Source organism: Semicossyphus pulcher, unplaced genomic scaffold, assembly GCF_022749685.1.
Source record: "Semicossyphus pulcher isolate SPU_LCO1_2020_fin unplaced genomic scaffold, fSemPul1.0.p SCAF_18, whole genome shotgun sequence".
NCBI lineage: Eukaryota > Metazoa > Chordata > Actinopteri > Labriformes > Labridae > Semicossyphus > Semicossyphus pulcher.
This window is the reverse complement of record NW_027211691.1, coordinates 24,319,398-24,458,749: the sequence shown is the minus strand read 5'-3', so window position 1 is coordinate 24,458,749 and position 139,352 is coordinate 24,319,398. Positions and strand designations below refer to the sequence as shown.

General features: G+C 44.7%; 4 protein-coding genes across 4 annotated transcripts in view; 3 read left to right on the top strand and 1 right to left on the bottom strand.

Moving 5' to 3' along the window:
- Nucleotides 1–2,105: 2,105 nt before the first annotated feature.
- On the bottom strand, nucleotides 2,106–12,551 carry hhla2b.1 (HERV-H LTR-associating 2b, tandem duplicate 1). Its single transcript, XM_069667778.1, has 7 exons — nucleotides 12,482–12,551; nucleotides 6,118–6,465; nucleotides 5,552–5,836; nucleotides 5,056–5,382; nucleotides 4,530–4,637; nucleotides 2,738–2,797; nucleotides 2,106–2,402 (listed from the first exon to the last, which is right to left on the bottom strand). The coding sequence occupies exons 1-7, from the start codon at nucleotides 12,549–12,551 to the stop codon at nucleotides 2,296–2,298; spliced, it is 1,305 nt and encodes a 434-aa protein (XP_069523879.1). The 3' UTR covers nucleotides 2,106–2,295.
- Nucleotides 12,552–18,895: 6,344 nt separating this feature from the next.
- Nucleotides 18,896–46,454, top strand: LOC138595856 (gamma-aminobutyric acid receptor subunit rho-3). The gene is made up of 10 exons (XM_069667335.1): nucleotides 18,896–19,032; nucleotides 27,525–27,637; nucleotides 40,367–40,434; nucleotides 42,142–42,365; nucleotides 42,454–42,536; nucleotides 43,173–43,310; nucleotides 44,912–45,064; nucleotides 45,432–45,493; nucleotides 45,681–45,812; nucleotides 46,152–46,454. Exons 1-10 carry the CDS (start codon nucleotides 18,896–18,898, stop codon nucleotides 46,452–46,454), a joined length of 1,413 nt encoding a protein of 470 aa, XP_069523436.1.
- A 15,831-nt stretch (nucleotides 46,455–62,285) lies between these two features.
- LOC138595643 (disco-interacting protein 2 homolog C-like) lies at nucleotides 62,286–124,962 on the top strand. Its single transcript, XM_069666978.1, has 38 exons — nucleotides 62,286–62,659; nucleotides 78,050–78,121; nucleotides 78,678–78,782; nucleotides 80,520–80,645; nucleotides 83,781–84,077; nucleotides 84,376–84,498; nucleotides 84,869–85,015; nucleotides 87,249–87,368; nucleotides 89,497–89,694; nucleotides 91,759–91,850; nucleotides 92,698–92,808; nucleotides 94,578–94,701; nucleotides 94,944–95,053; nucleotides 95,612–95,714; nucleotides 95,799–95,863; nucleotides 97,237–97,330; nucleotides 97,434–97,553; nucleotides 98,706–98,820; nucleotides 99,274–99,413; nucleotides 101,198–101,334; nucleotides 102,430–102,638; nucleotides 105,562–105,676; nucleotides 106,214–106,415; nucleotides 106,555–106,655; nucleotides 107,337–107,417; nucleotides 108,055–108,178; nucleotides 108,297–108,418; nucleotides 108,834–108,945; nucleotides 110,490–110,599; nucleotides 110,983–111,113; nucleotides 111,660–111,828; nucleotides 113,999–114,169; nucleotides 114,353–114,414; nucleotides 114,497–114,554; nucleotides 119,036–119,110; nucleotides 120,472–120,646; nucleotides 120,736–120,859; nucleotides 121,163–124,962. The coding sequence occupies exons 1-38, from the start codon at nucleotides 62,581–62,583 to the stop codon at nucleotides 121,413–121,415; spliced, it is 4,872 nt and encodes a 1,623-aa protein (XP_069523079.1). The 5' UTR covers nucleotides 62,286–62,580; the 3' UTR covers nucleotides 121,416–124,962.
- Nucleotides 124,963–126,919: 1,957 nt separating this feature from the next.
- Nucleotides 126,920–139,352, top strand: part of LOC138595948 (vasoactive intestinal polypeptide receptor 2-like) — a 24,234-nt gene continuing 11,801 nt past the window's right edge. The window contains exons 1-4 of the mRNA XM_069667484.1: nucleotides 126,920–126,987; nucleotides 134,366–134,465; nucleotides 135,483–135,590; nucleotides 138,370–138,467. Coding sequence (XP_069523585.1) covers nucleotides 126,928–126,987; nucleotides 134,366–134,465; nucleotides 135,483–135,590; nucleotides 138,370–138,467 — 366 coding nt within the window. The 5' untranslated portion in view covers nucleotides 126,920–126,927. The remainder of the gene's footprint in view (nucleotides 126,988–134,365; nucleotides 134,466–135,482; nucleotides 135,591–138,369; nucleotides 138,468–139,352) is intronic.

The following is a 139,352-nucleotide window of genomic DNA, read 5'->3' as shown; positions in this document are numbered from 1 at the left end:
CATTAATGAAATCCCTAGCTTTCATTCAGTTAAACACTATCAGACTGTTTAGTCAGCTAGGAAGTGATTCAATGCTACCATTAGACAACAACTGCTGTAGCTTACAATTAGCATTCAACCCATTCCTAGCTTACTTTACTGTTAGCTAGGGAATTGTATTGTGTTTTGCTATCAAACAGTAGCTAAGAATTTGTTGAATGCTTACATTAGCTGTTGTCTAACAGTAGCTAATGGGTTAACACTACTTAATACTGCTTAATAAACTTTACTAAAGGACGGTAGTTGATTGATTTAGTAGTTACATCCCACCACTGGGAAATATTTTCATGGGATATGTTGAAAAGAGAAAATTATGATTAATACCAAACATTAAATATTTTGCAGAAAACATCTGCATTCCTGACATTAACAGTTCATATTTGATTAGGAAACTTAAAGTTGATTTAAAAGCTTTCATGTGAGCATTCAGCTTCTTTCATTTGTCTCACATCTGTTGCCGGTGTGTGTGTGAAAATTTCAGCAAAATCTCAGCAACCTTCATCTGCTGATAAAAGTCTGTGAGATTGTCAAAATGTCCAAAAAAGCTAGTAAGTGGAGGACCTTGAGCCAAGACTGTGCGGAAGATCAAAAGCAGACACACACTTTCAGTGATTAGTCTTTTTAATAACATTATATTATTTATGACACATTTGTGACAGAGAAACAGAAACTGTTTTAATCTGTTGTTGATAATACATTAACAAGAGTCTTTGTTCTTTTATGACAGCAAGTTAAATGTTAATCTCGCCACATAAAAAAGAGTTGGATTCACAGTCTCACTCCGTCTTTGTATTGCCGGCTGGAGCTTGACCTCTTGTCGTGTCCTTCAAGTACAGTGAAGCACGACTATGTAGGTAGAACAGGAAGTCAGTGTTTGATTTGCCGACAAATGTCCAAGAGCAGACTCTGACTGACGAAGGTCCTCACTAGTCCCAGGAAATATTGACTCGTACCACAGTAAAAAAAGACAAAATCTTTAAAACATCAAAAAATTCACACGTCTCAGTCTCCTTAACTTTGCAAATGATCCCTGGAGTCCACACAAAACTTAAAGCAAGAAACTTCCTCCCTTTGTCCCAGTGGCACCCGGTGCTTGCTTACTGTGTCGATAAAGGCCTGTCACACCAATATTTAAACCATGATTAGCAGTAGAATCACAAGAGGGAAGTCAATTTACATTTTACTTTGCGTAAAAGTTTGTCTTTCAGATGCTGTTTACATGTTTTGGATCATGGCAAACCATCTTGACAGTATGGACCTTTATAGCGACTGAGAGAGTCCAAAGTGAAAGAAGCTAGCATAGCCTATAATCTGTGTTGTATCATTCACACTTATTTAGCCCTCTGTTGGAATATAAACTGTTTATCAACATAGCAATAGTTTAGAAACACTTGTGAGACAGGAGCAAAAAAAAAAAAAAGATTTGACTGAACTGTGTGAACTTACTGTATCTTTTGCGAGAGAGCCAAGCTAACAAGGTAATGACTCGTCAAAATTACTGTTAGCTAGCCGTGTTGTTCGGCTAGCTGTCCTTTTCCTTTCTAGTAACTGTTTATTAAATGAAAAAGTGTAAAATAGCAAACAGAATGTAAACAAAACGGTAATGAGAAAATAGAGGAGGAATTGTTATGACTGAATAACGCTGGTTTAGCTAGCTAGCATGATAGCGTTAGCTCAGCAGCTACAGCGATTCACCCTGTGTCTACTAATACTGTAGCTACTACATAATTAAAGTCGGACCATATTTCACAAATGGAGCAGTATAATGACTGCTTTCTGGTGAGACTGGGCCGTGCACAGTTTACTTCCACAAGGTTTGTTTTTGATCTTTAAGCGAATCACTTGGACCACTGCAAACTCAGCCCCAATAATTCCTGGGCCAGCCACAGTTTCGGACCAGGAACAACACAAAGGACATGTTCACGGCTGACATGGTTCCTTGGTCCCTCCAGAGGTGGAAACAGGCTTGTAGATTCAGCAGGAGGATTCATTAGGGTTCCTTAACATGTCCCTAAAAGAGCTCCTTAAATGACAGCAGATTCTTGGCTGCACTCTCAGCGCTGACTTAATGAAGACACTTGAAGCGTGTAGTTTTTAGAGTGCATATTCCTAGGCAAAAGTAGTCATTTTAAAGTGTACCCTATAATAAATTAAAAGAAAAATGCTCTTCAAGAAACGTCCTGATGCTAAGAAGCTGTTAGTTCCTTTTCATTGTGTAGCCGTGTGCGTGTTTGTTTTATAAGTATTTTATTAGTTTTAGGTGTTTGCAGGATGTTTGTTCTCAGCGCCGGTCTGTGTTCCCGTTTGTCCGTTGGTGCCGCCGGCAGTGAAAGGGCTGCTCTCGTTCGGGTCTCCTGTCGGGTCTGTATGAATGAGAAGAAACGATTCTGGGTAAGAAGATGAAGGAAATAATTAATAAAATAAATAATTTTCTAGACGTGTTTTAAATAATAATTTAATAAAAGCTTTTTGGAGGCTGCAGTTTGTTTTTTAATGCATTCAAATAAAATATGTGTCTATTATATCTGTGTACTTTATAACATCAGTAAACTAAATATTATTTATGAGTGGTGAAGATGAGCAGTTAAATTAAGAGTAGAGGAAACTTCTCAAGGACACAGCAAAGACTTAATCTGTAGCTCCATCTAGTGTTTAATTTAGGTAGCGCGGGTGATATATTTTATGTTGTCATATTGACCTTTAACTGAATGCAGCTCTGTCACCTCCTCAGGGTCGTTTCTGGCGTTCGTGTTGTTTCCTGTGAACAGAGGAGAGAAAAAATAAAGTGTGTGAGAACAGCAGGAGCCATAAATCACTATTAAAGCACCTGTATGAACTGAACCTGATCCAAAGAAAACTCTTTCACACTCAGGTGTTCAGTTACCTTCTTGATTTGTCTTAACATTGTTCATCTGACCTCGCCAAAGTTGTCGCGCCTACATTTCCAACAATGCATCTGGCATAACCCGGATCCAATTTTTTGTAACTGGTGTGACGGGTGTGGGTGTGTTTTGAAAGGTGTCATTAATTAGCCTGGATCATTTGTGTGTATAATATATTTAATTTCTTTTCCACTATTATGAATACTTGTTTTAAAAGCACAGTGAAGGGTGTGTTATAAAGCCTGCTGATGCATTATTCTCACATGGACACGTAATGAATGATATTTGTTTTATTCTCAATAAATCATCTTCTGTAAACAGAACAGATCACTCCTAGTTCATCCAGAAACACACATTTGACGCTTTACTCACACCTTTCTTAGGATCCTGGATTTGATATCAGAAGATATTAGATACCGTTAAACATCTAATTTAAGTTTTGATCCACATAAAACAAACACTTCACACTTCCTGTTTATATTATTTATTATTGTTTATTTTTATTTGTAACTTTTAAGTTTCAGTTTATTTCTTTAGTATAAATATGCAGTTATAGAGAGTTATAATGTAATTAAATAGTCTTCAGTTTTGCAGTATTCATACTACACTTGATCTTTACATGTGCGTGCTACTTGTTGTGCTATATTTAAATGCAGCTTGTGAACATCTATAGATCAATAATGTAATTTATATTCTTTTGCTGCACAAACCAGCATTTTTACTTTTGATACCTAAAGTACATTTTGCTCATAATATCTGTGTAATTATGTTGAATGTACGGTCTTTATCTTTTTTATCTCTTTATCTGTGTATATATCTGTATGTTTCCTTTTTCTTTAGTGGAGGAAAAACTGCGTCATGGCCGGCAGGAGAGGACAAATCCATCAAAAATGCAGATGAACTCCTGGACGCTGTCTAACTCGCAGAAAATACTTTTGATACTTTGGCCACCTGGACGTAAATCAGCATGATAAGAACTAACTATAATGACAGAAACCATGTTTGAGAAAAATGTATTTGATTTTATAGTTTGACTCATGTCCCATCTGCTAACATGGAGGAGGTGGGCTTTATGAGCTATACTGCAGCCAGCCAGCAGGGGGCGACAGAGAGGGTTTAGCTTCTCTTTGAGGGAGCTGTCATCTTTTTATACAGTCTGTGGTCAGGAGGATGATGTTGGGTATTTTTTAAATTTGAGTATTAGTTTAGTTGTTGAGATTCGACATGTTGATTGGCTGCAAACGTGCAGTTTGCCTGATGAAGGTCGAACACCGAAACATTGAAAGTTAGACAGTGTGCAGGAGTTTGTTTCGTCCTCTTTTCTTGAATTAAATGTTGTTTTAAGGGTGATTACATTTCTGCTCTAATGTTATGTAATTTACAGAATCTGTTAAAATGTGCCATCAAATGTTCTGTCGACTGCACAGCAGCCTATCACAGTGATGTTTGATCCATAAATGATAAAGGCAAACAATTTAAGACCAAACCAGAGAATTCTGACTAAGTGGTCTACAGCCCTCTCGTATGACGTGTATATGTTGTTTCAGTCCAGTCAAGTTGTCTTCTTTTCATCACTGAGTGTCCACATCTCCTTGAATCCATCTTTACCTTTCAGCTTCATGTAGGCCAGCATGCCCGCCAGACCGAGGACCAGCAGTGCGATGACCAGACCGACAATCCACCAATGAGAAGCCTTGTCTGCACTTCTTCCATCGACTGCACACAGGTAACAAAAAGATACGAAAAGAAAGTTAACCGATGCACAATTTAAGTTGTTTAAGTTCAGCGTGAAAACATTAATATTCTCTGTTGTAAGTGCTGATTAAAGAATAGAATCCACCAAGTATGAAGATGACTGGATGAACAGTTCTTGAGATATGTGAAGGACAGCCTGACCAGGATCTCTTACTGTGCAAAGTTAAATTACTAAGCCCCACCTTTAACTGAACCATATATCTGTGGAACCAGTGGGTTGGGAACAAGACAGTCAGGGTCGGGAAGTCAGGCAAACACGTTGTTGGTTTGGAGCTTTTCATGGAATGTGTTTACAATAAGAAAACAATAGACGACTAAAGCTGCTTTAATATCTCATGAAACCATCACAGGCCTTATAAGTGTGTGTTTGTGACCTCACCGTCAAGAGCTTCGATAGTGACATCCGTGCGTTCCGTGTGAGTGCTGTGCGGCACGGAGAACACACAAGTGTAGCTGCCCGTGTGCTCCGAGTGCTTGGGGTCCATCAGCCGAAGAGAGCCGTCTCCAAACGGGACCATGAAGCCGTCCAGCTGCACGTGGTCGTCCCAGGGCGGCGAGGAGACGCTGTCCCCTGAGTGGCTGTCGTAGGTGAGGATGTGGGAGGGGTCCTCGCCGTTGGAGAAGCTCCAGTGGAGAAAGGGGTTGTTCAGGTAAGGAGGGGCAAAGCAGGGGATGGTCAGGTCTCTGCCTTGACTTCCTCTTATTTCTAGCAGAGAGAAAAGAAGTCACTAAATTGTTTGCTGTTTAAATTGCTGTTTGATTCATAAACAAACCTTCGTTAAAATAATGATACAGTTGTTTGAAAAGGACTTCATCATTTATAGAGAGAAACTGAATGTGTAAGAACACTCAAAAGAGCACGGAGTCCTCCATACCTCGTTCTCTAAGCGAGGCTGTCCAGGTCGGACCACTGTAAGAAGTCGTGACTCTACAGATGTAAATGAGGTCAGGTTGTCCCTCCAACCTCCTGAGGCGGCTGTCCACCATGTACAGCCCCTCTTTGTCAGACTGAATGCGTGTCACCGGTCGGAGGTCCTCGAAAGTGGGCGGCTCAGTCGCCCAGGTTACTCGAGGAGCTGGGAAGACATTACGGGCCGTGCACTTCATCTCCTCGTAGCCACTCAGCCTCGTCAGCTCCAGAGACAGAGCTCGGATGGGCGCTACACACACACACACACACACACACACACACAGACAAAGACACTCAGCATGCTGAAATGTTTCCCAGCAGCCCCTTGTGATAGACTCTAAATGCCAGCGCCTGATATAGTCCAGCACTGAGTCATGTCATTCTCATATAGATAAGGTAAGAGGCCTGTTAACACAGCGGTATGTGAGCACAAACATTCTTGAAATAGTTAAAATGATGTAAACGTTAAAGGTCTCATTATGCATCCCAAAAACAGCTCATTCTGCTCTTTAGATTATTTCTTAAACTCACCTTCCACCTTCACAATGACCTTTGCCTTGTGTTCGCCCGTCGAGGTGTGCACGTGACACCTGTAAGTTCCCCTGTCCTTGGGGTTACTCCTCGTGAGTATGAGCGTTGCGTTCCCGTCGGATATCAGGTGTGGGAAAATGAAGGCGCGGCCTGCGAGCTGCTCGTTCTGAAAGTGTTCTTTGCTGCCATCCTCGTCGTCGTCGTCGTCGTCGTCGTCGTCCGCATTGTCCCGCTCGAACTTGTACACCACCACGTTCTGTCTGAACCACTCGATGGTCTCCCCGGTCGACGGCTGGAAGCTGCAGGGGAGCAAGCACTCCTCCGAGATGACGCACGTCACAGTGACGTCTGAAACATGACATGGAGAGATGAGGTTAGATCACACTGAGAGTTTCTCTGGATGGCCTGGCCCTGTTTACATTCATGGTAGGGCTGCGCTTTTCACACAGGGCTCTAAGTGTCCCCCTGTTTACCTCCACAACCAACACCAGCTGTTGGTGCAGCATGCATTAACACTTACGTACAGTGCACATGACAGACTTCATACTGTATGGCAGCGTTTTGCAGGACCAACCTCCTGTTCTGGACTAAAAACCACCTGCTCAATTCTTCTGTGCAAAACAAATGCTGCTTATCAGATATCTACATCCCTCTGCTGATACCTGCAAACCTTTGTGTAGTCGGGTATTTCCTTTACCTTCAGATATTAACGAACAACTCAAGGAAGAAAGTCCTGTTATTAAAGTTTTACTTCTCTCAGCTGGTAACACAAAACGATCTAAAGGAGGACAAAGAGACGGTAAAAACTCAGGACGAAGTACTAGTTAGCTCGAGATTTACTCATCTAAGTCAAAGTTAGATGACGGAGTTATACATTTGTTCGCTTATACATCATTAGGTGTATTGCAACATTTGGCTGCTTGACATGAAGGAGAAGGAGCCGGTGTGTTAGAGCCAAATTAGGGGTTCTTGTGCGATAACATGAGTGTAATTTATTGCATTTACAGAGGGTGTCGCTGTGACGCTACACTTCAGGTATAAGAGACAGGAAAATCATTGTCTAGGTCAGGTGTGTGATCCCGGAGGGGCAAAAGGTTTTTGATTCCAGAAGGACAAAAGGTTTCCCGCCACTAAAGTTGGAAGTTTTTGTTTGTTTTTCACGGTTATGGACTTTATCTACATTTTGCACTGAGGAGTTAATAATCGAACTGTTGTAACTGTCTGGCTGCTGATCATCTTCAATGTCGACTGCGTCAGCTGAGTCGCTCCGGGGTTAGACGCGTCAGTCGTGCAGTAGTAGACTGTAGACTTCTTGAGTTGAACTGTTCATCATCGTGCTTTTATCGTCGACATCTGAAACTTTAAGGACCCCCTCCAGTGGAAATCAACCTTGTAAACATCTCCATGTGGTGTTCTTCATGTGCTACAAGACATATCAGGGACAACATCAGCATCATCTCCATGTCTGGGCCTGTCTGCTTTTAAAGTCGAGGTGAAAGGAAAAAGTCATTTTAATCCTTTTAGCTCACATCCCCGGTAATATTGTGCATCTATTTCACAATATAGGCCAAAAAAATACAGAAAAATCTCTTTCTTCTTATTCTTATATCAAAATCGATCATTTTTTCTTCCAGTAAAACTAAATTTCACGCGTGCTTACGTAAGTCAGCACCAAACAATTTCAACCAATCAATCTGCAACATTTAGCCGCAGAGCACCAAGAACGCTCGGTCAGTTAGCTAGCTACTGCGCTGTGGAGAACGTCTGTCTACGCCCACTTCTCAACGATCAAATCAAACCCCTCCAATGATATGTCCCGCCTGCACGTCCTGTTTCACTCGGAAATACGTCACAATACGGAAGCTAGATACTCTCGAAATGCCGTTTCAGCTCGACTTTAAACTGCAGTGTACCAAGGACAGGCTGACCAACACGTTTTCAGATTGGCAGGTTTGTGACGTCACAAACCTAAGGAGCCAATCCCGCTAATGGACGGGCTGACGCTATGCGTATCATCATGTGTAACCTACGGCAACCACTTCGGCAATGCACGAGCAAGCTGTAACCGTCATTGTAAGCTTTGCAAACTCACTACTGACTACCAACGTTAACGTTACGACTACTAATTGCCACTAAACGATGGCAGAGACGTGTTTTGTTTTCGCGACGGAGGGGGCGGTTGTAAATGTGCATAGTGGGTGGGGCCTATGCAGATGGAGGAGATGTCTTGGGAGAATTTTTACAAGGTAATTAAACGTTTTTTGCATAAAAAACACATCAAAAATGTATTATTTCAAGCAGAGCATTGTATACGTCTTAAAACACGACTGCAGCTGCTCTTTAATTTAAATAATGATGTCGGAAAGGGAAAGTTTGTGGCTTTAACTTTTAATAATATTTGTTGTTGGAGAAACTAATAACAGCTCAGCCTAGAAAAGACAATAACCTGAAAAGAAATATTTAAAAATGGACTTAATTAAGTTGAACATTTTGTGGATTATAATCTTTCATTTTGTGACCAACCCTAATATATAAACAGCTCCATAAGAACTCATAGGACGGATCATTTGGCAGAAGTGCTTCAGATATTCAAACTCAGACCTACAACGTGGATTCATCTTGTGTTGAGTGTTTGTGTTTGCAGTGGTAGCCAAAACATAAAACCATATGACCTCTTCATCATCTGGATATTGAGGATATTGTGTAAAGAAAAACATCAGTGATACAGAATGGGGAGCTGTCTGTTTTCCTGACCTCACTCTTTGTCCCAATTGTGTCCGTGATACCCTCCTTCGGCTGGCTTCTGACCACAGGTAAGGGTTGGAACAGAGAATATAGGTGCTGTGCAGGGTCAGCTTCCTCTTCACCACGACCTGATCCATTCTCCACCCATTTCAGAACAACCAGAGACGCAACAACTCCTTCGCTTGAGGCAGTAACTCTCTCCCCAGTCAGAGAAGCATTGCATCACACTTGGAGGTGCTTAAGGTCTCTCTTCAATGCTCAGTAATTCCATCAGCCGGTCACTGTTGTTTTTATTGATGTCACTCATTAATTGGGGACAATTGTTACTCCACTATCTCGTTTCTGATCTGAGACATGTTTAAAACTTTAGCTAATGGTCTTTTGTTGGAGGAGCTTGTAAAGGGATTTCATCAGGGCCAGTATGGACAGGAGGAAAACCTGTTTCATCTGGGAACCGAGCAGATTTCAGAACATTGTGAGCTTATCTTTCAAGCATGTATAAGCACCTTTGACCGCACCTCAACAGAGTGCAGCTGTCAGTGCACAAGGTAGGGACGGATCCTGCAGACAGAAAGGTTCAGAACCAACGTTTTAACGATTTCTTGTTGAACCTTCACCAAATATAAAAGTTTGGAGATTTTGGTAGGATTACCCTCTGTCCGCATGTGGCCATTCCTGACATCCTCAATGCTTTCATACAAGCGCTCAAAGGCAGACCCTAAGGATGACATCAGAGGAAATGGCCGCCATACGGAGATGAGCCTTCGAAGGAGGCGGTCTACCAATGCACCGCCATTCGTAGCCTCTGTGGACCGTCTGGTCTGGTTTGTGTCACCATCTGTCCCCGCCCTTACCCTTTGCGTCATCAAACGCTGCTTCTGTCGCCTAGCAACAGGTAGCTTGCGGGCTAAGTAGCTAGCATAACCAACTTTATTTTAAAGATAATTTTTTTCAAGGGCCCTGAAACCAAAAAGGTTTACAGTGTATTCCTCGGCCACGTAAGAGTCCGCCATCTTGTTTGAATTGGCGCGCAGTGCATCTTGGGATACGTTGGGCCGCAGGGGATGCACCCGACGGATCCTTCGTGGCCCGGGAAAAGGAGGAAACATTTGTCTAAAGGAGCCTTCGAACTGGGACAGCCTTCGACGCGCCGCTGTGACGCAATCAGCCTTCAAATACGTCCTTCAAAGGCTGCAGCCCCGGGATTGGGACACAGCGGCTGGCCTGTGGGCAACATGTCTTTTGATCCCATAGAGGCAGCTGTACACACTCTGATTCCTTGAAATGTTTGAATGGCTTCTGATGTTTATCTTCACACTTGGACAACCTCTCCTGAAAAGTCACTTCCTAACTCGCTCAATTCAGCCTCCGTTCCTCCTCTCTCTCCAAACGGTTCTCTCAGGACGACCGTTGGAAACAGCTGGATTCAAAACTAGTATTACATCATTGGTCTGCTGCCAAAATGTGTCGGATTGTCGTTGAGAGTTTGCCGCATATTCACATCGACGTGTTTGCAAGACTGTGCCGGTTACTGGGCCTCGCAGCACATGAATGACTGGAGGAATTAATCGTTGCTTTATCACCTGCGTGCTTCTTTCAGCACCTTCCCCCGCCTCTGGCCGTGTTGTGACTGACACTGCCTGCTCATGCTCACAGCTGCTCCTCTCTTCTCTTGTAAATCAAAGCCTGGCAGAATCTGAGGAGTGACTCAGACCTGTGACTCACACCTGGGCGATGTAGCAAAGCAGCCGACCGGTTTCCCAGCCAGGTGATGTGGCCTGTGGTGCCCTTGCAGAAAGTCTTGCGGTGAAGCGTTTGTGCTCGACTTCACACACGTAGTTATGTGATCAAATAAACACTTAATACAATCCACTTAAGTACTTTTAACTGATAAACAAACAAAGTTCATACTTTTAGTGAAAGCTTGACAACTTTACAGCCTGAATTATATCCAGCAACAAAAACTGTCAACACTTTCTTTAGCGCTTAGAGCTAACAAACGTCTTCAACAGACAAACCTGATAAGCATCATTCCCCACAGTGGTTTTAATGTGTATTTACTTATAGTGACTAAGAATGTGTAAGCAGAACTTCCTCTTCTGCCTATGTGGCAATGAAAAGTGTATTTAGCTCTGGTAACGGGCAGCCCTTCCTTCTGTTTGTCAGTCACACTCACACACTCTCCTGTCAGTCTCTCGAAGCGGTCGCTTTGAGGACTATGGTGCGATATTCTCTGTTAGCATCTGTTAGCTAAAACTGTTAGCATTTTTAATAAGGTCTTTCTGGGCTCGCTGTCTTCGGACATTACCCTCTGTGACACCGCGTTTCCTGTCTGCTTGACAGTTGTTTAATGATGTCATAACTCCGCCTCAGTTGTTGGTTAACTCGGCCGACTTTTGAGCCTCTTTGTTTCGGACGATCACCGTGTCTCTCCGTCTTTCATCCCCCTGGCTCTGTAGCTGTGAGTGACGGCTGGCTTCAGTCATGAGGGGGTCACTCGCTTCACAGATAAGAGGCGCCGTCTACTGTTAAAGTCTAGACCCCGAATATAAGATGATCCCACTTTTTGTCTTGTCTTATATTCGGTCCAATACAAAGTATATTTTCTCTTTAAACTCAAACTGCATCTTTTTCAGATTTCTGTCCAAACTCAATTTAAATGGATAACGGTCCTGATGAAGACCTAAGCTGGTCGCCTCTTCTGGCTCTTCTTCTTCAGTCTGCATTGGATTGTTTTTTGAATGACAATTGAATTTTACATTTTTGTTACAGTTCATTTTGTTATTTTCGCATCGAAAGGAGACAGCTGAGGTGGTTCAGGCAACTGCTTAGGAGGATGCCTGCTGGACGCCTCCCTTTGCATCTTACAAGGAGGAGACCCCAGAGTGGACCCAGAGCTCACGGGAGGGATAATATATCCCACCTGGCCCGGGAACGCCTCGGGATGGATGGATTAATTTCCTTAGCGATCCAAAAACCCCCACACAGCAAGACCAGGCAGCTCTTCCACTCCTTTGTCGTCTAAATTTAATTTAATTTTATAATGAAAAGAAGTGAAACATGTGGTTACTGAGGGACATTATCAAAGGCCAACTCAATGTGAAGAGCTGAAACACTGCGCGTGTCTCAGGCGTTAACCTCACCTGAAGTTCTGCCGCCTCCACCAAACCCAGTGTGAGTCGCAGTTTGTTTCTGTTAAGGACCAAATGGACTTTGTTCGGCTCGGGAAAAAGGAATGTGGTGTTTTCTTCTTCTTCTTCAGCTGTTAGCAATCACGTGTGTGAGTGAAATGTTACCTTCACCCTCAGACATCATTAAAAACAGACCAGACACACTCGTCCTTAGAGTCCAGCTGCTTCTCCTCTTTCTCACTTTCTGTGGTCGGAGAATATTTCCACCCAGACGTCAGCACTCGGAGGGAAACGTGTGGAAAAGCCACATGACTAATACAGGACATTTCTCTGTTGCAGGAAGAGAAAAATCCCAGAGTCTTGTAACTGTTGGATGAACAGATAATCAGGTACTGTAAGGAAACCCTCCGGGCTTTTCTTCCCTGTGAATGTTTCCCTGCTCAGGGATCGGTTGAGGCTGCTGGACAAAGAGGCGTTTGTGTCCTTACCTGGGGTTTTGTCCTGCGTGGCAAAGCCGATCCAGAGGAGGAAACAGGCCCAGGTGTGTATCGCTGACATGACTTCCTTTCAGTTAAACGAGTCAGGCGGACAAGCAGACACGTCTTCAGTCCATGCTTCTTCCACTGTGGGTTCTTTTTCTTCAGCACTTTCTCTTGGATCTCTGTGGGTGGCTTTCATCAGACACACACAAATACAGGGAAAAGGAAGAGAACAAGTATAATTAAAGACACATTTCTGATGTTTTTGACACAGGAAGGTATACAGTGTGAAACGTGACAGGACACGTGCAGCTACGCGAGGAGAATCCACGTTTGATCCTGTGATGAGTGGGGAGATTTGGCCCCGTCTCCCCTCAAACCTCCTTCAAGAGGAGAAATAAAAGTGAGATTTGCAGCTGAAGCCCTGCGGCCTTTCATCCTCCTCAGACACCTTTTCCTTTTCTGCAGCGTCATTCCTCACTGTCATTTCCTCGGCTTATCCTCCACGTCGAGCCCTCTCTTTTTATCTCTCAAGTGGTTTGATAAGCTCAAGGAAAGAGGATACGTCTTTTCACGCACAATAAAACTCGGTCATGTTATCTCGACACTATCGCAACTCAAAACAAACACAGGTGAGCTAAGAACAGAACAGCAAACAGCGCGAGGAAAGAAGAGGTGAGGAAGTCTGCTGGAGCTCATTTCAAACTTTAAAGAAAGTCAGTCGAGGAATGAAGAGCAGGCGCGCAGCAGGAGTCGTTCTCAGACTCTCCTTCCTAAAGCTGAAGACATTTCTCTCTTTCAGCGCTCGACTGCAAACGGAGCACATTATCTTTTATTTACACCTGATGCCTCTCTGCTGGCTGCAGAACAAAAGCAGCACCTGGATGTTTTCCAGATATCTCCTCTTGGTAACAAAGCAAAAGTGGAGCGACGGTTGAGCGAGCGTTCAGACTTTTGTCTTTGCTTGTGTCCTGCAATAAAACTAGTTTGTCTATTTTTCTCAAAGAGGTGCGGATGACTTTTGTGTCTCTGTCAGAGGTTGTTGTGATCAAATAAAACACAAGATTGTCGTCCAAAAACTTCCAGCAGGCGAGATTCTGCACAAAACCAGATCAATATATTTGAATGATTCCAAGCGAGCAATCTTTAAACAGAGAACATTTCTAACTGCTGCAAAACAGGTGAAATCCCCTCAGAAAGGTCAAGTAAGGTCAGACAGGACAGTTTAACTAAACTCTGTGTTAGACACCAAAAACCTACAGGAGCAAAAATATAACAAAAGACTGCAACAAGAAGTGAACAAACGTTTGTGCAGGTGCACGATGCGCCTGCAGTGCTGCCTCGGAAAGTTAAATAAAAGCTTTTCAAAGCTTTAATCTGTAGTGATAACCCTTGAACATTATTGTCCACTAGTTATTAAGTTACTAACAACCAGTCTTTGACCTCATTAGTCATAGATGATCTTTAACTCAGCGGGCTTTACAGGAAAATACAATGCAAGAATATGCAGCAACTAAACGGCACACTGCGGACTCTGAAACATCCACCAACACGGCATTATATTCTGTTTCAGTATTAATGACACTTTATCACAGTAGTAAACACACTGCTGGTAACTAATTCAACTCTGCACTCAGTTCTTATCTTAGAGTCAGTGCATCATAAAGTCTTTACAGCCGCAGCTCACACGGACACAAGAGTTTTAATCATTATAATATGAGAGAAAAGCAACAATTAGTCAGATTTGTGCAGAGGCACACGACCTTAATTAAGTGTTAATAACCCTTAATTAAGATGATAAAGACACTCCCAGGGACTCAGTGATCTGCAGGTCTTCTTTACATCAGAATGAATCAAATGAATGCAACGTGCACGGACGACTATATGAAAGAACATGCGGCAAAAAGTCGTGCAGGGAGCCGTTAGACTGACTCTGCTGCAACTTAAATACTATCATGGTGTTATTCTGCTTTTGTTTAGTTCCCCGTTATGTCAAACATTTCACCCACATCACAAGAGAGACGACAGCCTGAATGAATAAGCAGCACTTAGAGCCAAACTCAGCCAGCAGATCCCCTCACTGAAAGGGGTCCAGCACTCAGGCTTTCTCTGAACTCTTTAACAGGACACTCTTTAAAAACGAAGAATCAACAGGTCGTCGATTTTTACAGATATAACAAAGCAAGATTGGATGTTGGTCGCTTAATTGACTCATACAGGGCTCCCCCGTGAAAGCATCTGTGTTTGTTAAACTTACTGACTGAAAGTTTATCCTGATGAAAGTCCTTTTTCGTCACCTTAAATGTTTTCTTTGCAGCCTGTTGTTCAAGCGTTAACTAAATCATGAGAAGAGTTTTACAGTTCTACTTCAGAGCTCATTGAAACCTCTTGTAAAGTTTACACTGAGCTTGTTTTGGCTGCTAACCCTGGGAAAACAATCAGTTTGGATTAGACCTTAAACTGCTGGAAGAGCCATAAATGTTTGCAACAAGAGACAGAAAAAGCAAAAACAAAGTACTCACAGGAGCTCCGGCAATCAGGAGTAAAACCTCTCGTGATGTAACTTCATTAGGAACACTTTTATAGTCCCGTGATCTCACACGGAGCTGCTAGTGAGCTGAAACGAGCTCCATCTGTCAGTGACATGCCGGGAAACGTGTGTGAAAGCTGAGAAAACACTCACAGTGACTCAGCCGGAGCTCCAGCTCGGATGAAAACCCGGAGAAAGAGGAAGAAGGGGAGAGCGCGAGCCGGCTGAGGCTGAGTGTTAGCTTGACTGGATCAACAGGTTATTTAGAGAATAGGCAGCGCACACACACACACCTCACCACACACATTGCAGGGAGGGTAAGGTTGCTCCCCAAACACACACACACACCCCTCTGAATGGGTGGAGTTTGGTTGTGATTGGCAAAGTCACAGAACACACACACGCGACCCTCCATAGGAGTCAGTGTTTCCTCTGCTCCATCAAATGTCAGCGGGGTTTGCTTTCAAATAGCAGAGCTGTTTTAGTGCCTGCTGTGTCCCGTGAGCAATGTGTTGTATGTCAGCCAACAGAAAGGCTGTCACACACCTGCTCACACCCCACACACACACAAAGGACACAAAGGACACACGTGTCACATGCAGGATAAACATCAAATAAGGCTGGACATCAAAAGTTAAAGTTCTGTCAGAGACTGATTTCCTCTGTGTTGCTGTTAATCGTCTTTAAATCATCGTTTATTTCAGAGGTGTCGGAGGAATTTTACGTCAACAACTTTGGCTTTTCCTTGAAGTGACATGCACACATCCTGAACTCTTCGTTACAGCCCCTTTCACACATGCACCGCACACTGTCCAGGTGTTCTGCACATTTTTCACCCCCACTTTCTGCAGACCTTTTCCCGCCAAAATGTTTGCAAGACATCGAGTCAAACGAGAGCGAGTGGGCAGATGAGGACGTTTATATCGTGTGACCGGTGTGCAACCAGAAGAGCGACACACAACAGGGTGATTAGAAACATCTGAGGTTGAAGGAGAAGGATCGCTTGCAAGACGACAGAGCTCTGGAGAATTTCAGGGGAAGACTGTCGTGAAATTCTCTGGAAGTTATCAGGAGTGTATGTGTGGAAAGTTCTTATGAAAGCTGATGGAAACACTCCAACCTGCCAGGAGACGCAGCACGTTGCAGGAAGGAAGCATTGGCTCTTCTGCTGCCATAAACACCAGACACTCAGGCAGAGAAAACCTTATTTTAACCAATGAGTTACTTATATTTTTGTTTTTCTGACATGAAAACTGACATTTTCACAACAAATTGCACAATCAGTGTTTGACAGTGAACATGTCCTCAGGGTGGACGCCTTACTTTCCGCGCCCCTTTGTTAAAATGACTCATCATTGCTGCTTGTTGCCTTATGATAATTAAGACCTCCTCTCTCCGTCCATGTTAAAATATTCCCCAAAAGTCTCACAGCATAGTTGGTCTTTCACAAGATGTAACATGACTGTAAATCGACCATTACAGAAAAAACGCCCATTGTTTGCTCATATTTCTGTCGGTGACCTTTATGTGACCTGGGAACTTTAGTATGTCGTTCTCTTTTTCAGGAAAGCCCCGCCACAGTTACTCACTTTCATACCTGGAGGTTGGAAACGAGTTTAACCAGGCTGATCCACTGCCAGCTCGGGGTCAAAGGTCAGAGAGGAGGTGATGAGGGGGGGACAGTGCTGCTCTTTAACCTGAAATAGTTAATGAAGTAATCAATCAAATGAACAAACATCAGGATTGTTTCCGCTGCTGTCCTTGCTGTTTTAAAACCGATGAATCCTCCAGGCAGCAACTTACAGATAATTTATCTTACATAGACATCTTACATGCAGGGGGCGCTAGAGAGGGTTTGGCTTCACTTTTAGGGAGCTGTCATGTCGGCCATCTTTTTATCAAGTCTCTGGCTGCTGCCTGCTGACTGTGGCTGCTTCTTGTCAGTACCTGATCCGTCCCGGCTGCCCGATCTGTTCTGCGCATGCGCATACTTATTCCTGCCCGATTTGTACCAGACGCGAACATTTGACGGAAGAAGTCTTTTTTTTAATAAGTTTATTAACAACACAATATTAGACAAATACACTACACTGCAATACAAGTAACAGTACGTGGCCGTTATTAGCCAACATAAAAGCACAGAAAGGTTGCATAACTGCTTGTTTTATTAACATTTATTGTGATAAGTTGTTTTACTAAAATCATGTGGTGATCAATACAGACACGCATGGGTGGAACAAATCGGGCAGTGTCGTAAAACAGGTTCAATTCTGCGCATGCGCTGACTTTTGACTCTCAGGTCTCTTATTTGATAGCTCCTCGCTCCTCGCTCCTCGCTCCTCGCTCGAACCGGAAGTAGTTCCAGAGCCGCCATATTGAGGACCGTCTCAAAGCTCTGCTCAGAGGAGAGAGGATCGAGGAGAGAGGAGGGAATTCAGAGGAGCGATAAGCGAGGTTGCACAAGAGCATCTTTTACTGGCCGACACGCCCCCTTTTTAGATATCAGTTAATGATTGGACGCTGCAGCAGATCGGACTGATGTGAACTTCACAACATCAGGGGTACACGGGTAATCAATCCTACAAGGCAAGTGTCCAAATCGTGAGGCGAGAGGCTTACGTGAATCAGAATGCTGGAACGTTTCGACAAGGTTCAGCGAACTGGCGACGAGACATGAGGTTTAAATACAAGAGGTAACGAGGAGTGATGAGACACAGCTGGGGAAGAGACCATCAGGAGCAGGTGAGCACACGACGGGGGAAGGGACAGGGCACAGACCTGAGACAGAGGCCAGGGTGAGTGACCTTCAAAATAAAACAGGAAACACGAGACATGATACACGAGTTAACAAACAATGTAACTAAGGTGCAGACAGGACACTTCATCTGTTGTGTTTCAGTTAACCTCAACAAGTCAACAAGTGAAGCTGAACAGGTGAGTCTGCCACCACAGCGAGCATGACTCGCAGCTTACATTGTACACTTTGTGGGGTTTGCAGCTGCATGTATTTGACTTGCACATGCATAGAATTGATGATATTGTTGTGTGTGTGTGTGTGTGTGTGTGTGTGTGTGTGTGTGATTGTCAGACAGATAATACGGCCCATAGGTGTAAACTGAGGAAGCTTTAGGTGGAGCTGGATTAACCGCAGCTCGCTCCGCTCAGTCCCAGATTAAACGTCGCCCGATCTTGACGACCTTTTGTTGTCTGAGCGCCTCTCAAACCCGCGATTCATTTTCTTGTACAAAAACCTCCCTGTACACACAAGCACACACACTCTCACACACACAGTGGAGGTGTGCGCTCACCTCATATAATCACACCAGGTGCCTGTTTTGTCATTGTCCCGCTGAGAAAATCCTGATTACTGATGGGTTTGTGTGTGTGTGACTGTTTGTAGGTTAGTGAAAGATTGCTGCGGCTACAGATAAGAGGATTAGGGTGGAATTAGTGTCATTCCTCTATCGCCACAAAGAATAGATTCATATCGATTTTAATCAGGGAGAGAAAGACGCACAAAACTGCAGCTGGAGCGCACAGGAACAGACTGTGACAGGTGGAGCGAATGAAGCTGCAGAAGATTCCTGGAGATCACCGCAGACGGGATGTTCAGCTGGACACTGAGGAGCTGCACATCTGCTGCAGACATATTTGCATGTAGAAACACACACGCATGCATTTAAGGGAGAACGTGAAGAGATCACTCATGCATTTAGCTTGGCTGGAGGTCTTTCCGCTTCTCTCTGGTTGAGGAAACTTCCAGCCGCTGTGGGATGTTTGACCAAAACCACCAGAGCTAGTCTGCAGAGACGTGGAGCTGGAGCCGTGGCTGGTGGGTCGCTGTGGCCGGGATGCTGCCGTCGTGTCTGTGGTGGCAGGGAAACCTGTGAGCCATGAGGGTGGACGTGCTGACTTGCATGGCTCTGGCTGCAGTCAGCCTCGTGGCCATGGTGACAGGCGGTCGCAGCTCCGGACGCAGGAAGAACAAGGAGGTGTTCCTCGGGGAGAACAGCAAGTTCAAGTTTGGAGGGTGAGACACACGGATGCACACTCACACACCTTTTTACAGCTTAGTGTGGCTGAATGAAACACTCAACATGCTCATGAAACTTGTCTGTCTCTTTCTCTACGATGTGGCGCCGCAAAAATCAGGTCATTTCCTGAGTTTGAGAATTTTATGTTCTCAGCAGCACCAAGAGGACATTTCAACAACGAGAAATGTGGAAAATTTAGTAAGAAAAATTGTTTTTTCCTATCTGTCTCTTGATGTGTTCTCAGTCCATGCAGGTGTTGCTTGCACAGGGCTGAACCAGCGTGTTAGAAGGCGGGAGGTTGTTTTGTTGGAGGAAAATAGCCTTAAAATATGTAAGAATAACACACCGCATGTATCTTGGTGAAATTTCCTGTATTTTTGCATGTCAGAATATATCCCAGGATATATATATCTAGTCTTTGTTTTATATCAAAGGCAGTATGCACAAAAACTAAAGCCAAAGGCTGCTGATTCTGAGACCAAGTGTGCAAACAAACATTTAACAGACATGAACAGCTCGTACGCTGCAGGTCTCTCAGTCCACTTATCTAACATTGCAACAAAGTGATGTTTCACACAATGACAGTATATTAGAATGGACAGCGCGTCTCCACCTCTTCTCCACCTCGGTGTCCTTGGCGTGTTGGAGCCCTCAGGTGTCCTTGGCGTGTTGGAGCCCTCAGGTGTCCTTGGCGTGTTGGAGCCCTCAGGTGTCCTTGGCGTGTTGGAGCCCTCAGGTGTCCTTGGCGTGTCGGAGCCCTCAGGTGTCCTTGGCGTGTTGGAGCCCTCAGGTGGGCTCAGTCTGCAGCAGAACAGCTTCTTGTGTCGGTCTGAAGCAGATATTCACGCTGATGGAAAGTTCAGTGACTGTAGTGTTAGTGTTAGTTACGTCTCCTCTCGCCGTTCCTCCTCTACTCTGCTACTCGGGAACAGAACGCTGCAGGAGCCCCATTTGTCAACAGAGCTGTCAATCATGAGGCCACACCCCCTTTTTACAGCATCAAATAACTAATTAAAAGTAAACTTGTGAGAAATAAATAAATCAGCATGATAAAAACTAACCATAAAAATGTATTTGAGGTGTATTTTGATTTTATAGTTTGACCATCTGTTAACATGGAGGAGGCGGGGCTTATGACCTATACTGCAGCCAGCCAGCAGGGGGCGATAGAGAGGGTTTGGCGTCACTTCAGGGGAGCTGTGGATTAACAAATTATAATGTTTCATTTTGGCGCTGAATTAAAACAAGTCTGTAAAACTAGGACAAACTGGGGCATACATTACCCACAATGCAATTGGAACATGCTGCCTTCATCTGGAACTCATCAGCTGTTGGTCGCTGCATGGAAAGTCGTTTTCTTGATATGCTTGGCATTCACATTGCGCAATGGACGACAAAAGACGACGTGAGCGGGTAACAGAAGAAGAAGAGGCTGCTGGGAATATCAATATTTTCCTCAAACATATAAAATGACACATTTAAATTACTCTCTTAGATTAAAGTTATAATATATTTACTTACAATCCATTTAAAACTAAACTTCCACGTCTGAACATGTCAGTAAACACGCCACAACCCGAGAACTACAGATAATTGTGCTCCTGTTGTTGTGTGACCAGAAGAGAGGGCCGTTCCCGTGGACTCCTCTCACGTAAAGGGTTAATACGGCCCCATTCGCAGGCACCATCAGGTCAGAGATCCGGTCGGCTAATGGAGCCGTTAGCATGCAGCAGAGATGAGCTTCCTCTGACCCAGTGTTCGCTGACTCAAGTGACATCACTTTATCAGCTGTCACACAGCTCCTGTCTGCAGTTTATAGAAGCATATATACGGTGTTCAGTCAGTCGTTCCCATGCTCTAATGATTTTCACTTCCTTATTTCAGAGAAGCCTCTCGGAGCAGGATTTCCCCTCTTTAATTCCCTTTTTCATTTTCTTCTAAATTAAACATTAACTGTTGAAAGGTGACGTGAGGCCGCTCTGGCAGCTCCGCATGAAAGACCCTGAACACTTCTCGTTGGGTTATTTGATCTGAAGACGTGACCTCAAAGCGCCGTGTTTACCCAAATGTGGCTTTAAGTGGGAAAAACGCTTCTTTTCACTGACTGTGCTGCTGTTAGTGCTCACAGCAGACGGCCGAGCGCTGCATGTCTCCAGCTGCTGGCAGAGAGCGCTCCTCAAACAGTTTTTACTTGTCTAATAGAGGAAAGCCACATGGAGCTTACAGACGCTTCAGCTGGGAGGATGATTAAATGAATGAGTGCAGTGTCAGTCCCGTGCATTTCTAACTAGATGTGTAAAATGACTGAGTAGGTTTCTATTAAAACATTTAAACCATCTAAACCAGGTCCATCTCTTATATAAACATCAGTGATACATTACATTTTGACCTTTATTAGTCAGGCTGTTAGAATCAGAAGTAAAGGTCATTTTAAAGCAACTTTAAGGGTCTTTACTGTGACAATATCTATTTACAGATTCTTCATACATATAATCAGTAGGCGCTGGTTCAGACTTTAGTACACTCTGAGCAGTATTCACCAATCATGTATCAGCAGGATGCAGCGTGTGCACGGAAAACAGTGTGGAGAGCCAGAGAGGCGGATTTAGCTTCTTATTAATCTCTATAAAGAGACGTCTGCGTGCTAACAGCTAACAATCTGCTCCAGATCAAACATTTCAACTTTTCAACGACGCTGTGTCACGAAAGTTGTTAAGCCGTAAGATTTCCCGGCTTCCCTGAATGCATCATAAACGATGGCTTTGGTTAAAGTAGTTTTCTTCTCTTCTTGAGGTTTCTGTTTGGGCTTCATGCCGCTGCAGTAAGCCAGAGTGCAGCCTCTGTGTAACTTACTGTTTACAGTGAGACTGAGACTCAGCACAGACAGATGAACGGGCGCTCCTCCGGGGGATGGGACGAACCGAGAGATGACAGCGTTTATTTAGCAGACACATCTGGAGGGAGAATTTACCTTTGATCTGAACACACGGTCGCTTCTCAAGCTGCTGACTGGACTGTAAACAATGCAGCGCACGGAGAAGGAGGTCAGGGCCGGAAGTCGCTAAACGCTGGCTACACCAGACACGCCCGAAAGGTTGGCCGTTAGACGAAAGTTACACATTTGATTTGAAGGTTGAATAATGTAGCACAGATTTGTAAAAACAAATCGTAGGTACAAAAATCCAAACAAATCTAAGATATAAAATATTGCTGCAGCTAACACAAAGGAATAAAAGATGAGATGTATCACACAAACTGTGGAAGGCTGGAGCACAGTTATAGAAGGTTTACAAAGTAATTTAAACTGGTGTCACAGTAAGGTAGTAAACATGCGCATAATGAGAACACGTGTGCATCTTCACAGAGATATACTGATGGATAATCGCCGCAGTCACAGGTACCTAAACAGGTAACATTCAGTACATGAGGTTTCTGAAACGTCTCTCCTTTATGTACAAATGTTCTGAGGACTTGAGAGCGATCGTGTTTCTCACATGGTTTGATAAACGGGAACAGCCATGCTGCTGGTTATTGCCAACGTGCCGCTGATTTGCCTCCATCTGGAGAGCATGCCAACCTTTGACGTCAGAAGCATGAAGCAAGGTATTAACCGGCGGGGAGGGGACAAGATGCCGGGGAATATGTGCAGGAGGGCCAGAAAGTTCAGTATGAATATGAATATTATGAAAGATATTTGTACTTCGCTGAGGATGGATTTGGATGGGAGATACGGATTTAAAAAAGAGATCAGTTAAGAGATTAAAATTGGACACACGTCTGCAGAGAAAGCTCCAAACAAAGACGCACTGGACGTATGCATAAGATGTTAACAATAATAATATCAGCCCTGTATTTATTACATATTGCACAAAGCACACTCGTTAAGCCTCTGCAATAAAAGCCTGATTAGGATCTGAACGCTGGCTTTGTTCAAGAGAAACGGTTTGTGAAAGCAACGTTTGGCCTTTTGTCCGTCGCCACAGCAGACGTGAGTGAAGCAACAGTGAGAGAAGAAAACGACGTTGAGCTATTGGTTAATACAGAAGCCTCATTGTTCAAGTGACAGGTGATCTGTGGGAAATGAAGTGCAGAAACAACATATGAGTCAGTGGTGGGATGTAACAACATGTTTACTGAAGTATTATAGGTACTTGGAGTTTACTTGATTCTTTTCTTTTCCTGCCACTTCCTACTTCTTCTTCTCCACCACATTTATCTGACAGCCTGAGTTCATTTAAAGATTAAAAACGTGGAGGCGACTTTTTTCTACCTAAAGTACATTTTACTGAAAATAACCTCAAGTAACTTTATCACAGGATTTTTACTCACCGCATTGGTCCGATTATAAGACGACCCTGATTATAAGACTACTCCTCTTTTTAAGACGAATGTTTAAAAGAAAAATACTTTTCTTACCTTTTAATATCTTTTACATGTTTTGTTCTCTTGGGCGCCCCCTAATGGTGATACACAGTAATTACCAGAGGACTCTTTCCAATTTAACCAGACGTCCACGGTCGGCTCCGGTTGTAACTCTTGATTTTCCTGGCTGACGGTCGCTTTCCTTTCCAGACTGTTTGCTTCATCTGAGCGTCGAGTTTGTTTCTTCTTCTTTGGATTTTCACTTCTTGTTGAAGTTGTATCTGTAGTCATCCATCTTTTCTTTGTTTGTTCAGCCATAGTAGATTACTGTTTACTCGCAACACTTGCAGAGAGCGGCAAAGCAGCCGCTTAGCTCCGCCTACCCTCTCTGGCAGACCAACCACTGCTGGCTGATGGAGAACGCGTCACTAACTGGGCGCCGCCACAGACACCCAGTCTGTAATAATACTATATACTGCAAATGCAAAGTGGGCCATAGACTCAGTCACCATTGTGTTACCTCATTCAGAGATAGAAAGAGACTAACAGACATTTATTTACATGAAAATCTTTGAGATTATCACTTTAAATTAAAATAAATGCCTTTAATGTTAATAAATCATTAGCAGCCGAGTTGAGGTCTATTTATAGAGCAGTCCTGAAACAGCTGGATGTCAGCTCTGGTAACAGGCAGACCTTCGTTCTGTTGCTCAGTAACACACTTACACTCACACTCTCCTGTCGCTTTGAGGACCACGGTACGACTTCCTCTGTTAGCATCTGCTAGCTAAGACTGTTAGCATTTTTTTTGGGCTCGCCGTCTTTTGGACTCTGTGACATTGTATTTCTTGGCTGCTTGACAGTTGACTCTGCTGCACTGATAACCGTTATCTTAAAATCAGCATCGTAACTCCGCCTCGATTTTTGAGCCGTTTGTTCCGGACGATCACCGTGTCTCTCCGTCTTTCATCCCCCTGACTCTGTAGCCGTGAGTGACGGCTGGCCTCAGTCATGAGGGGGTCACTCGCTTCACAGATAAGAGGCGCCGTCTACTGTTGTGAACAGCTGATTCTCATGAAGACAAGCATGTTTCCCAGCTGTGTGTGTGTGTGTTCAGTATAGTGCTCAGTCGTCATGGTTGACGGTTGCCCTCGTCTTTCATGCTTGACCTGAGGTTGTTGTGTTTGTTCGTACGTGTGCGCGCTCGGCCTTCTGTCTTTGTGTGGAACGAATGTCTCCAGAGCATTATGAGGTATTGGTTGAGGGTGTTTTTTAATTTGTCCTGTCTTTCAGTCTGCAGGTGAGGCTGAGAGTTTAATGTGTGGATACGTTCAGGGCCGTTGAGGTCAGTTAAAGCAGCTGTGAGGAACTTTAACTTACAGTCTAAACAACTCGCTGTGAATCTCTGCAGAGGAAAATCTTTCTGAGTGTGAACAGACCTGGTGACAGACGTTGACAACAACTACGTATAAAGAGTCGATCTTGTAGGTGAAAGTCTGCTTTGCAGGTGAATCGAGACCTTTTCATAAAATCCTCTCAGTGTTTTTACCCGAGTCGGCGTCAGGCTCGAGGTTTTCCCTACATTTTGTTTGTTTCAGGGATTGTAATGTTTGTTTCAAGGTTAATTTAAGGGATTATGGAGATAGGATTTGGCTCGAGTACGTCGTCCGACCTCACAATGATCGGAACCAAATGTGTCTGTGTGCGAGTGTGTGTGTGTGTGTGTGTGCGTGTGTGTGTCCTGGTTTGTTTGTGTCAAGGTGTGTGACTTTCAAAGAGGCTTTTCATCAGCCAGCAGAGAAAATCTCCGACAGCTTTGATCTCTTTTCCAATTGTGTGCTCACCTGTGTGCTGCACGTGTGTGTGTGTTTACCCCTACCACACACACATACACACACACACACTCATGCAGAGCAGCATGTATTGCTGCTGAGAGGAAGCGGTGCTCAGGCTGTAATTACACCTTCTACATCCTGACCCTCATCTCGTTGGGGTTTCCCTGGTTGAATGTCAGACATACATAGTAGTTTAAGGTTTATTTAACTACACATTGTGTTTACTTTATGTCGCAGCATCGCTTGAAAAAACACCCAAACTGTGTTAAAAGGTAGAAAAAACTTTGCATTCCTGTAATGTCAAATTTAAACGCTTCTCGGACGTCACAGGGTCGAGTTTGACGTCCAGTGCTTATCAGAAGGTCCACGTCAGGACAGTTTGAACATCATGGAAGTGTGCAAACTACACCACGGCTATTTGGGGAGCTAACAGCTACAATTCCAGACATCACAGTGTGATACAATAATATGTACAGGCCTATCAATGCCCTATAATCAAAAGGTTATCTGCACATATAAGATGCAGATTCTACAGCCTGCGGGCCTTTTTCACAGAAGACTGTTCAGCATATCGCAGGAGGAGAAGGTGTTTACAGAAGCAGTAATGATGGCTGTATTCAATTTCATGCTCCTTATTGTGCGCATGCTGACTGCCTGTCATGGCGTTCTCAGACACCTGAACACAACAGAACCATTGTTAGTTATTATTAACACCTGTGCTCTTCCTCCTCTCAGGGCCTGATGTGTTTTGGCAGCTGGGGGCTTTTTACGCGTCGCGTCTTTGAGGAAACGCTCTGAGCGCCTCGCGCTGAAAGAACTTCAGCTTCAAAGCAGAAAAGCGCCCGACGACGAGGCCGTTTTTTCTCTTTGTCCAATCAGATGAAAGGAGAGGGTGGGCCTTCTGTCAGTTTACAAAATAACAGTTAGGTTAATGACAGCTAATGATTCGGTGGTTGCCTTAGCAACACAAAACAAAGGCGCAGTGAGCTGCTCTTTTTTTAAACGTAGGCTTCAGCAGAAAAGGCTGAGCGGTGCGCCTCGCGTTTCACAGCCTGCAGCACGCTCTCTGTCTGATCGGGGCCTTAGAAGTCAAAATGAAATAAGCCCATAAAACCACCTTTGGCTGCTTCACTACAAGCTTTTAAAAAGGCATTCTGGGAAATGTAGTGACTTATATACCAGGGGTTGAGCTTCCACTGAGGTCATGGCCTTTGAAATTGTTCTAGAAATGTTTCGGTTTTGGAACCCGGGGGGAGTTTCATATGTTTGGTGGCACAGTGGTTTAGTGCTGTGGCCTTCAGAGCGAGAAGATTCCTGGTTCGAATCCCGGTTCAGGCGTAGTGGGCCTTTCTGTGTGGCGTTTGCATGTTCTCCCCGTGCATGCGTGGGTTCCCTCCGGGTACTCCAGCTTCCTCCCACAGTCCGAAGACAAATCTAAGTTGCCCGTAGGTGTGAATGTGATGGTTTGATATTCATCCAGTGCTTTTTAAAGATAACATCAAATATGTTTGATTTGACTGCTTTTTGGCCAACCAGTATGAATACCTGGCAGCGTGTAGAAGGGTTTGAAAGTAAATCTGAATGTTTCAAATATTTTATGGACAATATTTAGTTTAATTAATTAAATATAATTAATTCAAATGACTTCAAAACATTTACAGACCTCAGAATTTCCAATGTACTGCCACTAACTGTGGGTCCGCCGGGTTTTAGTTTCACTCACTGGGTCAAAACAAACCTGTGGAAAAGGAAAGACGTGTTGTTGGAGGGATAAACTGATATTCAGACTGTCATCTGTAATCAAACTTCAGTGTGTTGTGTTATATTATAGAGAATTAGTTGACATGTTTCTTTTCTGACTCTGTTTTACAGTTGAGGAAGAAAGGACTGATGGGAAATGTAGTGTAGAATGATCTGACACTATGATGTGTCCCCAGAAGCTGGTGTTATCAGTTCCACAGAAGCTCTAAATGTTTTTTGGGACATAATAAAAAGCTTTGTGCGTGAGATGGAGCGTGTGCACATGTGTGTACGCGTACACGTGTGTTTGTTTGTTCGTGGAGCCGTGCCACGCCTTTGATTAAGGTTATGGTTTTGGCAGGATGAGAGCGAGTGGCAGGGAGGGAGGGGGAGGACAGAGAGGGAGAGGAAACTACAAACTGTGTTTTCTCTAATCAAAACATGCAATTACATCCATTATAAATCAACTAATCACTCAACCGGCTGTCTGCCTGTCGTGTGCGTGCGTGCATGTGTGTGTGTGTGTGTGTGTGTGTGTGTTGTTTCTGCAGACGCATTGACTACAAACTGAAGAGGCAGGACAGCACCAAAACGCTGCTGATAAAAAGTGAACAGCTGCTGAGGATCGAGGAGCACGACTTCGCTATGAGACCCGGCTTTGGAGGTCAGAGACACACACACACACACACACACACACACGTTTGTTTTTCTATACTGGTGAGGACCCTCATTGCACAATGCATTTCATCGCTCCTAACCATACGAATGCCCACCCCACCTCTAATCTCAAACAAATTCGACTTACGTCTGAGAGTTCATACAACACAAGCAACGATCGAGACGGGAGGGGGCGGAGTCAGGAAGAGCCAACAAACAGCTGCGATCGGACGCAGGGGCCGCGAGGTAGTGCACAGGGCAGCAAGGTCAATATAGTCATCATCATGAATATCCTAATCAACATCCTCGATGTCATCATCATCAATAGCTTCATATCATTAAGGTCAGAGGTCATAAAGAGCTGGGTCTTTAGCTTCTTCTTAAAGGTGTAAGGGACTCTGCGGACCGAGTGGAGTTTGGTAGCTCGTTCCACCACCGGAGGACGACTGAGGAGAAGAGTCAAGTTAGAGACTGAGGGCCCTGTTGTGATGGGAGCACCAGGCGCCTTTCATTGGCAGAGTGCAGCGGGTGGGACGGAGTGTAGACCTGGATGAGGGCATTCAGGTAGGCAGGAGACGTTTTTGTTGCTGTTTTGTAAGCGAGCGACAGGGTTTGAATTTGATGTGAGGGGCGACTGGGAGCCAGCGGAGGGATGTGCTCCGTTTAGGGTTGATGAAGGACCAGTCATGCCAAAATGTCCTCACAATGCACAATGTCCTTACAATGTAGTGATTTCCAGGGATATGCTTACATACAAAAATGACCTTACTGTGCAGAAATGTCCTTTCAGTGCCACAGTTTCCAAACATTTCCTCGTAGTACAAATTGTCCTCTTAATTCCGGAGCGTCCTCACAGTGTAAACTGAAATTGGCCCTCACAAAGATAGCAACACAAGCCCACAAACACCTAAAGACACACCTGATGTCATCACACATGCCCTGATGATTTAATTCTCCGCCTCACACCTCATCCATCAGAGAAAATCACTCCTCGTCCCACAGCGATGATGCGTACGCGCTTGTTAGATGATGTGATGATCGCCACTGGGTCACCCAGACAACGGATCTGTCAATCCCAAATCACCAACTCTGACCCAGATTACACCGCTGTGTGTCAGAGCGAGCGTGTGTGTGTGTGTGTGTGTGTGAGCATACATTAGGACTCTGTGTGCTCGCTCGAAGGTGATTGTACGTCCTTGTGTGTGTTTTGGCAATATAATGAGTGCCTGTGTGTGTGTGTCTTTGTGTGTGTGTATTGTGTGAGTTGGGGGTTCGTGTGCATTAATCTGGATTATATTCCAGGTCTGGAGCAGATGGAGGGGTGGGAAATACACTGACGTCTGCAATGAAGATCATCAGTATCACACAATGATAGATGCATGCAGACACTTATTATATGCAAACACATGATGCAAAACGTCGACTGATTTCCTGTTTGAGGATTAAAATCGTACCTGTGTGTGAAGATAAATATGAAGCTTTAAGTACGTCTGAATTCACATGAAAAGGTGTGACGTGATAACGTTTATTTATATTTCACATTTTAAAAAGATTTTTATTATTATTAATTTATTTGAGCGCAATGAGAATACTCTACAAAGCAGTGGAAATATGCAGATACACACAGACTGCATTACATAAAGACAAAAAGACAACTCTGATGTCACAGAAGATTAAAAACTGACAGCAATCAACAAATCCAGAGTTCACAGAGATCAGAAAGTAAAAGTGTTTTTGGTATCTTTTATCGAACGTTCTCTTTTCTGTTGTCTCACAGGGACCTCTTGTTAAGCTACGGTTAATTAAATAAGTGCTGTCCGTGTCAATTTGAACACTATACAGGTTGATAACCAGAGATGTGGACTTGAGACTTGATGACTCGGATGACTTGCGTGTGTTCATAAGTTTGAATGTTAGCTGTTAAATATAAAATGATCAAATTCAATGTCGTCAAGTTTCTGTCTAACTATCGAGTATGTACGCAGCGCAGACTGGGAATCATGATTGGACGACTCAAAAAGCTCCCCGGTATGTGATTGTCATGATTGGATGACTGGCTGTCAGTCAAACTCCTCGCTATGGCAACACGCAACATCAAAGCCCCCAAAGAGAATTCTCATCAGTCGTACTTGTTACTCCTCAACACGGTCTCAGAGCAGACCATCATCATGGCTGCGTCTGTGCCAAGATAACACAGATACAATTCACTGTCATACTTTTTGAACAGGTTATATAAACTGGCCGATAATATTATTATTAGACGGGCTGCTAACACCTTGTGTTTTCTCTTTATAAAGACGGGATACTACAGGTAAGAGGGCTGGATGTTGGGTGGAAAAAAAGTGACTTGACTTGGGACTTGACTTGACTTTACCTTCCCAAGAAAAAATGACTCGAGACTTGCTTGAGATTTGAGCAAAGATGACTTGGTCACAACACTGCTGATTACTATAACATATTCAATATGCTTTTTTGGGTGACCGCTGGGGTCGGCCCTACACATGGGTCTGTATGTGACCGACTGACTGAGTGAGTGACGGTACTTTCAGAGCCCTATAGAGAGAGAGTTGCGACATCACAATGGTGGATCATGGAGCATATTGGACCTCCACTGATGCGACTCTCTGTCTGTACGGCTCTGTATACTTTGTTCGGGGAGTAGACAGGGCTGCTTGTCCGCTGCTCGTCCGCTGTCCTCACCTACATCGCAGTGCGCACCTGCTTTCAAACACGTTGTCATCGGCCTCATAAGGACAGTCCTTGTGACACATTGCCCACAAAAGTGCACATTGACCTGCTGACAGTCAGTCACATGCTAGGTTTTGACCTCGTCTTGTGGGTTTTTTTCACACAGATTACCATCAAATTGACATTTGTATATAGTCCATGATTGTAAAGGAACAGCTTTTCAAATAAGTCCACAATTTAAATTACTGTACTGTTGTTCATTGTTGGCAGTTCATCATAAACTGGGGAGCAGGGCTGACCGATTATGACCAAGATGATAATCACGATTATGTCGATCAGTATTGAGATCAGCATTGTTCAGAGCTTTCAGTTCCGTTTTGTGCTACATTTCTGCTCATGTACAAATCAAACTAAGACTTAAGGTTCTTTACCTGAATGTGGTGCATCATGGGTAATGTCAGTGTCTTTGGGAGTTAGGTGGACAGGGTGTCCTTCATACACTCATCATGCTGCACTTTGTGCTGTTTTTTCAGCTGCTTCAACAAGTTAGTCGTGTTGCTTTGTGGCGCAGGCGCAGGTTTCATGACCTCTCTGCTGATTATTGTTTCTTCTTAACATCACTTAAACCTGAAACACCTCCTGACAAGCGCTGACGAGCCGTTTCTAAGGACCGGTGTTTCAGTTTAACAAGTGACTCGCTCTCTTCCTGTTTTACAACAAGCAGCATTCAAAGTGTGACTGAGCGTAAGCAGCCTTCATGACACACAAACACTTCAAAGACGTAACCGATGAGCGTATTTTAAGGCTCGTAATATAAAACCAAAAAGAGACATTCACGAGGACAGATGCATTTTCTTCCTGTTTTGAACAGCTGCTGTAACCACGACAACCACAGACGCATCAGCTGAAAGTCACCAGTTAACACGGTCACTCGTTGAACCGAAACACCGTCTCTGTTGTTCACTCTTCACTCTAAACTGTCGCTGTGAGGTCGGCGCTCATCACATGACACGCCAGCTCCCCCAAAAGTGAAGCCCAAACCTCTCCATCGCCCCCTGGGGGAGCGGCTGTTAGTTTGGGGAGCGCTTGATTTAATATGCAGCAGAGGAGCATTTTAAACGTCAATCATGTTTGTTTAATCGTGGGAAGAGAAAATCATGATCAGGATTGATAATCGATGGATTTTGCAGCTCTACTGGGGAGACATTATTGATTGAGACAGGGATGCACTTCTGGGGAAATGTTTTGTTCGCTGGTATGATGGTGAAATGCAGTTTGAACAACACATTCACATTAAAAATAATACTTGGTTCATGTTACTAATCAGTGGATGAGTGCTGCTTCCCGTGTTCCTGCTGCACTTTGTTGCAACAAAAGTTATTTGGTCCTGGTCTCAAATTTGTCAGAGTCTGTTGTTTTATTTTGCCCGGCCCCCTGTGCTGCACCCCCACTGTCGTCCTATTTGTGCCCCTCTGACAACGCGGCTTACTCAGCTGAAGGAATCTGTTCAAGAAACCGACACTGACCGTCCGTATAAACAGGGTTCAAGGTGTGGTTTGGTGTTTGTGCTCCAAATCACTGATCCTAACTTGAGAGGTTTTTGCCGTCATTATTGGCACGACCACAAAGAGGATGTATGTCCAACATTTGTAAACATGGTGCTTCTAAGTTTTGGTCATTCTTCTGGTGATGACAGTTTCTCTCTTTTATTCTTTCATTGATCTCGAAACATTAAAAAACAAACAAAACTGGAACTTTTAAGTGTTTAAACATTAGGCCACGTCTACACTTACATGAAAGATGAGTTTTTGCCTCCTTCGTTTCCAAAAAACCCCCCCCCCGCACAAGCACGGTTATAAAAAATCCCCGTCCCAACGAAAACACGAAAACACAACAGAAACGCTGTCATGAGAACGCCACACCAACAGGCGGCGATATAACCGGGTCATGCAAAGACGAAGAAGAATCGCGTCCAGTCAAATGACACTTGACGCCTCTGTTCCTCAATACAGTGGACGAGTAACTGTTCATATATGTGTAAACGTGTAAAAAGTCCCGTTAAGCATCACTGTTTACGTCTCGTCCGTCGCCTCATTAGTGACGCCTCACAAAGGGGATAACGGCGCGTCACGAGCCAAAAACAAAGTTTACCCCGTCTCCACGGAAACGGAGTTTCTAAAAGTCTTCACCCTGGCCGGAGTTTTACAAAAGATCCGTTTTCAGTGACCTAACACGGCGTTTGTTTCGACAAAAGGCCGAAACGCAGAGGAAAAGCTAAAAGTACCCGTGTACGTGTGGACACGGCCGTGGTCCTGATGACATCTTTGGTAATCCTGGAAGTACCTGATTACTTTGGTCCCTTTTGTTTGATTTAATAACTGTACCAACAGTCCAAACCACTAAGTTATTACTGATGCATTAAACGTCTTTAAATTATTCCAAAAAAGCAGCAAATCCTCACGTCAGACCTGAAATGATGCTTCAGTGCAGTTCCTAAGTCAGTGACACACAGTCACGCTCAGCCTCCTTGTTGCCTTCGTATCTGTCTCCGTCTCCTCCGTCTATATGGCTGGTTGGCATCCTGAGTGTCTATGTGGTCCTGCCTGTCATCCAGGGTGGGGACGACAAAAGCACCACTGTCTGCCCCACGGCCCTGCGGCATTTCTACGGGCTATAATTTTACACAGAGGGAAATCTCAGCTTTTTCCTCAGATAAGCCTATAGCTGCTGTGTGTCTGTGCGTGAGAGGAAGGGACCGTCGCAGGTCAGTCCAGGGACCGGACTCTACACTTTTTCTGGGTTCTTCTCACTTGTAATGTTTCTACATCGAGCTCAACCTTTAACGGATGTGTATAAACTTAAATTCATCCCCATAAACTTCACATCAGACCACCTCCGTCCTCCTGAGATACAGCTACACGTCTTGATGCCAAATGCTTGTAATTGATTTACCAGCTGTGTCTGCCGCGCTGGCGGCCTTCCAGATGTCAGTGTGCGGCAGCTTTCGCTGTGTGACCAGGTAACAAACGTTCTGATTTTCTGCCAGAAAAAAAACAGGTTGAAAAGTTGTCTGAGTGGAGAGTTTGTTTACTACTGTGGTTTGACGGGAAGCAAATGTGCTGCTCAGACAAATTAAAACAGGCAGCCCGTCATTAAATCCATTAAAACGATCCTCGGGACTATTTTCAGAAATCGTTCCTCCTCCTACTTGAAAGAATGTCTCCGTAAGTGTGGACTCGGTGTAAGCGCGTCGTTTGTTCCCTGCTTTTTGGGTTTAAATCTCGCGGCTTGCATAAATATAATTCAGACGACATGGCTGGCTTTGAAAGAAAGGAAGTTAAAATGGGACCAAACCGTAGCAGCAGAGGATGAAGTGTGCTGACTTTTGTGCTGCGACCACGTTGAAGTTGTTAAACTGACTAACTACGTCCCGTCGCTGCAGGTGTAAGAAGCCGAACAGAAGCTGATGACTTTTGGACATTTGTGTTCCCATCCAGCGACATTACCAGGTACAGCTGAAGGTTTTACTGTCTGATAGTTCCTTTATTTTAATTTAATCTCGCCTGTTAAAGGGCCAGTTTTTCCGGTGATTTCCAACCTCAGTCCTGTCATGCTATCATGGCGAGCTAACGCCTAATGGTAGAAAAAAATGCAGTTTGGCTCTGTGCCTTTGGAGGGCGCTATCCGCTTCTCCAATGGGCCCTGGAAAACCTCCGCCAGATGATGCGTTTTACGTAGTCAGGGAGCTCGCTAAACTACACTTCCTCAATCTAGGACGCCGCCTCCGATGTCACGTCTCGTTCAGAATCGTCAGGTTTGAAATGTAGACTGCAGACCTGAAGGTTTTTTAGACGATCCCCCGGTATATTCTCGTTGTGTTTCGGATTCTGTCCCGCTCTGAGCCGTTGCCTGCAGAGAAACGGTAGCATTTCACTCCAGCGTCTCTCGCTGGGCCGTTCCTTTCAGAGGGAGGGGCGCAATGCATGCTGGGAGTTGTAGGAATGTAGAATGGGCGAAACCACGAGCTGTTTGTACAACTTTCTCCACAGCTATGGCGCCAATGTCAAATATTATTGCTTCTATCGATTACAGAGAACACCAGCTGTGACTGACAGCAGCTTTTTCCAGGGGCGGATTACTCCTTTAACAATGTGTGCTTCCACAGACGCTTTCACGACAGTTGACCCAAAATGAATTTAATGAAATGACTTGAGTAAATGTTCTTTATTATTTTCAACCTCTGAAGGAATGTCATTTGTCCATGTAGCGGCGTTCCGTCCATATTTCAGGAAAAGGCCTCTGAGGAGCCGTTGGCACAGTAAGTCCAGACCGACGCGAATGACCGGACATGTAATTCGGTTTTAAAGGTTTACTTCACAAAAATGGTCAAATTACACGACTCACACGGTAGAAAACGTTGTGCTCCCGTGCCGACGCAGCTCTCATAACAACATGACATCACTCGCTTTGCTTAAAGGAGCATTAATCAACTCTGAATATCAAATTAAACATGCATGTCTTTTCTCACGGATGATGGTACAACATGAGTAACTATGAACAGTTTGTGGCTCTTACGTCCATGTGACACAAAACTTCATCCTAAAGTCTAAAAACAGCAAAGCATACGTTTCAGTCATCGTGCTTTAACAATGAAAACCACCAGCGTGGTTCTTTTAAGGTTCAGCGAATAAAGGCTGCTGGAGTGTGTGTGTGTGTGTGTGTGTGTGTGTGTAGCAGAGCTTTCATTACATTACACTGTTTCAGGCCGAGCTGCCGCTGTTCTGCATGGCTGGGCTGAGTCACTATGGATTGTGTAGGAGTCTGACGTTTCTCCAAAAGCTGCAGAATCACCTCTTAATCCCTCTGCTCCTCCTTTGACGGGGAGTCAAATCAAAACACGGGAACTATCCGGTGACCTTTAAGCTGCATTATGCTGCTTATGACTGCATGAATTGATCCATCTGCTGCGCCGCAGTAACGGATTAAACAACTCACATTTGGGTCAAAAAAATGACCTTAAAGCTGCACCGGGTAAGATCTGATGTGTTATTAAATCTGCTGCAGCCTGCTAACGGAGATGTTGAAGGGTTGCCCAAACAAGCCGGAGCTGGATGACGTGAAGAGCAGGAAAATCTGTGCAGCACACAGGAATTCAAAGATGATCATTTTGGGGCGTTTGCACAAAAAGATCCTGTTTCTTATCGGCAGGTTGTCCGGTGCGCTGTCGTTGAGTTTTATTTTCAGCACCTGCACAGATAGAAAAGATGGTGGCATTGTTACACTTGTTTGCTTTGCGAACACTAATTAAGGCTGTCAATCACATCGTACCCTCACTAACGAGATTACCTGATACAACATGTGACCACCTGAGGTTGTTTGCTGATTTCCTCTGATAGTGAAGCAGGCTGAGCAGGAACCACAGCGACCAGCTTTTCCTCCGTTTCTTCTTTTTTGTGCTTCAGATGAGATTTTTTTTTGTATTTCTTAATTGATGACAGAGATAAACATTCGTCTCGACTTTTCCAGCGTGCATTTCCAGGAAATCTGACTGTGCAGAAAAATCCAAGGCTTCACAACAACCTACCAATCAACTTGTTTACATCGGTTGATTGGAAAAAGATGCATAATGTCAAGGGGTCAACCCCCCTGCTCGCTCCACTGAAGTGTTCACATTCAGTTGTGTTTACCACCAAAGCATTTAATCAGGATGTTTCCCATAGAGCCAAGTTACATTGAGCCAAATACATCTGTGTGTCCCTGAAATCGGTGCTGCCGGATGCTGTTACTGTGTTGGATCTGCTGAGGTGCTCACACTTTACTTTCTAACTACGTTCCCTTTAAGAATTCAAACAGATAAACTGCCGTCACGTTGGTACCAGGAGTGGATGAGATGGACAGACCTGTTCAGGTTGTTTGTGGGCAGCCGCGACTGTAGCTGAGGATGTAGCCACTGTAACGTCACCCACTGGTTTGTGGACAGTTTTGTCGCCGTGGACCAGGAAGTGACCATATGGGCCAGAGGGTGGATTGGGATACTTCTTAGTTTATCAGGTAACGCTAGTGCTAGTTTGGTTAGCAAGGTTTATTCGTAATTGACATTAATTCTGATATTAACTTGGATGCTAATTTGGCAACCGAAATAAAAGATGCTTTAAACAAAATGTAACCAAAAGCAAAAGATAACCTTTCCCCAGGTTGTCTTTGGCTTTTTTAGGCCCCTGTGGTAGCGCCTTAAACATGACCTGCTTCATCGTCTGTTTTACTGTAATTGTGACCATAATTACTAAATGAACATCACGCTGTATGGCAGAAGACTTGAAGCAAACGACTGAGTCCATAAAACACTGAGATAATAATTTTTAAGTGGGGTGGTTTTCACAAAAGCTGCGTCTCAATTCTGGGGCTGCGTCCTTCGAAGGACCAGTGTGGACCGCTAAGTTTCCTCTGTGTGCGTCACCGTCTGTTCCCACCCTTACCCTTGCGTCACAAAGCGCTGCTCCTGTTGGCCTAGCAACAGTTAGTTAGCTGGCTAAGTAGCTATCATAACTAACCTAAAGATAATTTGTTTTAAGGCCCCTTTCTTGTGTTAACATTTGTATCTCTAGTTATTTGATCGATTCGAAACCGCCAAGAGTCCGCCACCTCGTTTGAGTTGGCTCTCAAAGAATCTCAGGATATGCTGAGCCATGAAGGATGCACCCGATAGATCCTATAGCCCGGGGAAAGGAGGACGCATCTGTCGGCTGCATCTGAAGGAGTCTTCGAACTGGGACAGCCTTCTACGCGCTGCTGTGACACAATCAGACTTCATATACGTCCTTCGAAGGATGCAGCCCCTGAATTGGGACACAGTTGAAGACTTCTATACAATCAGATGTCTTTTTGAAACCGGTTGAGGCGCCCCCTGCTGGCCATTAGAAAGAATGCCGGTTTAAGGTACTTCTGCGTGGAGGTTTTCAGGTTAACTGAAAATGCCTGACCTGAACGATGCTCACCGCTACCTTCTAAGTTTTGTCAAATCAGGAGTTAAAGCAGTTAAAATACCCAAACTTTGCGTTGATGCTGAATTTGTGCATCACATGAACCTACGGGGTTGAGCCTGACCCACTTTGTGCATGTGTCTGTCTATAAAATGCCTTAAACGTCCTCTTACTGGGTGTGACATTGGAAAAAGGGAAGCTGTAATGAGAGGGAGAGCGACTGACCTTCTGATTCAGGTTTTTTCCCACCGACAGCCGTCGTTGTCGGGGCTACACTGAATGTTGAGTCTGCACTGCTGGCGGTTTTCATGAGTCATGCGGAGACAAAAGCCGGGCTGCAGCAGGAGCTTTATGGTCCTGGCTGTCAGATAAACTTCATTAAATAAAGTGTTTGTTGAGCTTCCAGCCTGCTAACGGAACATTCAGGAATTAACACACTTTACATCCACGTTCACACCAAAACACTCTTCGAAGTTAGATTTCTCTTTGTTGACGCTTTGAGCGAGAAGAGGAATGTGACCTGGTAAACCACGTCCAGACGGAGGTCAAACCCAAACCAGAGTGTGTGAAACTGTGTGTGTTCAGCACGCTGAACATGCAGACATGCTTTTGGTGATGTGCAGATCAAAAGGCGTTTTCAGTGTCTGTGTGATAATCACCCAAAGCCTGAACCATCGAAACCAGTGACCTCTGAGAACAAGACTACAATCCTTTCAGGGCATGTTGGTTAAAACCAATGACTTTATATAAAGATGGACGCCGCCTCTCCTTCTCTACTCGAAAACACACCTTTACCTTGTGTCCTTGCCGTGTTGGAGCCCTCAGGTGTCCTTGCCGTGTTGGAGCCCTCAGGTGTCCTTGGCGTGTTGGAGCCCTCAGGTGTCCTTGGCGTGTTGGAGCCCTCAGGTGGGCTCAGTCTGCAGCAGAACAGCTTCTTGTGTCGGTCTGAAGCTGTCTGATATTCACGATGATGGAAAGTTCAATGACTGTAGTGTTAGTGTTAGTTACGTCTCCTCTCGCCGTTCCTCCTCTACTCTGCTACTCGGGAACAGAACGCTGCAGGAGCCCCATTTGTGGACAGAGCTGTCAATTACAGCATCAAATAACGAATTAAAAGTAAACTTGTCAATAAATTGAACGCTTGGACATAAATCAGCATGATAAGAACTAACTATAATGTTTGAGAAAAATGTATTTGACATGTATTTAGATTTTATAGTTCGACTCATGTCCCATCTGTTGACATGGAGGAGGCGGGGCTTATGAGCTATACTGCAGCCAGGCAGCATAGAGTGTTGTAAAATACATTTGTACCCATCGGTCTGTATATAGTTGTTTTACATTGTTTTACAGGGTCTGTGTTGCCTTGTTTAGTACGTGAGTCTGAACTTTGAGAGCAAAGAAAACCTGGAGTCAGATTCCTTGTTTGTGGCCGTGAAAGCTGGTTCTGATTCTGAGCAGCTTTCTTCATCTCCAGCGTCAGGTTCTCCTAATACATCCATCGGACAGAACAAGGTCACGCTGCAGCCGAACTTCACACAGTCGCCTCTCGTGTACTCACAAATCTCTTCTTCACCTGCCTCGGCAAGTTTTCTTCATCTCAACGCCTTCACCTCCAAAATCAAATGTGAATCAAACAACTCTTCAGTTTCCGCTTCTCTCTGTCGGCTCCGTCACGTTAAGGATCGATTTTGCGGCTGCTCAGACGTCATTCGATTGAGAGGAATTGTTGAGCTCTGACCTTTGAGAGGGGCCTCAGGTCTTCTGGCTGCTCAAAGGTGAAGCCTGAAGACTAAAGGTGAACATGCTGTTGTTGTCGCAGCGTCAAATCAGTTCCTCGCTCAGCTTTCTTTTGCTTTTTCCTTTTTTATATGATGTTTATAGTTTGTACTCTTAATTCTGTCTGTTCTGTCAACTTGTCCCTCGTTCCCCGCAGCTTTAAGGATTTCAAAAAGTGAAAGTTTGCTTGCTTTCTTTGTTAAAAAACGATAAAAAGATAACTTATATATATATTCAAATGTTAGTCAGAAAATAGTCATTTAAATACAGTTGAAACAACTATTCTAAAGTCTTTAAGAAATCCCATTAAACCAAATTTAGATCATTTTAAATTTAGACACGTATTTGCTGCAAATCACCCAAACAAACGGAGCCAGTGAGGTCAAAGTTGACGGTTGTCAGAAGTGATTTAGTGCCTCTGTATGTTGACAGTCATGGTGGCTCCTTCGAGCCGTGCATTCCCCTCGTTGTTGAACTTTTAACATTGACTCTAAACAACGTGCTTTAAATGTTACCCATGTTTATGAGTTTAAGACAACAGTCGAGTCTTTGCTAATGCTCGTGGTCGAATCAGGAAAGAGCTCCTTCGCCTGCCGGCCGCAGCTGTGGATGAACCCTGAAATTAGCTGAGTAGATCGACCACCAAACATCATCACCGCTGGCTTCAGGGCGGACAAACCTCCCGGCGTTCTCCTTCATGAACTTTGTCAGGTCATGATGTCGAGGCGAGCAGCAAACAGAGTGATTAGCTGTGATTTTAAGCTTTTTTTTTAGGGGGGGATTTGTGCTTTTTAGCTATTTGTGCTCTGTTTGTGTGCACGAATCAGGCTGTTAAGGTTTAGCGGTTAAACAAGCTTAATCTGCTAATGAGGCAGATGGAGCGGGGGAGTGCGGGGGACAGATGTTGACGGCTGTGGTGCGCTGGCGGTGAGGAGAGCGGATGTTGTTACCACTGCTCGACCAGAATGAGGTTTGATGATGTAACTGAAGATTCAGATCTGATTAAAGTCGATGAAGCCTTTGAAGCAACATCACAGGACGTCAGAGCCGCGTTAGACGAGCAAAATCACATCATTCAGTTATCTGCTTTCGTTTGTGGTTAAGAGAAAGAAAGATCAGTGTGAGTTTCCGCAGGTGACAGATTTGTGGAAAACGCCTTCAGGTGGAACGACGATCCTTTCACCTTCCTGAAGGCGCCTCATATGTACACATCGCACCTCGAGCACCTGCCTCTCCCTGATTTATGAGGTGGAGTCAAACTAATGAAGCTGTTTAACCTCTTGTTTCAGGTTCAGCCATCCCTGTGGGCATCGATGTGCAGGTGGAGAGCATCGACAGCATCTCAGAGGTCAACATGGTGAGTCTACCTGTCGTGTTCGGCCCGCCTGTCAAACCTTTAATGATTGATAAACAAACCTGATTGGAGACATTTTCAGTCCTCTGGTGAACCGGACAGAAAAACTTGTCTGCACTCATTAAAACATTCCTCGCTGTGCAGCATCTAAAAGGCAGAAAATTCAACAGACAAACCTGTTTAAAGTAGAGTTTTTGTGTGTCCCATCCCGTTTTCTCAGTGGGTTTATTGTTGGCTCTGCTTCTGCAAAGAGAACTGGATCTCTTTCTGTTTTCTTGAATACACCACATCAGCCGTAGAGATCTCAGAGCTGTGATAAAGCCCGAGTAACACAGCTAGTTAGTGATAAATACGCAGGTTACGTTACAAACTGATCTAGTAGGAAGAAGGCCCTCTCAGGTCCCTCTCTCTCTCCTTTATTGGACAGGAGAGCCGAGGAGTGACAGCATACTCCAACATACTTTCACCTACAGATCTGAAACTTCACCCACGTTTAGTCTGAACATCAACATTGTAACATTATATATATGTGTGAAAATGTGACACAGCAGAACACCCCCTCTTTAAGAAGTGGAGGTAGCCATGGTGAAGTCACCCACTAGTTTGTGGCACTTCAGTTGTGCCATCTTCTTTGGCGCCAGAGGGTGGAGCATGAGACGAGTGAGCTGTTAGCAAACACTGTCATTAGCGCTACATTGGTTAGCAATGTTCATCCATAATACAAAGTAACTGATAGAATTCATAGGCTGATTGTAGCTGTTGCTGACCATCAGAATGTCTTTTAGTGCAGTGGTTCCCAAACTGTTTCCTTGGAGCCCCGCCCCCCTGCTTGAAAGAAAAGGCGGAGCCCCCCCGCCCACACAAACGCACACCAGAACGTACAAACGTACAAATTGAACGTCATGCTGTGTTGAAGAAGACTTGAAACTAGAAGTTGAGACCATAAACTCGTTAGATAAATGTTACTGAGGGATCGAATCAAGAGAGAAGCAGTCGCCCCCTGCTGGACATTAGAAAGGATGCAGGTTAAAAGCACAGGTTTCCTCATTTCCACATGCTTTCAAGGAGTTCATGAAATCTAGAAGATGCTGTTACAAAAAAAGTGTGAACTAAAGTCTGCTCTGACATCACTTCCTGTCTGTTCTCTCCGTCTGGTCTGTGAGTCCTCCATGGCTCTGCTTTCGACTTAAGCACCCACTTACTTTCAAGTGTTTTATCGAGTTCCTGCAGCCAAGAGAGACAAACGGTGTTGTCACGGCAGCTTTAAGTGGAGCTCTGAAAATCTGCATGCAGTCTGCTCTCCACCTCAGGCCTCCGGCTGCAGCAGAGGGATGTCTGCTTCATCTCTGACACGGATTGTTTGAGCCTTTTCAGCTCCAATACGTCCAAAAGAAAAGCCCCACAATCTCACAGACGATGATTTTTCTTCCCCTTTAGTTCTACCTTGCTCACAAATTTTAATAATTTTACTAGGATGGTGTGCTTTCAAACTTCTTTACTGCTGTTTTTACTCATTTTTTATCCTTATTGAATACAAATCAACACTGTAAACAATGAAAGTAAAATGTACGACCAGAAAGAAAAGAGACGTTAAGGAAAGAAGAGCAGAAAGACAAAGAATGATTAAGATACATTTGTGGGTTATACTCTTTATAATAAAAGTTATCAAACATAAAAGTCTACAAATCATTCTGTCTTTGCACCCTGCAGGACTTCACCATGACTCTGTACCTGCGTCACTACTGGAAAGACGAGCGGCTGTCGTTTCCGTCCCGAAACAATCAGAGCCGGACGTTCGACTCGAGGCTGGTGAAGAAGATTTGGGTCCCCGACGTCTTCTTCGTCCACTCCAAGCGCTCGTTCATCCACGACACCACCATGGAGAACATCATGCTGCGGGTTTACCCCGACGGAAACATCCTCTACAGCGTCAGGTGTGGGACAGCGACGGGTGGAGACGGAAGAAGGACACAGGTTCTTCTCTGAGACTGGCTTTGCTTGACGTCTGATGTTGTGTTTCAGGGTCACGGTGACGGCTCTCTGCTCGATGGACTTCAGCAGCTTCCCTTTGGACACGCAGAACTGCTCGCTGGAGCTGGAGAGCTGTGAGACACACAAACACACAATATGTTTATACCGCACTTACTTTAGTCTTACATCGTGCAAGCAAGGTGCTTTTACCCCTTTACTTTATCACACGATATTTATTGCTGCTCCTAACCCCCCCCCTCTCTCTTCTGTATACCATCAGCTGTCTCTGTCCATTAAAGACTAAAACGCCGGAAAAAAAGAGGCTAAAATGTCAAAATTTTACTTCTTTTCTCTTCAATAATTCATCTCACGACCCCTCTGATTTATCTATGCGCCCTTTAGAGAGGCACGACCCCCTGTGTTGGAAACTACAGCGCTAAACTTCACAAGCTAACTGTATAAAGTAGATCAAAGTAGCTCCCTCTGCAGCGACTACAGCAGTAAAACGCTGCTCTAACATTCGTGCATCAGTTGGAGGCGGCTGTAGTTTTACTTTGATCCTTTAAGGACATTTCGCTGATGATGCATTCACACTTTACTTATCGATGATTATTAATAGGGGCTTCTTTCATCGCAGGATTAACTGCCAGCACATGCAACATCTCTCTTTCTTCAGATCTCATCTTTCCTATGATTTTCATGACACTGAACACCTCCTTCCTCTCTCTCTCTCTCTCTCTCTCTCTCTCTCTCTCTCTCTCTCCACACAGATGCGTATAATGAGAACGACCTGATGCTGTACTGGAAGAATGGGAACGACTCTCTGAGGACGGACGAGATCGTCTTGTCTCAGTTCTTCATCGAACATTTTCACGCCTCCAGTGGCCTGGCCTTCTACAGCAGCACCGGTCCGTCTGTGTGTGTGTGTGTGTGTGTGTGTGTGTGTGTGTGTGTGTGTGTCTGTGTGTGTGTGTCTGTGTGTGTGTGTGTGTGTGTGTCTGTGTGTGTGTGTTTATGATATATTAACCTGAATTCACACTGGGATGGCTTTGGTTCCTGTTTTCTTAAAGGATGCACAAAGTGATCCACTATTTATGAATCTATAGCTGCTTTCCCACTGGTTAAAAGACCCGCTAACACCCGGCTGTTTTGCTTAGTGTGAAAGGTCACAATCAGCATTCAGACCCGGGTCACATGACTCTGCAGTAGACCCGGGTAATTATCGACTGGGCTCCGATTGATGGGAACACAAAACGTAAAGCCATTATAGTACCATGTAACGTAAACGACCTAAGTATGTGGACACTGCGGTCTACAACCCTTTGTGTACGTTGTGTTCAGGTGCTCCATTTTAATGTCCGTTTTTTACGCCACATTGTGCAACTTTACCTTCAAATAACAACTTTAAAGTCTGAAGTCGTGTTTGAAGGGATAGTTTCTATAGTTGCAGGTAAACAGTAGCCCTTTTTGCTTTGAGGTTCCACCACAGCGCCATTTTACATCGGACCAAGCAACGCGGTGTAAAGCAAAACGTGTGTGAGGTGTGAACAAACAAATACGCACACAGCGCTGTTTACACAGACGCTGTTTCTGTTACTACCTCTGATGGCGACTCAGAGCAGAACGACTTCGCCCCACCATCCCGCCTCCGTGCGTTTAACATAGAAGACGAGACATAACAGAGGCGTAATAATCCCGCCTTGAACTGGCGGTGTAAAAGGGGCTAGTGACCCCTCACCATGTTGACCTCTGAGATGCTGTCGATGCTCTCCACCTGCTGAACCTGAAACAAGAGGTTAAACAACTTCATCAGTTTGACTCATAAATCAAGACGAAGCATCATTTTGATAACACACTGACTCGGAGAATACTGTGTGCCTTAAACGCCTCCTCTTGAACTTTTTAAAGCAGGTTAAGCATGTATGATCTCCCGTCAGGAGTGAGTCGTGACATATGGCAAAGCTTTCAAGCTGAAAGCCCTGAAGGCAGAACCTCCCGTCACCTGCGTCAGATCCACATTCTCAGCACAAAGACAGTTTAACAGATATAAAGGATGTGGATGAAGGAAGAGAAAAAAAAGAGACATGAGGAGAGACGAGGCATTCAACAAAAGGAGACATCTGCGTCTCCTGCTGTCTGTGCTACACGTGTTTGCACACGTGTTCTCGACTTTGTGAAGATATTTGCTCCATTTGCACATTTTTCTAAGATGCAGTGCGTGCAGCTCAAAGGGCCACCGTACTTCAGGCCTCTTCACTCATCACCTGATCAAATTCAGACACAGGTCTGACCTTTGACACGCGGCTGCAAGTGCATACAAGTGTTTTCTCAGGTGTTGTTCTGCCAATAAGGTCGCTAACAGACATTACAAACCATAAAAACATTCCAGCTCTGATTGAACAATTTCACTTTCACCCAACAGGTTAAACATGTTGTGGAAAGAGAGCAGCCTGTTCTAGCAGCAAACATCACTGAACAGTTAATCATTTCCTCCGTCTGTTTTTTCCAGGTTGGTACAATCGTCTGTTCATCAACTTCATCCTGCGGAGGCACATCTTCTTCTTCATGCTGCAGACGTACTTCCCCACCATGCTGATGGTGGTTCTGTCCTGGGTCTCTTTCTGGATCGACAGGAGGGCTGTGCCCGCTCGCGTGTCTCTGGGTAACTCTTACATATAATAACATGAGACTAAACCCACGTCTGAACCCTAAAACGGCCTGGCTTAGTTTGCGGGAAGCTGCTGTCTGGCCCTAAATAGACGATGAGAGCAGACTGCGACAGCGTCCAGTTACACACTGAATATCTTCATCATTCATCATATCTTTGCATCACTACGAAGGGCTTTTGTCTTTTCAGCACAAAAGTTGCATAAAAGGTGTTAAAGCCTGACTGCACATTTATTTGTCTTCAGAAAACTTTTTGTATAATTTGAAGGTTTTCTCTCAAACTGAACCAAAGCCAGAGGTGATGTAATCTCTGACATCTGTCCTGCTGTCATGTAAAACACCTGTTCTTTCTCCTCCTGCAGGTATAACCACAGTGCTCACAATGTCCACCATCATCACCGGCGTGTCCTCCTCCATGCCTCAGGTATCAGCTGTGTTTGTTTGGGTTTGTGAGGCCTTCAGGGACAGTGGGTCTTCATGCTTACCTCGGCTCTTTGGAGTCAGTCCAAACCCCTAAAATCCTGCACACATGTTTCTTTTTCATTTCTATTAAATCATTAGTTATATTTATTTAGTGTTCATGTGTGAATGTGTGTGTGCTTGTCGCTCAGGTGTCGTATGTGAAAGCGGTGGACATCTACCTGTGGACCAGCTTCCTGTTCGTCTTCCTGTCTGTGATCGAGTACGCGGCTGTGAACTACTGCACCACTCTGGAGGAGATGAGGAAGATGAAGAGGGGGAAGGTCTGCACAGGCGACACACAGAGTTTATACAACACAGGGAGGGAACCATGGGAATCATACATATATTTACTTAACGTCTCCCTCTAGTGGCCACACAGGGACATTACACCAGATCAGACACAAAGGGCCTCCTGTCAGTCTCTGCAGGGACTTTAAACTCTTATTTTATTTTGTGGAGTTTTTACACAGAATGGTTTTAATAATAATAATAATTCTTTATTAATAGAGCATCATTTTTAATACTTTAATAAATATTAAAAGACATTTATACAAACACACTGACGGGAAAAAGCAGCAGGGGTCGACAGATGTACAATAAGAATTTTTCTATCATTTCAGATCCCGTCCACCTTCAACGCCAGCCAGGCGATGGCCTTCGACGGCTGCTTTCATGACAATGATATTGAACTGACTCCTTTCCCCCGCATGGCGAACACCCTGACCTCTGACCCCCTCACCAGCCCAGCACAAAGCCCCGACATCCGGCCCATGGAGGGGACTCGCCTCCGCCGGCAGCGGTCCGTGCGGGAGAACGTGGACCTGCTGGTCAGCAACAGCTACATGATCGACTCGTACTCCCGCCTCGCCTTCCCGCTGTCCTACCTGCTCTTTAACGTCATCTACTGGAGTCTGTACTCCTGATGCAGAACGGAAGAACCAGCTCAGCAGAGAGCGTGCTGAAGGGTTCATCCTCTCCACTGACTCTTCTCTGAATCAAGACTTGGTCACAGGAGCCCCTTCAGCTCCATCACTAATCTTCTTCTCTACAGGAGAGATAAAAGCACTCCAGTTCCTCAGAGAAGGATCTCTTAGCTGTGCACAACATCAACCAGACATTTTTCTCATTTGCTGGATTGAATCAGAGACAGTACTTGTTATCTTTACTTGTTTTTCTTTTAATAATCTGTACATTAACTCTTCTTTTTTTGCACCATAATAATCTTTTCCCCAAGCTCCAGGGAGAGACTAAAATAGATTATTTTATGAAACACGCTTTTCCCCTTTTGATGAAGGACGTGAGTGGAGCAAACGACTGAACTTGTACTTTTATTTATTTTCTCATTACATTTTATTTTGTTTAAAAGGATGTAAGAGTGAACTCATCAGCCTGCAGTGATGATACGATTAAATAAACAAATGATCTCTTTTCAAAGGTTTTTAAAATATTTTTTTGACTTATTTGTATTTTAAAAAATTGTTGGTGAAAAAAAGAAGAAAAAAAAAGGTTTAGATTTATTGATTTATTTAGATTTACAGAAACTGAACATTTGATTGCATTAATAAAAGGTGAAAAAAAACAGGTAGTTTGTAAGTTTCTTTTCAAATATATTTAAGGCACTTATGTGGGATGCGTTTAAGGACCTCGGTATTTCTAACAATCCGGGTGCACTTTATTTAAATGCTTAAATTTGTATATTTTATATATCTATTTAATTAAGAACACTTTTCTTACAGTTAGAGGGTATTTAACAAGCTGATTTATTTTATTTTTGGTCTCATGACTTTGAAATAACATAAATTTATAGGCAGTGAAGAAGATAAAATCAGAAATACTTCATTTATCCCTGGGGGGACATTCGGCGTTACAGTTGCTCTGATACAAGTAGTAAGAAGTAAGAAAAATTTCAAATATGTGCATTATATATACAATAAAATAAGATAAGATAAGATAAGATAAAGATCAAATGCTGAGAAGGTGATCTATGGTGATTTAAACATGAGTGTCAGAACTACATATAATTGCCAGAATTAAGTTAAATACAAAATAAGAGTTACGATGCAAAAGAGTTCTATATACAAATAAGAGTTATTTACAAATTAACAGTATAAGGCAGTATTTAATGTCAACGTATTGCAGAGTTGAATTATTGTACAATTATCCAGCTTATTTAATAGATTAAATATGAAATCCTAAAAATATATCTATTTTTAAAATTAGCTTTTTTCCCCCTTTCATGTGCGCAGTGGGAGATGTGGTTGTGGGCTGCTGTTTTACTGTTAAAAAAAACAATTAAATATATTTAACTGAAACCTACAGTTTCCTTAGCAACTGCAGTTTTTCATTTGACCTGCAAAATTAACGTTTACGGGCAGTTTTACGGAAGCAAGCGGAGGACTACACACCGCAAACACACCGCAAGAAAAACACAGAAATTAAACCTGACTTGAACGCAGCAGGAGGAGGACAGGTGACAGGTAGGTTACTGGAATCTTAATCTATTAAAACAACTCTGACAGAGCCGATTTAAACAACACAAAGTCAAGATTTATTAGCATTTTATTAACTTTAGCTAGCAGTAACCGTTAGCCTCTCTCAACGTTGGTGTTATGGTTCGATTCATGGACGTTAACCAACTGTTGGCTAACGGTCGGAGGCTAATTAAAGGGTCGGTTGTGTTAGCTGCTGCTCTTCGCCTGTAGTAACGTTTACCTCCCGGAAGATAAGCAGTGAACAGCGCAGTTAACTTGATTAACATTTGCAGAGGTCTGTTTTTAAGCTTTTTCATACCAACTAACGCTGACAAAAAAAGGATAATTTAGGCTGTTAGCCGAGAAGACTGCATTCAAAACCGAATTAAAACTCTGGGCTCCTGGTAGGTAAGTTAGCTTAAAACAAGCCAGACCTAACGTCAGCTTAATTTTAGCTAGACCAAGTTTTACTGCTAACTGTTTACAAAAAAGGATTTAAGTTAAATGTTTGCTAGGAAGTTAACCTCAATAAGTATTTAGCTAATTTATAGATCGCAAAGATTGATTCGTTAATCAGAAAATGTCGCCGTTAACGTTCATGTCAGTTTGTGTCAGTTGACAGACAAAGATTGATTCGTTAATCAGAAAATGTTGCCGTTAACGTTCATGTCAGTTTGTGTCAGTTGACAGACAAAGATTGATTCGTTAATCAGAAAATGTCGCCGTTAACGTTCATGTCAGTTTGTGTCATTTGACAGACCAAATACAGAACAATTCAAAAGTTCGTCTGATTTTGGGATGTCCCCCCCCTTTGGATAATAACTTTTTTAAAACATAAAAAAAACATAATTATTCAGACACCCAGTGTATGATTGATATTTAAAACATTTTCGGCCTAAGTTAAGATTATTAAAATCCTTTATCAATTGTTGTTTTATGACAGGTGAGTGTACTTTTGTAGGTTTACAATCTTCGCAAAACTATCCTTAAATTTTGAGGAAGCTAACTGACCATTTGTTGTAGCACTATAAGCTTCCAATTTATTTTACCAACGGCTGGTGATTTCATATAATGTTATTTACCGGAGTCTCATGCAGTAGTCAGTGCAGTTGTACCTCTTGACAGTGTTTTGTTCTCCATACATTTTTATATATATATATATATATATATATATATATATATATATTTTTTTTTTACAAACTCTTTATAGAAAATAACATCTGTTTGGTTATTTACAATGTTCGTGCAGCTTCTGATTAAGTATTCAAAAACACACAATTCACTTGTATTACAATAACAGTTGGTGTCAGTTATGATGGGACCGAGTTGAAATGAGTGAGAAACACACATTTCCATTTGATGCTCCTCAGCTAACTAGAGGTGGGCATCGAGAACCGGTTCTAAAATAAAACTGGTTCCAAAATTCAGATTCTGAAGGAATCGTTAAGAAATTTGTATTTCCATTCTGCTTATCAATTCCTGAACACATTTCTAGGACCTGGCTATGTGTCTACTCGGCTGCACCTAGTTGGACGATGCAGCTGCACAAAGCGATTGTGCCATCATGAAGTGCTCAAAAATGACGGGTTGGCACCGTGCGACACCTGTGCCAAACTTATTTCGTGTTATTTTTCTGTTAAATAAGCATGTGACCTTTTTGACCCTGCCCTTCAAAGAATTGTTATCGTTAAAAATCCAAACGGTACCCAACAGCTAAGTGAACCTTCATCAGTCTGGTGGTTAAACGTAATGTGATTTAATGAACAGCTTCTCATAAAGGTTAAAGTCAGCCTTTGAAAGATAGCTAAATGAAACCAATACTCCAACAATACTCTAATTTCATCAGATTTCATCTTTGTCTATCAGCTGTCGTCCATAGTGAGTAATCTTGTTGTTGCAGTGTTTCCTTCATGCCAGCTGCTGTTGTGACTCACTTCCTTCTCCTCTCCGCTCCCCCTGTCAGTCTCCGAGGTGACCATCGACAGCAGCAGCACTCGTCCCGTTGAGTTACCCATCAGCCCTAGTCACATGACGTCACACCAGAATCAACTGTGTCCAGCTGATCTACAGGTGCAGTTAACGCTCGGAGCGTTGGGTCCTGGATACTACTACTACTACTACCAGGTAATTTAAACCCTCGCTACACAGACACTGCTACAGCATTTATATATCTAAAGTAACATAACTACTCTGCAATCTGGTCTTTTTACTGAACAATCATTCTTTGGAATCAGCTTCACTGTCAGATGTCAGGAGAGCCTCGACTCAGAAGGACAAGCTAACCTTATAAAAGATGTTTACAGTAAAGAGAAGTAACAATAGTAAAAAGTAATGAATTAATCTTTGTTTAAATCGCAGTATTCTATAGGCAGCACTTAGCTTGTTCAAAACTAAAGAGTAATCTGATTGATGGTTCCATAGTGCACACCCACTCGGGCGTGCCTGGGGGAGGTTTGGGAGGGGGCAGCTAAAGCAGTGAGGGTAACACTGATGTAAGTCAAAGGGAGAGGTATCAGTGGGAGGGAGAGACGAGTGAATGGAGGGATGGGAGGAAGGAAGGAGGGGGAGTTTGAGGAAGGGAGGAGGAGGAGTCGACATAGCTGCATTACTGCTCTGTGATTGGTGGCCGCTGGGCCATGTGCTGACCCCTCTCAAACTGTAGCCTAACTAGGGCTCCCGCATACATTCATATACATACATACACACATACACACATACACACACACACACACACACACACACACACACACACACACACATAAAGTGGTGTGCAGCCCTCTGTTGAGTGGCAGGGACATGTGAGCTCCTTCACATTTGCTATTCTGGGCAGGGGAGGGAAAAAGGGGAGTGAAGGGGAGGGGGTGAAGCAGGGGGGAGCAGAGGGTCTTTTCTCTTTCTGCATGTGGCTGAGCCATCGTGAGGAGCTGCTCATGATTTTTGTCTCGTGTTGTGTGGACTCACAGTGTGTTTGGCCATAGCAGTCTTGTGTTTTATTCCCACTCTAGGCCGGAGAAGATGGGGTGCTGCTTTAGTAAGGAGCTCAACCCCGGCCTGCAGAACGAGAGGAGCGGTCTGTTACAGCCCCCGATCCACGACGGGCTGAATGAGGTGACAGAGCAGGTCAGGCAACACGCTGCCGCTGTGGCTCAGCAAGTGTGCTTAGACGAAGAGGAGACAAGTGTGATGGACGGAGCGACGGATGAGGAAGGACCTCCAGAACCAGACAACAAACTTTGTACAGAGACAGCGGCGGTCAGCAGGGACAGCAGCACGCGGAGCGAGAGGGCTCCTAAAGCAGCGAGCACTCACGAGGAGAGGGCGGCTATTATTATCACAAGCAGCACAAACACACATACAAACACGGAGGCAGAGACAGGCGGGACACACTCCGCCAGGCCCAGCTGTGGACCGGCTCCGTATATGGAGATGCCCACTCAGAGTCCAGTCAAACAGAAGATTCTGGAAAACGCCACACTCAGAGCTTTGTGGTTCAATCAGCTCCCAGACGAGCAGAAGAAGAAGAAACCAGCAAGCTATTGGTCCGCTCCCGCAAGGTTACCTGACTGCCAGGGCGATGTAGCAGAAAAGCAGGTGTCACAGGTGTCAAGTGATTATCCGCCTCCGCCGCTGGTCAGCCAGTGTCAGGCGACACAGCAGGATTCCCATAAAGCTGAGGAGGAGGAACACGAGGAAGTGTGTGTCGTTGCAACAACCCTGGGTCAAGGTTTCGAAACAAGGACCCGCAGCTTCTACAGCATTTGTTCTATCGACACTGATGACCTTGACCATGAGCACGTCCACATCCAAACCCAAACAGCTGGAGCAACACGCTCACCACACACAGCTGAAGTAGAAACAGCTGCTCTGCCCTGCATAGCAGAGTCTCCGCTCTGCAGCCAATCACACACCGAGGAAACCCGCCAGTCACATGATGAGGAAGCAACTACAGCAAATTCATGTTCTGCAGAACAATCATCCACCGCCCTGCCACAGACACACTCAGAGAGTTCACTCCCAGCAGAGCCGACGGCCTCACCTCATCCTGTTGCCTCTCCACAGCTGGTAGACCCTCTGTGTGACCCGCTGCCCCCCTCCACCAATCAAATACACAGCGAGGAGCCTCAGGAGTCCACAGCACACGGCCCCCAGCACGAAGGCTCGACCTGCCAGACAGCTGCTGAAGACACACAGGATTACATGTTGATGACATCACACACAGATGAAAGTGTGTGTGTGGAGGGATCGCAGGAGAAAGTAGTTACAGAAGAGAGTGTGTGTGTGGTGGACCACAGAGCAGCAGAGGGAGTCTTCAGGGCCACAGTGGATGAGTTGGAGGACAGTGTGGATTCTGGTTCCAGTCCTCTGCAGGAGTCTCAGCTGTCAACAGAGCAGCACATCCAAAGTTCACAATTAGCAACTGAAACTCCCGAGCCGGATCCTTGCAGTCAGAGCTCCAGTCCTTCACAGCTTGACCTCACGCCGCTGCACAAAGAGGAGGATGCTTTACCTCCGTCTGGAGGGCAGATTGAGGGGGATAAATCCTCCCTGCAGAGCGAGGCCATCCCTGTCAGCATCTGCCACACTGAGGAGAGTGATGTCGGTCACAGCTGCACAACAGATACGACTCTTACAGAGGTGTCCTCACTTTCCACCATCTCTGCTGTGTCATCACTGCCCATTGAGCTGACTGCCTTCTCCTGCCACACAAATGTGACGCCTCTCTCAGATGTGAAAGCCACATGTCATCCCTGTCACTCCCTCACGTCCGACAAGTTAGATGTTAATTCAAACGATCCCTCATTTGAACTGAGTGTTACGCCTCCTAGTCAAGATGATGAACCTGTGTTCACTGAATCTGTCAGGTTTGATGACTGTGACAAACATCATATGAAAGCAGAAGATTCTGTGCCGCCACTGAAGCACGGCTCAGATGATCCATTTCAGGGCGTCCTCACGAGCGGAGATGACAGACAGACGGTCGAAGAACCAAAGCCGGAGATCTGTCAGGACAGCAGGCATGTTGGGACAGGTGATGTCATAGTTGTTTCACCTGAAACGGCTGAAAACAGCTCTCACCTCGAGACAACTGATGAAAAATGCGGCCTGCTGTCAGAGCTCTGTGACGACTGCACTCTTGTAAATACAAACATCCCTCTTCTGGACCCCGAGAGCCCCGAGAGCAGAATTGACGATTCAAGTCTCACGCAGCCTCCTCCTGCTGAAAGTAAACTTCCTGTTACTACTTCCTCCACCCCACCTCCCTCTTCCTCATCTCAGAGCACATCCTCTGAGGAAGGTGAGCAAAGTGTTTGTCCAGAGACTGAAGCTAATGACCCTGAGATTGAAGAGATTGAATGCACTCAAGTCCAACTGCAGGTTAATCCACCAGAGGAAGAGTTTATGCATGTGAGTGATGATGAAGACACACCAGCTGCACAGGGGACTGACATTGACCCGTCCCCCTCTATACCAGGGAAGCATGACTCTGCAGAAACAGTAGAACAGCAGCGCCACACTCCTCAGACTGCCGCTGAACACCCAGTAATATTAGCACCCAGTGTTTCCTCTCAGTTTACGGACCCTGAAGTAGATATCAGCCCACAGCATGACACTGCTGACTGTTTACCTCAACCTGGAGATTCATCAGATAGAATTCACTCAGAGGAGATTAATGAGGCGAAGGTGACAGAGGAGGAGCATCCTGCACCTGACAGTGATGCTCCTCCTTACATTTCATCCACTGAGACGTCACCTCAAAGCGCCCAGGACCAGTCAGAGACCAACTTCTGTGACGCAAACATGATTCCCAATGACTGTGTGTACGACAAAGGCGTAGTTCTGTGCTGCCAGGAGGACCACACCATGATAAATGTTGACCCAGGTCAGATTGATGCCTACGCCTCAACTCCATCATACGAGATCCACTTCATGCATCAGGATCACCCGACAACCGCTGAGGAGGGCGAGAGAGAAGGAGGGATGAGGGAGATGGTGTCCGAGCTGCTTGGAGAGGAAGCGGACGCCTCCATCTGCCGCCTCTACCCTCACCCCTGGATCAAGCTGGGTCTGGAGGAGAGCTGCGGGGGCTGGGCTCAAGGCGCGTCTCAAGGCGAACACGGCCAGTGTGAGAGCAAGACGGTCACAGAGTCGGAGCAGATCCCGGCCTCGGTGTCAGAGCTCCAGCCCTCTATGGCCCTGCTGGGAGCGTACCCCTACAGCACCGTGATGCCTCAGGGACCCTGTGTGTGGGACTGGCACACAGACTGCACTCAGTCTGTAAGTGTTCATTCGGCACGGGAGACAGTTTGGTTCAATGTCTCAGTCCTCAGTATGAAAGATGTATGTGTGATTCAGGAACAGACACAAGTTGGTCGAGGTTTGTTTTCTGTTGATGCATTCACACACAGACGAGGCACAGCGAGCAGGTCAGCATGAAGAGTCCACCTATGCAGTAGAAGCAGAGCTCTTTTCACAGAGATGTTACATAACAAGTGTTTTTCACTCAGACATCCTTGATACAGTCACAGTTTAATATGAACACAAGAAGAAATGAAAGAACTGTAAGAACCTGATGTAACACATGCAGGTTTACTGAGACTCAGAGGGTCTTTAAAGTAAAGGAGTGTCTCTCTCTTTTTGACTTCCAACACAAGTTGTGGTCTGCTATCAGATCTTTGATGTTGATGTCAAAATAAAAATTCTTACAGATACATCCAATTTATCTTTTTGGTTGTGTTTTCATATTTCAGGCACCTGTTGCGGCCCCCAGCCTTAACCCCAACGCTGAGGTATGGACCAATCCCAACTTTAACCTGGACCTCTCTGGCCCCGCCTACCTGCAGGCCGAGCAGCCATGGCTGCAACTCCCCAACGATCTGACCAATCAGGAAGGTGGGCTGTAGTTACCATCGAACTGCACACAGAGCAGAAATGAACATACTGGGTTCAATGTTAGTCATTTATTCTTTGACAAAGCAGCTTTAATAACTGAATGATTTATTGTTCCTCTGCGGTGTGTGGCTCGATGATGTGGGGGCTGTTTTCAGGATACATGCCAGAGTTCCAGCTGGAGAGCGTGGGCCTGGCTGAGGCTGCGGCTGAGGCAGATCCCAGCACACTGCAGTACCAGACGCTGACTGCAGAAGCTCCTCCAGTTAATGGAGAGCTCAGTGGACCACCTGTCACAGGTATCGGCCCAGTCCAGTCCAGTCTTGTTTTTCTGCAAAATGTCGTCTGATGTGGAAATGACCTTCTTTTCATTTCAGATGAAGTCAGACAAGAGCTGAGGACAGTCCTGGAGTCCTGCCTGACCAGGTAACAGCTCACCACACACCTTTACAAACTCTGCTCATTGAATACTGATTGCCTGAGGTGATTGTTCTGCTCCTCTGTCCTCCACAGGGAACACCTCGGCAACGACCTGTACCTCAATTCTCAGATGGACAGCGACCAGTATGTTTCCATAGCAACTCTGGCCAGCCTGGACAAGATCAAGACTCTCAGCACGGACCTGGACCTCATCTCCGACATTTTGAAAAGTCAGTGTTCATGTCTGCTCCCGATTGTCTCACTGACATTATTTCTATTCAGGGTGAAAATGTGTGGACCTCTGATCTGTTGTTGTCCTGAGTCATTCTCCTCTCTCATTGGCCGACAGCGCTGCCGCTGGTCCAGGTGGCTCCGTGTGGACAGAAGGTCCGGCCCAGTCAGAGTCGGTGTGTCGTCATCCTGCGAGAGATCCCCAAAAGCACACCTCAAGAGGCAAGAACAGTCGACTACACAGACACAAGGCTCGAGTCCTCGTAATCTTTATTCTGTTTGACAAATCAATACAGATTCAGTTTCTTTACGTCATGCAGAAACCTTTGTTCGCTGTACTGGATAAGCATCAGAGTGTCACTGCGTCATTGCGTTTCAGGGTTCTTTAATACAAAGTGTATTTGATGATTCAAGTGTTCTTTAATGTAACTGTTGTTGTGCAGGAGGTGGAGGCTCTCTTTGACGGGGGGAACCTGCCCAAGTTCCTGAGCTGTGAGTTTGTGAGCAACGATAACTGGTTCATCACTTTCACATCGGAGTCTGATGCACAAGAGGTAAAATACAGACAAACACGTTGTCTCCTTTTGTTTCTAATCCCTGAAAAAGGCTTTTTACATTTTCACCAGAATAGACGACATTGTAAACAAGTGGCAAAGTGTTCACGTCACTGCCTCTCTACTCGTCTTCAGGCCTACAAGTACCTCAGAGAGGAGGTTCGAGTGTTCAAAGGAAAGCCCATCATGGCGAGGATCAAAGCCAAAACGATGGCCGTCACTTCATACGCTCCAAAAAACGGCTTCAGGCCCCCTCAGCTGGACCAGAGCGGCAACCAATACAGCTCCTACTTCCCTCCCAGCAGCTTCCAGCAGCCCTGCCCCGCCCACCTGCAAGGACAACCGCTGTATGACTTCACCAATGAGGTGTGGGCTTCAGCTGCAACAGGTTACCCGGACTGTGGTGAGGTGAGCCTTTTATGTTGAAATTCTACGACAGGAAGTTCTGCCAGGATGATAATAATGACAGGAACATGATTTATTTATCTGACAAAATCAGCCAATCCCTCTTTTTGTAAGATGACATGTTACTGTTGCTGGTTTTGTTTCACCGGATGTGTGGACAGAATCTCTGTGGACCCTCCTCGCCCTGTTCTGGCTAATCGGTCATGAGCGTTGTGATTTAGCTGTTGTTGTTTTTGTCAGCAGCCTGCAGCTTTGATTAATGACTTCATGAATGGAGTACCAGCAGCTTCCATCTTTAAACCGCACAACCCGCACAGGCAGAGGTAAACGTGTCTTTATTCTGTGTTGTAATAACAATAATCAATAATTATTATAAGAAAGAAAGAAAGTTTTTAAACACTTGGGCTGCTCCCAAAAATCAGATGACATGAGTAAGTTGAATCTCTGCATGTTTTTTAAGCTCCTAGTCGGGAAACGCCACTGATTCCACTTTTAGTATTTTTATCATCACGCTGGTTTTCACTATTGCGGTCATTTTCTTTAGGAGAGGCTCAAGGTGGTCAAACTCTGGAGAGCGTTGGCAGGCGTCCAATCAGAATGGTTCCTCCCAAGCGTCGGAACAAGCACCAATGGAGCGCTCCTTCTCTCCAACGAAGCGGAGTCGAGGGCGGTCGCGGGGCAACGTGCGCCATCAGAACAGAGGTGGAAGGACGGAGCCCAACAAGCAAGTCGCCTCACCCGCTTCTGATCAGGGCAGGTAAGGAGACAAGCTTTCACACTGACCCATGCGTACCAAACCAAACAGGGACATGCACCAGAGTATGTTACAACCAGACAGCCAGGTTAGGAGTGGGAGCACCTACAGATCTGAGTCCATGTGTCTCCTGCCAAATGTGGAATTAACCGTATCTGCGTGCATGGAGATGTAAGCACACAAATAGAAAGTGAGCGACAGAAGAGTCCAGCCAACACGTAGAACTGCAAGGCAATAAAACGATCAAGACAATAAAAGGAGCAGCTGGTGGATTTGGGAGTTTATGCTTGAATTACACTTAATCTCCATGACGTTGCCGTAGTTACAGCCGTGGGTTCTTTAGTGGAGTCTGTGTGCTGTTAAGCTCAAGAGGAGCAGCACCCATACACTGTCTAAAAGGTGTACACACAGCCCTGTGTAACTACACAGTGAAACACAGCAGGCTGAGTGAGACTTTACAGCAGCATTATGAAGCATCTCTGCTCTGCTGTGTGTGCTCTGAAGGAGAGGAAACTTCAGCCAGAGGAGGAGAGAGAGCGCCAGGCCATGGGACAAGTCTGCAGGAAACGGCCGCGTAAGAAGCCTGCCAGTATTATCAGTGTTTGTAAGGTTCACTTTGTGCAGACTGTGCATTGACTGTGTGTGTTTGTGTGGAACGCATCAAATCAGTCTCCTCCTCGTCAACCGTCTCCTCCTCTTGAGCTCGGGCTGACCAGCTTCCCTCCTCTTCCTCCGGCAAACACTTCCCCTGCAGCTAACGACAGCGTCAAGGTAACCAAGCCCCTCTCTGTCTGTCTGACACACGCACACACGCACACACACACACTGTTTATCTCAGTATGATGCTCAACAAGATAGCATAGTCCCTTCTCATACATGAAGCCCAGACTGTAAAGCCTGAACAACACACGTGCACCTTTTGTTCATCAGAGTCCGGCCAAAAGCAGCAGCCCGTGTGCCTCAGTGCCTGCAGAGTCACCAGAGCCTCAGACCGTCTCACAGCAGTGAGTATCCCTCAGACAGCAGCTGGAGGATGATTTACCTTCGTGTTAGACTCTGCATTAGCTGCTCTGCTCACTCTGTGCTGTTAAACACAACATTATAGGAGAAGCTGGTGCTCCGGCTGCATATCTAGTTATTTTATTTATTATTCTGCTGCTTGCCTCGCTCTGGGGATGCTTCAAACGTGGACTTTGATCTGTTTGCCAGTTGTCATGGTGCCAGCTGTGCTCAGAGCTGTGTGTGGTGAGATTGTTCTGCTGCTCTCTGTAGGAACGTGAAGGAGCGTGCAGAGACGAGCAGCGAGGCCAAACCAGCCCGGCTCACACAGGAAGCAGTCACAGTAAGACTCGATCCGTTGTGGTGTTCAATTGTTTCTTCTGTTTTATATGAGAACTATTTCATTTGAAGAGGAATACTTTGGTTCAGTAATATGGCCTGTATTTAAATTTAATTTAAACTGAACTGAGGGACAGAGTTTGGGCTCTCTATTAGAGCTTTCTGTTTTATGTCCATCTCTGCCCTCGGCTCTCAGTTCCTCCAAAACATGCAGGTCGCTGATGGGATTTATAAACTTTACTATGATTAGCAATGCCTCTGAAAATGATCCTGAGTTTCATTATGAGGAATGGCATCAATCAGCATAATGATGATGACACTTCTCGATGTACTAACAGACGCTTCAAAGCCTGACAATGTAAGGACAAGTTAATCTCAGACCAGCTTGACGAGTGCTCTGTAACGCCGAATCTACACAGGCAACGTGTGTGAAGCGTATTTTTGACACGCGTGTGCCGGGACAGAACCGCTCCAATGTTACTCAATGCTGCAACCTCCAGCAGCGGTGTATGGTGCGCGGGAGGCGGGCATAATACACGAGTAGTTTTCTGCTGCTCGTTCGTTTTACACGTCAGGTCTATTTTCCCTGCTGCCGCGCGTCAGTGAAGCAGAAAGCTGCTGACTAGTATGTAAACACATGCTCACAACCAAGGAACCCATGTTAAACGATGTGATGTCTTCATTTTGGCCAACTTCGATTTCAGTTTCCTTTTGAAGCGATTGATCGGCTCGATGAGCAGGCAAGATTAATTTGAAAGAGCAGTGAATATGAACATGTCCTCAACATCTGGGTAAACCAGTCCTATTCATTCATTCTCATTTCACTTCTACATCCTACAGAAATACAGAATTTATGCACATTAAGAATTAAGTTTACAAGTCGGTAGCAAAGTTGTCTTCTTCTACTGTTTCCGGCAGACTGCACACTTTTTGGCGTCACTGCCCCCCCCTATTTATGGCCAGGAATGGCAGCTACCATTGGCTAACTTTGAGACTCGTCTTTGCTGAAGGCGCAGCCGGTGCAAATTGCAAAATAGATGCTGCCGTGACGCTTACGTGTCGCGCACGTTCATTTGACACTGCAGTGTCGGTGTAGATTCCCAGTGAGAGTCATTAACCTGCAGGAGAGGAACGGTGTGAGAGACTCTGACCCCACCCTCTGCTCTGATTGGACAGGACTCCAAGAAGCCGAGCTACGCAGAGATCTGCCAGAGAGCTTCAACCAATGAGCCGGCACCGCCCGCTGATCTCGCCTCCACAGAGGCGGAGCAGATCCTGACCTACCCGGGCCAAGAGCCCGTTCCAGCTCCGTGTCCTCTGTGATTGGACTGGTTGGAGCAAGACACTGTTTTTGTCCAACGGGCGTCAAATAAGCTGACAATGTATTATTGTACTGTCCTAATCACACAAAGCAGCTGCCTTTTAGTATAAGAAATGATCAGAGACGTGATATAACACAGTGTAGGAAGAGTGTTATGGGTTATTACACTAAGCACCAAACATACCCTTTAAATCAACTACATTTAGTTTAACCCTTCATGAGCACTGCTGGCATTAACTGGCTCAGGGCAGGACGGGCTGGTGAGGGTCTGGGCTCTCGAACCACTCTTTTCAGTACTTATAAAGGCAGCTGTAAAGAAACTGTAAATGTTGATCTGCTACTTTATTTCAGCTTTATTTCTTGGTTTGTAGTTCAGGTCAGTTTATTTAGAGCCAGGTTCCGTTTAGATGTAGTCTTGTTTTGCACTGGCGCTTCTTCTCTGCTGTTTGTGTGTGTTTGATGTTCCTTCCCTTCACAGGATGTTCAGCCATGATTTTCCCGTACACCTGTGTTATTCTTTAGTCTACAGGGCGGCTGTGGGCACACCTGATGCTTCAGTACAAATATCAGTGCTCCTCACCCCGTCTGTTTCCATTTCAGGAGCTGGTTGGTAACGGTGATTACTTCCACTTGAAAAGAGTATTAATACTTTATCTTTGCATGATTTTTTTATTTCATTTTAGAATTTAATTTATGTCATATTTTTATTTATGCTATCCAGGAGTGCTTCTGTGTGTTAGAGGTTTAGTTTCATCTGTGTAGAGAGAGAGGTCCCATAAAGGAAAATGTGATTTGGCCAGTTGTAGCAGGTTCATAATTGTCAGACACACTGTTTCAGCACAAAGAACTTGAACTGTATTTCAGAACTTGAATTAGATTGTATTTACTCCAATGCTCTTTTGTTTAAAACATAAAATTGTAAATGTTAAGGAGAAAGAGCTGGTATGGTTGTGGCACATGTTACTTTGTCTGTACAGATGTACATAATATTGAACAAATATTAAAGAAGTGCCTTTGAAGTTTAAGTTACTTGTCTGTCATGTGTTCTTATATGTTCAGGCAGAGCTAATCAAAGCTTTTCTCCACTGCATCTATATTCTGTCTGACACTCTGCTTTGAATTTCCGCTGCACCATCGTACAGTACAACAGCACTGAACTCCCTCAGCTGTAGTTCTTTCTTGTAACCAGCAGGTGGCAGAAGAGTCCCATCATAACAGCCATTACTCCATTATGCGGCCCCAGCACTTGTTTACAATGAGGATGATTTGATTCCTGGAAGGCTATAGGCCTAATGAATGTGATGAATAATACTAATTAAATACACTGTATTGGGAGCACAAATTGATGCTCACTTATGTGTCACTGCCACATTAGGCTTGTTCAATCATACTGGACTTAATTAAAGGCTGCTTGACCTTTAATATTAATCACATTAATCTGTTGAGGTTTGGTTTCCGCATGCAGATGATGAATAAAGAATGACCACATTAAAAGGCAATGGCTAGAGCCATGGAGAAGACGGGCACATGTTGCTTAATTAAATACAACTGCAGACAGCATTTGGCTTTAGAAATCAAGATAAATCCAATGTTTTTAAAATATATAAAAGCTTATAGTGTTGTCAGAAAAGTTAACCAGTTCTGCAAAGGCAGGTTATGATTTCTATCTGGTTTAACTGTTTAACTGTGGGGAAAATAAAGATGGTAAACCAGGCTGGAAACAAGATTTGTGACACTTGTTATTAGTAGACCATATCAGATTCCTAATGCAGGTCTGTATGGTCATTCTATTCAGATATGAAAAAGATTGTGCTCTGAGAAAATAAGTAATGAATAAAAAAAGGCTGATGAAAGCCACAAGTTGCCTGAAAGCATCAGAAAATGTCCAGGGAGCGTGACCTTTTGGCAAGATTTCAAACAACCAAACTATCCTTAACACCAGATCTTCTTATGTTAAACACCCAATCCAAACTTTGCTACCCAACAGATAGAAACTAAATGTTTCTATGTGTAACAAAGTGAATAAAAAGATCCACTAGATGAAAGCAAAAGTGATATTGAACCCTCAGCTTCCACTTTTACTTTTGTTATTTTTGTCACAGAAAAAGGTTTGGGGGAAAAATAAAATACGAAAATAACATTTTTAATAAAAGAAATCATAACTTGTAGTTTAATAAATAAAGAATGTATGTAAACTATACTGTCACTCTGTCCTGTAGGTGTGGTTGCTCGCTGCGCCCCCTGCCGGTGATGGCAGGCATCGCCTTCTTCCCCTCCTCCCCCCTCCTTCCTCCGTATAGTCACGTGACACCAGCGGCAAGAAGCTGCAAACGGCGCTGACTCTGGGGCTGCGCGAGCCTCATCATCATCACCACTACCACCGCTACAACTACCGCAACGGCAGCGGAGAGAGCCGACCGAGCAACCGGGGTCTTTACCGATTCGAGGAACCTGGCGCCATGGCGGGCCTCCGTTAAAACGAGACCGAGATTTATCCTCTTTGTTCTCCCTCGACGCCTCGCAGTCTTTCCGCGCCTCCACCGAGGAGGGGCCGCCGAGGAGCAGCTCTCCCTTTCCAAGCGAAGGAGGAGGCAGGAGTAGAAACAGCAGCGGCGGAGGAGGCGGCAGCGGTTTAACCGGGGAGGTGTTTTCTACGGCACGAGACGAATGGCGGACCGTGAGGCGTCGCCGATACCGCTGGAGATCCGAGCCCGGCTGGCGGAGCTGGAGCTGGAGCTGTCAGAGGGTAAGTAATTATTAAAATTAAGGCGAAAAAAGCGCAAGCCTCTTTCCCCCTCCTCCTCCTCCTCCTGTTTTCCCTCGTTATCCCGTTATCTCATCACCACCATCATTATCATCACCATCCACACCGGGAGCCTTCCTACTAACGGAATCTAACCGTTCATTCCTGCGGCCCCCTCCTCATCCTCCTCCTCCTCCCCTCGTCCCCTCCCGCTCCTCCCATCCAGATGTTTGTCAGCCAGGGACCGGCCTGGCCAGCTCTCTGTAGCCGGGAGAGGATGAGGGCAGAGCGGGAACACACTGCGGGATTCGGCCGCTGCTCTTTGTCTCCGCGGAGGTGCAGCTTGTAGAAAAACACAAACACCCGACCGGGCCTGTTCGCCCGATTTGGGTCTGAAATCCAACCCGTTGTTTGACCTTGAGATGTTGACACAATCAGCCGAGCCTACCTGTGTGTGTGTGTGATGTGTTTGTGTGTATGTGTGTGTGTGCGTCTGTATGTGTGTGAGTGTGTGTGGTGGGGGTTTAATAATAGCATTGCAATGCAACGCTGCGTGACAGAGTAACACATTGGGGCAGTTTGGCGTTTGATGCCCGTGATCTCGCCTCCTGCTTCTGTGTTTTTGGGGCCTGCAGAGCAGCTGAAGATGAGGAGGATGCTCGGGAATATTTTTCACCTCCCCTTTTCCTCTTCCTCTCTTGTCTTTCCATGGACAGATACACTAACTCTCCTTCTATGGGCCATTGAATCTCAATCACAGCAATCCACCCTGCTGTTATTTCAGCATCTCAGAGAGGAAGAGGGCATTTCTGCCTTATATAATGGGGATGGCATATTTTATTCATACAGGCTCGGGAAGGCCTACATTGTGAGGGAGGAAGCCTAGATACATGCTGGATGTGAGCCACCCTGTTGCCTGAAATGTTCATTTATTCTGGATAAATTTCCTGTAGTGCTACAGATGTGTTAAATTGTGATTCATCACAGCAGACTCGGGTTCATTGTGTTGCTTTGCTTTGCAGAAAAAGAGAAAAAGAGATGATGCTGTTTTTTCTTGTCTGTCACTTTTATCAGGTCTGCAGTGAAACCTGCCTCACCTGCGGTGATGTGCAGCTGTAGATACAGGCTCACTGTGATGAAGAGTAACGCTCTTTTCAGGGGTGTAAATTCTGGGGCAAATTCTGAATAAATTAGGGTGACATTTAAACGCACAGACAATCAGGAATCTGCAGCTTTAATCCCCCCAAAAAATCAGCACGAGCCTTTGAAGCAGTCAAACCTCGACACATCAAACTGTCCCCTCTCCTTCTGATCAGCCTCATCATTCATAAAAGCCTTTATTTTTGTCCCACTGCAGTGACACACACACACACACACACACACACACACACACACACTGAGGTAAAAGCGAGGCAGCTGCAGGCCGATTGGAGCTCCTAATCCAGCCGAGAGTGTTTATCAGAGCAGAACCTGCTGCTGGCAGATGTTATTAATGATGGAGACGGCGGGAGGAAGTGGAAACGTCACGCCCAAACGTCAGACAACATGAAGCGCTCCTAACACTCAGGTGTATGGAGTGTGTGTGTGTGTGTTAGGTGGATCACAGCAGCCTGACAGGCCTCCTGACAGGGTGATGGACGTGTCAGTGTGTGCGTCAGTCACTGGTGCTCGTCCAAAACAGAGGGCGAGAGTGTGGCAGCTACTGGTGTGTGTGCTGTTCACTTGGGGAGAGTGCGTGGCTGTGCGTGGTCATTTCAAAATAAGAGCGTGGTGTGCGGTGAAAGTTGAAGGTATCTTTTTAAACAGGCTGGAAATTTGCTGATTGTTTGCTTGTTTTTATTGGTATCGATCTTTTCTAGTTAATTGATCATTTAGTGTCACAAAATATTCTCCCAGTAGGGCTGTATGAAAATCTTGATACACTTGAGTATTGCAGTATGATTTTTAGATAACTATCAAACCCAACTGTTATTACATTTTTACGTATTTTTAACCGATGCAGGCAAGTGTTTATTCCTTCGCTCAGATTGCACATAAGGTGGTGTATATTGGATTATAACCTCTGTATCGTGATACACAGCGTATTGCCGGATCGTTGCAAGTACGCAACTCTAGTTCCCAAAAATCAGGTTGATGTGGTCAGATTGTTTCTTAGCTGATGAAGGTCTGAAGCTGTAACAGCTGATTCATTGATTAGTTGATCGGCAGAAAGCGATGTTTGTACTTCATGATTTGTAGATCAAACTAATTCTGATTTAAGCTCAAATATAATCGGCAGATTAAACTAGAATGAAAATAATTGTTAGTTACATCCCGATGTTTTCAGTTTTACCTTTTTAGGGTTTTTTCACATTAGGTACGATTGCTTCGTACTGTACCTGAGAACAGCTGCCCCCCCTCCTCTCCCCCGCTGGTCAGCTTTCACATGAATAATTTCGTACCCGAGTAAACTTGCGGTAGGACTCCGAAGCAGAAGGTGGCGGTAATCTACCTCTAAAACATGCAGAAGAAGAAGAGTATCATCAACTACGCAACATGTATGTTGTTGTTCCCGTGTAGAAAAGCGTGTGAATCACATGATCCCGTACGATGGAGACGACCTTTGCTCTATGCCGACTATTATTCATATTTTGGAGAAGATCTCCGGAGCGACCCTCTCACCTACATTCCTACGGTATCAGCCGTGGCCGTGCAGTTCAGAGGATGAGATCAGCGGTGCTGCGCGCATACACATATAAAGCCGTCCGCTTCTGTGGTTTGGAACGGTTAGCTCACACCTGATGCGTGGCGTACCGGAGTACACATGAACCGTGCTCGAGAACAGCTTTTCAAGCGGATCTGTGCCCGAGTACGGTGCACAGTGCTCACAGTAATCAAACGAACGGTGTCAGGTGTACTTGGATTTGGGCCCGGGTCTCTAATGTGAAAGCCCCCTTATAATTGCTTACTTTTTTTTTGCTGTATTTTAAAGCTAACCTTTTGCAGCTTCTCAAAAACCAATATTCCCTCTTTTCTATGATCGTAACTTTGAATTTCTGCTCTGGTGGTCAGAAAAAAAACAAGTCATTTTAAGACGCCATCTGGAGCGCGGTGAAATTGTTGACTTCACTAACTTTATACAGACCGAGCCACTTTTTAATTTATCGCAGATTCATTTGTTTTTTCGGATATCTGTTACAGATAAAAACGAGAAAGCAGAAAGGTCTGTTTGGCACGACGCTCACTGACTCTTCACTTTGTTGCCTCAGTGGTGATTTCCTCAAGTGAAGTTACATCTTGAACCCGTGTTAAGAACACATCAGGAGGTTTCTACGTTAATTAAAACAGCGTCCTGAAGCTCACAAACACTTTTAGAAGAGAAAATGTTTGACAAAAGCAGAGACGGAGACGGTTTAACTCGATAACTCAGTATTTTATAATTTATTTTTAAGTCTTTATTGCTCCGTTTTTGATGTTCTTCAGTTAGAAAACATGTAAAGTTAAGATACAAATGTTAAAGCTGAGCTGCACACAGAGCGTTTGCTGTTTTTACTTGATAAATGACTAAATTGATGAGTTCAGCGCTGTTACAAATCAGAGGAAACGTCCCAGATTCAACAAAAAAAGTCATCCTCTCCAAATTGTCTTGTGTCAGGAAAGTAAAACAAGTATTTTAAAGGATTAACAAAGTTTTCAGTCCACAAAGACTCTGAATGTAAATGAGCAAAGTGTCTGAGGACGCCGCCGTTATTGAAATGCAGAGTAATAAACCTCAGGCAACAATTTCCTGTCAGGTTTGATGGGTAGCGCCGCGGGATGAAACTTTTTCTTCTTCGTCTTTGAGAAGACGAACCGGCGCCCCACCTGTTTATTAGATAAACTCAGCAATCAGCCGAGCCGTGGCAGATAAGCCTCTCCCGCTCCCTCGCTTAGTGTCGCCTAAATCACATCATCTCTGCCGTGTCGCTGTGACCTCCAGGCATTACGCTGCTGCTCTGGAGCGTTTAGCTGCTGCTCTTATGCAGATGGGACAAACAGAGCTGTTGATGGCGGAGCTTAAGTTCACAGGACGGCCTCTTTAACGGCAAAACTGCCCTGTTGGTGCGGGAGGGAGCGAACGCCAGCTTTCAGCAGAACTAACCCTTAAAGTCTGACATGATGAAGCTGTAGAGGCTTCTGGTGCGTTTAATGTCCTCGGGAGATTCCTTGTTGTGCATTGTTTGGGTGCTGGTGTGAGGGATCTCTCTGACCAGCAGAAACAAAGAGGAAGAGATTTAAAATGTCCTCACATGCATATTTCATCCACAAAGGGCCGCTCAGGTGTGAAAGTGACGCCACATGTCTCCCTCCTGCTGAATATTTTACGTCTTATCAAAGCTGTTTTTTTATGTACTGAATTTTCATAAACAAGAGTCACTGAAGCCGATTGCGGACTTCCATAATGTTGCAGATTTGGGGGAAAGCACCATTGCAGTGTGTGTGTTTTCCCCGCTAACACTCTCGCACTGTTTGTGTGTACGTTCAGCAGCAACAACAATGTGCATGTGTTGCCTGAAGCGCTGCATTTTAGGTCAGTGTAGCCTCGTTGTTCTGTATCTGCAGTGCCTCACGCTGCACAGAAATCACTGCGTTCTACCGGGGACGTTCATGAATAATCTATAATAAATTATATTAGGTTATGTTGTCCGCTTGATTAAGCTCCATGAATGGAACTAAGTGGTTTTAAAGCTGCTGTGGAATGTTGTTACTGTTTCTTGTAATTGAATGACTGACTTGGAAAATGAGATGTTTGATCTGCCATCTTTGTCTGGAGGCATGCAATGTTGTGATTAGAAGTATGAAGTTTATTTGATTAAATATGTAGTCATGGTATGGTATCTACAGTCGAGTCAGTAGGCGTCTGTTTTAGTTGTACTCTGCTACATGCTCAGTTTAATATCTGCACTTGTTTTTGTACACAAAGCAATGCAGGAGCAAAAACACGGCAGGCTGTAACCTTTACAAACTGAGTCTCTAACTGTCTCTACTGTTCTTCAGTGATGAGGTTTTAACTTGGAGGAAATGCTAGAAGCTGAGCTGCTGCCAGCTGAAGCTTGATTTTAAGTTCCTTCAGTGTTCAGGGTTCCTGAGGCTTTAATGTATGGTGGCCAACAAGGGCAATCGCACTGCAGCGGGCAAAACGGTTTCCATTAGAAGAAACAAGCTGCAAAGTCAGAAACAAACGCAACAACGGAAACAAGCTGCAGAAGAAAAAACGTTCTGCAAAAGGCCGAAACAAATGAACATTTTTTTCAGCGCGTTTCTTCTAATGGAAACTGTTTTGGCTGTTGCAGCGCAATCGCCCTTGTGGGCCACCGTATTTACAAGGAGCCGAACTATCTGTAAAAGTGTCCTACTTTCCCAGAACAAAAGTAAACTGTATTTAAAACCAGGAAAAATCTCATAATTAAGCAGTTTGACATACAAAATAGTCTTTGTCTCTTCAGCAGGGCTTCAGGGCTGCGCTCGAGCAGCCGCAAACTCAGCTCACTAGCTGAATTAAATCCTCGTTAACACACAGTTAAAAACAAAGGATGCACGATATCATCGGCACGTTATCAGTATCTGCAGATAAGTGTGTGCGCGCGCACTGCCTACACAAAGTTATCAACAATACACAAATAAAGACTAAAAAGTCACAGAAACTCGAGCCAATGAATAGAAGTTAAACAACTTTCACAGCTCTTAGCTAGCTCACAGTTAGCTCACACTCTCCTCATTTTACCGACTTAACATCAAACACGCAGAAAATACACTCTCAGCCAAAGCCGACGTGAACATGAACATAAGTGCAAAACTAACGCACACACAATAAAAACAATCCGTCGTAAATCACTGATGTCTCCGTAGTAGGTGCAGTAATCAAGTCCGGGCATGTCTCCCTCACTGCCGTGTTGCGGGGGGATGCTGCATTCAGGTGTGCTCAGAAACTGGAGTGATCAGACACGTGACCTTTTGTACAACGCCTCTTCCGTCAAGCGTGAAGAAGGGTGTGAGATGTCTGCAGTGTGGCAGTTTTTGGCCACTACAACAAGAGTAGGCGTTTATCAACTCCACTACAGGGAGACTCTGCAGTAAGGTGGGAAATAAATGTGCCTCATATATCAGTATCGAAATCGGCAAAAAAGGTTTGAAAATATCGTGCATCCCTATTAAAAACAACATTGACAGGACCTGAACCACTAGGAAAGTAAGTGACTGATACATTTTGATGTCTAGCTGACAGCCGTCACTCATGGGACACTCTGATAAACAAGCATCCTACATGTTGCATGACACTAGAGGCTTCTATAGGCCGATATTGGACTTGTGTGTGGCGGTAAAAAGCGCTTAGACGAAGCTTTTATTTAACAGCTTTTATTTAACAGACAAAATTCTGCCATAAAATGTTTTCTGTTTGTTATCAGTCAAAATGCCTGTCATCTCCGGTTCCAGCAGCTTGGAGTGACAGTGAGTGCAGACGACTCTATTGTAATTCCCAAATCAAGCTCGATTCTGCTGCTGGATTGAGCTGGTTTTGCTTCAGTCCACAGGGCGGCGTTGACAGAGTGCTTCTGATACTTGTGTTGATTTCTGACAAGTGCTGTTTACCGTCTTCTGCCACTGCGTTTGAAGAAAATAACCTTTTTTCTTTGTCTAAACACATAAGAAGCTGACTGTTCCAGATGTTTCAGAGATGATTCGTCTATAAACAAGGAGCTATAAAAGAACTTAACCTTAATGAAATACATTAATTTATATGTGACTAAAGAAAGAAAACATGATCGACTATGTTCAGATATTTAGTGCCAGCTTTTGGTAGGTGCAGTGTTCCATACAGTCCTCAGCAGTGAGGCTCTTGTACCGCCCTGATGATCGATAACGTGGTCTAAATTTGACAGAACAAAAGCCATGTGTTTCCGGTTTGGAGCTGGAAGCAAACCAGTGACAGCTCTGCGTTGGTGTGTTATCGAAAGAGAGCAGCTGTCAGTCATTTGTTCCAGATGACGTCTGTTGAGCTTCATCGGACTACAATAACAGAGCTAAACCGTGGGCTGCATCTGTGGGTGTGTTGCGTTATGTGACTCACAAAACTTAGAACAAAGAAATTCGGATTGACTGAAAATCAATATCATGATTTTATATTTCTCACATCAGGGCTCTTAAAGAACTACTGATGCTTTAGTTTACAACATGATGCTGCTTTGCTGGATTGAAGATGTAGAAATGAGTTGAAATCTTTCACTGAACATGAGCAACAACATTCAGCTGCTGTTTTCTAATATTGATGACTTAAATTAACTGTTGTATGTAAAAAGCTTGAAATGGCAGCTTATTAAAACCCCCTCACAGGTGAATGTCTGTGCTAGAAATTCTTGGCCTGATAAATTAGTTTAATTAGATTAAAAATTAGTTCGTTTTTAGTGTTTTTGTAATTTCAGACGAATCACGGGAAATTTTAATCCCACTTTGAGGCTCGTTTAAATAAACATGTGAACTCGTCAGCCTCTCATGGTTTTGCATGTTGTGATCACACAGCGTTTCCCACATGGCTGCCAGTTTGTTGTAAAAGGGACAAAACACACTTTATCCCTGTTTATCATCAGGGCAGAAAACACTCTTTCCTGTTTAAGTGCAGAATTAGGACCGCATCTAACAAGTACCGGAAAATTCAGTGTATAAGACACACTTAAAATACATCTTTTCTTTCGTTTAAAAAGTGGGCTGCGTCTTATAAACCGGCACGACCAGTATACCTGTAACAAATACAGAGAGGTGTTTTATTGTGTTATGTATTTTACACAGCCTAGTTAAAGCTTCGCCATGAACATGCGGCATCATGATCGCCAGTGCAGCCGCCATCCTCTATCAACGTTACCGTAGGCTGAGCTCAACTGCCGCACCGATAGCTAGCAGGATTGCAAACTCGACATGGTAAAAACAGGCTGTAATTTCTGAGTTTTGAATGTGTTTCAAATAAAAATAAATTGATTTAGAGTTGAAATAACTACACATTTACAAGTATACACATTTTTATTAATGAATAACTATAGAAAACCTTTTCCCCTCTGGCATCAAGAGTTTGACGGGTGCATTTCATTTATAATTTATTTCATAATTTCTTCAGCACCGTGAAACTAAAAGATAAACAAAGCTACAATAAGCGTTACAGTTCATTAACATTTGAAATTCATACACATTAACTATCCTGACACATTTATATAAACAAACTAACGGCTTAATCGTTTCATTAAAGTATGGAAGAAAAGAAAACAGTCCGTATAAACGACTAAATTTTTATCAGCATGTGAAAACAGATACCAATGAAACGTAACATGCTAATCCACTCGGCTACCTGCCAGGTGAGTGAAGCCCTGCCGTGTAACAGTGCTGTCGTGTTTTGTACATGTTCCGGGGCACACAGCTTTAAACCCGGAAACGAATGACTCGTAACCTAGTAACCTCTGGTGGCCACTTGCATCTGGATTTTGTAGTAGTTGTTGCACCTACTTTTAGGAGCTTTTTCAATAAACTATAATCAATTTAGTCTTTTAAATGGTTAAAAAAATATTGGAAAATTAGCAAATACTGACGCCCTTTAAAATATATAAAATTTATTATAGCACATAAGAGAAAAAAGCATAAAATCCTCACATTAAAGAGGATGACACAAGCTAATGTTATCCACAAACCTGCCTCCTTTTCCTCTCTGGGGCAGAGAAAACATCACTTATCACCCTGTTGGCAATTTTCTTAAATTAAATGACATTTCAAAAACAAGCAGAGTGAAAATCAAGTAAATCCTGCAGCTCAAAGGCGTTTTTTTTCCTCTGTTTGTGTTTGTGTCTGTTTGACGATTTAACCTTTTAATTAGATCAAAGCGAGGAGTGGGAGAAATGTGGAGAGAGGTGTCACTACTCGTGCTGAAGCAGCGAATGGATTAGGTGTTCAACAGAAAATTGAGTGTAATTTTGATAATTGAAGGACCATTAGTGTCATTTGTTGGGTGAAAGCACCAGACATCCGCTCGTGTCAGCTCCACGAAGCAAAGAGCGGCGGCTTGTACGGCTGCGGAATAAGATTATTCTCATTATTAATTGATGAACAAGTGAAAAGAAGTAATGACAAAAAAGCATCATGTGTTATTAGAGCCCACGATAACTCAACTGCTAATTCTATGACTTAAAACCTCAAACGATTTAGAGAGAACAACAAAAAGCGAATTTCAGCATCTTTAACCAGCTAATGTTCTGTTATAAAAAAATAACTTAATGATTAATTATTACCGATAAGTTTTATGTCGCTGTAATGGTCGATCTGCTTTTTTATCAAATAGACAGATAATCTATTTGTGCAATTGTGTATTTTTTTTCTAGTTAGAGTGCAGCAATTGCAAAGATTTGTTGATTTATTAAAAAATAATAAACACACAGAGTTAAATTTGCACGTTTTTATAAAAAGCAATCACTTAAGTAATTTTGATTCATAAAAAGGCCAAATATTTGCTGTTTTTCGCTTCCTAAATACGATTTTTTGGGGCTTTTTTTCCTTTAACATGAACGTAAACTGCACATCCTTCTGTTTTTGGACCATAAACATCAGTAGAAGACATCAGTTTCTTCTTTTCAGTATTTTCTTACATTTTAAGGAATAAAAAATGTATCGAGAAAATAATTGACACATTGAGAAATGAAAAACGAAAAGTAATAGTTAGCTGAAGACTGAAATAAAAGACTAACTAGGAAATAATTGTTGTTAAAACTCCTAAGACGTCATCATATATCTCCAATGATGGCATCTTTAACTACTGCTGTTGCGTATGAGATGCTTGGCTGTGTGTGTGAGTGTTTATCTGTGTGTGTTTTTGTGTGACCGTGCAGCGGACACAGGAGTTGTAGAGCCAGCGGACGCTCCACAGTCCACACGGGTCCCTGCATGTGAGTGTGACAGCTCAAGGTCCCCACTTCTCATGACGCATACTACAGTCCCCTCTTTGCTCGTATATGTGTATGTGTGTGTGTGTGCCGGCTGAAGGTACATTTGGTTACCATGGTGGCTTGGTGGGAGGACTGTCTGTTTATGATGATGCGATAAGAAAGAGAGGGGGAGAGATCAAATAAAAGCAGGATGTTGAGGAATAAGACGAGCAGGAATGAACAGATTGAGATGAAAAGAAAAGTCACAGATTGATCGCTTTGCTTGTAATGAACGGCTCGTAAGTTTGCTGAAATAACATCATGATGCAGTAAAAAGTCAAAATGAAGCTTTGTCAGGTCCTCAAGAGGAGAAGAAAACTATATAGAGATTTATAAAAAGCTAAATTGTCAGATGACCGCTGACGGGAGCCAGAAGGCATTACGGCGGAGCCTGCTGATACGTGATTGGTCAATACTACTCGGACGACAAACGTACAGATGAGCAGGCGTGATGCAATCCACCGTATCGCCACCCCGACTTCCAGTGGCCGTCATCTGACAACGATGTAGCTTCTTATTAATCTGCACGAACAGACATCTGCATGTAAGTGCAGCTAACAATCCGCTTACATGTCGTATCTCAACTCCATTCTCGCTTCTCTTTAATTGGAGTGTAAACAAAGCAGCACACAGAAATGGAAGTCCTTTATGCTAACCGCGGGCTACACCAGAAGCCCTGAAAAGTTGGCGGTCGCTCCCAGAGGATCCATCATGGCCAGAATAGCCGGTGGTGCGAGATTGTCCAAATCTGATCACAGAATTTGTGGTCTGGTGTGCAGCATCATTTTGGTTCACGGGAAAATAAATCACTTTATATCGTCGGCTTTTTAGATTGAAATATTTATATTTGTGGTTTTCTTGGTCTTCCATGAGGATCAATGTTTATTCAGTTTGATTATATCTCCCTGCTACAGCTCCTCTTTGTCTTACGTTACAGCACATTGATCATATTTAGACTTCAGTCAGACAAAGCAGGTCAGAGGAAGACATCAGATGATAACAGGCATGTTTAGTTTTAATCTCATCCGGGCATGATTTCATGAAAGGTGTTGGTAGATCATCGGAGCCTGGAAATTGTCCCTCAACATAAATCTGAGGAGAAGGATCAGTGATGTGTTCAGGTTTGGGCTGGACCTGCCAAAGTGAGTTTTCACAGAGTTTTTCAGACGTTTTTGGCTGCAAAACCTCAGCAGGCAGAAAAACTCCAACCTGCAGTCGGCCGCTATCGATCCTCTCTCAGCTGTGTGCCGTTAAAACAGGCGAGTGTCAGAGAGCAGGGAGGAGAGGGAGCGAGGAGAGGGAGCGAGGAGAGGGAGCGAGGAGAAGGAGCAGAGTCATTAGGCTGCCAATACGGACTGATGCGACACACACACACAGATCGCAGACACAAACATATGCACTCACCCGGGCAGGTATCATTAGCCCACTTCTCACATCTGACGCTCCAAATCCAAGATGGCCGTCTCGGAGCCTTCTCCAGGAGAACCGTTGCTAGGCAACTCCCTCCCTGCTCTGCTGCGCTGCAAGTGGAAGATGGCGTCTCCCCACGGACCGTGTGTGTGTGTGTGTGTGTGTGTGTGTGTGTGTGTGTGTGTGTGACACAGAGAGAGAGAGTGAGAGTAGAAGCAGGAATGTTGTTATGCTGCGGTTGATCTGAGAAAAGGCCTCGCTCATATTTAACACACACACACACACACAGACACACACACACACACACACACACACACTGTGCAGCACAGATGAGCAGATTGGACCCAGATGTTCTGGCCATCCTCCACGGTTAGATTGTGAAATGCAGTCTCGTCGTTCTCCATCTTTCTCTCTATTTTTAGAAATCTATCTATCTATCTATCTGTCTGTCTATCTATCTGTCTGTCTGTCTCTCTGTCTCTCTGTCTATCCGTCCTGTCTGTCTGTCTGTGCAGGTTGAGTTGTAGCTCATGGATATCTGACTCTCCTTTTCTGTCCTCCCTCTGTTTGTCAGCTCTGCAGTCGACCTTCCTCCATATTCTCCTTTTTTTGTTGTTCATAAATTCCCAACATCCCTTCAGAGGCCTGCTGCAGTAAATGAATTGGTTACAGAGCGTGCTCAGTGGAGATTTGTCAACTCAATTTGCAGTCCAGAGACTTTTCAGGAATATGTTTTGTTGTCGTTATTCCTCCGGAGCTTTCCGAAATGTTTCTCTATCGAAGGAACGACTCTGTCAGAAACAGGGCTTTGAAAAACTGCAGCATCCAGCAGTCAATATTTGTTTACAGCTATAATTTGTTTGTATACAGATTTGCTCATATACACAGAGCTGCGTTTGTTCCCTGGAGCCAAAAACAATCTGTGCAGACAGCTGAGTTCATCTTTCAGCAAATACAGGAACAGTCAGCGCTCAGGTGTGACAGTCCTGCCGACGTCACGTGAAACAACAGATTCCACAAATCAAACTTGGATCAATATTGAGATCATGATTATTATTAGTTAGTAAAAGATTGTATTTATTGTACTTTCCCCTTTTTACCTGAATGTGGTGCATCATGGGTAATGTCAGTGTGTCTCTGGGAGCTGGGTGGATAGGGTGTCCGTGCAGCGCCTCTGTTCTGGACGTCTCGACGCTGGAGGACGGGGAGCAGCTCGTTCTTCCTCTCGGCCTTCACACACTCATCATGCTGCACTTTGTTCTTTCAGCTGCTTCATGAAGTTAGTCGTGTTGCTTTGCGACGCAGACGCAGGTTTCATGACCTCTCTGCTGATTATTGTTTCTTCTTCACATCACTTAAACCTGAAACACCTCCAAACAAGCGCTGACGAGCCGTTTCAAGGGACCAGCTCTTCGTCTTCTGTTCAGACGTTTGACTTTAGTTTCTCCCACCATCTCTGTTGTTCACTCTTCCACTCTAAACTGCTGCTGCGAGGTCGGCGCTCATCACATGACATGCCAGCTCCACCAAAAGTGAAGCCCGAACCTCTCCATCGCCCCCTGGGGGAGGGGCTGTTAGTTTAGGGAGCGCTTGATTTGATCTGCAGCGGGGCGGAGCATTTTAAACGTCAGTATCACCGTCAGTCGTGTTTATTTAATCGTGAGAAGACAAAATCATGATCAGGATTAATATTAGTTAAACTGTGCAGCCCTAACTGTGCATATATCTAACAGGTGTTGTGATACCTTCTTCCTCTGTGCCGCAGAGCTCCATTGTTGTTTGAAAGCTACTAAAAACAGCTCAGTGAGCCACACTGTTGCACTGGGTGACGTGTTCCTTCATTACAGTGAACGCACACACTGTAGTTTATCTTAACTCAATCCCACATACATCGTCCTGCTTCCCCAAATACTCAGCAGAGCACCAAATGTGGATTAATCCACAGCTGAAAATAGTCCCTAACAAATACGCCGCTGCCTCTACAGTGAGCAGGAAACAACCCGGACGTTTCAAACATGTTTTTCCTTCTTTTATGGCATTTATGCATATTTAGAAAATGCTGCTTTATCTCCAGCATTAAACACTATTGTGTACATCTTAAATTGTACTTTTTCATGAAGCTAAAACATCTGCTAGTAGTGTGGAAAAGTGGAGCTAATCTCACTCATTCACATGTTGCTTCCTGTTATTTGGAGGAGAGTAATGTTCCTCTTCGTGTGGTAGATGCACATCTGTCAGCTGTTGGTAGCTTGTTATCGCACCAGCGTGGTCCCGCGCCCAGTCGTCACGTTTGATTTGTTTCCCCGCTGTCGGCGAGTTGAACATCTCTGTGGCAATCAAATAAGTATTGATAATTAGAAAGCTGGTGCGTGGCAGTTTAGCAGCATTTAATGGGGACAAACGAGGACGTGTTGGCTAACATCGGCCCTGCTGCGCGGACCCTGGGGTGCTGTGATTGACAGGCGGTGGTGGGGGTTGTAAGGGGGGGGCATCAATGGCCCCAAAAGGGAGTGAAAACCCCCCTCAGGGATCATAATGAGCTTGTCCATGACGGCCTCGTCACACTGACCTCTCAGCTGCTGTCGCTGCGTCACGTTGCTCTTTAAAGTCGTATCTTTCTAATAAACCTCGCCTAAAACTCGAGCTCACCAACGGAGAGATCAATGTTTTATAAAACAAAATCCATGCTGGCGCTGGCAGCCCGTTAAAGTGTGTGTGTGTGCTCTGTGTTCGGTCGGGCTTTTCTAGGAAAGACGTGTGTGTCACATGCCGTGTGTGTGAATATGGTGTATGGCCATGGTTCTAAACTGGTGGGTCGCGAGGCTGCTTTCAGTGGGTGCTTGAAAAATGAGAGTTGTGTTAAAAAGTTTATGCTGTGCTTTTATTTTGAAGGACATGGGTTTCCTGTGGCGTGCGTGCAGTAGAAGTGTAGTTCCTTCACATGTTTCCACTGATTGTGTCATCCACTTTTTTCAGCGTTGAAAAAGGCGGCGAATTGATTAAACTGTAGAGGGACTATTTTCTCTGCACTGCCGCCTGCTGGTCATTTTGCTCGCTGTGTTTTGTGAAGCTGACACACTGTGATGTTGCGTTCTGTCTCAGGTCCAAACTGCACCGTTTTTCATTAAATAAATTTGGGTGGTGTTTTGTCTTTAAAGGGGTTAGCCTAATAATCGAATATTTAAATACCGGTGCCCATCACTAGTCCAGCGTATGGCGGACAGTCCGCCAACGATCAGGCATTGTGCGGCTGGATTTCCTGCTTCAGACAGAAAATGAACAGAACGCGTACACTTGATGCGTCCAGTCTCTTTTGAGCACTTTGGCGAGATCGTTTGTTTATCAGCGCACGGAGGCTCCTCGTAGTGGAAATACTGTTTGATTGGTTGGTGATGTTTTCGCCGCTGAACCCTCTTCTTCGGCCCTCCTAGTGTTCTTCTTGATGTCCGTCACAGTTCTGCCGTCATTTTTTGCTCTTCCAGGTTTTTATATTTGTCTCTGTTGTGGAAACAACAAAAGACTGTAGAAGAAAGAGCAAAAGTGTGCTGAGAATATAAAGCATTGGAAAGTAGTGAGCGGTTTACATCGGAGCTGCTGCAGGTGGACGTTGACTCACCCTCATTCTAACCCTGACCCTGACCCTGACCCCTCCTCCTGAACAATATGTGCTACATGATTCTTTGTGTCACTTCACTTCCATCATTATTCATCACATCATTTTTATGTTATTTCAGTTCTGTTCTGCATTTTATCTTTAATTAACAGTCTAGACAGAGACGTTAAAAGACTGGGAGAGACAGAAGAGGTTTGGTGACGGGAGACGAGTGTCTCACACTGAGGGCCGAGTGCTTCATACGGTGATTGTCTAACCAGCACTGGCCTTTAAAAAAAGATTAAAGCAGCCGTAAAAATCTGTCTTTGATAAATAATTTGATGAGTAAATTACTAAAACCGCCCAAACCGCCGCCGCTGGCTCTCTCACTCTCTATCTATCTCTATCTGTTTGCAGGGGACATCACTCAGAAGGGTTATGAGAAGAAGAGGCACAAGCTGATCAGGGCATATGTTCCACATGCTGGAGGTAATTTAGCGACCTCTGACCTCCCCCACACACAGACCCCCCCCTCCTCCTCTCAGCGAGAAATATTCCCATACCACCACGAGGATATCGATCTGGTGTCATGACAAATACAGTAGCGATGATACTCTCCTCTATCGATTCAGTCTTCAGCCGCCATTAGTGAACGTAGGTTAAGACTCCCTCGAGCTCAGCTTGGGCCTGCTCCTCCGTATCTGAGTCGCTCTCCGCCTCCACGCACACTCAGGCCTCAGCTGAAACACACACACACCCATCACACTCTCTGGGTGACCACAGACAGAGGACAGAGAACACGACACCGGACACATTGTTCTACTTTTATTTGATGTTATTTTTTAATTATTTCTTTTTATGAATTCAGAAAAATATGATTTTTCTGCCGATTCAATTCATCTCCATGTTTGTTTTCCCTTTTCGCACTGTATTTATTGCTTTTGTGAAACCTGTATGTGCATATGTGTGTGTGTGTGTGTGTGTGTGTGTGTCTGTTTTATATATGTGTGTGTCTGTCCGCCTGCTCGCCTGCTTGCCTCTGTAGGTATGGAAGGGCCCATGTCTCATCGGGCCCCGCTCGGCCCTCCCTCTGCGGCCCGATTCCACCGGCGGCGGACCTCCGGCACCAGAGACGAGCGCTACAGATCAGGTACAGAAGCGACACCTGCACAGTGAGCACAGTTATAGCATCAGTCGGGCCGTGGAGCTGCTGAAATGTTAAATTGACTGTTTTTATTTATTTAGTTTTTAGTTTTGAAACGCTTTGTACACGGTGCATATTAATTATATTATTATTTCCAGTATTTAGGAATAAAAGGCAGATTTGTCTCTTATTATAAAGGCAGACTGCAGCTGATGAATACATGAATGTCATCCAGCCATAACATTATGACCACTCACAGGTGAAGTGAATAACTGATGATCTCTTTACACTGGCCCCTGTCAGTGGATGGACATGTTGGGCAGCAAGTGAACAGTTCGTCCTCAAAGTTAATGTGAGCAATTTTAACAAAGGCCAAACTGTGACGGCTCGACGGCTGGGTCAGAGCATCTCTAAACCTGCAGCTCTTGTCGGGTGTTCCCGCTCTGCAGCTCTGCAGCGATCAACGTGATCCAAGGAACGTAAACCAACAACAGCGTCATGGACGGCCAAGGCTCACTGATGCACGAGGGCAGTGAAGGCTGGCCCGTGTGATCCAACAGAAGAGCTGCTGCAGCTCAAACTGCTGAAAGAGTCAAAGCTGGTTCTGAAAGGTGTCAGAACACACAGAGCAGCACAGTTTGTTGTGTATGAGGCTGTGTAGCTGCAGACCGCTCAGGGTGCCCACGCTGACCCCTGTCCACCGCTGAAAGCGCCTACAATGGAGACGTGAGCGTCAGAACTGGACCACGGAGCGATGGAAGAAGGTGGCCTGGTCTGATGATCATCATGTGGATGGCCGGGTGCGTGTGCGTCACTCACCTGGGGAAGACATGACACCGGGATGCACTATGGGAAGAAGGCGAGCCGGTGGAGGCAGTGTGATGCTTTGGGCAATATTCTGCTGGAAACCTTGGGATGTTACTTTGACACGTACCACCGACCTGAACATCGCTGCAGACCAAGTTCATGGAAACAGTGTTCCCTAATGGCAGTGGCCTCTCTCAGCAGGATGATGCGCCCCTGCCACACTGCAGACATGGTTCAGGAACGGTTTGAGGAACACGACGAGTTCAAGGTGTTGACGTGGCCTCCGAATTCCCCAGATCTCAATCCAATGGAGCATCAGTCCGATCCACGGAGGCCCCACCTCGCAACTGACAGGACTTAAGGGATCTGCTGCTCACGTCTTGGCGCCAGATACAGCACAGCTTCAGAGGTCGAGTGGAGTCCATGCCTCGACGGGTCAGGGGTGATAGGGCGACAAAAGAGGGACCTACACAATATTAGGCATAATGTTATGGCTGCTCGGTGTATATTATAGATGGTTGGAGGTGTCATTTATAGTGAAGTTTTAAGGCCTCAAACATGGATGATAAACAGGCCAAACTAATTAAAACACACATCGATCAAAACACTGATCAAAAGGACAATTAACCTGATTACTCCCTGGCTGCCTTCTTCCACTTAGACCAGACAACATGCTAAAAAAATGCAAGTCATTGTACATCATAGTCAGTTTTCTATGATGCTTTGCTAGTCTTATTTTTGCAGCTGCAGTATCTGCAGTATTTGGCTCCACATAACCTGATTTCTGGCTCCTTCCACTTGAGCTCAGCTCTGCTTCCAATCTGCTTGATTCAAAGAGTTCAGAACAAAAACACGCACACTCACTAGAACAGTGAACCCAGCCAGGAAATATTCCTTCTTTGCCTTTGTGTGAATGAATCTCTCTCTCTCTCTCAGATGTCCACACTGAGGCGGTGCAGGCCGTGCTGGCGCGACATGTGGAGAGGAAGGTGGCCGTGCCGATGCCCTCCAAGAGACGTTCACTGGTGGTGCAGACCTCCATGGATGCGTACACGCCTCCAGGTGACGAGACACATACCAAAAACACACACCTGCGCTCCTCTTTCACACACTGCAGAAATAGAACCATATAACAGAATTAGGTACACAAAGTTCAGGAGCTGCTTCAGTAGATTGCTTCAGTTTGCTGTGAGGTAATGCGCCTCAGTAAAGTACGTCCACTGACAGGTCGCAGGCTGACTCACAGCTGACAGGCTCCGGTTGTTATTCTAAATGTTTGGCCGCATTTCGGAAAGGATCCCTACAGAGGTGAGATTACCTTTTCTTTAGCAGGTAAACCTTTTACATCGCTCTCTTCAAAGCCACCAGACTCCATCGACAAAAACAGTAATTTAACCTTGCAGAACCGGACTTACTATTCTACTGCTGCATCGAGGGGTTAGTTTGTTTGTGTGATAGTCTGACTTTGGTGTTTTAAATTGTTTGTTCACATCCAGTACCATACTAATGTAACACACAAGAACACAAAATACTAAGTGATGTAGGGCTCGATCAGACACGAGGCGCACCGCACTGCCTTTTCTGTTGAAGCCTACGTCCTGATCAGAGCCGGGGCGGCTTTTCTTCTGTTGTTGAGGCAACCACCGAATCAATCGCTGTCAATCTAACTGTCACTGGTCCCATTTACTTTGGCTAAAAAACTTAACTCAATGTGTATTCAATAGATGAGTTATAACTCGGTCACAAATGGACAGGCGGAGGGCGCTTGCTCTGGCTTTGATGGCGGGTGAGAAACTGCTCCCAAATATGCTAAACACACGGAAACAGATCAGTGTGGGTACATGAGACCCTCAGGAAGATCATGGCGATCACTCAATGTCATCACTCCTACAGAAGGCCCGCCTCTCCATTCATCTGATTGGACAATGAGAAAAAACGTTCTGCTTCCCTCTCCGCCCCTGCCGCTAAACCACGCTCTCTTCGATCGAGCCCTGAGGCAGCGATTGACAAGCAACTACTGTGTGCAGCAAGGTAGAATGGCTGTTTTTGTGAATGGAGTCTGGTGGCTTTAAGAGAGCGACGTATCAGCTGCTTCTGTTTCTGTTACTCCTTGAAAAAGGGTCTGTCTCTCTTTGGATCCTTACTGTAGTGTTGTCAGACACTTAGAATAACAATCAGGCACTTAAGTGGACACACTTTGATTGACACATTTGCCCCAAAAGAGCCATTACAGCCCGTCTTGCGGCTCCAGGCTTAAAAACAACAGAATTCCCCTTCTAGCCTGTGTGACGTAAGATTGATCGACTTTGAACAGGATTAATATTATCTTTGTTTTAATGTTCATGTTTTGAGGATTCATTCAGGAGTGCATAACTTGAAGTTAGACAGCAAATTCATTCAAAAGCGACAAAGAGTTTTTTTTCTTTGACTTTGAATTAATTGAAGCTTACAAACTGGAAAAGTCTCTCTCTCTCTCTCTCTCTCTCTGTCTCTCTCTCTCTCTCTCCCTCTCTCTCTCTCCCTCTCTCTCTCGTACACACACATTAGTTATCTGCTCTGAACTGGGTTGTACTAAGCCTAAAATTTGCCCCTGGAGAGGCTGCCCTGTGCCCAGACAGGATTAGGTTGTAATGCTGTGTCTCTGCTTCTCAGATGGATTTTTATTCTGACACAGAAACACACTCAAAAACTGCGAACACACACGTTTCCTGAGGCACGCAAACCCACTGACAGAGTTACAGTAACAACAAACCGCAGACAGTCAGCTGCTGTGTCCTGTCATGGAACAACACTGATTGTTGTTACTGTTATGCTGATTGTTACCACAGGAAGTGGTGGGGTGACCTTTACTTCAGATGTGAGCTCACGAGTTTGAACACAATCAGAGTTGAAAACATGATTTTGCTTTTGATTGAGTTTTAATGGAGGAAATGTAATAACTTTGCACATCAGCGACTTCCCTTCTGACCTTTGGAGAACTTAATTGAACCTTCACAAAGCTTCACGTGAACCTGAAGTCAGACATGTCTCACAGGAGAACACAAACGAGCGTTCACCGGGCCTCTCTGTTTCTGCTCCTCTGCGCTCAGATGATTAACTCCTGTGTAAAGAACTAAATCCAGTCTCTGTGCTTCCTTTCTGAAGTGCAGCCTGAAGCCAGTTTAAACTTAATTGCTTCTTGTGGCTTTCCTACGTAAGCTGACTAATTATTGACATTTTAGTTTGCCAGCTCAGGAGCGGCACCGTCTCTGCCACTCGTGCAGCTTCAGTGTTAAAAGTGTTGAATCACGCTCTTCTGCTCCGCTCTGAGTTATTGTTTTATAGGATTAAAACACTTAAATCTCTGTAACCAGACTTTCCTCACTCGTGCTTTGAAGCTACCTGTTTGCTAATATTACATAAATCAGTGTCTTGTGTTTTTAGCCGAACGAAATGCGTCAAAAACTTTATTAAATAAATTGTCCTGTAAAGTACACATAAAGATCTTTATCACTGGATTATTTTAAGTTAAAGTCTTAGTTTTAAAAGATGCTTAAATGCCATCATTGTTACCACTCTCATATCTTCTGTCTGTTAGCTTAGCTTAACATTAAAGGGGGGTATTATGCTAATTTCAAGCTTCATATTTCACTCTGACACCTGTGGAGTAGCTTAGCATAATTTACAGTTAAAAAACTCCTCATGTTTCTCACACTGGTGCTCTGTGCAGGCCCTCACACAGCCTCTGCCTGAACCGACTCAGTCAGCTCTGTCCCTTTAAGAAACCCCGCCCCTATGAGCCCACTTTCTTCTGATTGGCCAGCTCCCTGAAGCCTGCTGAGGCAGTGTAGAAAAAACAGTGTGAAAGCTGGCGTTCACAGCAGCCTGAGCTGAGCAGCCTGGGGATTATTCCAACAGACTTAACCTTCAGATCTGAACCACGTTTAGTCTGAACATCCAACATTGTAACATTATATATGTGTTAACATGTGAAACAGCAGAACACCTCCTCTTTAAGTGTTGAAGTAGGTGTCAAAAATAAGAGCTCAGCATGAACATAAAATATGAGTATCAAACAATTTCTTTCTGTTTCTATTAAACCATTAATATGTTATATAAATGTTCCAGCTTCAGCAGCACTGACACACTCTGATTACTTGTGAACTGTTGTGTGAATGTTTTTGTTGACGAATAATGTCTGACACTGACTCTCACTAGGCCTGTCCCCCCTGTGCTCAGACTCCTCGTCGGGCTCAGAGGAGGAGGCGGGGCCTGGCGACGACATGTCGGGCATGGAGCACTGGATGAGCCGCCCTTCCCAGTTAGGCCCCGCCCACCTGGGCTCCACCTCCTCCTCGTCCTCGTCGACGCAGAGCGGAGGAAGCGGCAACGCCGGGCGGCTGGCCGACTCGCTGGCGCACGCGCACATCTCGCACCTTGCGCACTCGCACCTGGCGCACACGCACCTGGGCCAGTCGCACCACCAGCAGAGCCACCTGTCCCAGTCACACCACGGTAAGACTGCATTATTTAGGGGGTCCTAATTTTCTCGTTGTGTTGGTTGTTTGGTCCAGAAAATCATTAAAAAGAGATGTCGATGAATTAGCTTTACTGTCATCGAGGAGGAAAGAAACCAGAAAATACTTTTACCAAATGTTGCTTCTGCTAGGCTGCTGCCTTCACACCTTTATCTGTTTAAATTCACGATTCAAGTTAAACAGCTAACTTCTTTGACTGATTTCATGTTACCTCCATCTGTGCAGCGCTGCACAAACCTGACTATAACACACTCGTGCTGTATGTGTGCCTGCAGGTATCGGCCACCTGTCTCTGAAGAGGAAGGGCGCTCTGAGTGTCGCAGAGAACGGAGGATCTCTGCGACGATCCTGTGAGTTTGGATCTGACATGCTGTGGCCGCCACCTCTGGAGTCAGACGGTAGGTTCAACACACGCGAAGGATGTACTCACTCATTATATAATATATGTGTTCTGCAGAGCCTGAAATCAGAAAACTCTTTGTATTATAAAATGTGCTCCAGTGAGTGCACACTGTTTTGGAGCAGGTATTGTGTTGAGCAGAAGTCCCCCCATGTCCGACCTCATTCTCTCCTGTGTGTGGCAGGAATGTGACCCAAATTAAAAAGCAACAAATGAACATCATAATGTGTTTAATTGTCCGTTATGTCAACAAAACAAAGCGCTCGACTAACAGAGCAGCGATAGATGTGAACAATGAGTCACCACTGGCTGTTTGTCTGTTTAAATCTCTCTCTCCCTCTGTTCTCTCTCTCTCCATCCGCCCGCAGAGAACCACTCGGCCCCCCCGGATGTGACGGGCTACTCGTCGGACTCGTCTCACTCCCACACTGAGCGTCACCACATGTCTAACATGGGAACAATTGCCAGGAACACACAGAAGTACGGCAACGCCGAGCGCATGGAGACGGGCGATGGTAAGAGTCTGCCCCCCGCTGTCGCACCTTTCGCTGCTCCTCTGGAGCCTCTGAATAAAGATGTTGAAGACAGTTTGGTAAAAATAGAAACTCCTTAATCAGGAGGTGAGCTCAAATTGGACCATCGCCTTAGAGAACGGACCAATTACGCCGTGTCTGTTCATGTAACTCCCCTGGATGAACAGATTGGTCTTTTTTTTTACCCTTTTATTGTTTTTGAAGGAAAGCTGAGTGAGCATCTCTGTTCTTTTGCAGCATGCTTCACAATCACGCAATCACAGCTAGAGAAACTGAGAGCTGCTCACAACAACCACAGTCTGTGGTCCATTCAAGCTGAGAATTGAATGACTTGCTTAAGAAACACATGGGCCTCACGCAGGAAGCGACACAGTCCACAAATTGTTTGTCCAACGCAGAGAGACAAAAGTAAAAACTCGCTCACAGGGGATGTCTGCATCCACTCTCAGTGACCGGTGTCTCAGCAGGCCGAGGAAGGTTTTACCCCCAGTTCAGTCTGAGCTGTATCGAGCCGGTCACTGTCACACAGGTGAAGCTTTGATACAAAGAGTGCACCTGCTCCAGCTCTTCGTTCCCCTCCTCTCCGCTGAGCTCCATGAGTGTAAGACCAAACCCCCGAAAAACAAAAATAAACAACAGTAAAACTTCTTATTTATGCTTTAACGCAATTAAAACATTTCAGGTCTGTACTTGAAGGAATAGAGGGTGTTTGCCTCCTGGACCCTGACTGGTAGCAGAGGAACTCTTTAGGTACCACGAGCAGGCCTGCATCCCCAGAGCGCGATGTTCTCTTTAAGATATGATGGTGCCTGACCATTCAGAGCTCTGTAGGTGAGAGGAAGGATTTTAAATCAGGATGTCTCGATCTCAACTATCGGATCGGAGCCGATCAGGGCATTTCTGACCAGATCTCAGATCGGCAATCATCTCACCCCGATCATTTACGTTGGCTGGCGTAAACTGAGCACAATTTGCAGCAAAAGTAAATTAGCATTAGCAACCCCGCGGCTTAAATGTCAGCAGTGTGGAAATATTTTAAACTAGGAGCCACTTGCAATATATGCAACATGAGCGTTTGGCGAGGCGGCAGCAGTAGAGCTGCGTTCAACACTTTCAACCAATTTGAAACGACATCTAAGAACCAAACATGCAACGGAATACGGCGCGTTCACTAAAGCAGGAAAAGGCTGCTGCGCCGAAGCAACAAACTCTGGACTTTAAAAGGACGGATAAACATCCCAGAGAGAGCGAAAAGGCCGAAAAGATTACGACGGAGGTGGTTGAGTTCATCGCTTTGGACGACCAGTCCGTCCCAACGGTAGAGAGTGCAGGTTTTTATCGTTTGGAGCTTTTGGATCCGCGGTTTGTCCTGCCGTCTCATGGATCCAACATTTCGAGTCCAGTACACTTGTTTTTTTATTATAATACGGCACTGAGTGGATTTTGGATTCATTTTTCTGACTGAATATTAAAGTTAAACTAAACTTTTACACCTTTCTGAGCAGAATTTTTGATTTTTATGTGAGTTTTACAACAAGGGTAGCCGGACGTGAAAGGGAATAAACTCAAGACATCTTTAAGTTCATTTGTTTTCTTATTTTCCTAAACAAACAAACAGTGTGCAGCTCTATTACCTGGGCAAATTCAAGTATCGGATCGGGGGTGAAAAAGCTCATCGCGACATCCCTCATTTTAAATTCTCTTCCTGACTTCACAGGAAGCCGGTGCAGAGAAGCTAATACAGCAGAGATATGATCTCTTTCCTGGTCCTTGGCGATGTTGCAACAAAGACAGGAGGACATTTTTAAAAGGACAGATTAAAAACCTTAAAGAAGAGCTTCATTCTCTCCACCGCTTAAGTTCTATCTCACCTCGGCCCTTAGTTAGTGGCATCTCTCTGATTCTCATAGCAAACAGCCGTGTGCCTCCACAGATTGAGGCGGTTAAAGGCATTTGGAATTGACAGAAACTTAAGAAAAGATGCTGCAGGAGGCCCAGTGTTTCTTATCTTTGATTTCCAAACCCGTCCAGACATTTAAACCAGAAACCTTCTCAGCACAGATTCTAGTCTTTCAGGACTTCAAGGAATTGTTTTTGACCAGATAATGCGGACTCTCTTGCAAGCCACACAGGCCTCAACTTTCCCTTTCCACTGTGAAGACTCGGCCCAGAGCCTTCTCCTCACCCCGTGTGTATGTGTCTGGGGTTCTTACAGGTGTTCCAGTCAGCAGTCGTGTGTCCGCTAAAATCCAGCAGCTCGTGAACACGCTGAAGCAGCCGCGCAGACCTCCGCTACGGGAGTTCTTTGTCGATGACTTTGATGAACTTCTGGAGGGTTAGAAACCGTCTTTGATCCTGCATGACTCGTCTTCCTGTCTGTCTGACTTTTTTAAGTTGCACTGTGTTTTCCAATCTATCTCTTCATACATGGGAGTCATGAGTGGTTCTCTAAACGGTGCCTTTAGTAACTCCCTGCGTGCTCCTGGTGTTCAGGTGGTCAGCTTCACGTCAGTCTGTCAAACACCTACTGAACGGATGAACTGCATCCGTGAGTGCTCAACCTGCTGGAATAAATGTGATGTGAGCATGATTTCAGAACATTTAGTCGAGTACTTTGGAACAAACTGGAGGCACTTTTACAGATTTTTGCTGCAAAATACAGAAAAGTTTATCAAATTTAAAGTGTTTTTATGAATTAAACCCAAAAGTTTATACGAGTACAGCTGAAAGATGGTGTTGAATCCATGTTTAAGGATTCATGGTTCCGGATTTGCTGCTTTTTCTTTCGTAATTTGAATATTTGTAATAATTTTAAAGTTTTGCACTTTTGGTTGCACAAAACAAGTATTGTGAAGGTGCCAAATTTGGGCTCTGGATTAGGGATGCACGATATTATCGCCACGTTATCGGTATCTGCAGATTATGGCTTGAAAATGACATTTTCTGCCGATAAAACAACGCTTTCATTCTTCCTTAAATGCTCGATGATTCCTTAAAAAAGCTTCACGTAATGCTACGACATTAACTGTGTGCGCGCATTGCCTGCACAAAGTTATCAACAATATACAAATAAAGACTAAAAAGTCACAGGAACTCGAGCCAATGAAGAGAAGTTAAACAACAGCTAGCTAGCAGTCATTTTACCGACTTAACATCAAACACGCAGAAAATACACTCGCAGCCAAAGCCGACGCCAACAGAGAGTAACATAAACATCAGTGCAAAACTAACTCACATATTCATGGACGCACACACGATAAAAAGAGTCGGCGATCACTGATGTCTCCGTAGTAGCTGCAGTAAACAAGTCCGGGCATGTCTCCCTCACTGCCGTGTTTCGGGGGGGGATGCTGCATTCAGGTGCGCTCAGAAACGTGAGTGATCAGATCTTCCGTCAAGCCTGCAGAAGAGTCCAAGACGTCTGCGGTGTGGCAGTTTTTGGCCACTACAATAAGAGCAGGCATGATATCAATACCACAACAGGTGAGACTTGATGTTCTCTGCTATAAAGTGGCAAAAAACATGCGCCGAATATATCGGTATCGAAATCGGCAAAAAGGGTTGGAAAATATCGGCATATCGGAAATATCGTGCAGCCCTACTCTGGAAAAATCTCTCACTGTTTTCAGAACTAATTGCAAAACCAAACACACACATAAAGTTTGTTTACATGTGAATGCAGGACAGAATTATTCTGTCGTTACGGCACATTTGCCATCCTGGCATCATCCCTCCTTGCGGCACAAGCTCGTGCACAGAGAGAAAGACTGTGGAGTGATCATAGCAGATATTTCTCCCCCTGGGACTAAAGTCGGAGCCTGCGGGGGGAAGTTTGGGAGGCGGGGGAGCTGAATAAAGAGAGGAATCAGCATCAATGAAGGTCAGGGAGAGATGCAGCAGCACTCGTACAGCAGAGGGAGGGAACCCAAGCTGACTGCCTGAACTGGCTCACAGTAATAACAGTTATAATCGTCCACTTTATCAGTTCTCAATGTTAACGAAAGTGTCAAAAACCTGCAGAAACTTTGGCGTCACAAGTTCTTCTTTAAAGTTCTGTAAAGTCTGTAAATGCAGTCACAGAGAGTTTTAACTGTGCATCAAATTATCTTTAATTTGCTTCACTTGTTTTCACACCTTGATCACTTACCTTCACATCTGCCTTACACCCTTCATGTGACTGACTCTCATCCAAAGAGTAACATAAAAGATAACAGGGAGCAGATGATGATCGGCCTGCCTCTTATAGCGCACAGTGTTCCTCACCAGGCACTTTCAAGATGTGTTTTTAGGACTCTTGAGCCCTGAGACGTCTGCAGATCCTCGTGTCTGTCTGCTGTTTGCTCTGCTCTCACCATCTGGCTGCTTTTTCTATCTTTGTCTTGTGTTCTTAAGAGACCTTATATCTGAGAGAAATCAGTGAATTCTCTGCGTACTGACGGCATTATCTCTCTCCGGACCTCCAGTCCAGCAGCCGGACCCCAATCAGCCGCGGCCAGAGGGGGCAGAGATGATGCCGGTGCGCGGCGAGGCGCTGGGGGTGGTCACCAACTGGCCCCCGTCCCTGGAGGCTGCGCTCCAACGCTGGGGAACCATCTCCCCTAAAGCCCCCTGCCTCACCAGCCTGGACACAGCAGGGAAGCCCCTCTACGTCCTCACATACGGTAACCAGACCCTCCCATGGTTCATCTACTTTATTTGTTTATGAAGCAGTAAAAGAAGCTGAGTTTATTCTGCTGTTGTTCTCACCATGTTGCTCTGGTTTCTTATACTGTAAATAGAAGGGTTACAAACCGCAGGCAGTCATGCAGGTCACATAGCAAATGAAGTTTTAAGAGAAACAAAACAAACGCATTAGGATTTCTTTTTTTTGGACTTCATAGTATGAAGAACACGTCATGTGCAGACATGCAGAAAATTGGAGTATAAAAGGTTTTCTCTTTTATGCAGCGAGGATCTGAGTTTATATTTATTACAGCCCGTATACAATCCAACATCCAAAATTACATCTTTGCACATAAACGACTAAATATATACTGTATATACAGCATCTAGACCGTGACAGGATAAAACGCTTTTTGTGCTACTTTCAGGCGCATGTACAAATTTTGCATCAAACTAAATCCTTGTGGCTCTGAGTGTGGTGCATCATGGGTAATGTCAGTGTGTCTTTGGGAGTTGGGTGGATAGGGGTTCCTCTCGGCCTTCACATACTCATCATGCTGCACTTTGTGCTGTTCTTTCAGCTGCTTCAACAAGTTAGTCGTGTTGCTTTGCGGCGCAGACGCAGGTTTCATGACCTCTGTGCTGATTATTGTTTCCTCTTAACATCACGCAAAACTTATTTTTATTAATTTGTTTTTTTAATGTGCAATATCACTAACTCACTTCTCAACATGTGCAGTACTTCTCTTCTATTATTACATCAGGCGGTCCATTTGTTCATTCATTCATGCTGTTCACTTGCTGACTGCGTATTATGTTATTAGCTCTGTACATATTTATTAGGATACACTTGTTTAGTTACTTATGCCCTTTATTGTGATGTTGCAGTATCCACTTTGCTGCTGTAACACTGTACACTTCCCCGTTGTGGGACGAATAAAGGATTATCTTATCTTATTCTTACTCGCCCTAAACCTGAAACGCCTCCACACAAGCGACGACGAGCCGTTTCGGGGGACCGGTGTTTCGGTTTAACGAGTGACTTGCGCTAACGAGCAGTTAGTCGCCTACATGACATGTTTGCACAAACAACACTTCAAAGACGTAACAGAGAAGTTTATTTTGAGATCGTAATGAAGAACGACAAAGACGCTACGTATTCTCTTAGTGTTTATAACAGCTGCTGTAACCACGACAACCACAGACTCATTCGGCTGAAAGTCTCCAGATTACACGGTCACTCGTTGAACCGAAACACACGCCAGCTCCACCAAAAGTGAAGCCCAAACCTCTCCGTCGCCCCCTGGGGGAGCGGCTGTTAGTTTAGGGAGCGCTTGATTTGCAGCAGAGTTTTCTACGGGCGGAGCATTTTAAACGTCAATATCAGCGTCAATCAATCATTTGATCGTGGGTAAGCCATGATTAATTCTCTGGATAATAATACACTGGATGTCTCTCAAATGCATCCATGTTTAATTGTGTCTCTGAACAAAGCAGCTGCAGAAGAGCTTCAACTGAATATAACAGGCTTTAAATCCAAACATGATGAGTTAAATCACTAAATGTAAAGAGCCTTTGTTCAACTCTGCCACACGTCTACCAAAAACATAATGTGTGTAATTAAAGTGTGTTTCTGTGTTTCTTTCTGGATAATCTGTCATCACACTAAGTGTTGATGTGCACAGGTGTGCAGGTGTGCAGGAAAATAAAATCATGCAGAAGAAGAGCTTAGCTCCGGCACTCTGTCAGCAGGGAGTTTCACGCTCTCATTTAGTCTTTTGAAACGTTTCATGTTTGTGTGCACCTGTCCACCTGAAGTGCATTAGGCAGCGCTCACTTTAAAGTATAATCCACGTAAACAACAGTGATTCTCTGGTGACCTCTCCTCACTGCTTAAAAGTCTTAAATGTCACTTTAAACTGTTGTGTTTTTTTAATTTATCGACTGTGTCCTCAAAATAGAAGTCCAAGAACACACACTCATATCCTGTGAACTCTCTCTCCCTCTCTCTCTCTCTCTCTCTCCCTCTCACACCCTCGTATCCTGTGTCCATCTCCCTGCAGGGAAGCTGTGGTCTCGCAGCATCAAGCTTGCCTACAACATCCTCCACAAACTGGGCAGCAAGCAGGAGCCAATGGTGCGGCCGGGTGATCGGGTGAGTCACGCTCCTCCAACACCAAACGCAGCTTTTACTTTCTGGTCTCTTTGTGCTCGTTCTGCTGCAGTGCTGTTCGTTCGCAGTATCAATGCAAGACACATTAATAATAAACAGATTATTCACATGTTGTTCAGGCTTGAGCTAGTTCTATTCAGCAGCCCACTTTATGTATGATTTCCTGTTTTTATGTAAGCCTTATAAACTTAATAAATCAAAGCTTTTATTTTGAAATGTGTACCCACAGTTTAAACAGGAATTTAAGATAAAGCTTATTTATTTTCCTTCTAAAAGTTAGATGAGAAGATTTGAAGCTACAGTCTGCAGCCAATTAGCTTAGCTTAGCATAAAGACTGGAAACAGATGGAAACAGTTAGCCTGACATTAACAAACTCCACCTCTAACGCTCCGGATTCGCACTTACCTCATGTTTATTTTAATCTGTTGACGTGTTTCAAGTCTTCGTGCTAAGCTAAGCTAAATGTCTGGAGGCTCCAGATTATATTAGATGGATACGTGTGAGTTTAATGTCCCTCTTCTCATCTACCTCTCCACAAAAGACGAGTAACAGTCCTTTAAAACGTTCTGCATCCTCCTGCATCCTTAGAGTTATAATAAATTGTTATTGAATCCTCTCGAGTTGTTTTTGACTCACACTCAGAGAGGGGAGAGCACATGAGTCACCCAGCAAGCTACATAAACACCAGCTGTATGGAGCATACAGATAAATGCTATGGTAACTTAAAAACAACTCGTTCTTGCTGCTCACAGTTTTTTTAACCGCATTTTTAGACCTGAAACAGGTTGATGCTCATTCCCCCGTTTCTGTCTCCCTTTCCTTTCTCAGGTGGCGTTGGTGTTTCCAAACAACGACCCCGTGGCCTTCATGGTGGCCTTCTACGGCTGCCTGCTGGCCGAGGTCGTCCCTGTTCCTATAGAGGTCCCCTTAAGTCGCAAGGTACTCTTTCAAACAGACATGAATATTTTTTACATTAACTGTGTGTAACTTATCAGTTTGACACTTTTCCACAGGAGTAATGTCTCTATGGGAGGTCAGGTGGTTTCATTTTGTAAGGCCGGAGATGTTCTTGCTTTTTATATACCTCTTTACATACCTCTAGAGGGCGCACCAGAGAGCTCAGGCCGTATGCAACAACCGCATGTGCGGGATGTAATCAACAGACATGGAGAAGCTTGAGGAGGTTTCTGTTATGTTCATCCTGAGATCACGACAGCTTCTGTGTATTGTCTGCACCGTCCCCGCTCCGTCTCTCCAACATGTTCCTCCGTGCTCGGACGTAACGCTCCCGGACTCGTTCCCATTTAGTTTTGCAGGTTTCCATGTCGACTTCTAAAACAGAACTTATCTGTCTGCAGCTGTTTGACAGGCATGTTTGTCTCTGTGCAGAGGCAACGACACATCGAACACATGTGGATAATCACAGACTTGGTCAATCAGCTTGTCAGGAGCTCCAAACTCCTGCTCACTTTTATTTCAGTTCTGTTTTGCGCCTGGACATTTCTGTGATTCTGCACACTGATGAAATAAAAGGTGTTTCCAGTCCTGTTGGAAGATTTCATACTTTTTTGCATTGCAAGAACCGGCAACAATTAAAGGTCTTAGGAAGCTGTCTAGACTTTTTGGAGGGACTTTAAACACCTTGATTGGTAGGACACATGAGCCAATGGAGCACCACCAACCGCCATCTTTAAAATCTGCACCTCGTAATCATAGCCTCACAAAAAGAGGGACCTAGAAAGGGACAAATGGAGCGACAGTGACGTCTTCATTTGCACGTCTCCTTTCCAACTGTGTTATTATATTGAAACCAACAACACACAACAAATGAACAACCAAAGAAAAGGCAGCAGAGCGATGGACAACGTGGAGAAGAGTTTTTGCAGGGTTTCAAATGGAATTGAAAAATGATAAATCTGATTAGTGTTGCTGATGCAAACTGAGAAGAAGAGTTCCCAGATCTGTTCGGTCCAGCACGCGGAGTCTTTAGGATCTTTATTCTCTGCTGTTTGCATCATATTTCTGCAAGAAGAATCCTGCCTGAACGCTGCCTGAGCAGAAACCCAACAAATTTGACAAGCCAGAAACAAGCCCCCCTGCCGCCCTCCCGTCACACACAGAAAACTGTCATCTCTCAGGTCACAGCTGTGGATCTGTGAGCCATCACCTCCTGGGACCTGACGCGTCTGAGGGATTGAATTCCCAACTTTGTCAGAAAAGGTTTCTGAAAGCTGAAAAGATTCCTGTCATACTTTTTATTTTGTGTCAGTTTCCAGCTGCCAGTTGTCTCCCGTTACAGTTCGTGCTCTCTCTGGAGCCTGTGTGAGACACGGTGACTCGTCCTTGCAGCACTCTGAGCGTACGGTCAGCGTGGTCACACGGTGATTACTGCTGCAGCACAAAACCTTTTGCTGCACGTTGGTCACCCCTGCATTTCTGCTGCAGGATTTTCCATAAAAAATTCTGTCTCAGCTTGAGGATCAGTGCAGCAGCAGTGCCAACATCACTTCTGTTACCCACACCTGCGCTGCATGAGGTCATGTACTCATTTATTACAGACTAACAATAAAACAGGAAGACAAACAAGTCAGCTGAGAAGTAAAAGAACGTGTGAAATCTTTAGAAACGGATGACTCAGGGTGTTCATGAGGAGATAAGCATTCGGTGTATTCACTGGGGTTACCTCTCTTCTTTTTCTCGTCCAATAGGATGCCGGCAGTCAGCAGATTGGCTTCCTGTTGGGCAGCTGCGGCGTTACCGTGGCGCTGACCAGTGACGCCTGCCACAAGGGCCTTCCCAAGAGTGCAACAGGAGAGATCCCACAGTTCAAAGGTGAGAGTGAAAATCATCAATCATCGCTGGATTGTGAAGCCTGATGTGTGTCTGTGGGGGAGGGGCGGCCGGTCTCTGTGCACATAATGAGACGAGAGGAGGGACGGGAGAGACATCTCAAGAAAACCAAGCATTAAAAACACTTTACATGGGAGTTGTTTGCACTTGAGTTAATACTTGGCATGTAAAGGATGTGAACAGCTGAATCTCTTCTTACTTCTTCTCTCTCGGTGTCCCTGCAGGTTGGCCGAAGCTGCTGTGGTTTGTAACCGAGTCGAAGCACCTCTCCAAACCGCCCAGAGACTGGTTCCCTCACATCAAAGATGCAAACAACGACACTGCTTACATAGAGGTGAGCTAACAGTCGCACAACAGAAAACTTCAACACAAGCTGGGACTGCTGTTGATTTGAAGTCACATTTTTCTGGTTGTCCCACCAACCACGGGCGAAGTTAAAGAACTTCCTTATATGTTAATAACACGTTGTTTATGCAGTCAACAAAGGCATTCAAAGTTGCCATATTCACCGTCCCATCAGGTGTCATCACTGTTTTTGTTTATTTTTATTTAACAAGCACTGCCTGTAAGAGTGACTTCACCCCCAGGTCTGACCATAACTCCACCCACGGCCCGATTTTTAAAAAATGCTCAAAGTGGGCGAGGGGCTCTGTCCCCTCTCCTCTTGTCCCGTGCGCAGCAGCAGGCAGTCAGGGGTGGGCGGGGCTGGCCTCGGGCAGCAGCAAGGAAGAGTCTGACTTTTTATCTCCACGGCCCAACGACTCGCTCACATTTTAAACTGAGTAAAAAACCTTCACTGATGTATTTTGAAAAGATCGGTACTGGAATGCTGAGTGACCTAAATGCCTGTGTCCCCTCTGATGTCTCCGATCGTCTGTTGTTCGTGTCTCAGTATAAAACCTGCAAGGACGGCAGCGTGCTGGGAGTCACAGTGACGAGGATCGCTCTGCTCACACACTGCCAGGCTCTCACCCAGTCCTGCAGCTACACCGAGGGTAGGCACGCACACACGAACACACGCAAGCGGCTCAGTCTCCTGGATGAGGAGTTTAACTCTCTGCTCCTGTCTCTTTTTGCAGCGGAGACCATCGTGAACGTTCTGGACTTTAAGAAGGACGTGGGCCTGTGGCACGGCATCCTGACGGTACGACCTCGCTGTAATCATGGACTCAAATTAAATGATGACAAACCAACATCTATCTCTGCAATGCACCGTTCACAGGTCTTTTTAAGAGAGCAAACAGCTTCAGCTTCTACAGGATGCTGCTGCAACACTGCGCAGCATGTAGATCCAGTTCTCAGACACACTGCGTTCCAGTTTCTCACAGACTTTAAAACTTTGTTTCTTGTCCATAAACGTTTTTAATCTCCTGATCCAGTACGGCCCTTCAGAGCTCTCAGGTCGGCTGCTTCTTGATGACTGGCAGGTCCCTGAGTCCAAACTAAACATGGTGAAGCTGCTCACTTTAGGTTCCCTCTAAGTAGGAAATGTTCTGTATAAATGAACTGGCTTTGCATAACAGCTGCCTGCTGCAGGTCAGAGGTCATGGCCTTAATTTCCGGTTCGCTTGTCATCCTCACCTCTGATATCTGTGGAGTGCGGTTAGCATTGAAGGCAGCTTTACAATCTGTTTGCAGAGAAAATTATTTGTTCAGTGTGAAGTGTAAGATGTTTTTTTTATTTATTATTTAACCAGGAACCCAGCTGGAACGTTTTTGTTGTAAGGACGTTCTGAGAATGTTACGAGCGAAGTTCTGGTAATGTTTTCAGCAGGAAGTTTTTATTTGGTTCCCAGAATGTTCCTTTTGATAGTCGGAGAACGTTCTCTGAAAACATGTTCAGAAAGTTGCAGCGAGAATGTTCAAATCACATTTCAGGAACGTTTTATAAATCACGTTCTGATGTCCCAGGCCGAACTAACATCCTGAAAAGATGCTCAGAACGTTGGCGTTAAAACGTTTTGTCTTAGTTTAAGTTTTAACGTTACAAGAACTTTATTTGAAATGATAAACATCCTTAAAACGTTTGAATATTAGATTAAAACATTTTCTTTCAAACGTAATCAGAGCTTGTGGGTAATGTTAGCCGGTGTTATGGGAATGTTCCCTGCTAGCTGGGAAGTCCCTCGAGATAAAAATCTCTTTTCCGAGGGAGATCTGGCCGAGACAGCGCACCAGTTACAGTCCCAATAAAGATAAAACAATAACAAACAAGAAATGCAATCATCAAATACACAAGGAGAAGACTGAGACTCAAATGAAGCAGTTTGGATGTTATAAAGCTTTGAAGAGAAGTCGGACGGATCGAGCATTTCTAGACGGATACTTCAGCGGGAAAACTTCCCTGACAGCCGACTTAAACAAACATTATATTATTGTAGCCGCAGGGCAGAGCAGAGGTTACAGATCTAATCCAGGTGATATTACCTTGTACCACCCCCCAGAATCTTACATTAATAATCTTAGTAAACAAATGTTCAGCTTTTAACGTGTCCCTATTTGTGTGTGTGGCTGCAGAGTGTGATGAACATGATGCACGTGATCAGCGTCCCCTACTCTCTGATGAAGGTCAACCCTCTGTCATGGATCCAGAAAGTGTGCCAGTACAAAGGTCAGACTCGCACTCGGCCTGCCACTCAGCTCAGTCACTTCAGCTGTCAGTCAAACAGATTAAATGCTAATGCTCTCTCTCTCTGTGTGTCTTCCCCCTGCAGCTAAGGTAGCCTGTGTGAAGTCCAGGGACATGCACTGGGCTCTGGTGGCCCACAAAGACCAGAAGGACATCAACCTGAGCTCGCTGCGCATGCTGCTGGTGGCCGACGGATCAAACCCCTGTAAGGTCACACTCGCCCTCCACAGTGCTGCCTTTTCACTAACAGCAGAGTTTAGAGAGGTGTGTCTGAGATAGAGAATGTCAGGGAAATGGATAAAGTCTCCGGGGACGTCGGCAAACTGGGTCACTTTACAGGAATAGAGCAGGATGTGTCCGACGACGAACATTCGGTACAATAAATGGTTTTCAGCCCGACTGGAGCGGAAAAAAGACGGAAATATAACAGCCAGAAAGCAGGAAATATATAATGAACTGGTCCTTTTTTTTTTTGCACGTTTTAGCTCATTAATCTTTTTCTGTGTTTTAGTCTCAGTCTTCCGTCCAATTCAGTTTTAAGTTGCAGATACTTGTTAGATGTTCCGGCACAGTGACGAAGGACTTTTTTTAAACGCTTCCATGATTTATTCTGCGGCATCAGAGATTGGCAGGTGCTAAAATGTTCATTCTAAAGTGAAAAATCCATTTTTATAAAAGCATTTTATCTAAGCAACACTTTGATTTCATTATTAAATCTAATTTCAAGAGTGTCCTGGCCAAGATGAGGCAGCAACAATACAAACTAACAGCCAACAACGTGTGAGAAAACAAAACGCCACAAAAAAGAAAAGCTTAAAATTATGAACAGATTCAGTCCTGTGAAAGATTTAATCCCATAAAGCAATTTAAATAGAACCTTAAAACAACAGTTAACCTGTTTATTATAATAACATAACTTTGTTAATCGACTGTCTTTAAGAGCTGCGGCCCAGTTACACACAACACTCTGACTGTGAGCAGCTTTTGAAATTGGAGCACGCTCAACCTGCACCTGAGCTCCGCACAGATAAAATCAGTGGGTAAAGTGGACCCTTGAGTTGAGATTAGTTTTGAGTGTTCACATCAGCATAAAGTACACAAATGAATGAGAGGAGCACTCGCTGCTGAGAGAAGTCAAATCAAACTGTGACGATGGTGAGACAGCTTCTGGAGGGCTCCAGATAACACTTTTGTTCCTTTGTTAAGACTCTAAACTTCCTCATCATTGAACGCAGCTTCTTCTAACCTCACCGTGTGGCTGTTTGATTTCCTGTTTGCTGTCAGAAGTTTGTGCAGAAGCGCTCGAACACCTGAGCTGAAACGGTTCTGACAGTTTGTTGGTGTTTCTGTCGGTCAGGGTCCATCTCCTCCTGCGACGCCTTCCTCAACGTCTTTCAGACTAAAGGGCTGAGAGCCGACGTCATCTGTCCCTGCGCCAGCTCCCCCGAGGCCCTGACCGTGGCCATCAGGAGGTACACACACACACACACACACACACACACACACGCTGTGAATCCTGGTTTACCTACACAATATGCAAACATGCGCACACACACAGAGAAGCACAAATATGCAAACATGCGCACACACTCACCTGTGGTAACACATCCACAGAGAGTACACACTCTAAACACACACTCACATATATTCAAATACACACAAAGAAGAGAAGCCAGTTGATTTCCCTCTGAAGCAGCAAGACTCGGAGCCCGTCTGCACCGAGAGGATGAAAACGATCATCATCATGAAGCTGCACAAACATTTACATTCATCATGTGTGCACAACATATTACACAAAGCTGCTCAGGGACATTCAAACACCACACTGTGTGAGTGCGCATGCTGCAGGATCTGTTCGCTGTATTTGTGCGTCAGTGTTCTGCAGGTTAATGACAGCATGAACTGTGTGTGTGTTTTGTGTTCAGGCCAGTGGAGGACAGCAGTCAGCCTCCAGGGCGAGGCGTCCTGTCCATGCAGGGTCTGACATACGGGGTCGTCAGGGTCGACACAGAGGAGCGTCTCTCAGTGCTCACCGTGCAGGACGTGGGAACTGTCACACCTGGAGGTACGTGTGTGTGTGTGTGTGTGTGTGTGTGAGTGAGATATTTTTAGGTATAATACTTTCAAGGCTGCCCGGGGGCGCAGTGGTTAGCGCTGTCGTCTCACAGCTAAAGGGGTTACCAGTTCAGACCTAAGGAGCCTTTCTGTGTGGAGTCTGCATGTTCTCCTCGTGCATGCGTGGGTTCCCTCCAGGTACTCCGGCTTCCTCCCACAGTCCAAAGACATGCTCGTTAGGTTCACTGGTGACTCTAAATTGCTGTAGGTGTCAATGTGAGCGTTGAAGGTTGTCTGTCTCTGTGTGTCAGCCCTGTGATTGACAGGTGATCAGTCCAAGGTAGGGGTGGGACAAATGAACAGGATAAGCGGGATAGATAATGTATGTATGGATGATCTTATCGGGGTTTTTGTGGTTTTGCATGTTCGTGATAAAGACGGTACATTAAGGTGTCCAACTATGTTTTGCTGTGTGTTCACGTTGCAGGCAGTGACCGCCTGAGCGCTCCGATCCTCCGCAGAGTTAAACTGTCGGCCTTCAGCGCGTCACGCACTGAATGGCAAAAAATCCATTAAGTCCATCAAATCGTAAAATTAGTTTTAAGGGTGTGTAAGTGTGCAGCCTCTCCTTTTCATCAATGTCCAATTTTAGGAGCGCGCTCTCTCTCCCTCCTCTTGACCGAGCGAGTTAAGTGCCTGAAAGAGAAAACAAAGAGTTCAATATGGCCGCCTTCTTTTGTATTCACGGGACAAAGTCACACTGATAGTTTTAACAAGGTGATACAGAACATAAAGAAGCTTTTAGGACGTAATAAATCATGCGCTCAGCTCCTAATGAAGGATCCTCAGACATCAGTGGACCTTTTTATACAGCGACACTGCAACAACACAATAAAGACTAACACTGTGACACACACATCCCTGTCCCGTCCTGCCGTCTCCCCAATTTACACATCGATTTTGTGCTCTGACTTACTCTGCTGCAGGATTAACAGCAGACAGACGTCGCTCTCTAAATCCCTGTTTGTACGTTTAGACAGAAAGAAACTGTAACATTCCTGCAGCAGACTGTAGTCCTTGGCTGACCTGTCACTGACCGAATAAAGCCTGTTTTAAATAGTAAAATAAGGTTGTTTACATCTTATTATAAGGCTAAAGTTAGCATTTAACATCATTAGCATCCAAAATAAGATCTCTTTCTCTGTATATTTTTACCCTTTTGCTTTAAAAACGGCTGAAAAGGCTCACGAGGAAGTGAATGTGTGTCTCTTATAATCCATGAAGGAGGCAGTAATCTGCAGACGGGAGCGTGTAAACCTTACTGATCAAACACTCGGGCTGCTGCAGCTCATCAAACGTCACCGTCACAAAACTCACTTCCTGTTTCTGTCAACCCGCACCACCCAGTGTTCAGCACGGGAACTACACCCGCTGTAACACCAGGGGAGCAAATCAAATCGGACTGAAAATGAGACTTAAAGACAGAAACTATAAACCACTAATGGGTCTCTAACTCTCCTTAAATCCAGAGTTACCTGCTTAAGATATTTTATTATAACCTACTTCCTGGGGTAACCTGGTTTTGGGTCGACACAAACTTGACTACACACATAAGTGGGTCAGAAGAACTTCACATAAACAGGTGCATGTGGAGTGGATGCTGGTCGTTTGTTTCCCGTGTTAAAAAATAACGACTTTATTCATGAAAATAACGACGTTTTAAAGCTGTTAACCCCGTGTTTACCCTCTCTCTCTCTCTCTCTCTCTGTGTGTCTCTGTCTCTCGCCCCCTCAGGCCTGGTGTGTGTGGTGAAACCAGAAGGCGTCCCTCAGCTCTGTCAGACTGATGAGATCGGTGAGTTCTGCGTCTGCTCCATCGCCACCGGAACCTCCTACTACGGCCTCACCGGCATGACCAAGAACACCTTTGAGGTGAGGCAGTCTGCACTGTGTGTGTGTGTGTGTGTGTGTGTGTGTGTGTGTGTTTGTGTTTCCATCCACTATCTACTGCTTATCCGGGGCCGAGTCAGCAGGTGACCCAGGCGTCCCTCTCCCTAGCAACATTTCCCAGCTCCTACTGGGGGATCCCGAGGCGTTCCCAGGCCAGACGGGATATATAATCCCTCCGGCGAGCTCTGGGTCTGCCCCGGGGTCTCCTCCAAGTTGGATGTGCCGGGAAAACCTCCAAAGGGAGGCGCCCAGGAGGCATCCTCATCAGAACCACCTCGACTGGCTCCTTTTGATGAGAAGGAGAAGCGGCTCTACTCCGAGCTCCCTCTGGATGTCTGAGCTCCTTACCCTCTGTCTAAGGCTGAGCCCAGACACCCTGCAGAGGAAACTCTTTTCAGCCACTTGTATCCATGATCTCATTCTTTCGGCCACTACTCAAAGCTCATGACCACAGGTGAGGGTTGGAACGTAGATCGACTGGTAAACAGAAAGCTTTACCTTCAGGCTCAGCTCCCTCTTCACCACGACGGTCCGGTACAACATCGCATTACTGCTGAAGCTGCACCGATCCGCCTGTCCATCTCACGATCCATTTTACCCTCACTGTGAGCAAGACGTGAGACACTTAAACTCCTTCGCTTTTTAAATGTTACTAATTTAAGGCCTGTGTCCACTAACGACGCTTTTTGCCCTGTCAGCGCCCACAGCCTCAGTTTCAGAGCGCTTCTCACCGGCGCTTACTGTTGCTAGGTTACTACCGCTTCCCTTGGTAGTGTCTGTTAAGTCTGTTTTAAATGGCTCTGTATTCCTAATATTAGCCTTTATTATTAACACAAGTACACTCACCTGGAATTCTTTCGCTGGGAGGCTCCATTTAAAAACTTTCTCACATGTCTCTTTTCTTGTTTTTTAACGCTGTTTGAAATGAAATGACACATTTTCTGAGCTTGTAGTAATGGTTGTAGGTGGATGCCTCTGCAGTCGCTGCTTCTTCCTAACATCCTCTTAATAAACTTCAGCCGTGTGACACAGTTAAAAACATGGCGACTCTGCGGCTGAACTCCTGCGTGTTTGCAGGTGTACCCCGTGAGCTCCAGCGGGGGGCTGGTCAGCGAGTACGCCTTCGTGCGGACCGGCCTGCTGGGCTTCATCGGCCCCGGCGGCCTCGTCTTCATCACCGGCAAGATGGACGGGCTCATCATGGTGAGCGGGCGGAGGCACAACGCCGACGACATCGTTGCCACGGCGCTGGCGGTGGAGCCAATGAAATTCGTCTACAGGGGCAGGTGAGTGTAGAGACTGTCCTCTCTCCCGGGGGAGCGTTCAGGAGTCACACTAGTTTTTAATCATTCCCTTCAGCAGTCGGGAAGCAGCCAGATGTCCAACACTGGCACGTGTCCTGTCATGATGATGAATGAGAAATCCACCCGCTCGTAATAAATCTAATAAAGTAGAGCAATAGTGGATGAATCCAGAAACAGTAATAGAGAGAGGTTTAAATGTGTGCACGACCGCCGAGGAGGAAATTCATCTTTGAGCTGACAGAGTCTGATGATGTCTCACAGAGCCGTTTAAAGAACAAGCTCATGTAGAAACAATAAAAGACCGCAGGAGCGATCCCTTTGTTCACACGTGTCCTGATTAAATGGATCTTTGTTGCAAGTTTGATTCACAGGCGGTGAATGTCCTGTGTTCTGCAGGGTTTTCTAAGAATATAGAGGCAGAGAAAGTGGCCAGCTCGGGTCTGCTGGCATGAGACCCTGGAGAAATACTTTGGCTGTAAACGCATAAATTGCAAATATGATATAAGAATGTGCTTTCATTTTGTTGCACACAGAGCAAGCGAAAGGCGTCATGACAAAGAATACAACAGCATTCTCAGACATTTCCCTCCAAGCATTTTCTGCAGCCGATACGAGGCCCGGACGACGTTGGCAGCAGGCTTAACAAGTCTGCCCAGACGTCCCTGAACTCAGCAACATATTCCAGCTCCTCCTGGCAGATCCCGCCGGCGTCCTCTGGGTCTACCCCGGGGTTTCCTATTAGCTGGACAAACCCACTGGCTTGCAAACTACCATGAGGAAGCTACCATGGCTGTTGCCATCTTGTTTTTGGAGCCAGAAGGGAGGACTTTTGGGCGAGAGGGTGGAGTTGTAGAAGAGCAAGCTGTTAGCAATTGCTTAAATATCAGCTAGCAATGCTTGTTGGGTTAGCAAGTTGCTTCAGTAGTGGGATGCAAAAGTCCTCAGTGTCTTTTAGAGCAGCTGAACGAGGCCTTCCTTAGATTGTGACTAGTAGCTACAAGTCAAATACCAGGTAGCCACGCCCTAAAGTATACTCGACTTTCTCGTATGTTTTACTCTTAATCTGTGTGGGGGGTATGGCGTAACAAAGTAATCCGTTAGAGTACTCAGATTACTTTTTGGTTGTAACGAGCAACGTAACACATTAGTTCTGCAAGACAGGTAATCTGTTATTTAGTTTCTTTTTCATTTCATCTGTTACTGGAAAATAAATCACCGTATTTCTCTTTTCCTTTTGTCGCCACAAAAACAGAAACTCCCTGAAGCTCTGTTTCCGTTTCAGAAGCAGGAGGTAAACACAGCTGTGTCAGCGCGCGTGCTTAGCTAGCTAACTCAGCTAGCGAGCTGTCAGAGAGGACAGCGTTTACTTTGTGTAAATATTCACATTATTCTGAATGTTTGGGTGAAAGGGACGAGAACAACGTGACGGTGAAATGTAAGCTGTGTCTGGAGGAGAAGTGCCTGCAGCTGTGAAGAGCTCGACTTCAAACGTGAAGAAGCAGTTGCAGCTAAACACAGCTCTGCAACACTGGTGGGACTAAGAGCCTGTGTTGTATTGTTGTCATGGAAACAGCTGTGCCTAATACTGTACGCCTCTGCCCAGTTCACTGTCAGACTGTTAGCATCATAAAGAGCTGTTAAACCGCGTCTTTTATTCCTGTTATCAGGCTGCAGAGTTACAGATTATGGGTCGTAGACGAGGCTCGAGAGTCGATACATTCAAAGGTAGACGTTCAGCAGGCAAGACGCCGTCCTGACGATATAACGAGGCACAAAGAGGGTTTAATCTAACACTTTTCTCAGGTGGTAACGCAGTAACAGTAATGTTACCCAACACTGCTCTTAATGGGACCATCATTTCCTGACTGAACATCAGGCTGTTAAAGAATTATGAACATGTAAACTGAGGTAATCAAGTGAAAAGCGTCGCCCCCTGCTGGCCGTTAGAAAGATCGCGGTTTAAGGCTACGTCCCCTTCTCATGCAGTCTGTGGTTTCCACTCAGAGTGAATCTTTTTAATCAAATCTATTTAATTAGGATGAAATATGTCCAGCTGTGATGAAATGAGCGCTCTGCTGGCCGGGCTCTGCCTCAGTCGAAGCGTCTGCCTGTGTGATTCACGTCTTCACGTGTTATTACCTCCAGCGGCAGAGTACCACTGTTTGTTTAGGACACGCTTTGATAAAACCTGCAGAGTGTTTGTAGTCGGATTGTAATATCCTCCCTCTCTTGTTCACACACACACCCTGCACTCTGCTGAACCCGTGTTTACATCTGCTGCAGCTCGGCTATAAGGCAGCATCAATAAGAAGCACATTGCAGTAGGTAGAGGGAGTCGAAAACACCTGCATTAAACACGCTCTAATCCCTCTGCAGTGGAGCTTTTCATCTGACAGTGAATAAAGCAGACAAACATTTCCAACACTCAGTGATTCTTTTTCATCACACCTGTGTTTCAGGTGTCTGATTCTCCACGGCGAGCAGTGAAGGCCTGCACAATCTAGGCTGTCTTTAATGTATGAAAAGAGCTGTAAAGCTTGTACAGGATTGTGCACGGTGATGCCGAGGCGGTGTGCAAAGGTTTACTGCGTTATCTACAGAGAAAATGTAAAGAGATAATAATCCAGACAATAATTAGGTGAGTAATGCAGAAGTGAGACATCTCGGCATCTCTCCCTCTGTTGATACAAAGAGCAGAGGACGCTCGGTGCTGCAGAGGTCTTTGTCTTCTTTATGTTCAGCTGCAGAAGTCGTCCACTAGCCGCTGCATTCCTCCTCCTCACTAATCATTTATAGACATGTAAATGTATTTGTCGGGCGAGTATGACGCTCAGGATCATCCACCGTTCATTAAGATGAATAATGAAGGGTGTCCTGAGTGATGTTTCCTCCTCTGTCCCTGCAGGATAGCGGTGTTCTCTGTCACCGTGCTGAGGGACGAGCGGATCGTGGTGGTGGCCGAGCAGAGGCCCGACTCCACAGAGGAGGACAGCTTCCAGTGGATGAGCCGCGTCCTGCAGGTACGTCACCTCTCACACACCACAGTTCGGAAAAGCAGCCGCTTAGCTCCGCCTACCCTCTCTGGCAGACCAACCACTGCTGGCTGATGGAAAACGCGTCACTAACTGGGACGCCAAAGTCTCGCCCTTTCCTAGAGTTTATATATCGTTTTATTCCTTTGTTTATACCCCCATGAAAGCTGGACACCACCAGGGTACCAAGATTGTCTCAGGGTCACTTTTGACTCTGCTGTTATAAAATCACACACACACGTATGACAGGTGTATTGTAGTAGAACCGATGGTGATGTCTTTGTGCACTGTGAAGAGGAAAACCCAGATATTCACACAGGTTCGGATGATTGACAGGTGGTTTCTTCGTGCAGAACAGATTTGGGGTCTAAAATTCAATAAAGCAGCTTTATTGTAGAGGTTTAACGGCGGCAGGTCAAGTAAAGAAAACACAAAGGTTAAGCCATAATTTCACAGTAATTCCTCATCATCAGATAATCCCCCGTCCTCTGACTGTCCTCCCCGCCCTCCCCTCCTCTCTCGCAGGCCATTGACAGTATCCACGGGGTGGGCGTGTTCTGCCTCGCTCTGGTCCCCGCCAACACTCTGCCCAAGACTCCTCTGGGCGGCATCCACCTGTCAGAGATCAAGCAGCTGTACCTGGAGGGGGGGCTGCACCCCTGCAACGTCCTCATGTGCCCCCACACCTGCGTCACCAACCTGCCCAAACCCCGCCAGAAACAACCAGGTGGGAGACAGGAAGTTTGCACACATGGAAGCATGTTGTTGTTGTGTGTGCATGGACCGGGTTTGTAGCTCAGTACTTTTACACACTTGTTGATGTGGTCATGTGTGTGTGCGCGTGTGTGTGTGTGTGTGTGTTGCAGAGATTGGACCTGCCTCTGTGATGGTGGGGAATCTGGTGTCAGGAAAGAGGATCGCTCAGGCCAGCGGCAGAGATTTAGGACAGACTGACGATAACGACCAGGTGAGACACACACACACACACACACACACACACACACACACACACGCTGAAAACATTGTAAGTACACCTTCTGAAGCGTCCTCTGTGCCTTGATGGAAGTATTTGATGCCTGATTTCATCGCAATTTAAATCAAATTTGCTGTTTCTTCTCCCGGATGAAGAAAAGGTTTTTGTAAAGCGCTCATAAATGCGTTCTCCAGCAGCAGTTTGACGCATCAGCAGGTCGATTCTTACCTGCTTCACAGTCTGTGCTATCGATTAAGGCCCTTTAATGTCCTGATAGAAGACGGAGACGCGCTGCTGCAGTGAAAAAGCCATGCTCTGTCAGCAGCGTTGAATGATATGATGGATAAAAGTTTTATTCATACATGCATCACCTCATTCCAGCCTCAGCTGAACTTTTACTGCTTTAGTGCAGTTTTAAAAGACTCTCACTCTCAGTGAAACACGGTGTTTTATGGCTCCTTTAAACCTGCTTCATGCTGCTTAAATCTCAGTGAATTTAAGTTTGAGTGAAGTCTGTTTCACTTCTTAAAAGTTTGGGCGTTTAATTGGGCTCTTTCACAGCTTGAAAATCAAACGAGGGAAGTTGCATAAAAAGCATCTGTTGTTCTTTACATGCACACACAGATTGCACAAACCAACTCCCATGTGTCAATCAGCTCTGATTGTGTTCCTCAGTTCCTGTTCCTGTCGGAGGTTTTGCAGTGGAGAGCTCAGACCACTCCGGACCACGTCCTCTACACCCTGCTCAGCTCACGGGTAACAACACACACCTCCAGACACACTTACACTTTATACTCCAGAAGAGTCCAGAAGTGTCCCCCTGCTCTCCTCTGGTTCGATACGCTGCAGCACAATTACTATCATTTTTTAACCAGCTTAATTGTTTCCTATAATCGGAGTCTGATAAGATGTTTGTGAACATACATTTAAAAGAAGATTTTAAAGTCATTCATTCAAGATAAAAACTTGGATATTCTCTGAGATTATAATCTCATACATTTGCTTAAAAACGAAGAAGTTTCCCCGTCTTGTCCGAAGGTTTTTTCTCATAAACTTGTGTCTTTAATTTTGATATTTCTGAGTGTTTTCCGGATAATGAACCCCCCTGCCTTTGCTCTTAAAATGGCCCTAACACGCTGTCCTAGATGTTGTATTGTAAGAAGACAGTCTTACAGTTTTAGTAAATCAGAAATATGTATTAAATTGGACTAAAATGTTATAATATTACTTTGAGAAATGATGGAACCATGAAAGAAACCATGCTGATCAAAGGAAGCATGCGTCAGTATTTGCAGCAGACGATGTAATCGTGCAACTATTGAGTGACATTAAACCGGGTGAAACAAAGTTCATAACTTTAAAATGCATCTTTCCCGTTCCTCCCTCCCTCCAGGGGGCGGTGTCCAGCTCCCTCACCTGCCTGCAGCTCCATAAGAGGGCCGAGCGAGTGGCGGCTCTGCTGATGGAGAGAGCAGGACTGCAGGAAGGAGACCACGTGGCTCTGGTCTACCCACCAGGTCAGACACGATGAATCCTTTACTCACAGAGTTCAAGGATTCATAACATGTGAGACAACTACACTGATCCTCCATGCCTCTGTGTGTGTGTGTGTGTGTGTGTGTGTGTGTGGTGCAGGTATCGACCTGATCGCAGCCTTCTACGGCTGCCTGTACGCCGGCTGTGTCCCCATCACGGTGCGACCGCCTCACCCCCAGAACATCTCCACCACCCTGCCCACCGTCAAGATGATCGTGGAGGTCTGAGAATTTATTATTAATGACACTTTTTGGTTTTTAACTTTTCCATTGAAGGTTGTTTTTGTGTGTGTGCTTCCTGCCTTTTAATCTTCAGTTTAATTGCTCAAGTTTAGTTTCTATTTTCCTCCATGTACGTACGTCTTTTTCAATCTCTTGCACAACTTCCCAAATCCTTTCATGGACTTTAAACCTTAATGACAAACGATTGTTTATATAAAGACGTCTTAATTCTTTTGTTTCCTTGTTTAAAACATTAAAAATACATCTGCTAGCTCCAGGCCTGTTGCTGTGTCGCTGACCTTGCAGAAAAGAAGAGCAGGGAAAATAATCAGATTAAATAAAACCATTAAATCATCAAAGAACCTAAAGATCCTCCCCCCTCGCGCTCTCTCTCTCTCTCTCTCTCTCTCTGCAGGTCAGTCACTCGGCCTGTGTGATGACCACGGCGGTCATCTGTAAGCTGCTCCGCTCAAAGGAGGCCACGGCCACTGTGGACATCAGGAACTGGCCGCCTGTCCTCGACACGGGTACGGCAGCTTTTCACACAAACACACACGGAAGCATGTTCTACTATCCTTATGGAACCCCACCTTGACCTTAAATCTCAACCCCAATCTTTAAATTACAGAAAGGTTTTTAATATATACAAAAGTCAGTATTGCTTCTAGCTGTGCTTTTCTTTGCTGCATTTTAAAGGCAGATTGCTCCGTTTCTTTGTGTGTTACTGCTGCAAGAATTAGCGTGAAACCGTCTTCAGATTTAGCATCAAACTGTTTACAAAGAAAACCCCAACAGGACTCATAAAGTACACAGGGTATCCTTTTAACCAAACCCCTCCAGATGTTCAGGCCAAGCGTAGACTGTATAGAAGTGTGTGCAAGTGAGAACAAGTCAGACGTGCCTAAAACATGCCTTCTTATAATGGCCACCAGGGGGCGACGCCTCTGGTTGCAGAAAGAGCACTGATTGGATGGCATATAGCGTATACTTCTAAGTGTTACAACCTCAGTAAACATTTTCCTAGTTAGTAACTTGTCTCAATCTCTAGTTTCAAGTCTTCTTCAACACGGCATGATGTTCATTTAGTCAGTTATTGTCCCGTTTAGAGTCAGACACACCAGAGAGCAGGGGCTGCTTTGGGGTGTGGCTACCTGTTAATGACAGGTTTCTTCTACAGGAACCTATAAAAGGTCTCGTTCAGTGTTTGGTTATAGTAAAAGACTGAAAAGTCAGCTGTTCATTTTCTGGTAGTAGATTTAGTTTGAAGCCTGTTTTTGTGCAAGCTGAAATTAGCATGCCATTAGCATAGAATTAGCTGATAACCCTCGATTCTCTTTTCCAAATATGGTCACTTCTGGCACCAAAAAACAAAGAGGGCGTCGACCAAAACTGCTTCGTAACCGTAGACCACAAACCAGTGGGGGATGTCACAGTGGCCACTCCCACTTCTTACAAACAGAAGCACCTGCACGCTCCAGAACACCTGCACTGACTTTGTGTGTTAGCACTCGCGCGCCGTCTTTAAAATAGCAGCGATTTTGTCACAGCTGCTTCCTGCATGTGTAGATGATTGTTACTGCACTTTGAGCACTTCCTCTGTCTGTTTGACATCTCTGGTGTTTGTTGCACCTCCACGTCCAGGTGGAAGGAGTCCCTGTAATGTAACTGTTATTATTGTTAGGTGTCAGGTCTGTTTAATCTTGATATTAGATGGTTGTAAATCGCAGTAAACATTCATTTTATGAAGATAAACATGAAGTTTGAACTCATTTGTCGCTTTAGGATCATAAAAAAACATCCAGCTATGTTTGCTTTTTATTGACGGTGAAATAAAGTTTCAGCCGTGTAAAAAAAACTCGCTGCAGCCGCACGTTTTAAATCACTGACTGCTCACAAGCTGTTAAAGTTGCATTGTGGGTTCAACTTGAGGTCAGTGTTTCTGAAATGGATGCAACTCAACAGACTGTCCTCTTGAGCGTTATAAAGCATATGTCTGTGTGTGTGCGTGTGTGTGTATTGTGTGTGTGTGTGTGTGTGTGTGTGTGTGTGTGTGTGTGTGTGTGTGTTGCAGATGACCTGCCAAAGAAGAAGCCTCCAGCTCTCTATAAGCCCACCAACCCTGACGGTCTGGCCTATCTGGACTTCAGTGTGTCCACGACCGGCATGCTGGCCGGAGTTCAGGTCAGCTCTGCGCTAATCCTCACCGCATGAGCAAACCGCTAACAGGCTCTTGTTCAGTCGGCCGCACACTCTTTCCTCCTCCTTCCACTTATTCTTTGCTTGTTTTGTTTTAGAGGGAAGGAAGGAGGCATGATATGAGAGCAGAGCAACAACACATCCAGTATCACGCTCTTATTATATAAGCTGTACCTCGTTCCTCCTTCAGGGAACAGAAGTTATAGTCATAACATTTTTCTTGCATTAACCAAACAGCACTGCGTCACGTTCCTCTCATAAGTCTGGAAGTTTTACTCTTAGATTAACAGTCTGTCCTTCTACCTTGTTCCTTGTTCGTCTTGTGTGCGTCTTGTTGCGTCTCTCTGTCCTTCCCTCCCTCCCTCCAGATGTCCCATAATGCAGTTGGCGCCTTCTGCCGGTCGGTGAAGCTGCAGTGTGAGCTGTACCCGTCCAGAGAAGTGGCCATCTGTCTGGATCCGTACTGCGGCCTCGGCTTCGTCCTCTGGTGTCTCTGCAGGTTTGCGTCTCCGTTTACTCACACAACATTAAACTCGTCTTTTAATTATTAATATTTGTTATAAACACTAACCAAGAAAGTTACCACTAGAGAGGGAGTGACTGCATTGATCTGTCTAATTCAGCCCAGACAGCTCAGAACATGTCGTACTCAGATTATGATTGATATCACAGAGTTGTCTGGCTTCCTTTAATAACAAGAACAGAGCGTAACAGTTGTGTAGTATTGATCTGTGAAGCTCCTCTGTCTTTAAATCTGCTGGCTCTGGTTCAGACTTCAGCTCTGCTCGGTTTTAAATCTGCAGCTCGTAAATTTTAAACTTGGCGAGAGCAGCTTTCTGCTGCTGAGCGTCTTATAAATAAAGCTAACTGCAAATCACCTGCATGTGAGAATATGTCGTCACCTCAGTGACTTTAAAGCAACAGTCACTCACATTAAGACCTCATTGTTTTAATATCAAATACATCAAAGCTAAACAAGACGTATAAAAGCTTGTGTTGGATGTTACCATAAAAAAGGTCTTTAAAGAAAGTGTGTTTTGTGCAGTGTGTATTCAGGCCACCAGTCCATCCTCATCCCCCCGGTGGAGCTGGAGTCCAACCCGGCGCTGTGGCTGCTGGCCGTCAGCCAGCTGAGGGTGCGAGACACCTTCTGCTCCTACAGCGTCATGGAGCTGTGCACCAAAGGACTCGGCCTGCAGACCGAGGCGCTCAAGGTCAGCAGGACACTGATTCACCGTCGCTGAGACGAATATTTGTGACGTGTTTTTAAGTTATTTAAACCATTTTAACCACAGGAAGTTTTCAGGGACTCGTTTGCCTTCTTCAGTCTGCAGGAACCCATGAAGATATTAAGTCTTCATGTTTAAATGTCACATCGTCTGATGTTGCAGATCATTTTTTGATTTGTGAAAATTTAAACCAGAGGAACTTTTCCAGGAGCTGTGACGCATCTTATTTATTAAAACAGTTAAAAAAGTTACATTCCTGATTATTTTGTACGATTGTTTTGCTCTTAAAGTGATAATCTGGAAGATTTTCATTTGAATAAATGTTAAGTCTCCATCGGTCGCTGAATGAGGTAACACAATGGTGACTGAGCCCACTGATTGCCTTTGCATTTGCAGTATATAGTATTATTACAGACCGGGTGTCTGTGGCGACATTAGCGGAAGAAATCACAAGCGGCGCCCAGTTAGTGACGCGTTTCCCATCAGCCAGCAGCGGTTGGTCTGCCAGAGAGGGTAGGCGGAGCTAAGCGGCTGCTTTTCCGCTCTCTGCAAGTGTTGCGAGTAAACAGTAATCTACTATGGCTTAACAAACAAAGAAAAGATGGATGACTACAGATACAACTTCAAAAAGAAGTGAAAATCCAAAGAAAAAGAAACAAACTCGACGCTCAGATGAAGCAAACAGTCTGAAAAGGAAAGCGACCGTCAGCCAGGAAAATCAAGAGTTACAACCGGAGCCGACCGTGGACGTCACACATGCAGCACTGTCTGAATATCTGGGGAATTACCGTTTATCGCCACTAAGTGGCGCCAAAGAGAACGAAACTGAGATCTTTGAGATTATCACTTTAAAGCTGCTGTGAGGAACTTTCGGTTTGTGTTGACTTTAGCGCCCCCTGTGGACAAAGCCGCCCTCTTCTCTCTTTGCTGATTTTGTATGAAGTGGTTTTTAACAACAAACCTCCTCCTGCTTTCTTTAACACATGTATCACTCTTTAAATTTCTGCCCTGTAAAATGTAAACAAAGGCAGCGTGCAGTTAATCGCTTCATGTGACACCTGCCCCCCCCCGCCAGCAGCTTCAGGCATTAAAAATAACTATATAGAAATAATCACTGTTGTCTCTGGTGTGGTTTGCTCATATAGAGACTTCAGAATTAATTTCAGTTTCATAACCAGTGAAGAACTCCTCACAGGCGCTTTAATCAGAAATGGATTATAAATCTCTCGGAGGCCGTTTTCAGACACACTTCTCTTCCACTCTTCGTGTCTCTTTTGCATCGTAATAATGCGGTGCAGGTACATCTGTTCAAACATTGCCCACACAGTTAATACAAAAACAAAATCACTGTGCCGTGCACTTTTTGTATTGCGTTATCAGTCTCCCTCGTTTAGTCTTGACGGTTTTTCAGATGCGGTGGTCACAAGAACACACAAAGCGTTTTAGTTAAGGGCTCTTAAGAGGTAAAATAACGTCCCATGAACTGAACACAGACGCTGGTGGATGTGGGGAACGACAGACTCTGAGTGTGTCTCACTAACTCGAGTCGTGCTCCACAGAAGATCAGCAGTAATGAACTCACACTCTGTCTCTGTCTGCTCAGCCTGAGGCTGAAGTCAGCGACGCCTCTGATTGGTCACTGATGGAAGCTGCAGAGTTAATTTTAGTGATTTTCTATCTTTAAGTCTCCATGGAGACTGAAAGGCCAAACTCAGAGTGAAAAGTACGAGTGTGCTGAGTCTTTAATTACTGGGTTTTTTCACACACACCTCTGTAATTCTGTCACTCACATTGATCAGTCTGATTTTAACCTTTATCTAATTCGTTCCTTCACTAACGAAAACCTCCGTTTGTCTTTTCTACAGCGACAGAAGTTTCTAACTTATTAAGAATCAATAGGAGCAGAGTTCAGTGCTGAGCCGCCTTAAGAAGACTTTATTCAGTGTTTTTGGATGCAGCAGCTGAACAGGATGGAAGTTAGTTAACTAATAAAGTAAACGAAGAGTTAACTGAACCTGAGTTACGGAGCTCAGAGCTTAAACAAAGACCTCCCCTTAAAACTGAAGCCAGAAAAGAGAGAAGAATAAAACACAACAGACATAAAAAGCCTCTCAGTCGTCCATCTAATAAAATTTTTATCCCGCCTCTCGTCCAGGCTCGGGGTCTGGATCTGTCCCGGGTCCGGGCCTGCGTGGTGGTGGCGGAGGAGAGGCCCAGGATGTCGCTCACTCACTCCTTCTCCAAGCTCTTCAAAGACCTCGGCCTTCACCCTCGATCCGTCAGCACGGCCTTCGGCTGCAGAGTCAACCTGGCCATCTGCCTGCAGGTGAACAGCTGCTGCACGCAGAGGCACAGAAACATGGCAGATGTTAAATGATGCAATGAAACACATCCTCATAAGACTTTGAGTTTTCATCGTCCTTGTGTTCAAAGCTTCATCACTGATATCAATAATCTAAAAAGTGGTGCAGCTTTCCTTTAACCGTGTCTGTGTTGTGATTGGCTGCAGGGCACTTCAGGCCCGGACCCGACGACTGTGTACGTGGACATGAGAGCGCTGCGTCACGACAGGTACCGCAGTCTCTCCTGAGGGCTTTTATTTTGAAATTTCCCTCCTTGTTTCTGTAAAAACTGAGACATTCGTGTGTTTCAGGGTCCGTTTGGTGGAGAGAGGCTCTCCTCACAGTCTGCCGCTGATGGAGTCTGGCAAGGTGAGATTGTTTTTTTGCCTTCACTGAAAGGAAAGCTGCAGATAGACAGGAAGTATGTGGAGAAGAGAGGGAGGGATGACATGCAGCAAAGGGGCTGCGACAGGAGTCAAACCTGCAGCCGCTGCATCGAGGACTTTGCTTTATACATGAGGCGCCAGCTCTACCAGCTGAGCTAAACCTGCGCCCTGAATCGGTCATATGTATATGTATGGTTATGGTCAGCGCTGTCGCCTCACAGCTAGAAGGTTTTTAAGTCTGTTTCCCGGGCTGCAAAGAATCCATCAGGTGCATCCTTTCCAGGCGGACTTTCACGCGTCCGAGGAATACACTTTAAAATGTAAATGTTTTTGGTTTCAACTCAATCAAACAGCTGCATTACACATGTTTTAGAAAACAAAAGGGCCCTTGAAACAAATTATCTTTAGGTTAACTTACTCAACGTTAGTTATGCTAGCTAGTTAGCCCGCTAGCTACCTGTTGCTAGGTGACAGGAGCGGCGTTTGGTGATGCAAGGGTAGACCGGACCGTCTCATTTCAGTTCGGCTTTAACGTCTACGCAGGCTGTGAATGCAGCCCGTGGATTGGGACACAGCTTATGTGTCAGCCCTGTGATTGTCTGGTGATCAGGCTGTTGTAACCCCGCCTCTCGCCCAATGACAGCTGGGATAGGCTCCACCCCTCCCACCACCCTGAACAGGATAAGCTGTATAGATAATGGATGGATGGATGTTGTTGTGTATCTAAGGCAGAGCTCCAGACTTTGCGTTGAACTGTAGTTGCAGAGAGCCGTCTGTGTGCTGGAGTATTTTTTATTTCTGTGCCGGGCATTAAAGCACTGCTGCAGTAAAACCAATAATCAAAGCTTAAACGACAAATTTACGCAAGTTCTGTCCCTTTAAGGTTTTTATTTTGTAAACAAGAAGGTGAAAATAAGTGAAAATATATCTTCTTGTTCCCACCTCGTGGTCAGATCTAATTATTAAGTGGTGAAATACATTTGAGTTTTTCTTTGTTTCCACACAAGCGATGCACATTTAAAATGCGGTAGCAGCACGAGCATCCTTTCTCTCTCAGGCATGAAGACAATCCTGATGTACAAATGTGTTCTATAACTGCAGGAGCAGGAGCAGATCTGGTACCTACCCACACAGTTTGTTTGTCAAAAAGCCAAAAGCAGATAAATTAAACTGCACAGACGTCCTTCTAATCAGATTTCTCTCCCTCAGAGGCCCATCTGAAAGGTTTCTACCAGATATGATTGAGGAGATTGAAAATTACAAACAGTAATCTTTAAATTACACTCTGAGTTTTCCAAAGAGGCTTTTAAGAGCGATGCAACGAAAGGAAGATTGAGATGCACTAAGATGGCAGCAGATTGAAGACGGGACTATTTCTGCTCCGGGCTGCGCGTCCTCCCACATCCAGTGAGTCAAAGCAGACAGCAGGTTTGGAGTCCATGACGAGCCCCGAGGCGTCCGTCCTGCCTGTCTGTCTGAGGATATGTGGGTGCAGGAAGGATCACATCACATTCATCCTGTCGACCTGAAAACAGCCAGCAGTGATGTCACAGTATCCTGTCACAGCGTGAAGTACATCGCTGCAGCGAGAGGAGAAGTTAGACCGAGCGGGGGCGTCGAGAACAAACATTTCAGACACGACCGGCACACTTTCTACTTTGACTCCAGAGAACTTTACAATTCAGATGAGACAACTGCTTTATTCTCTAAAGATACATCGCTTATGTTTTAGAGAAAACGGCACAGAGAATATTCTAACCTGAAGAAAGAAGATATCATAACCTGCAGTTTATGACTCGCCCACAGGCAGTCGATTTATTCACCTGTTTATTTATAGAGCGCTTTAAAAAAGACACATTTTACTGTGTTTTTGCAGTTTTTTCATTTTGTTTCTGTTCATTTCGGTCGTCTCTACAACAGTCTTTGCCCATATGCTGATATTTTCCAACTCTTTTTGCCGTTTTTGATACCCTTCTTCACGCTTGACGGAAGAGGCTTGTTGCGTGCGTATTAATGTCGTAGCATTACGTGAGGCTTTTTAGGGAGTCATCGAGCATTTAGGCAAATATCCGCAGAGAAATGACATATCTGCCGATGCCGATAACGTGCCGATAATATCGTGCATCCCTACTTTTTGTCCCTGTACTGTTGTTAAAGTAAGAAACGCTTTTAGGGCTCATAATTCTAACTGAAAACGATCTTTTACTTTTGACTGATCCAAAACAAAACAGATATTTACACTCCTGCTTTTACAGAAAGGTGAAGAGGACAATGAAGGAGAACTTCTTAGTTTGTTTTGCACATTGTAGTTAGTACTCAGTAGGGGTGGGACAAAATATCGATACGGCGATATATCGTCGTCCTGACTCATGCAATGCAATTACTTTAAAGCCGCTTTCCCACTGGTCAAAAAACCCGCTAACACTCGGCTATGTTGCTTAGTGTGAAAGGTTCAGACGGGTCACATGACTCTGCAGTAGACCCGGTAATTATCTCCTCGGCTCCGATCGGCATTGATGGGAACACAAAACCCGTTTTGACATGCTAATCTCCGCCCCCTCTCCGGCGCGATGCTATGCTCCATCGGTAACTTCTGTGACTCCTCGTCATCTCAGCTACAAACTCCGCCCACCTCCGCCCGAGCAGCGCTCGAACATCGTTCCAAATTTGTTGGCCGAGTTTGATAAACAGACTGAATGAGTAACAGATACAATAAAGACCGAACCACCGTAACATCTTCACTGGTTACTAACCCTGTCTCCGGAGCGTTCGTCAGACGGTGACGCAGCAGAAAAGAGAATCAAAGAATTAATCAAAACTTAATTATACTTTTCAAAGAATGAAATTAAAATAAGATGCAGACACTGAGATAAGAAAAAGTTAAAACTGAATTCTGTCTTCTGAAAAGGACACGAAATATCCTCAAATGTTTTATAAAAAATTCATCTTCTTTTGCAGCAAAGCAGTGAAGTGATCCTTCACTAAACTCAGAGTCCTCCTGCGGCCCTTCAAATCTGCTGCTTTAATCCAGGAGCAAATTACACTGCACTCGTCTGATCGTTTAGCAGCTCTTATTTCAGTTTCATTACAGATCTCTTAGCAACTAACTGAACTCCATCAGCGAGGTCAGCGGGAGAGCTGAGAGCAGCGCGCAATGTCTAAATATAAAACAGCCGACCTGAGGGAGAAGAGAGGAGACTGTGTGTTATAAAACTTTGTCAGAACAGGAGAACATTTCTGACCTGAAGTTATCAGTGTGGAAGTACAACTTTTTAAAGGAACAATGTTTTAGATAGACCTTCCGGAAGCTTCCAGAAAACATCCTTTGCTTTCGAGGTGATCATAACGCTCGTTGTGCATCTGTATGCAGAGCGTGTGCAATAGAGATCGGCTGGTGGAGCCGCAGCATTGACCTCCTTTACCAAAAACACACCTTTACCTTGTGTCCTTGGCGTGTCGGAGCCCTCAGGTGTCCTTGGCGTGTTGGAGCCCTCAGGTGTCCTTGGCGTGTTGGAGCCCTCAGGTGTCCTTGGCGTGTTGGAGCCCTCAGGTGGGCTCAGTCTGCAGCAGAACAGCTTCTTGTGTCGGTCTGAAGCAGATATTCACGCTGATGGAAAGTTCACTGACTGTAGTGTTAGTGTTACTTACGTCTCCTCTCGCCGTTCCTCCTCTACTCTGCTACTCGGGAACAGAACGCTGCAGGTGCCCCATTTGTCAACAGAACTGTCAATCACGAGGCCACACCCCCTTTTTACAGCATCAAATAACTAATTAAAAGTAAACTTGTCAGAAAAATGAACACTGTGACATAAATCAGCATGATAAGAACTAACTAACTATAATGTTTGAGAACAATGTGTTTGACGTGTACTTGAGCTATACTGCAGCCAGTCAGCAGGGGGCGACAGAGAGGGTTTGGCTTCACTTTTAGGGAGCTGTCATGTCGTCCATCTATGGGCAAACATGCCTGCTGATTATTTGCTTATTAGCGTTGTCATTGTAAGCGTGTTAGCTATCATTAGCATGAAGCTCACTGTTCCTCTGCCTCTAAGTTCAGCCTGCATGAAGCAACATTAAAGAGACGGATGTTTCCCTGCAGCCTGATGACACGTTCGTGTGTCCTCTTCCCCCACACTGACACGAAGAGAGAACGTCATGTTTCTGGTCATCGATCAGCCCGCTGTTTATTTTGACTCACTGTATGTAGGAGGAGGACAGGAAAAACGCCTGTTTACCCGTCAGTCCGTGCTGTCTTTGAACGCCTCATGAACAGAGTGTTTGTTGTGTATGTGGAGGATTTAACGTGTGAGCACAACATCCAGCTGTTTCTGAGCACGAGATGACGTGTGAAGTAAGCTTTGTGTGTGTGTGTGTGTGTGTGTGTGTGTGTGTGTGTGTGTGTGTGTGTGTGTATGTGTGTGTGTGTGTATGTGTGTGTGTGTGTGTGTGTGTGTGTGTTTTCAGATCCTACCTGGAGTTCGTATCATCATCGCGAACCCAGAGACCAAAGGGCCGCTGGGAGACTCACACCTGGGAGAGGTGGGTCCATTCTTTTATTTCCTCCTTTTCATCCTTCTCACCTTCTTTTCTCTTCTTTTCCTCTCTCCCTCTCTTTTATTTTCTGTCTCTTTACTTTTGTTTCTTCCTTTTTCCAAGTTGTCTTCATGTATTTCTTTCTTATCCAAAGCTTTTCTGTTTGTTTTGTTTCTGTTTATTGTTTTTCTTTTGTCTCTCTGAATATTTTTGGTTTTTCTTTTCTTCCTCTCTTTCTCTCCTTTCTTTAAGTCTCTGTTTCATTTCTTTTTGTTTTGTTTTTTGTTTCTGTCGTATTTTTTTCTGTTTCTTCCTTTTCTTATCTCTCCATTTCTTCTTCTTCTTCTTTATCATTTCCATCGCTTTTCTGTTGTTTTCCTTTTCTGTCCTTTTTATTGTTTTCCTTTTAGCTCAATGTTTTTTGTTTTTCTTTTCTTTTTCTGTTCCTCTCTTTTATTTGAAGTCTCTGTTTCCTTTCTTTTTTGTTTTGTTTTTTTCTTTTTGCATCATTTTTTCTTGTCTTCTTCTTCTCCAGGCTTTTCTGTTTGTTTCTGTTTCCTTTTCTTTCTTTTTTATTATTTTTCTTTTAACTTGCTTTTTTTTTGTGTCTTTTCTTTCTTTTCTTTGCCTTGCGTTCACTTTTTGTTTAATTTCCTTTTCTCTCTGTCTTTAGCATCCGTCTCTTTTTGTCTTACTATTCTTTTCTCTACCTTTAAATCCTCTTTTTCTTTCATAGTTTTTCTGTCTTCTTCTTTATTTCCTTTCTGTTTGTTTGTTTTCTTTTGTTTTTCTTTGCTCTCTGTCGCCCCTTATACGCTGCCAGTTCAAGGTGTGATTATTACACCTTTGTTACGTTACGTCTTCTGTGTAAAACGCACGGAGGCAGAATGGTGGGGCGAAGTCGTTCCGCCTCTGAGCTGGCATTGGAGGAAGTAACAGAGGTGAAACGGCGTCTGTGTAAACAGCGGAGCCGGCAGGGTGGAACAGCGCTGTGTGTCTTTTCTTTCTTTTCTTTCTTTTTAGTCTTTATTTACTTTTCTGTTCTCTTACTTTTGTTTTCAGCTTTTCCGTCACCTTTATTCATCTGTCTTTTTAATCTTACCTGTCTCTGTCTCTCTTTAATGATCACTCTTTCTACTTTGTTCTCTCCGTCCTTCCATCACTCCCCTGACTTTTTTTGTAGCTGTAATTCAAAGTCACTCCTTTCTCCTCTCTGAAACCTTCTGTCCTTTCCTGCCTTTTTTCTTTATTAAAATTTTAAATAGATTCAATGAAATCGTGCGGCTCATAAATATTCACACTGCTCGTTCAAAAGCGTTCTCTCTTTCTCTTTAGCTCATTGAGTCTCTGTTGTGTTGCTCCTGCAGATCTGGGTGCACAGCGCTCATAACGGCAGCGGTTACTACAGCGGCTACGGCGAGGAGGTCCTGCAGTCCGATCACTTTAACTCCAGACTCAGCTTCGGAGACACTCAGACGGTCTGGGCCCGGACAGGATACCTGGGCTTCCTCCGCCGCACCGAGCTCACCGACGCTAACGGAGGTTAGTTTCCTCTCTGAGTTTTATGTTTTCTTCTCCTCCTGCTTCATAAAAACCAACGTGTCCTCTCTGCGTCTGTTTCTGTGAATCAGAGAGACACGACGCTTTGTTCGTGGTGGGAGCTCTGGAGGAGGCCATGGAGCTGAGGGGAATGAGGTACCATCCCATCGACATCGAGACCTCCGTAATCCGCGCCCACAAGAGCATCATGGAGTGGTAGGAGTCGGTTTGATACCACCATGTTTGAAATGAGTAACAGCAGACTGTTCTTACTTTCACAGTTGAACAGCAGCAGGTACACAACCTGCTTCTTAGCACACAGTTAGCATCTAGCTGCAGAGGAAAGTGGGACATGTAGCAGCTAAACAGATGTGTGTAAACGTTCATCAGATGTGTTTGAATCTTGCTGTGTAGCTCTGCTGCCCCCTGGTGGCCCAGAAAATCACTGTCTGCAGCTTTAACAAAAGAAAACATGATGTAAGAATAAACTAAACGTGTCCCCCTCCCCCTCCTCCTCAGCGCGGTCTTCCCCTGGACCAACCTGCTGGTGGTGGTGGTGGAGCTGGAGGGCTCCGAGCAGGAGGCCCTGGACCTGGTTCCCATGGTGACCAAGGCGGTGCTGGAGGAGCACTACCTGATCGTGGGCGTGGTCGTCGTGACCGACATCGGCGTCATCCCCATCAACTCCCGCGGCGAGAAACAGCGCATGCACCTCCGCGACGGCTTCTTACAAGACCAGCTAGACCCCATCTACGTGGCCTACAACATGTAGCCTGAGTGTGCGTGCGTGTTAATGTGTGTGTGTGTGTGTGTGTGTGAGAGAGAGAGCGAGGGAGCTAGCATGCGTGTGTATGCCGTGCATATCGCCGTTGTTGTTCATTTATTTCCCCAAATCAAGATGTACTGTATTTTTGAACCTGCGTACGGTGTAAGTCGTCTGTTTTCTTTAAAGTCGTGTTGTGCCGGTCGGATGATTGGTTGATTGATTGCTCAGTGGTGGTATGATCATTTTTACACCCCGTTCAATCTCGTGACCGTCACCAGGAGCTCGTCACTGTAGAAAGCCTTAGGGGAACACTGTGTACGGGGCAGCGGCTCCGCTCGTCACACCGCGTGTCGCTTCTCAGACGTTTTAGGAGGTAAAAGTAGAGCGAGAAAAAAACTGTCATCGTGTTTTACTGGTCGAATCCAAAAAATCCAGATCTGTGGTTTTACTTCAATTAGAACAGGGGCAGCCAGATAATTGTAAAAATATAAATATTGTACATAGACATAATAATCTATATGGAGAGGTACCTAAAACACAATGAGGTGTAGTAGCCCCTATATGCAGCTCTCTCCACCTGCACCCTGTACGTGTGTGAAGAGTGTGTGTCTCTGTCTGTGAGTGTGTTCACCTGTCTGTGTTCATGTGCGACGGGGACGTTTTTACATAGTTTTAATGTGAGTCACGCGGCAGATTTTATCCTTAGAAGAACAAATAAGAAACATTTTTATGGAGACTAGAAACACTTTAACGGTTTAACACGTTTAAACCACAGAAACACTGAAAACAACCAAAAAAAAAACTATGTGTGTTTCAACCGCCTCCGTCCTGCACGTTTGGTTCTCACCGTCTGTTTTCATGCGGGAAAAAATGGTCACAAACTTTATAAAACACTAAAATACGTTTCTAAAAAACATTTGATCTGTATTTGATCAGCGCTGCCTCCTTTGACAGTTTGATCGTAGCTTTCTTGAGTTGGAGTCCTTTATGCCGCAGACTGTGTGTAAGAAGTTTGGCCGCAGTTTAAAGCTAGAGCTTAAAGAGGGGGTGTTATGCTGTTTCACATTTTAACACATATATGATGTTACAATGTTGGATGTTCAGACTAAACTTGGGTGAAGTTTCAGATCTGCAGGTAAAAGTATGTTGGAGTAATCCCCAGGCTGCTCGGCTCAGGCTGCAGGCTTCTGTGAACGCCAGGTTTCACACTGCACTTTGTGATGTCACAAAGTGCAGGCTCAGCAGGCGTCGGCTAGCAGGCCAGCTGGCTTTTAGGGGCGGGGTTTCTTAAAGGGACAGAGCTGACTGAGTCGTTTCAGGCTGTATGAGGGCCTGCACAGAGCACCAGTGTGAGAAACATGAGGAGTTTGCAGAAGCTTGAAATCAGCATAATACTCCCTCTTTAAGAAGATGCTAAATAATTAGCTAGCACTAGCTTGTTTAGCAAGTTGCAACCCAGGCTAAATTTCACTAGCTAAGAAGACAAAACGTACCTTCCAAAAAGTGAGCGGCAGACTCCTCAGGGTGTCTTTTTAACTGGACATTTTTCAGCTTGCTGTCAATCACCAGGTAGCTACACCCTAAATCATACTAACCAAACCTTGTGTAGCATCTGTTTGACTCTAAGTGAACATCATGCTGTACCGAAGAAGACTTGAAACTAGAGATTGAGACCATGAACTCATCGGGAAAATGTTAACTGAGGTGAAAAAGCGACCAGTGACGCCCCCTGCTGGCCATTAGAAAGAATGCAGGTTCCAACTGGCTTCATCCACTCCTTACATACAGTCTGTGGTTTATACAAATTCAGATCCGACGACCGATCTGTCGTCTTCCTGAGAAAAATCACGTTGATTCAGATTTTCTAAATGTAGCTGACAGGTTTCGCGGATCTTTCTGAAGCGTTTTAAAGCAAACTAAACAAACATAAGTGCAATGTTTATCAGTAAAGTTCAGTTAATGTAATGATGCTGCAAACTTTAACAAACATAATAATCATTATGTTCAAATCTTTCACTTACTTGACTAAAATTCTTCCCCAAAGCATCTCATCGAGCAAAGTGCACTGTGTGAATATAGAGAAGAGTGAATATTGTTATTTAAAGGGAGTTTATGGGGAATCGACGGGAGCTAACGACTCAGCAGCCTCAGGGTGTTCGTGCAGTTTGTTTGCATTCATTGAAGAAATGTGTCGGCGAGGAGGACGAAACATCTGTCGCATCAGAATCAAAGCGCATGTAAACACTTTTTAACTGCAGAAACATCTGGAGGCTGCCGGGCCGAAAGGGACGCAGACAAAGTTTACATGAGAAGCTCATATTGTAGCAATAAAGGACGTTCTTCACTGCAGGATTCAGGCTCATGAAACAAGACTTTATAAACTCTCCTTTTAGCACAGAAACAATCGTAAAAACCAGTTTTTTCTGACTGATGTTTGGTTGTAAAAACAGAGTAAGCTATCAAATTATCCGGCTGGAAAACCTCTGAAACCTGCAGGATTCACTTACACAATTAAATGTTACGCTCACACCAAACTTCCCTTTAATTTTTGTCCTTTTAAGCCAAACAAACTCATAAAAATGCTGAAAACTTTTCTCTACTTTTAAAGTTAAGAAGCAAAGCAAACGACTGCATCATATTGTTCGGCCCCCTCGATCTTTATCTGGAGGACGCCATCTTGGACATTATTTCCCCAGATAATATTTCCTGTTTCTGTCTCTATGTGGACATTGAAGTCACTGTAGGAGAATAAAAATGATAGCAGTGATTAATCTGACTTTCAGCATGAAAAATCTCAGCAAACAGTTTTGTTTCAGTTGTTTTCGACATGAATCCTCAGTGAAGAAGGTCCTCTGGGCTCTGTGGTACAGTTACCACCGTATGTGCACTGCCTCCAGAGTTTCCTTAAATAAAGAGAGAATAAATATGACTACAGATAAATATTTAACTGAAATATAACAGGTTACTCCTTAAATAGGGGACGTTATTGTGACATCATGGGAGTCATCGGCGCTGTAAGAAGTAAAAAAAAAAAATCGTTTGTTTACATCCCTGATGACATCATCTCATCCTTCTTCTTCTGCGTCTTTTTTTCTCGTCTCATCGTCTTTTGTCGACTTTTTATCAGAAGAAAAGAGAAACTTTATGCATATCAGACGTTTGCTTAGCGCTTGTTCGGCTAACATAGCAGTTTGGGTTTGTGGGTAGCAGCGTAGCGGTCATGTTTCAGTCCCTGTGTGTGCGCGTGCGTGTGTGTGTGCATGTGTGTGTGTGTGAGGTGGAGGATGTTCGATAAGAAGGAAGATCCCATCAGAAAGCCGGAGGACTCGTTCTGTGTGTTCAGCGCTGGATGGGAGAGAGACTGCATGGTGTGTGTGTGCGTGTGTGTGTGTGTATATTGTATGTAAATAGTGTTGATTTTGTACGGTACAAGTGTGTGTGACTTGTTTTGTACACATGATAAAAAGATTAAATGACACTTTTATAAGAGCCTGCTATTGGCTCACCGTCACACTATACAGTGCAATAAAGTGCTTTGATTGGCTAAAACTCAGACTGCTTTTATTATTATTATTGTTATTATTAGTGTTGTTATTATGTGACCGGTTTGTCTTTGTGCTTCAGATGACACAACAGGATGTTCTACATGCTTCACATGAACACATCTAACACAGTGTAAACAAAAAACGACAGCATATTGTAAGTAAAACTGAAAGTTTTCCGTTTCGTTCTCGTGTGCGCCCCCTAGTGGCGGTAAACAGTAATTGCGGGAGGAAACTTCCCAGTTTAACCAGACGGTCAAACTCTTGATTTTCCTGGCTAACGGTCGCTTTCCTTTTCAGACTGTTTGCTTCATCTGAGCGTCGAGTTTGTTTCTTCTTCTTTGGATTTTCACTTCTTGTTGAAGTTGTATCTGTAGTCATCCATCTTTTCTTTGTTTGTTCAGCCATAGTAGATTACTGTTTACTCGCAACACTTGCAGAGAGCGGAAAAGCAGCTGCTTAGCTCCGCCTACCCTCTCTGGCAGACCAACCACTGCTGGCTGATGGAAAACGCGTCACTAACTGGGCGCCTCTTGTGATTTTAGGAGAATAACATGTAAACTTGGACTTTTCTTCATAAATTAAAAACACTGATACTGACCAGAAACATCTTTTTCTTCTACTTAAGTAGACCTCCCAGATATTTATAAAAACATACCAATATTTTTTCTGACTAAACTTTGAGTCCCAACAGACGTCCTTCAAGGTTCATACAGAGGACATCAAACTGCTCCTCAGCTTCCTGTGATTGTTGTATAAATCAAAACTTCCCTTTAATTTTTGACCTTTTTAGTCAACCAGACTTTAAAAAAGTGGTGACGAAATAGAAAACAACATTTTACATCAGTCTGTTGTCCTTTAGAATGATTCATTGTCGTTTTCTAAGAGATAAAAGTGTGTTTGCTAGTTTCATTCCTTCTTTACTTTCACCATAGTACAGGATCTGATTTCTCCCTCCATGAATGCTCATATCTAAATGAGTGGATTCCTTTGTAGCCGTTCCCACATGTTCATCAGATAAAGCAGAAGATCCATGTTGTTGTGGGGTCACTGGATAAAAAGAGGAATTGCATTTTTAAACCTGGGTCGTGCTTCTTTAATACAAAGGAATGAATCAACGAAGGCAGCGGTAGACCTTTAACTCCTGTGTTCTGCAAGCTAAAATGACTGTTTTGTGAATGGAGTCTGGTGGCTTTGAAGAGAGCGAGCACAACGGCTGTTTCTGGTTTTAAAAAAGCATCTTCCTCTTTAAGAAAATGTCTTTGTCGGGACCCTTTCTGTAATGTTGTTAATAACAATCTGAAGTGAGTGATTCTTAAACTTTTTTTGTCAGTTAGACCCAAATATATGATTTAAAGGAAATGCCCAGGTTTAAAAACACCACAATTTCCCTTTAAGATGCTGCAACTTAAACGTAATGATTTATCGGCGGGAGTTCTGAGTTCAGCCACAGGAGGTCGCTGTTGTTATAACATATTAAAACACACAGGAAGCGCACTGGGCTCCTTCAGTTCTGCGGGAGCGCGCATCAGTGCGGGGTGTCCTCAGGGGCAGCGTGTGACGGGGACGCGCACATGTTTGATAGTGGACAGAGATTCAGATCACCGCCTCAGTGTACCTCAGATCACTGGGCTCGTCACAGCACACCGCCTGCCCTGGACTTATACCAACTACGGGAACCAGCTCGTGCCACTTTGGACTGTTTCAGGTGTTTATTTACAGTTTTTACTTTGAGGTGATTGTTCCAACTTTTTATAAATACATTTCACCTCTTCACGAGCCTCAGCGGTGAATGAAACTGTGCGTAAAAGCTGCAGAACAACGTGAAGAAGAACTGATTCACAGGCGAAACTTTACGCGCATTGAAAGCACTAATAAGTGCACACACAAATCACAGTTTGGTGCCATTTGAGCGCACGTGCTTCCTGGCGAGGATGTGAGTCGCGAGCTGCTGTTCAGATGGATGAGATGTGAACATGTCCTTTACGCACCGGCTCGCTCCGCTGCTGCTGCTGGGCTTCAGCCTCCTCCACACGGTCAGTGCCTTACTTATTACCGTAATCACCGGGTGTTCTGTGATCATTTTATCGTTATTATCTTTAAATATGAAACAAATTGTGTCTCATACCTTTTCAAGAAGAGGCGTTGTTGGTGTTTAGAGCGAGTTTACTGCATTTAAAATGTTTTTTGTTGTATTCTTGCAAAATTGCGCAGCAGATTGAGCTCTTGTGGCTCCAGATATTTAGTTTAAAGTGGTTTGTTGGCAAAATAAGGTCTTAATATTCTTAAAACTGAGTTTATTATGACCACATTCTACTTGATTAACTTTTATTTCACACTGCTGTATTTTAACTTTTTAACATGTTTTCCTCTGAGATTTCTCCAACTTTAAAGCACTTTAAGTTCTTAATAATCAGATTTTCTTTCCAACAGATGAAAACTGCTCATTTTTCTAAATCAATTGTTTAGCCTTTATGTCGTCACAGTTTCCCAGATCCCAAAGTGACATCTTGAAACCGTCAAACCAGCAGCTCAAAACAAAATACTTTCTTATTAACGTCACAAAAAGCAGCAAACCCTTTTTTTAAGAAGCTGCGAACAACAAATGTTTGACATTTTTGCTTGAAACTCCCCAAAACATTCACAAAATATTTGGCGATTTATTTTCTATTGATCGATTAATCGTTGAAGCTCTAAATAGGACTTACAGGCCTGTCATCCGGCTCCATCATCAGCCTGTAAACTCTCTATAAACACACAGTGATAACTTCACAGTGTGCAGCTGCAGCTCACAGCTCCTCTCCTCCACTGTGTGAAAACATGAATAATAGATTCACTTTTTGCTGCTGCTGGTTAATTTTTAATACTCAGGTCTGATTCTGGACTCGGCTCTAAATTTAGACTTCTGTTCTTCCACAGAAAGTCGTCGTCTTTTAGAAACGCTTTAAAATACGGGACTGTCCCTTTAGTGGATTCAGCAGCAGACGACTCAAAGATAAACTCAAAGTTTACGTGTGTGGATGCTGAAGAGGTGACGACAGGGCTTAAAAGGCCGCTCAGGAAAAAGCAGAGTGATTCATTGAGGATTTTCCTGAAGAGTCACGGCAGTCCACGAAGAGAAAAGTAACAAAGACAAACCAACGTTTTCTGAATCTTTTGACCCAAAATCTTCAGATTTATTCACAAACATAAACGAAAAGGTCGAGTTTAAATGGAAAACCTGCTTTTCTTCTGTCTTTAAAGAGACAAACAGGCTTTAAAGCTTTTCTGCTGAATGTAAGATGGAGATGAAGTGCGTAATAAAAATACATGATATACAGCAAACTGCTCACACAGCAACTCTCTGTGTCCCAGCAAAGGGAATTTCACAACTTCTGCAAACACAAAATACGTGTGTGTGCGTGTGTGTGCGTGCTGTCGGTTACTGACATCTCTTCCTATATTGATCACACTGCAGATCAGAGTCCTGCTGATCTGTGAGCTCATACCTGAAGGCTGCAGGGACTGAAAGATTTATGCTCTGAGTTTATTTAAAACTGTAAAATAAGCAGATTTACTTCACTGCGTCTGAGAGATGAAGGAAAACGAGGCCTTTTGTAATTTGTTTGTACAACCTCGATTCCTTTCCTCGCCTCCTCTCCTCTTATCTTAGTCCCTCCCACCTGAGATGGAACAAGGAGACATGAGGAGGGTAGTTTGAGATCGTTGGAGGATGGAGGAGACAAAAGAGAGAAACTCACAGAGTAACTTGTAATCTTTCTTTAGACTCGCGGTCGGATGTCAGTACGGGAAGTGTTCTGGTTTTAGTTTGTAACACGCTTGTAGTCTGAGTAATATTGACCAATCACGTCTCGGCAGGCTGCGGCGTATGCAGGAAAACTGTTTGCTCTCATGACCCCGGCATCTCGCCGCAACGACTTCTTCTACGTTCAGAACCGGACAGAACTTTAAGGCCCAAGCTGATCATCTTAAACTCTTGCGCAACGACTTTTTTAAACTTCTGCACGAAAAATCCTTCAGAGTGACGTCATATAAACTTTTCTTTGACACCGAGAGGTGAGAAGAGCAGCTCAGGTAGGCCTCATGTCACGAGTTCAGCTGATGAGAACTTTCCACCAGTCCTTTTTCTGCTGAAATATAATATGCTGTACAACCAGACTTATGTTCTAGTATCTCTCAATGTATTAAAGGTTAGCAGCCTGAGAGGAAATTAGATTTAAAGCAGAAATGTTCAGCGTAAAGACAACCTTTAAATGTCTCACCTGCGGACGCTGACATCCGTGTGAACTACAAGTTTTCACACTCGCAGGTTGAACTGTAAAAAACTGCACAGCGGGATTTAAAGCTCGTGTCCTGCTGTATTATCCGTGCTTACAGTGACATCTGCTACAAGAATGAATCATCAGGGGTTAAAGGTCAGGAACGCTTTACTGAAGTCGGAGGCAGCCTGAAACACATCGTCCATTCTCAGACGTTCGCTCATGACGGCTGTCAGAGTGTTGGCAAACATCACGTACGGCTGTTTTATAGCTGAGTGAAACTGATGAGCAGAAACGGGAACATTTTTACATGTTCGTGATTTAATCCGGATTCAGAACAAAACTTTCTACTTGTTTTTTTTTTTTTACCTTTGCTTCAAACTTTTAGTTTTGTCTCAATCAGACCAGAAGTTGTTTCTTAATCCTGCTGACAAAGAAGCTGAAAACGACCAGAAACAAAAAGGAAGTGAAGGAAAAACAGAAGTACATTTGATAATAAAAACAAAAGTTAGAAGAAGTTAGATTAACTTCCTGACTTCCTACACTTTGCAAACAGCCCTGCAGACGTTTAGTCGAGCTGATGTTGGAGTCGATATTCTGTTTAAAATAAATCCCATGAAACCACAAAACAATACACGTATCTATTAGTGTTTTCAGCGTACGAAGGCCATGCATGTGCTCTTCCTCTGTGCCATAGAGCTCCATTGTTGTCCAACACCATTGAAAGCACCTCAATGAGAAAACCTGTTGTTCTGGAAGACGTGTAACCTTGTATACTTGTCACAGAGTTCAGGGTTACAGAGGCACGAGTGGAGAGATGTAGTGATGTTGTGTTCTCGATCTCACATCCCTTCTACAAGAACATACACGGATAGAAACACACACACGAGTATATTAATGTGGGCTCATGCATGAATATTGCTAAATGTGTGCAACCCTGAGCTCAGATCTCCTGACTGGTCTTTCAGTGAACTGTCTGCGCTCTCTAAGTTAAAGGGCCAGTTCGCTGATTTTCAACCTCAGTCCGATCATGCCATCACGGGGAGCTAATGCCATTATGGTCGGGAAAAGAAAGCAGTTTCTCTCTGTGCCTTTGGAGGACGCTCTCCGCTTCTCCAACGGGCCAGGGAGCTCGCTAAACTACACTTCCTCAATACATGACGCCGGCCTCCGATGTCATGTCTCGTTCAAAATCGTCAGGTTTGAAGTTTAGACTGCAGAGCTGAAGATGTTTTAGACGATCCACCGGTATATTCTCGACGTGTTTCAGATTCTGTCCCGCTCTGAGCCGTTGCCTGCAGTGAAACGGTCGTATTTCACTCCAGCGTCTCTCGCTGGGGCGCAATGCATGCTGGGTGTTGTAGGAATGTAGAATGGGTGAAACCCCGAGGTGTTTGAACAACTTTCTCCACAGCTATGGCGCCAATTTCAAATTTTATTGCTTCCATGGATTACAGAGAACACCAGCTGTGACCGACGGGTGAACTGCTCCTTTAAGCAGGTTCAGGTAATCCTTCAGCCGCGACCTTCCAGTTCAGAAGTCTTACCTGAATAGCACACTACACAGAGGTTAGCATCATTATACAGCTTATTACCCAAAATACAGACGCTAAAAGCTGTCATAAAGAAATGCACTTCCAATCGTAAAGCCTTTGCTGTTGGACATTTGTTACAACAATCCGAGAAACGATCCGTGTGGAGAGCAGAGGAGGCGGAACATAATCTGCTGTCATGACGGCTCCCATCAGCAGCTACCTGGTGATGATTTAGCTTCTTATTAATCTCTATAAACAGAAATCTTCTTGTAAGTTCAGCTAACGATTACATGTTGTCTCTCAAGTTGTTTGTCGTACTGAAAACGCCGCAGCGCACGGAAAAGGAGGTCTTCTCTGGAGTGGTTTATCGCTAAACTCTGGCTCCACAGGAAGCCCTAAAGAGTTGGCCCTCGCTCCGTGAGGCTGTATCTACGTCAGGCGATAGACGATGTGTCCCAAGGTTGGTCTTTGGATAATCAGTTTGTTGTGGGTTTAGTTTTTGGTCCAAATAAAATGTTATTTCAGCTCCAGTTGTCTTTGGAGCTTTAAGCACCCACAGATGAAATGTTTGATTGGTTAACACAGCTTGCTGACAGGTTGACGCACTCATGCAATCGACGAAAAGTCTTGTGAAATGTGTTTGTGAGACGTAAACACGCTGACACTGGGTCTGATAGGCGGCTGAGAGCGGCGGTATCTCAGTGTAAACAGACCTCCCAGCTCACGCACACTCGCAGTATATCACAGAGTCAAGTTGACACACGGACTCGTTCTGTTTGAGTGTGTTTCTCTTTGTGCAGATTGTTCAGGCTGCCCTTTGTTTACTCTGTGTTTGAGTGTGTTTCCCTGCTTAACCAACAGCTGGACCAGGAACAAGAGACTCACGCACACACATACCGAGCTCTGGTGTGACAAAGTTTATCGTTTATTAGCTGCACAAAAGTTTGGTTTGTAGGATCGTCATACAGCCGGCGTTAACCAGAAGAGGCTAATGTGTCCTATAAAAACAGTGATGGTAAAATGCATCTGTAGTGTAAATATAGCGTTGGCCCAAGACTTTGTGCTGAACACAGCATTTTTATTTAGACTGTGAACTTTTGGCCTCAGACTTTTGTACTGGGTCAGCGTCAGCCTCACTAAGTCAAAGCTAATGTTTACATCAGTCTTTCTAACGACTTCTAATGTGTAAATATGTGTTTTTGTCTTTGTTTTATTCTTAATAAATATTTACATTTCTTCCAGCAATTCCTGAAGTTCAGCGGCCACAGAGGGGGAATAAATAAGGATTTAAAATAACAGAGCAGATTTGTTCGCCCCGAATATTCAAATGAACCATCTGTTCCCCCACACGCTGCAAACTTCATGTTGGAAGAAACAAACGCGCAGAGTGCCAATAAAGTGTTGATTAAATTTCGACAAGAGTTATGAAGACCAAAAACTGTAGAGCTGGGAAAAAAAGTTTCTAACTTACCTTAAAGAGGAGGTGTTCTGCTGTTCGACATGTTAAGACATAATGTTGGATGTTCAGACTCAACGTGGTTCAGGTCTGCAGGTGAAAGTATGTTGGAGTAATCCCCAGGCTGCTCAGCTCAGTCTGCAGGCTGCTGTGAACGCCAGGTTTCACGCTGTTTTTTCTACACGCTGCATTTTGTGACATCACAGAATGCAGCCTCAGCAGGCCAATCAGAAGAAAGCGGGCTTATAGGGGCGGGGTTTCTTAAAGGGACGGAGCTGACTGAGTCGTTTCAGGCAGAGGCTGTATGAGGGACATGTGGATCACCGGTGTGAGAAACATGAGGAGTTTTTTTTAACTGTAAGTTATGCTAAGCTACCCCACAGGTATCACTGAGTGAAATATGAAGCTTTAATTTCTTCTTTTCTGCCTTCTTTGTCATGACTTTGGCTTTAGTCTGCACCCAGGTGTGCCAGATTGTGGCCATCGTTTCACCAAGGTATAGATTTTTTCTTAACTGTTATCGTCGGGAATATGTCAAGCTTTTCATCTGTGGGGTTTTAATCTGTGAATAGAAAAGTTTAATCTCGGTCTTGGACAAATAAATGTCAGATCAAGGTTCAAGAAGATTATTTATCAGTCATAAAAAGAACCGCCATAAACCTTCTGTGAACGCACAGAGAAAAAAACGCTTCCTATTACTGCAGAACCTGCCCGAGGAGCATCACACTTTTAAATGGTGAATGGACTGCACGTAGATTACACTCTTCTAGTCTTCAGACAACTCAAAGTGCCAATTTCCTACCAGTATCTATGCTCATTCACACACGGATGGCTATCCTCAGAAGCAATTTGGGGTTCAGTGTCTTGCCCAAGGACACTTCAACATGTGACTGTAGCAGTCAGGGATCTAACCCCCAACCTAACGATTGAGAGACGACTAGGGATGTCACGATACCAAAAATATAGTTGTCGATACAAATACCAGTGAAATTCCACGATTCTCGATACCTAATTCTATCGCACGGTAAACAAAAAAAGAAAGTAAAAACACACCATATTTCTTATTATTGATTTTATTTTTTCAAATATTTGCTTTGATTAAAAAATAAATCTTGGCATTAGTAGTTTTAATTCTGTATTATAAGCCGCTTAGAGCTGCTGTTATTGCTCTCGAATATCTATTTAATATTGCTGTGAAAATAATCTCCTTCAAACAACTGGCAAGTTTGACGCCAAAAACGACGTTTTAGAAGATTGTATTTGAAGACATCGTGATAACATTGTAAGTTACCATCGCCTAATACTCATTTTTACTGAATAGTGCTTGAACGCATCATAATGTAACTCAATGCAACCTTCGTTGTTACGCTGTTAGCGCCGTTATTTAGTCAAGTAGGACTGTGCTGTCTGCTGGCTAACAGCTAACGCTACTAGCGCTCCTCCTGCCCATTTCAACACGGATTTGTTGTTCTCAGTGTAACAATATCAGGGAAAAATAGGGACCGGACGGCTGGACGGTGTTAGGCTCGAACTCTTCCCCGGTATTTACGGTACCTGCGGTACTGTAGAAAAATGAGTACCGTCACGTTTTCAGAATTTTGGCATCGACTTGGTACCGCAGTATCGGGTCTTGTGACATCCCTAGAGACGACGGACTCTCCCAGTGAGCCGCAGTTTAACTTTTACTTTTATTGGTCAGAAATGTAAACAAATGCAGGCTTTTAAAAAAAGGTGTTAAGTTACAATTAATTGAATCTATGACAATGTTATGCTTCTTCTGTCAGGGTTTGAAATGGTGACTTACCACCCTAATTCTATAAGTATTTTCCCCATTTATATGATTTAAAACGTCTCATTTTGTCCTGGTTTAAGATATGAAAACACCTCAGCACAGGCTTGACGGCTTCATGCTATATTTTACTTCTGTAGCCAAATAAAGTAGGATAAAGGAATAGTGAAATAAAGTGATTGCCAGGAAGAAGTGATCTAAAGCCCCCTCCCTGAACCCTCTTGGTGCAGGCTGCAGATAAAGCAGAGAACTATAAGCACGTTAAACAAATACCAGCGTGTAGGCCGACACAGACTCTGAACTCTTGACTGATACAGAAGGTTTGTTCCTGTTGGAGATAATATTCATAATATCTTGTTCCTATCGTCCTCACAGATAAATGGCAGGTTTCCTCACTGCCAGTTCTACTGGGAGATGGAGAGAGCCAGGACAGAGTGTCGGACACAACTGCAGCAGCAGACCCCGTCCAGCACAGGTACACACACACAAAGACACACACAAGAGGAGTTATGTAGTGAGTAACACTGTTGGTATGTGCAGGAACAAAAACTCAAAAAGTACTTAAATACACAGATATCAGTGTGTACTTGTTTGACTAACATTGTGGGGACTTTTCACACAGTCGCACTATGAGGACTCGCTTTCCTACAGGGACAGAAGGGTTAAACTTTGTTTAAGGCTGGGATGCGGTTAGTGCATGTGTGTGTGTGTGCGTGTGTGTGTGCGTGTGCGCTTCATGTGTTCCTCACAAATCTTTGGGGATGTGGCCAGAGAGTCGAATCAATGATTGATAGCAAGTGTGTTGCAACACAGGCTGAAACTACATTCACACACACCCTCTGCTTCATGAAGCTGGCTTCAGTCAACATGCACACACACACACACACACACACACACGCACACACACACACACACATACATACATATGAACATATAGTACATGCAAAGCTGAGCTGCTCTGTTTTCTCTACAAGGTCATGCATGCTTGAATGTTTCCCCTTGGTGATAATAAAAGAGAAGGGTTTTATTTGTGTGGTTTGCAGCTCATGTTTTCTCGCGTGTGTGCGTGTGTGAGGGTGTGTGGGTGTATGTTTTTAAACCACCGTCCCATCCTCCTGGTAGGCCGGTCGGGGCCTCTCTCAAACCTCCTTATTAGGCTTCATTTGCTAAACCTTTAATTTATTCAAGCAATTTATCTAATTTAATTTCTTTAGAATTGTGTTGTTTTCCCCTTTTTAATGATGTTATTCCTGCGATGTAAAATAAAAAGTAAAGTCCTTTAAGTGTTGGATTAAGGATTTGTGTTCCCTCCTGAATGTTCCGCAGAGCCAAATGTCAACACTTCAGAGTGCTTTTATGTTGATTTATCTCCTGACAGTTCGTTCCGCACCAGGCACAGGATCAGTCGGTTTGAAACAAGGAGCTCGGCCAGACAGGAAGTTGTGGGCTGTGTGATTTATACGTCTAACGTTGTGTGTGTGTCTGTGTCCAGGATGTCACGGCGAGTGGGACAATGTCTCCTGTTGGCAGAGAGCGGCGGTCGGAGAGGTGATGACCCTGCCCTGCCCTTCCCCCATCGTGCTCCTGTTTGGAAAGAAAGGTGAGCCCCGACACGCGTGCACACACGCTCACACACACGCTCACACACACGCTCACACACACGCTCACACACACGCTCACACACACGCTCACAGCCATTTCAGAATATTTTAGAATTAATTGAATTAATTTATGATAAAATTCTGTTTTAGTCTCTTCGCTCCAGCAAGATCTGGCAACACAGATATCGACATACTGTATCTTTTTATCTGTCAAACCAATGACAGGGCGCTGCCATCTTGCTCATCTGTATTCAGAGCGTGTGCAGGAGCCCCATTTGTCAACAGAGCTGTCAATCATGAAGCCACGCCCCCTTTTTATAGCATCATTACTTAATGCAGTGTGCCTCCTACTACTGTGAAGCAGTAAACGTCACGTGTTGTTCTAAGTGAATCGCTGCAGCTCCTCTGTCCCGGACTGAACCCGCTCAGTCCGTATCGACTGACTGTGACCTCCACCAGCCGTTTCCTTCACAGCTAATTTCCCAAACTCTCGTCTTTCAGTCCACTCATTCTGCCTCATCCATCAAGTTGATCGCCTCTCGTCCCTCTACCTTTGATCCTCTCGATCTTCGGTCATCTGAACACGTCACAGGCGCGGGTCTCATCCCTCCTCCTCCTCTGCTGCCCTCGGCTTCCCTTTCCTCTCCAATCAACTCGTTCACCTTCTGCACATCCCTAAACCCTCTCTTTAGGACAGTCTCTTTTCTCTGACCTTCTTTAGACATGTTTTTTTGTTAGCTAACAGAAAAAGCCAAATCCTGGAAAAGGTCTCAAACTTAGGATGAAAGAAACAAATAGTTTGAAGAGCTGTAAAGTTGTCCCTCACAGCGGGAGATTTTCCCTGTCGTCTCCTGAGGCCAGACGTGTAAAAAGTAAAAAGTGAATAAGCAGTGAATGCTCCTGACTATTACCTGCTTCGTTCACTCCTCGGCTCGCCCCGACTTCTTGCAGACTTTATACCAGGAGGCTGGCAGGAAAAAGTCTGCATAAAGTCGGGGTGAATAATTCGGCTGTTCGCGTTCACGCATGCAGCCCGCCCGGACAATGTGGGGACACTTTCAGGAGTGCAGAGCATGAGTGAAAGAGGCTAAGATGTGACTCCTCTCCGTTTGTTTGTGATATGCTGCATCAAAATGAACTATCCATCCATCCTCTATTACGCTTATCCTGTTCAAGGTCGTGGGCGGCTGGAGACAATCCCGGCTGTCATTGGGCGAGAGGCGGGGTTACACCCTGGACTGATCGCCAGTCAATCACAGGGCTGACACTTGTTCCCCTTTCCCACTGAAATTAGTATTTTGACGCAGGTTTTTCAGACCCGTGAAGACCCGCTTATAGATGCTGATTGTCTCTTTTTCCATTTCCAGTGAAGTATACTCATGTCGGTTTCTTTTCTGCTGCGTCACCGCCTGACATCACGCCTGAAACTGGGTTAGTAACCAGTGAAGATGTTTCGGTGGTTAGGTCTTTATTGTATCTGTTACTCATTCAGTCTGTTTATCAAACTCGGCGTCAAATTTGGAACGATGTTTGGGCGCTGCTCGGACAGAGACGGGCGGAATTTGTAGCAGAGCTGGCGAGGAGTCGCAGAAGTTACCGACGGAACATAGCATCGGGCCAGAGAGGGGGCGGAGATTAGCGTGTCGACACGGGTTTTGTGTTCAAATCAATGCCGATCGGAGCCGAGGAGATAATTACCCGGGTCTACTGCAGAGTCATGTGACCCGGGTCTGAATGCGGATTGTAACCTTTCACACTAAGCAAAAACGCTGAGTGTTAGCGGGTTTTTTGACCAGTGGGAAAGCGGCTGTAGAGACAGACAACCTTTCATGCTCACATTCATACCTACAGGCGATTTAGAGTCACCAATGATCCTAACCAGCATGTCTGTGGACTGTGGGAGGAAGCCGGAGAACCCGGAGGGAACCCACGCATGCACGGGGAGAACATGCAGACTCCACACAGAAAGGCCCGCTACGTCTGAACTGAGACTTGCTCCACCCTGCAGCCCCCAAAATGAGTTCATTCAACCAAATGATAATGTCTAAATATTTCCTGCTGCAGCTCTAAATTTTCTCTGTTTTGTTTCTACATTCATTCAATCTTTTTACCTTTATCCATTATTTACCCATCATATCCATTATTATCAGCCTCCGGAAGAGAAAAAGCTTTTAATCACAGCAAACTCTTTCGAAAACCATTTCAACACAAGTTTATTTTACATCAATATTTTGAGAAGAAATACTTCTTCAGATGTTCTTGCTGTTGTTGGCCTGCCTTCAAGATATCTCTGAACTTCTCCTGAGCCTCCCTCCATCCCATCCACCCTCTGCTCCTCATCACCACCCTCCCTCTCTCCTCCACATCACTGTGTTTCCACCCGCTCCGGCCCTTTCTGTTAATGAGTCTAATTATTCGCGGGGCAGCTGACAACATCTGGGCTGGCCGACTTTCTCCGTGATTTCCCTCCGCAGCGTCTGTCAGCGGCCCGGTTTGTCCTCAGCTCTGCCGGTTAAAGGATGAGGCGTGAAAATCAGCACAGCAGCAGAGCGGCGGCCGCTCTCCGTCAGACGTCACAGACTGAGACTCTCCTGCTGCTGCTGAGAGCTGTGCAGGAGAGAGGAGAGATTTTACAGGCCGCTTTTGGAGTTATGAATAATGGAGTTTTGGCTCCTGCGGATGAAACATAAAGGATCCTGATTTCTGATGCAACCATATTTTAATTATGTCTCTGGCAATAAACATAAAGTGAACAAGTATTCTGTTTGTGTCTCTCAGGTTACATCAGCAGGAACTGCACAGAGAGCGGCTGGTCGGACGTTTACCCCGCCATCACCGTCGCCTGCTGGTCAGACGACACAGACGAACCCAGTGAGGTGGGTCCCGTGTGTGATGTCATGTTTGCACTCTTACCTCACCCGCTGGTTCGTGCACTGCCGCTTTAAAGCCTCGCATTTGTCAGTTTTGTCATCCCCGTTGTGACCATATTTGGACATGAGGGTGGAGCTGGAGAGGAGTGATTGATTAGTCATCAAAGCTAAACGGGCTGCAGCTGTGCTCATTACAGAAGCTGCATCCTTCGAAGGACACGTCTCCGGAGGATGAGCCATTCGTAGCCTGTCGCTCCTGTCGCCTAACAACAGGTAGCTAGCAGGCTAACCAGCTGCCATAACTTACTCTGCGTAACATAAAGTAATAACCTCGTCGATTTTCACGTAAATAAATGTCTGTTAAGTCTCTATCTGTCACTGAATGAGGTTACTCAGTGCTGGATGTCTGTGGCGACTTTCGTGGAATAAATCACAAGCGGCGCCCAGTTAGTGACACGTTTTCCATCAGCCAGCAGTGGTTGGTCTGCCAGAGAGGGTAGGCGGAGCTAAGCGGCTGCTTTTCCGCTCTCTGCAAGTGTTGCGAGTAAACAGTAATCTACTATGGCTGAACAAACAAAGAAAAGATGGATGACTACAGATACAACTTCAACAAGAAGTGAAAATCCAAAGAAGAAGAAACAAACTCGACGCTCAGATGAAGGCAAAGGTCACCATCAGGGGGCGCCCAAGAGAACGAAACTGAATCTTTGTCAGTTTAACCTTTTATTTTAAAGATAAAGGCCCCTTTTGTTTTGTATCACATGTGTATCTCTGGCTATTCGATTGAGTCGAAACCTAAAACGTTGATATATTAAAGTGTGTTGCCATTTCGTTTAAATTGGCACGCAATGAATCTCAAGATACGTGGGGCCGTGAAGGATGCACCTGATG

Coding starts and splice junctions, on each gene's coding strand:
- hhla2b.1 (XM_069667778.1), bottom strand. CDS start 12,551: ATGTCAGCGATACACACCTGGGCCTGTTTCCTCCTCTGGATCGGCTTT. Junction 4,638..5,055: donor CACTATCGAAGCTCTTGACG/GTGAGGTCACAA, acceptor ACCTGTGTGCAG/TCGATGGAAGAAGTGCAGAC. Junction 2,798..4,529: donor GGCCTACATGAAGCTGAAAG/GTAAAGATGGAT, acceptor CTCTGTTCACAG/GAAACAACACGAACGCCAGA.
- LOC138595856 (XM_069667335.1), top strand. CDS start 18,896: ATGAGGGTGGACGTGCTGACTTGCATGGCTCTGGCTGCAGTCAGCCTC. Junction 42,366..42,453: donor AACATCCTCTACAGCGTCAG/GTGTGGGACAGC, acceptor GTTGTGTTTCAG/GGTCACGGTGACGGCTCTCT. Junction 45,813..46,151: donor GGAAGATGAAGAGGGGGAAG/GTCTGCACAGGC, acceptor CTATCATTTCAG/ATCCCGTCCACCTTCAACGC.
- LOC138595643 (XM_069666978.1), top strand. CDS start 62,581: ATGGCGGACCGTGAGGCGTCGCCGATACCGCTGGAGATCCGAGCCCGG. Junction 106,656..107,336: donor AGACTGACGATAACGACCAG/GTGAGACACACA, acceptor TGTGTTCCTCAG/TTCCTGTTCCTGTCGGAGGT. Junction 114,170..114,352: donor ACCTGGCCATCTGCCTGCAG/GTGAACAGCTGC, acceptor GATTGGCTGCAG/GGCACTTCAGGCCCGGACCC.